Genomic DNA, 144,179 nt, shown 5'->3' with positions numbered 1-144,179 from the left:
TTCAATTGCTGCATACTTCCAACCAAAGTACAAAAGTGATGATATATTAGAACAACTATCTTAAACACACAATAAACGCAAATTCTGATTTCTTAGTACTGGGTGACTTAAACTATCGGTGTCGTGAAATGAAAGAGCGGAAACACTAGTAGAATTTACGGCAGACATGATTTTCTACTGTCATAAGAATTCCGAGAATGTGACTTAAATTTGCCCAAAAAGGCAAAGGTACAATTGACTTATATCTCACAAATAGATGAGACAAAATTAAGTAGCTACAAATAAGACCAACTTTTTTAATTGAAAGGACATCAACACTTGTCATCTTTTATCATTATCACTTCCATATCTAGAAAATTCCTAGGATTTTGACTAGAATACCTGATGAAGGGACCCATGACTGTAACCTCGGTTACAATGATACTTTTGACCTGATTACTTTCGCGAATTATAAAAAATAAATAACATTTTCCAAACTAAACACCATCACATTGAGATACAATTTTGTAACAGCTTTCCCGAACGCGTATATGTAGAAAAAAAACTACACGATCATGTGACTGAGAGAAGCTATCTAACATTTTGTGTAAGTTTGTGTACACGAATTAGAACGAAAAGTGAAGAAAAAAGCTTGTGTGAAGGGAAAATGAGATGCGAAGAATAATCAGACGATTTAATATGAAAATTTTGCGAACTGACTAAGTATGTTCTTGTATATGCGATATTAATAACTTCATGAACTCAAATTGTAACAGTCGCCTACTTCGGTCACATATGAGGCTTAAGAAAAATAGGCCCTATAATAATTGGCTCAAGAGTCAGGGACACTATCTCTTGTGTTTTTCTACCTCAAAACGGTCGGAACCAATTCGGTTCACTTGCGACATGAGAATAGAACCCGTTACAGCTTAAAGGCCACTACCAAAATACCCCCCCCCCCCACTCAAGAAAATAAGAACGTCCCCATACTTAGGTCTCAAAATACCCAAAATACACGAACGCCGTTAAAAACAGGGTCGGAACAATCCGTTAAGTTACATTTTATTGGACAGTGGAACTTTGATCCATTTCAGATGGATCAACCTAAAACTCGCCTTACCTCAACATACTTATCATAAAATACACTCGGGAAAATACATTAGGTACTCACATAGCAGCACACTTGAGAATTAGAGTAATTAAGCTAATTAGTAACTCTAGCATAAATATAATTGAATATAACTCGAGAAGTTTTCTATCAATGAATTCCAATCGAAGGAAATGAGTTTTAACTTGAGAATGTAGCTTTGGGTGTGAACCATTGGGGACTTCAGTTGTCTACCTTTCCACTGAAGGTTCACTCTGGTTCAGCTGAATTTCGATCTTCTATCGTAATCACTCAAGATAGGAAAGCTCTACTCTCGTGTTTTTATTATAATCTCGGAAATTGCGAATAGCAATTTCGCGCTGTTTTTTCTGTCACTTTCCCGCAATTGCGATTCGGTCGTTCTGATTTTATTTTTGATGTTTTAAGTTGTCGCGAAAAAACTGAGCATGACAGGCTCAATTCGAATTTTTGAAAAATTGAACTTCATCCCAAAACCACGTATTTCGTATTCCTCAAGGTCAAACTTCCAGATATGACCGACTGGCACATACTCCCCGGACTCAAGATCGATGTCCTCATCGCGTGCTGTTGTCTGTCAGTGAATCCCCAGAAACCCGAGTGTTGCTCAAGGTACAGTGCCAGTGGTCATTTACAGAAGTTTGCAGCAGACTTAAGTTTATCTACACCCCAAAACTCACAACCATGTAAAATTTTCACACTATCGCTAAACAGCTATCAAAATCTGCACACACCTGCACCATTGAAATTTCACTTTTTAGGCTAGTAATTTAAAACTTTCTTTTATCCTACTCAATCAGGAAATTGTCATGCTGCATTTTGATTTATATAATAGATATAACATTTTAATAACAATATCTCATTTATTAAAATTTCTTTTTCGTGAACCCAGATTTCATCCAAGTTCACCCTCGAGCCCCTTTCCTTCCCTCTCAATACTCAAGACTCTAGAATTTCCCATTGAGCCACCTGCTCATCTCGCGTTCTTCGCCTTCGAGGTACCCGGCCCGGACGTATTTGACACCGTAATCTGTTTCAACAGTGCCTCTTCATCATCGGAGCTAATCAGCTGTTCATAGGACCGCATCCATTCCCTTTGCTCCTGCAATCTCTTTGCTTGGTTGAGCAAACTCTTCACCCTTGACTCTCGGTTCAAGCAGAAGGAATTGTGCAGACTCAGGCTCACGTTCTTTAGTATCCTCCAGTATCGACTCTCTCGCCTTGGAATTGTTTCTTGACACCCTACCAACTCTTTTCCAAACCGTCGTGATCGCATTTCGATGGGTCAGCAGAGGTCTCTTGAAAGCTTCCGGTCCTATCTCGGCCAGGAACTGTCGATATTCCTTTTGATATCTCTTCATGTGATCCTTCGTTACCATGTACAACCAGGATGTCAACGTCGCTCGAAACCAAGGAAAGAACCTTATGCGGCTCCATACGTGTCTGACCTCCATTGGTATGGCGAATAATTTGCATGCAGTCTCAAACAACTCAAGTCTCCTGCTGTAATCTATCGCGTATATCGACTCCGTCGTTGGCGTCTTCGATTCCCGATACTTCGTTACATTTTCCTCAATCCATCGTAGAGCCAGCATCGTGCTCACCACCAATATGGTCACCTTCTGCTGATGATCGGGCAATCCTATCGACCGATATTCTTCCACATCCTAGACCAGTCAGAGGTTTGCGTGATCCGGATACCACACTGTTTGTGCCAGACAGTGGCATGGACATTCCCCATGTGTGAGGTCAATACTCCTAAGGTTGCGCTCACCCGATGCTTCTAGGAGAGGTTCAAGTTCCATCATCTTCTCGTGTATCGTATCGTTCTCCTCCATGTTTGCAGCACCACCCACAGCTTTCTCGATCACGTTTTGTCTCTCGCGGTCTCTTGTGTTTTCACTTTCCAAACCCAAACGTTCTTCCACCCAGATTTCACTCAAGTCATCCCTCTGTTCTCTCGGCACTGTTCCTCGGATTTTTCTCAATAACCTGTGTGAGTGATGCGACATCCGAGCCAATCTTATGCACTTGGGCACTGAGAAGGCCTTGTCTATTAATATCCTTTGGCTGGATACCTCCACCATCGCCATGTGCAATGGATAGTGGCTGCCGCATAGGTTGGCCATCACTGACCCAACTAGGGACTTTGCATTTAGAGGCAGAACATAGGCTTCTCTCATAGGAAACCCAATTTCCGCTTCAAGTCCAACCTTTCAGCTTTTGATGTGTTTCTGGGTTACCTGCAACACCCCGAGCCATGACTCCACGCTCATCGCGGTCACCAAATGATGTTCAGACTCTAGCCTCTCCAGTGACTGCAGACTACACATTCTCGAGAAGAATCCCAGAGCTGTTGCTATATTCACCGTGGTACTCGCGTAACACTCAGCCACTAACTGTACTTCACTCTTCTCCCTCTCTGAGATATCTTCAAACCAAGTGACTAGATCTTCTTTTTGGAAGGACTGTATCCTAACGCATGACCGTCCATCACAGGTGTGCTCGCCATTTTCACACGTCGAGTCAAGACAACTACCGGCTCCATTTTCTTCACCGACCCTAGTTTACTCGTTGCTTCGCTTGACTCTTTCACCTGAGGCAAGATCAGCTTGTGCACTACACTCAATGTTGCCAGATCTTCGTCCTCCGCCGGTGCTAACCTCACTCGCTCCGTGACTTCCTCGATCAGGCTGGCATAGGGATGTGGACACCAGGAGGGCCTCAGCAAATTCCTTATCACTCCCACATTCGTGACCAACATGCCATTCCCGTTACCCATCTTCAGCTCGACTCTTTTACTTGAGCGCGGCACACTTATCACCTCTGGTGTTTTCTCGAGAATCAAACCCAAGCTCGGTCTCTCTCTCTCTACTGTGTCTATTTCCACTATCTTCTCTGCCCAAAACTTTAGTAGCTCCGCTACCTCGTAATTCCTCTGAGCGCCTCCGGCTTCCGAGTCCAGAAAAGGGTTGTACGCCATCCCCATCACTCCAGACACGTACTGATATTCTCCCTTCTTATTGGGTTTCAAGTACTCTCCTGACGAGGCCAAGTTACTGTGTACATCCTGTCCCTCTTCAAAGTTCTTGTTGTAGAATCTCCGTATCTCGTCTAACTTTCTGTGGCTCTCTAGAGACTGCCTGGAACCATCCTCCTTTTCTATCCCAGTACTCTGGTGTACATTCAAGATGACTGCTGAGATTCTCCTTTCCACCGTCTTACTCCCGATTGCTCTTTGTTGACATGCTAGGATGGTGCTGTCAGTCATCACCGACATTATACACCTCAAGAAACAAGTAGTGTCTTTCCTCCTTGCCAGGCTCAAGCCTGAGTTATCCCTAGCAATGTATTGCATCAATGTCTGATATTTTTCTAGACTTTTTCCACCCAATTTCAACTTGTCATGCGAGGTCAGCGTCTCTAATTCTATTCCCACCAGGCTCCACACGAACATCAATTGTCCCGCTGTTCTAACGAAGGGATTCGCCATCAACGGCGATGCCGATGAGGATGTCCTCGTCGCTTTTTCAAAATGATCCCTTAACAAGTTCTGCCAAGTTCTCTTCAGTTGGCTCCCCAATTCTAATTAGTTAATCTCAGCCTTCTGCTGGGTAGCCCAGTTGCGTCGCGTGCGAGACACTCCACGATCGGGTTTCTTTAGGCAGTCTTCCAGTTCCTTCAATGTTTCCAGGGCCACCCCCACGGCCGGGAGGTGTTCCTCGTTTTATTCTTCTCAAGGGGATCACTAGTTACTTGCTTCCCAGTGGCTTGGTGTTCATTTGAGACCCATTCTTTGCCAACGTCTACTTCCCATGTCTGCCCGCTCGTCGAACCTCGTCTCATCTTCGTCCTCTGGGGCCTGAAGTCTTCTTCTGTTGCCAAATTTGTGGAAACCTCTATCTCTTTTTCCACCTCGAGCAATTTGCTTGGTTCGGAGCTACTCTTGTAGGCTGCTGTCCTCATCGCTTCTTCAAAATGATCCCGTAATAAGTTCTGCCGAGTTCTTTTCAGTTGGCTCCCCAATTCTAACTTGTTGATCTCGGACTTCTGCTGGGTAGCCCAATTGCGTCGCTTGCGAGACACTCCACGATCGGGTTTCTTTAGGCAGTCTTCCAGCTCCTTCAATGTCTCCGGAGCCACCCACCACGGCCGGGAGGTGTTCCTCGTTTTGCTCTTCTCAAGAAGATCACTAGTTACCTGTTTCCCGGTAGCCTGATGTTCATTTGAGATCCATTCTTTGCCAACGTCTACTTCCCATGTCTGCCCGCTCGTCGAACCTCGTCTCATCTTCGTCCTCTGGGGCCTGAAGTCTTCTTCTGTTGCCAAATTTGTGGAAACCTCTATCTCTTTTTCCACCTCGAGCAATTTGCTTGGTTCGGAGCTACTCTTGTAGGCTGCTGTCCTCATCGCTTCTTCAAAATGATCCCGTAATAAGTTCTGCCGAGTTCGTTTCAGTTGGCTCCCCAATTCTAACTTGTTGATCTCGGACTTCTGCTGGGTAGCCCAATTGCGTCGCTTGCGAGACACTCCAAGATCGGGTTTCTTTAGGCAGTCTTCCAGTTCCTTCAATGTTTCCAGGGCCACCCCCACGGCCGGGAGGTGTTCCTCGTTTTATTCTTCTCTAGGGGATCACTAGTTACTTGCTTCCCAGTGGCTTGATGTTCATTTGAGACCCATTCTTTGCCAACGTCTACTTCCCATGTCTGCCCGCTCGTCGAACCTCGTCTCATCTTCGTCCTCTGGGGCCTGAAGTCTTCTTCTGTTGCCAAATTTGTGGAAACCTCTATCTCTTTTTCCACCTCGAGCAATTTGCTTGGTTCGGAGCTACTCTTGTAGGCTGCTGTCCTCATCGCTTCTTCAAAATGATCCCGTAATAAGTTCTGCCGAGTTCGTTTCAGTTGGCTCCCCAATTCTAACTTGTTGATCTCGGACTTCTGCTGGGTAGCCCAATTGCGTCGCTTGCGAGACACTCCAAGATCGGGTTTCTTTAGGCAGTCTTCCAGTTCCTTCAATGTTTCCAGGGCCACCCCCACGGCCGGGAGGTGTTCCTCGTTTTATTCTTCTCTAGGGGATCACTAGTTACTTGCTTCCCAGTGGCTTGATGTTCATTTGAGACCCATTCTTTGCCAACGTCTACTTCCCATGTCTGCCCGCTCGTCGAACCTCGTCTCATCTTCGTCCTCTGGGGCCTGAAGTCTTCTTCTGTTGCCAAATTTGTGGAAACCTCTATCTCTTTTTCCACCTCGAGCAATTTGCTTGGTTCGGAGCTACTCTTGTAGGCTGCTGTCCTCATCGCTTCTTCAAAATGATCCCGTAATAAGTTCTGCCGAGTTCGTTTCAGTTGGCTCCCCAATTCTAACTTGTTGATCTCGGACTTCTGCTGGGTAGCCCAATTGCGTCGCTTGCGAGACACTCCACGATCGGGTTTCTTTAGGCAGTCTTCCAGCTCCTTCAATGTCTCCGGAGCCACCCACCACGGCCGGGAGGTGTTCCTCGTTTTGCTCTTCTCAAGAAGATCACTAGTTACCTGTTTCCCGGTAGCCTGATGTTCATTTGAGATCCATTCCTTGCCGTCGTCCACTTCCCATGTCTGTCCGCTCGTCGAACCCCTCTTCGTATTCGTCCTCTGGGGTCTGAAGTCTTCTTCTGTTGCCAAACTCGTGGAAACCTCAGTCTCTCTTTCTAACTCGAGCAATTTCCTTGGTTCGGAGCTACTCTTGTAGGCTGCTGTCTTCCACCGTGCCAGGACCATGGGAGCCGTCTCTCTCAGGTTTTTCTCCTGTTTTCTCCCGCTTCTTTTGTCTCCAGGGGGGCCCACTGACAGGGGTGATGGTGTCGTTGGATCCGATTTCTTGTATTCCGTCAGAGCCACATACAACGGGCCTGCCGCATCCAGCTCCTCCCCTTTCTGTCTCATCTCCACCTGTTCTAATCCGTAAGGCGCCCGGTATTTTCTTGTGGCAAACTTCATTTCGTCTTTTAGCGCAATGTGTCCTTCTTCTACAATCATCCTGCAATCGTCCCACACCGGTAACTTGTTCTCCAAACCCGCCCGAACAAGCGTTCTCAAGATCTCTTGCACCTCGAATTTTGGAGGCATTGAGCCTCTCATCTTCTTCGCTTGAGTCGTCCAAGAGTTTATTTTTATATCACAGGTGTGGAAATAGACCGCTGCGGTATAGCCGATGAATAGGGGATCCCAGCCATCGGTGAATTCCCTTTGCTGCCTCTCCGCCGCTGCTCTCGCGAACAGGGATGGGACCACCAGGGAACTGTTCATTCCCAGGGTCATTCTCCTGACCGTTGGGAACTCGGGAATGGTTGCTGGCAAGATTTCCTTCTCTAGTATCGCCTCTAGTTCCCTTTTCACCAACTCGAAGCTTCTCTACCATGCGGGAATTCTCAAGATCTCTTGTCCTCTCGCCGTCAGGGGATTCAAGTTCCAAAACTTGGGATAAGTTTCGATGGCGTCTTCACGTTTTCCCCCCATCCTGCACTGCAGTTGCCCCCGGAAATTGTATACCATCAACTCGGGATCTTTCACTTTTCCAAAGAGTACCGTGTTACTCATTTTCGCCCTCAGCACCTCTTGCTGACACCAGTTGAGTGCCGTCCCATCCAACACACTTATCAGGCTCAAGTGTGCCACGGAGTTGCGGTAAGCCGTCACTAGAGGATCTGGAAATGCGTATGTTACAGCTGGTCCGTAAATGCAGGTTACGACCTCCTCTAGCCCCCGGATTATCCCCATTGGGTCTGATATCATCGCCAGGCACAGGTTTGTCAACAGAGGCATGCCACCATTCACTTGTCTCCATTCATCTTTCGTTTTCGGATTCTTCTCCTCCCCAGTCATATGTCGATTCTGCATCAGGAGATACTCCACCAGCAGCGTCTTCAGTCCCGCGGCACATTTATATGAGTAAGTGTCTATGCTCGAGTGGGTTTTCCCCATCGACAGGGGCTCCCCATATTTCGTCAGCCGATGAAATGACACCAGCTCACCATGGGTCAGGAGCACCAGTGCCAGATATTCATCAATCCGTAGTGTTTTCACACCCCGACTGAACATATACGCTGGACCCATGTTGAATAGGTACCTCGGGTAAACTAGGTACAGGGCCAACAACAGGCTGATGGGCATGCTCATTATTTCTTGTACAAAGGCTCTAAAATGGTCTCCTTTGCACCAAACACTCCAGCCATGAATTCCTTCTCCCAACAAGGACTCAAGAACTTGAGAATCTCGTGATATTTTCTTGTCCTCAGCTCGCCCTTCGCGTGCTCCCTCCAGAATCCCCGATTGTGACCCCCGATTGCAGCCGTGACGAACCTGGTCACCGTCATCTCCCTGCTCTCGGCCACTTCCAACTGCTCCTCAAGAAAGCTTCAGATCTGCTTCACAAGAGGTGGGGCATTCTCCTTTGTCTTCTCTGTGGTGTTTTCTAGCCTTGGTGTTAGGAACGGCCACCTGCCTCTTTCTTGCGTCAGTCGGTACACCATTGACTCCAATTGCTTCTCAGTTGCAGCCACATTTTTTCTCTCATTACTTGGTCCCCTTGACTTACTGGTGGAGCTCGTGATTGTCAAATCCATACTTCGGAACCACAAGCTGGCCGTCAGGTGACTTATTATTGAGTGGTCATCCCCTATAGCCGGACTGAACTTGAGTTCTGACTTGCGAAGCCTCAAGTTCGTCGGTTCCAACTCTCGATTGGGAGCTGCCATCAGGATCCGCCATGCATTCCCCTCGGCTATTAAGATCAGAACCGCATACACAAACTGCAGAGCGGGAGGCATGCTCGCGTACCCGGGGGACGTCGTGAATACCACTCTTGTCTTAGATCCAAATCGTGAGGCGACGTTCTCCTGCACCTCATTCATCGCTGCAAACAACGTCTGGATAGCTTCTCAGATTTTCTTTGGCGCAGGCTCATCGCTCTTCAGTTGCTCAAGAAACCCGGTCGCATGCAGGTGGTCATTCAATCCTGCAAACAGTAGTAGTTCGGGCTCGCAAGGCATCTCCGATTTTATCGCGACCACCAGGGTTAACATTTGGTTCAACTCAGCCCCTGGCAGCGAGTATATAAAAGTATCCGGCCAGAACAACTTGGGAGACGTTCCCCCGAAATCCGATCCCACCACGATGATCACCCTCGCGGCAGCTGGATCTTCTCTGTCGTAAACTGCTAAAGTATTGGCCAATTGGGCGTTCCCGCAGGGTTTCCCATATCTAGGGTCGTCCTCCAATCTCGTACCCTTATAAGCGGCATCTGGCAGTTCCATTTCTCGTGAGTCTAGTAGTTTTTCCACCACCCTCAAATGCGCTGGAGTTGCCAACCTGATTCCGGCAATGCTCGTTCGGTGCTTAGGGGGCTCCCTATGAGTCCCGGACTCCCCAGCAACTTGAGAGGTCTGTAGTTGACAGGTCCCATGACTGATCTCATGGGAATCATAGTCAGATCCGCCGTCTCCATCATTCTCGCTCTTGAGAAATGCGTTTCGTGAGCCTTCAACCAGTCCACGCACTGGTGTCTACTTAAGTCCTCGTGTGACACGCGCTCGAGGCCCAGAGCTTCCGCCAACTCTTGTCTGCACTCCAGGTCCTCCAAGTCCAGCTCTTTTACCTTCTCCAGATATCTCGACCGGCTTGTCTCCGCCGGTCTCTCCACCCTCTTGCTCTCTACCACTACCACCGAGGACACTACCGAACTCTGGGGTGTTGGTGACGTTGCTTCCTCGGCCTCCATCGGTGCGGCAACCGGTAATCTAGTCCGGCTACTTCTCGAGTTGTCTCTAGAATCGACCCTCGCCCCAGGCGACTGGATAGGTTTCTTGAGGCGAGGAAAGGGGGATTTGGAGGTGGTCCGAATTGGAATTGGGCCGTCTCCAGCAAGTCTGCCTCCAACGCACTTATGTGCCTTTGGAAAACGTCATTCAACCATTCCACCCCCCTAGGCCTGTCAAAATGGATTACATCTGAGGATGCATCGTCGGGGAAGGCGGCTCGCTCCATATGCTCGGCTACATCCAGCAATCCAATGGGAAGGACACTCCTCTGATGTATTTGCCTGACTACTTCGTTTAGGTTCCGTACTTTCGTATTCATCTCCATCGCTTGTTGGTCAGCCTTCATATTGTAAGGGATGGTACAAACTGTGAGTATGGCAGGATCCATTTGAATCCGTAACTCCTCAAGGATGCAGCTCATCTTGTCATGTAGCCTCATGACTTTCCTTGACTCCTCCCTGGACACGTCCTTAGTCCCGATCATTAGAGTTACCGTGTATACTCTTGCCATCCCTAGCATCTCGAGGGATGCTAATATTTGTGGCGTTGCAGCTCAAGCGAAACTCAAGATCCCAGTCTGCCAATGCGACTAAATCCGGGTCAGCACCCGCAGCAGGCTGTCCCCTATGATTAGGTGAACCGTACCCTCCGGCATACGTGGCTGCGTATAGTATTCCACCCAAGCCGCGTCATGGAAGCAATCCGTCCTGACTCTTCGTGCTGTGCTCCAATCCATGCGATTTTGCTTGTGGTATCTGCCCTCCGTGTTCTTCTTGTACCTTGAGGTTACCACACTCCTGACCGGTTGCTCCCTCCACATCAGGGGTAGCTCCACTCTGGCTGGACTCTCACGATTTCTTAGCTGTAGTCTCTCATTCAATTCTTTCAGACGCGACGAGCTCTCGCTCACCTGACTGCCGCTCGAGGTTGAACTCGGAGTATACCCCGGCAGTGCGACGTCCATCAATGGGCGTATCGGTTGTGTCTCTAAACCACGCAGGGAGGACGTTGACTCAGTCGGTATCCATACCTCCAACCCCTCGTTCATGTGTTCTTGGGCCGCGCGGTCTAGGCTAAACCGTCCCTTCGATCTGGGAGCCTCATCCACTTCCATACGTGACACTGATCTCGAACCGGCGGCCGTTCGCTCCTTGGGCCTGGCTCCCTTTTGCATGTCGAGCTCCCGTTGTCGCCGCTGGATTCTCTCAAGTTCCGACTTTAGCTGTTCACAATTCGCCGCATTCTCTCGCACCCTTTGTTCTTGCTGGTGCTCGGCCTTCAGCATATCGAGTTCCCGCCGCGCTTGGTCCTTTTCAATGACCGCCTGATCTCTCTCCAGATTCGCTTGATTCCTCTCCCTCTGTGTCCTCTCAAGTTCTCTTTTCAGACTACTGAGGTCAGGATACGCCTCTTTCGTTTGCTGCGCTCGCGTCATAGAGGGTGTCTTACTCGTGTGTTGGCCCGCTGACCTTGCTGATGGTCTGGTTGGTAGTGGGAACTCCACTGCGCCATACTCGGTGTTATTGCTCAGGCCAGGATTCCTCGCCTAGTCGAATCCCCTCACCCCTCCATCCACATTCCAGGACAGCAATCTGGTTTGCTCTTGGTTGGATATGCCATCAGTGGTGTAGCCGACCATTAAAACCGCTTCTGTTGCAGACTTCCTGCATTCACCCTGCTCTTCCAACTGGAGTATGGCGTTCAGCATCACTGCCATTCTCTCATCCACTTGGGTGTAATCCAGGTCCCTCAAGCGTCTGTATAAGTCATCAAGCGTGGGCCTCTTCAGAGCCGCAGGCATGGACTTCCAAAATCGATCTGCCATTTTTATAACCTCTGGATGATCTTGCGCACGTACCAACTTGAGTATTACCGTACCAAATTGAGAATTACCGTACAAACTTGAGTACTTGAGATATAACTTTTTCAAATGTTGCTTGACTGTGGGTTTGTTCAAGACCTTCTTTTCTCTTTCAGTTGAGTATAGTTGGGTAGTCAACTTGACTTTACCAACTCAATCTGAAAATAAAGCTTGATCTTTAGACTAAAATGCTATGTTCCTAAGCTAAACCCCCCTGCCATTATAGTTAAAACCTTATCCTTTTCGTTCTAATAAAAATAAATCAATTGGAAGTTTTCTAAGAGCATGCAGATTCATTTTATGTTTTAGCACCATCAATCATTTAAAATTTAATTGTCATGCCAATCACTTTTAATATCCTTTTACCTGTTCCGTGCCCCAATACCTAACTTGAGATCCCTTCATGCCCAGCTCAAGACCCCCATGTACCCGACTTAGGCGATACTCAGGTAGTATTTTTTGTGCAGATGTACCATTATCTCCGTTTCTGCGAAAACCACGTGTAGGATAGCATATAGTTCCCTTGGGCTAAGCTTGCCCCTGTTCGGGTCATAGACCGGCATTGAGACCTCCGTTATTCTTCTTTCGATCATGAAATCTCGCAGTCTCGTTAGTGCCAACATCACGTGTTCAGGATCGATCGTGTTCCTCTCACTGACCCTCGTCACTAAGAAGCACAGGTATTTGCCTGGGACTTTGCTAATGATGGTGGAAGCGCAGCCATTCCTCCCAGCCCCGATCTCTGTCTGAACAGAAACTCCACGTTCTGGTATTTTCTCTTGAAGTCGGCCTCCAGTCTTGAAACTCATGTCCGCCGTGATACAGATTGCGCTAGTCCTGTCCGACAGAATGAAACCGCTATCCGTTATCAGGATGTTCTCCGAGTATTCTTTGGGTATTTCAAACTTCGTTTTGAAATTCCGTCCTATGGTAGGCTCAGCCTCCTCCACATCCAGTTCCACTTCGCTCGTTTTTCTCACTTCCCTGAGTTTCTTTATCAACAAATTTTCGGTGTAGGTAAATTCTACCCCCCCCCCCCCCTCCCCGGACAAAAATATTTATCGACGTCCACGTCGATGGTGCTGGGTCTAAATTATCTGTTGGAATCTCGAGCGGCCTGTCTGTTGCTGTCCAGACGAAGAGGGGATCCTCCGTTTTCATGGGCTTTCCCGCTGATACGTCAACTTGTTGAATGCTTTGTCCTTCGCCGCTTCCGTTCTTGGCATCGCGCATCCATTCTAATATTCTCAAGTTCGTATTCTCCCTCCTCTCTATCGCTCTGTTCCAAATCTGTCTCTCGTTCTGGTGTCGAGTAGACTTCCTGCGGGTAGTGTTCATTATCATTGATCATTTGCTATTCATCGTCGGCTGCCAGTTCGCCCACACTTAGTAGCTCCTCGCTTAGTTCATCAGGCTGTATCTTATCAATCAAGAAATCATCTCCGTACCTGTTGTACCTCATGCCTGTCCGTTTGCGATTGCCACTCCTAGTCCCCACTGGTATTGGTAAGTCTGGTTCTGTCCACTTCGGCACCTCTCCCTGCTCGGGATCGTTCCAGTCTTCTTCCACAAAGGATTCCGCCTCAGAGTCCGCTTCTATCTTTTCATTGTCATCCAGACTCATGTTCTCGTTGCCTTCATTTTTCTCTCTGGTGCCTTTTTCGTTCACTTCACACGCAGGCTCCACCAGTAGGTACTCAAGTCCCTCCATGTCCTATGGTATACACCAGTCCTCTGGGGATGGGACGTGAGGCTTCAGATTCTCATAATGTGCTGCTCGCCCCGTACTCAAGCGGTAGAACCGTCCTTGTTGGTGTACTTCCGTTATCATGAAGGGTCCTCTCCATTTCTTAAGTAATTTCTTTGTCCCTTTGAGCAGTATGACATTCTGGAAGACCCACACGTACTGGCCCATTTCATATGGCTTCGCCTGTAATATCTTTTCATCATATTCCTTGCGCTGTCTCATTTGTGCTTGCGCAGTGTTCCTCCTGCAGAGCTCGTTTAGTTCCTGCTGTCTCCTGATAGCTTCTTTCACGTAAGCTTGAGGCGACGTCCTCTTCCCTTCGTATTCCGGGTAAAAGAATGTCAGGAGCATTGCTCTCTCCCTGCCCGTCAACATCATGAAAGGACTGATGCCAGTTGTTGAGTGTTGCGTACTGTTGTACGCCCCTACGACTTGCGGCAGATATTTATCCCAGTCTGTCATGTATCTTGAGCAGTATATCCTCAGCATGTCACAACGTTCTATTCTGTCTCTCTACCAGCCCGTTGGTCTGAGGATGGTAGGTTGTCGAGTGTGCTTGAGCAATGTGTGATCTCTTCATCAATTCTTTTGTCTAGTCATCCACAAAGGCTTTGCCGTTGTCTGACTGAAAAGTCATTGGACAACCATATCGTGATATCCATTGCGTTATCAGGTGGTAACAAGTCTCCTCTGCTGAGGCTGTTTGACACGGGACCGCTTCTGCCAACTTTGTGAAGTGATCTATTATAACCAGTATCTGGTTATATCCCGACTCTGTCATGCAGATTTTTTGATGGTCTATCTGCACCACCTCGTTAAATTCCGAGCATTCAACGGACTTGAGTGGGAACTTCATTTTCCTTGGGTCTTTTACTTGCAGGCATGCCAGTCATGCATTCACCCATCTTTCGCAAGCTTTCCTTAATCCTGGCCAATCAAACCTGTGAAGTATTCTCTGTTGCACTTTGTCTGTCCCCTGGTGCCCCATCTGATCGTGCGATCTGAATAACACCTCCGTCTGATACAATTGTGGTAATATGATGAGGTTGTGCTTGTGTAGCATCTTCTCCTCATCTTTTCTCTTGCACGCTACCACTCCATCGGCTGTGTGATAGAGTAAGTCTTTTCTTTCTGTGTAGAACTGGCTCAAGATCTTATAGCTGTCTTCTTCGAGTTCCCCCTTCTCCTTGGACCCCGTCGGGATCCATGTGGAGAGGTTATTTGTCATCTTGTCATTCTTTTGGGCCCTTATCAGGTCCGATAGCCTATATCTCGCTTTGACATGTTCCTTTAGTGTCATGATCTGTCCATTCATTTCCCCAGGGTTGTGGATGTCATCCTTCAGCTTCACGCATATTATACTCTTCACGATCTTTATATCATCTTCTGGCACCAGATTTGTTCTGAAATTTGAGTTGCATGATAGTTCCCTGAATGGTTTCCTCGATACCGCAATTTTCTCAAGTTCTTCACCTCCTTGTACTTCTGTTTGTAGCTCCCTGTCGCGGTGTCTCATCTTCTCCTCTGCCAGTATCATCTGCATAGACTATCCTGATCATCGCTGCTCTTTTCCGAATCTTCATCCCATGCTTCACGCTCCCCGGACAATTTCTCGTCTCCGGTTTCTTCTTCCTCCGTGGACGTGGACCACTCCCCGGACTCTTGACCTAGTCCCAGGTGTTCAGCTTCTTCCTTAAACGCCACTTTCTTCTTCCTAACCTGAGTCCGCTCAAGTATGTTATTAGGGACTTTGTCAACCAGTGATCGCACGACTTCTTTGCCATCAGTAACTCTTCCTCCTAAAGAGTCTGCGTTGCCAACTGTTTCACTCCTTCGCAGTATTGTGACTTCCGGTTCCTCCCTATCCTTTCCATCGTTATCGGGTTTATCATCTGCCAGTTTCTCAAGAAATCTCCGCATTTCTTCATCTCTCTGAGTATCTCCCGTTTCCACCTGGTTGAGATCATAGCCTTTTGCTTTGAGCGTCTCTCACAATTTTCCAATTGAGCATAATCTCTATCGGCATTCCTCGGGTCTTCTTCAAAATTGTTTTCTTTGGAGGCTCTTCTGGTAATTCGGGGTGATCTTCTATCGGTTTGCCTGACTTGCCTAGCCATCTCGTGAGTGGAAGACTGTCATACGTTTCTTTGTCCATGAAGGAGAAGCCATCTTTAACTTCGGGCATATCCGCCTCCCTCTATTCCTGTCTTTCGTAGAACTCCGTCTTCTTACTCAAGCTATCGGCATTCTGATGTTTGTCCCTTGTTCTATGCTCAATTATCATGTTGTACCCATCCAGGCGATTTATCCAACTCCCAATGTATTTCTGGTCCATCGAGTACGTCTTCAGCCAGCTGAGTGCCCTGTTGTCGACCCGCAGCTTAAATGGCTCACTGCCTAAGTATGCTCTGTATTTCTCGACAAAAGTAACCACTGCGAACATCTCTGCTTTCGGCGCCCCGTACTTCATTTCTGTATCACTCAAGATTTTGCTCCTGTATGCTATTGGTCTTAAGACTGTCTTCCCGTTCCATTCTTGTTCTTGATGGAGAATTCCAGAAATCGCGACTACCGACGCATCCGTATCCAACACGTACATCCCTTTTTCCGTTGGCATCCCTAACACCGGTGCCTCGCACAACTCTTTCTTTATTCTCTGAAATGATTCTTCTGCTGCGTTGTTCCACGTGAACTTTTTGCCTTTGTGTCTCATTAATTGTTGCATCGGGTATACCTTCTCCGCTTGGCCTTGATGAATTCCCTGTAGTAGTTCGCAAAACCCAGGAAGCTCATCAACTGGTGTTCCGTTTTTGGCGATTTCCAAGTAAGAACTGCTTCCACTGCATCTGGATCCGGTCTGATGCCGTGTCTGTCCACCATCCTGCCCAAGTATTTTATCGAATCTTTGAGTATCTCGCACTTTGATGGTTTAGACTTTAGCCCCGACCTCTTCATACATGCAAACACCTCGTCCAGTCGCTAGATGTGGTCTTCTAGTGTGGGCGTCGCTATTACTACGTCATCCACATAGCACATTACCAGATTGCCGTACTTCTTTGTCACACCTATCAGCTCATGTGCCATCAAACGTTTCAATGTGGCTGTGGCATTGCAAAGACCAAACGGCATCCGTTTCCATTGAAACAGCCCCAACTCGCAAGCGAACCCTGTTTTGTCCCTGTCTTGCTTCCTCAGAGGGACCTGCCAGAAGGCCGAACCTAAATCAAGAGTCGTAGAAATTTTTGCGTCACCTAACTTCGAGAGGCTCTCGTGGTTAGTTCCCATCCGTATCTTAAGTAAATACCATCTCTGAACTTTGATTTATTCAGGTTGAAGTTGTATCTGCACAGTGGTAGAGCATTGAGCCAGTTAGAGGCTCCCTTTTCAGAGGCCAGGTCGATTGCGTATTTATCTGTTTCATTTAAGGAGTTAATGAGGTTTGTCTTTTTTCGATTTGTTCTATCAGTTTTCAATTTTTTGATTTTCGTACATATTTTTTCTTGGTGTGTTACTGCTGTAATAGGATCTTGAGATTCCAGTACCAGTGATGTTTCCTTAGACCATTCTAGGTAGCTTTCATGATCGGATGGCAGCTTGATGTTAAGTCCGCCCATTTTAAGGGGTAAGGAAGATATCTCACGGAACTGGGGGTTTAAAGTGTCTTTACCGACTAGGTTAGGTAATAATTGTTCTTTGATAATATTTTCACATATTTCTAAGTTTTCCATAGTGTTAGGCGTTGTCCTGGCAAGAAAAGAAAGCTTTTCTTGAACTCCTTTAGTATAGCAAGCATAAACATTTTGAGGGGAGGTTTTAGCAATTTTCGTTAGTTTTTCAAAATTTTGATTTGCTCATTCTGTTGAAATTCGAGGAACTTTTTACATTCAGATTCTGTTCCTATAACTGAACCAAGCACTCGGGCTCCTGCCTTTATAGTGATTCCTGTATTTGCGAAGATTTTCTGAGCTTCATCGAGTTTTTCATCTTTCACAATGAGTTGGCATTTGGATGCTTTCACGTGGTAGCCAAAAAACTTACCCAGTGATACAATTTTATCGAGGACGGTTCGTAGATTGCTTAATTTACCGACTGCGTTTCCGTCGTCTGCGTACCATTTCTGGGTTACATCGTCTACTGATAAAAGTTTTATGAGGGGTATTATGGCTAGACCGTACATGGCCATTGCTAGTGGATCCCCCTGGGTTGTCCCTTCTTGAGAGTAGATTGTTTTTTTTTGTTAACGAATAGTTTAGATGTATTGGAGTAGGAGTTCTTAATCGCTGTTAAAAGGGAAGGGCAGGTATTTTCGATGTTTTTTAATGCCAGCTTTTGTTTCAGCGAGTTGTAAGCGTTTTCGGCATCTATCAGTAAAACAGCATCGGCGGAAGTTTTGCTGTATTGATCTCTTAGCGTGTGGATCGCATATTCAATGCCACATTTTTGTCCTAGGCAGAGTGGGTAGTTTGAACCGAGCGACATGAGTTCGTTTTTTAGGCATTTAGTTATTGTTCGCCCTATTATCCTACGCATAACTTCTCCTATGCCTATGGGTCTTACCCCTGGATTCTTATCTAAGGGTAATAATCTGCATTCGTTATATGGTTCCATTAGTTCTAGATTTAGTTCTTCTGTGGCCAATTTTTTGGCAATTTTAGCAATTGTTTTTGAAATTTCAAGTGATTGTTGCCCGAAGTGTGTTAGAATACGTCTCCATTCATTCGCATCGAGGCCAGATGGTCCATGCGATCCGTGCGTTCTCATGGCTGCCTTCTTGATATGTTGACCGTTTGTCTGATCAAATATCGATGGATGGAAAGGAATTGTTTCGTTTGAGACTGGTGTAATATAGTTCTCATTAATTGGTTCAGATGGTGGGTGTTTCTCTATGAGAGTCTGTTCAACTGTCTTACCTTTGACAATCTCGTCGAGCGAAAGAACGCCTTTAGATGTGTCTGTTAATTTTGCAATTGCGCTTGATATTTTTCCAGTGTTCATTAGTTTGTTGAACTGTTGTGCTTCAGTTTCAATTTTTCTTCTACTTCCTTTCAACAAGCGCATTTGCAGCGCCTTTCCTTCGTTATATAGTCCATCCAGGTCTTCGTCTTGCCATTGCTTAAGTCGCCTTGCTATTGCTTTGGATAAAGATCCATCAATTTCGGACTTTGTTTTGCACAGTAATAAGTGTAGAAAAATCATTGCTGCGTGCATTGCGAAGGTGTTTTTGTTGTTTTCTATTAGGCTGTTCAAAGTTCTATTGAGGGTTTCAATAAAGTTATAACCAACTTTATTTTTTGACAATATCATAAAGACATGTTTCCAGTGGACCATTTCGGTGTATATTTTCCTGGTGCTTTCTATGAGTTCTGGACAGGGGTTTGACTATGGGTCTTGTATTGTTGTGGGTTCTATAGTGGAAGACTGTCCTGAGTTTTGTGAGAGTGGAGCAGTGGAAGGGTGAGGGTGCATTTGGGGGAGCGTGGTTGTAGCTATGGTTGGGGGATTGCATTCATGCTTGTCGTTAGCTGAATGAAATTGAGAGGTGCAGCGATGACAACTGAAATCGTCATAGTGATCACTGCTGCGGGCTAGGCCGCTGCATTTTACATGCATGTAGCCTGGGCATGTGAAGCACCAAACACCTCCGCCTCGCAGGCTGCTTTCACAATTAAGGCAGTGTGTTTGAGTAGCCATTTTAGGAAGGTTTGCGGTGTCAAGTTAGCTAGAGAATTTATCGATTAAATTTGCAAGTAAATTTGTAAAGAAATCATTACCGTAGAACGAGAAATGGATGCCATCACGGCAGAACATTTGAGGGGTTAGATTTAGGTTGAGGTTAGGCGAAACAATAAGTGTATGGGGGTGTACAAATCTATTTATCAAATTAAACAGCACATGATTATGAATATAAATTTTGCGGTTTACTTCGGAATTTTTACAGTCTTGGGTAAGAGGTGATGATCAAGATGATCAAGGTCTTGGGCTGAAACTTGTTAGTGACGAGGTTAATCAAGTTTTTCCACTGCTGTTCTAATTCTTGTGGATGCAGCCTGTAGTCATTGTATCCAGCAACTATTTTTACTGTATTTAGGCGCTTTGGTCTGTATCAGGGATATCGATTCGAATCCGAGTATTCGACCCGAATACCGAGTATTCGGCACTTCGAAGCCGAATCCGAATATTGAAATTTTGAAATCCGAATATCGAATCCGAATATTTTTTTTTTGCCGAATACCGAATAATCCAGGGTCCACTGCTAAAAAACCCGAATATTCCGAATATTGGTTTACTGTTTTGTTTCACAATATTTTTCTGTTTTTTTTTAAGATGGCTAATGTAGAAGAGTCTGATGTCGCTGCCGAGTGCGAGTATAGAAAAGAAAAAGGAGTGGCAAAATGGCATGAAAAGTTTCTTGTGGAAAATCGAGGTGGTAGAAAAACGGAAGGAAGAAAGTGCATTAAATGCAATGTTTTGATTAAGAGTATTGGGGCGTCAACGACTTCGATGACTAAACACACGCAAGTGTGTGATAGCAAAACGGTCCAAACTGTCATTGCATCGGACCAAACTGTAATTCCTTTCAAGCGGGCTAGAGTTCAAGACGGCTTGAATGAAGTTGCTAAACTTGTATATGAAGACAATATACCAGTGTACAAAGTTGTGCGTTCTCCAACGTTACAATCATTTTTTAAGCAGCTTCACTTTAGTAAAGTCACCTACTGTTCAGTCAACAATGCGCTGGAGGTAAATTACCAAACAGCAGAACAGAAAATTAAAGATTTGATAGTAACACGTGATAAGCGACAAATGCTCTCCTTGAGTTTTGACAAATGGACATCAGCGGACAACAAAAAGTTCATTGGAGTATATTTTTATGTTGGCGGAGAAAGCGTTTGCTTGGGTTTGATTTATTATACTGGTTTCTGTGGGGCCGAAGAAATACTCATCAATCTGAAAAAAACGCTAAGTCGTTTTGGTCTACAATTAAGAGACATTTCCTTATTTATTAGCGACTGTGGGTCGGATGTTCAATTAGCTGGCCGCATTGCCAATGTATTTACATTCCCATGTTTGGCTCATGTTATTAACCTGATTGTCAAGCAGTTTATATGCAATGTCGGAAACGAGACTGAAAACTTTGACGAAGAGCAACTAAACGCATTAAATAGTGATTGTGATTCAGACAATGATTATGATGAAAATGATAACACTTTTGAAACTATGTTAAGCGGAACTGTTCACCGATTGAGAGAGTTGTGCAGGAAAATTAAGAAATCCCCCACTTTACGAGATAAGCTAGCAAATGTTCAATTGGCTCTTGGGCAAACTATTTTGTCCATAGTGATTGATAATAAGACCCGCTGGAACTCGCTCTATGACTGCATGACAAGGTTTCTTGAGTTGAAACCTATTCTTATTTCTATTTTGCCATCTGAGGATTTAAATGATTTTGACTGGGATAAAGTTGTGTCGATTTGTCGAACACTGAAACCTTTGAAGGAGTGTACATTGGCTCTGCAAAGCAACAAGTCTGATGCTGCGTTAGCTGTGAAAGTTATAAAATTTCTTAATCATTTGGCACATATGGAACCAGCTCTTAATTCTCCAATTCGCACTGTTTTGGGTAAGTGGATTGATAACAATCCTGTTATCACTGCCCTGATTAATAAATCGGGGAGTTTTTTTGAAACTATTCGGAAGTTCGCTGTTGAACCCGAAAGTGCCACACAGGTGGCGTCTAATGATCATCAATATGTGGCTGTGGAAGAAGGTTTGTCTTTTGCAGAGTTCAATAACAATTGCCAATTAGATGAGTTTGACATTTTCGCTTTTCTGGAAAATTTTCGTCCGTCCAGTGTTGATCCAGAGCGCCTATTTTCTTTATGCCGACTCAGTCGCAACTACTTACAAAATCGATTATCACCTGAGAATCATTCACGAAATGTTTTCTTAAATAAGAATAAAAGGTTTTTGAAATAAAACTGTTCATTAGCAAACTTGTTTTAAAATTACGGTCTCTTTTTTAAATAGTGTCACTCGATTTAGCTCGAAAAACTGGGTTGTCACTGATTTTTAACAGTTTTTAGCGATCTCAGTCGATTTAGCTCGAAAAACTGGGTTGTGAGTTGTGACTGATTTTTAACATTTACTCACTCCCGCGATTTTTACATTATTACGCAAGTCCCAGCCAATTCTACTTGAAAAATGCTATGTTCAATACTTTTTATAGAATTTGTTGTATCAAACTTTTATGCTAAGTTTTTTGGGAAAATAACCAAATATCCGAATAGTTGTTCGAGTAGTAACATTTGGCCGAAGCCGAATCCGAATAGTAAGGGCACTATTCGGCCGAAGTCGAATATCGAATAGTTGGGCCGCGGCGAATAACGAATATCAAAAAATCCGAGTATTCGACATCCCTGGTCTGTATTGTAAAACTGTTTCAAACAGATCATGAAGCGTATCGCCGCGGTAGGAGTGAATTGTTGATTTTACTAGAGCTGGTTTGATATATTTGGTCCTTGAAGTCCCGATAACTAGTTTCTGTGAGAACTCAGGGATGCGTCTTGCCTGGAATCGCGGCATCAACCTGAAACAGAGACAAATGGGGCGAGAAAGGAAGCTCTTTGGGGTGATTTATGAATACTTTCACTTAGGGTTTAAAATTGCTGAGGCAAAGGCGATGAAAAAAAAAGAAAAAAAAGAGAAAAAAAGAGAAAGGAGTGGTACAACCTGACGTCGATTTGGAGGTCGATTCACCAGCTCACTCCTTCTTGCGTCTAGTTACGCCAGGGAAACTTCACTCGCCTACGGCTGGGACGGGGAGATTTGGTAAGGTAACCAGAAGAGGAAAGCCCAGCGCGCATATGATATGAAAACACACAAGCGGTAAATTTGAACAAACAAATCTGTTTAATAAGTTTATCACAACAATTAGGAAACTTTGAACTCAGTTCTTGTATATGCGATATTAATAACTTCATGAACTCATATCTGTGTTAGTCGCCTTGACGTTTAATTCAATTTCTTTCATTCTTTCTAAGCCAAAACTGTTTTTGGAACAAACTGTTAAAAGATCTTGTTCTTACCTCTGATCTTGTTCGGCAACTCTTGTGAAAAAGAAGGTGCGACAACTCTTGTTAAGGTCTTGATGTTTGTATGTTTTTTTCTTCTTCAACAAAACTGTTGATATTTGTTCACGCTAAAATTTGATTTTTTTAAAATGTGATCGATTTCTAAATTCGTAAGTGGATTGTATTTTTCAGATTTCCAAGCGGATTAAAACCCTTACCAATTGATCCAGTTTCTTCATCTCATCACAGTGTCCTTCATAAGTTGTTTCTAAAATTTACAGAGCTTGGAAACCATATTTTTGTTGAAATTCGAAAAAGTATGTTGGTTTGTTATTTATGTTATTGAGTAGTGAATGCTTTAGAAAGTATGAATTGCAGAGTTGTTCCTTGGTCTTGTGATGACGAGTGGAAACATGTTTTTGATTTGTTATATTCGAACAAAGCAGATGATCTTCAGCTTGGTGTCGATATTGTTGAAATTTGGAAAATTAGGGCTGCTGGTGGCGCTAAAATTAGTTTATCAATCGAGCTTACTTCTGATCTTGTTCAGTGTAGTCTCAGCATTAAAAAAGAAGGTGCGACAACGAAAAACCGACTGCTGCTTTCTGCGGTTTTCATTCGTTTCGTAAGTCTAATTTCCGATATTGACCAAGTGAAAAGGCAGAAAATACCCATAAGCAAAGTTTGTACCGATTTAGGAATACCAGTGTGGGTAAGTGACCTGCGTAATGAGTCAGCGCATTCTACGTTGCCATCTGTTGACATCACTATGGCGGCGCTTGATATTTGCTTAAACTACCTGAAGGAGAGTTACTGGTTTCCTCATTGGCATATTTTATTCGAGATGGGACATAATTCCTCTTGCTTGGTCGAGAAGCTAGTTCACAATTTTTACCAAGGTTACACTACGAAAAACGATTTAATTACTGAACTGGAAAATTTGCTCAAACTTCACGTTGACGATGAAATTATTACGAGTTATGCGAAAACGCTTGCTGAGTTTTGCTCTAAACATACAATTGTTCCGATTGACAAGTTTATTGAGCCGTTTGTATCAGTTTTAGGCACCGAGTTTTTGTTTAGTTTAATCATTCTGACAGAACATTATCTTGAAGACATATTCTGTTTGGCGTCCGATAAGCTGGCTGAATGGATGACGAAGGATCACGCCAAAGCAATGCTCAAAAAGTGTCTTCGTACAGGTGACTTGAGGTTTCTGTCGTCAGAAATTTTCAAAGATTTCTTTGATTTGTATTTTGACGGAGAACTTGATGATTTGCGGCATTGTTTACAAAGACTGAGGGATTACAATACCGATAAGGAAGCCCATTTTTCTGAAAATGCAATTGCTAGTTTAATTGATGACCTCGAGAGTAAAACTGCAAATAGTGATTTGAATGTATTGCCGATCAAAGAAAAAGTTGACAACAACAGAAAATCGAAATCCAAAGCTTTGTTTAACGCTGTTGATTTGATTGTGAAATGATAAATTGCAACTCTTCGCAGATTTTTTCAGAACGCTTGTCAGATTTATTTTGGAAATCAATAATGATATTAATATTTTTGTCTCGCTAATGGTTTGAGTGGCGCATGACCAGGAAGTACTGATTAGGATAGGCTCAAAAATTGCCAGTTGAACAAAAATTGCCAAAAAGCAAAAATAAATAGTTGCTGGGCAGGTATCAAAGAATGTTTCACAGAGTGCCATTACTTTTTCTGTCAAAAAATTTTGGGCGTAGTCGCGTATGCAAAGGAGCTTCCCAAAATCCGTTCCTTGGCTCAATCCAAACTCTCAGCTTTAGGAGAATACTTTTTGAGAAAACTAAATATACATAGGGTCAAATATTCCCCTACAGACATTTTCGAAGACAGAGGGGGAAGTCAGTAAAGGCTAGGAAAGCATGCATACACAGGGAACTAAGCGAACTTTCCATTGATACCCCTGTTTGAAAATCCGTACAATAGTTTGAGATAAATTGAGATTTTGCCAAAAGTAAAAAAAAGTTTCCAACAAACGTCTCTAAACCAAATACAATAAACACAATCCAATACATTTTCAAAAAACCTAGTTTTATCAATCAGGACGTCTAGGCAAAGATGCCAATCAAGTTATTTGAATGTTAAATTAGCATTGGAACAAAACCTACGATGCGGAAACAAATCCCTCAAACTTATAGCAGACGCAAGTTGAGACCAAAAAATATCGAGTTAATAAATAACTTTAAAAAGGTTTAAGTCCGACCGAAACTACCAGAAACAACCAGTGCAACTACCATGATACTTGCTTACAGCACGAAAAAAAATCCGTGATGTGGCAACTAAGCCGACAAAACTTGAGCAGATAAACGAAAGTCCGACAAATCAATTTTTACCGGATTTTTTTTCAATAACCTTCATACTGGAAAAAACAAGGTCCGGCCGGGAGCCTAACCCCAGACCTTAGAATGCAAAGGCGACGGTCGTATCCCTAGACCTAGTGAGAAAAAGCCTGCAAGTCGGGAGATTCATAATAAAGCAAGTTGCAAATGTGTAAGAGCTGTTTACGGGAAAAAAGTCTAGTTCCCTATTGCAAAACGCTTGCTTTCTCAAGTGTAATGAATGATTGATCATAAGGTAAATTTGTATATTAACCTATGATGTTTTAAATAAACAACTTTTTTTTGAAACTAATGGTTAAGCTCCATTTTGTCATTTGGAAACCTTACAAATTTGAATTTCCCAACCTTAAGGTAGGGTGATGTCAGGGTTCTCTTAGGACATGCAAAATTGGTCTCCAATTATTAATACCCAAATACTTTTAGCTGACGAAATGTGAAAAAATAAATCGACATTTTAAATGCTCAACCCTATAGTGGGGCGCTGTCAGGGTACTTTCAGAGCTTGTAAGTCTTGCCTTAAGTATGTTTTCTCAAATGCTTTCGGCATCCGAGATCTGAAGGTTTTTATTACATTAAAAATATTTTTCAAAAAAAACTGATTTTAAGAAACTTCACGTAAGTTTGAAGTTCTCAACGATATAGTGAGTTGCTGTCAAAGTACTCTCATTAGTTGCAACTTCTGTCTTCTCATGTTGGTGTTCAAATCCTTTTAACTTTCGAGATATGACGTTTTCTATAATATTTCTAATGTTTTAATAGCTTTCACAAAAGTTTTAAAATTTGAAATTTTAACTATGGTGAGGTGATGTCAGGGTTCTCTCGGGACTTGTGAAATTCGTTCAGCTAACGAGATTTAAAAAAAAGTCATGACTTTTCAATTCCCAACCTTATGGTGGGCCCTGGCAGAGTTCTCTCAGAGTGTGCAATTCTTACCCCCAAGTATGACTCCTCAAGTCGTTGTAGCTTCGAAGACTAATGGTTTTTGGAAATATTTTTTAGTTTTTTTTTCAAAAAATTTAGTTGAGAAAAACTTCTCTAAGTCGCAAGTCTCGCCTCAAAATTTGGCTGATCAAAACCTATCAGTCTCCGAAAAATGCCGTTTTTATGATTTTTTTTTGCAAATTTTAGAATCAGAAAAATTTCTCAAAGTTTGAAATGCTTACTTTTATGGTGGGATGTTGCCACGGTATTCTCAGGAAGTTTTTATCTGCAAATTTCTGCTAGTTGACGGCTCAACGCCTTTTAGTTTTCCAGATGTGGCGTTTTTTTTTTAATTCAAAGTACTTCCGAAAATTCGAAATTGTCGACCCTGTAGGGGGGTGATGTTGGGGTATTCTTGGCCATTGCAGATATAGCCTACATACGTGTGATGGTTTTCAAGATATGAGGTTTTTATGTTTCAAAGAATTTTCTCATGCTCTTTCGAAGTTTTGATTTTCTCATGCCCTTTCGATCAATCATAACCCATTATCGATGAATCATTTCATTCTCTTTTTGGTTTCAATTGTCGGGTTCGCTTAGTGTCTAAGTCCACTATTTGAACTTCTATTTCAAGTCAAATGTTTAAACCGTTTTCATATTATTTATTTTATCTTATCTTTACATGCTGATGCCTTCCGATACTTCTAATTTTTTCTACAGATTTCTTTCTACTATTTTTTCGTAATAGTTTGAACTTAGTTTGTTTTGGTTAAAAAGTGCGATTTTTTGTTTTTAAGGAAATCGTTTCAACGAAAACGCTGTCTCTAGATTTCGTATCTTTTCTTTTTTCTAAGTCTCATTTTTCTTCTTAAAAAACGTTTTCTCCATATTTATGGTGATTGTCTCATTCTTTTTAAAGTTTTTTAAACCTAAATTTTATAAAATGCTTTTTTAACAGTGAAATTTTTTAGCGATTTCTGTTTGATTTTTTAAAAATTGCCTTTCTAAGCTCCTCGTTTATTGTTTTTCTTGATATTCTTCATTTCAGAAAAAAAGCTCAAATAAAAACTTTATTGATTTCAAGTTGACGGTAAGGTTATCCACTGGTTCGACTCCGTAGTCATGATGTCGTATGTCGTTTGAAAAATTAAACTTCATCCCAAAACCACGTATTTCGTATTCCTCAAGGTCAAACTTCCAGATATGACCTTGAGGCGCTCCTGGGTGTTTTTACGACATCATGACTACGGAGTCGAACCCACTTGACACAGCTCCGGGCTACATGCCCATTCTAGAGTACCAGTGGTACGGTTCAGCGGGAACGTGTAAACCTTCCGGTTGTACCGTGATAGCTTTTCAAAAAAACTTGAAAACTTCCTGGTACGCTCTCCGAACGAGGCTTAGCTAACCGAGTAAGGGGGGGGTAACTAGGGGGGCAAAAATACGAGCAAAAAGACAAAAAGCGAAACAAAAACCAGAAAAAAGAATAGAAAAAGGAACAAAAATCATAAAACAAAAAAGACAGTGACTTTGACACCAGATTAGTTGGATCAAACTTTTATATTAATTAAATAGTATACCCATACTGTTTTATAAGACCGATCGTTTCGATCAACCTAGCAATCTAATCCAGCAACCTCAATAAGGTGCCCAAGTGGGGGGCGTTGTTAAGGGTTTTCAGTAGCTTGCAACTTAGCTGGACAACTAGGAGACTTGACTAGAAGAGGTGACCAGCCGAGTGCGAGAGTGGTTCACAAGGATTGAGCCGAACCACTAGGAGACTTGACTGGAAGAGGTGACCAGCCGAGGGGGAAAGTGGTTCACAAGGATTGAGCTGAACCGCTAGGAGACTTGACTGGAAGAGGTGACCAGCCAAGTGGGAAGGTGGTGCTGGTGTCAAGTGCAGTGCACGTCAAAGGGACAACCAGCACGGGACCTGTACAACAAGAGGAGGACGCACAGGGGTGTTCTCAAGTTGGACAAACGGGTATCGTTAAAATCCACATTACATTATAGGAAATAAGTGTAAAATTGGATAAGCGGAGCCTCATTGTTTTGAGGAAGTTTTCACTCAAGCAGGCCTGGAAACAGGTCTACGGTTTTCTCTCGAGAGGTTGAGCACCCGGCGCTTAAGAGAATTTTCGGCTTAAAAGGGGGGCCAAAGAGGCGGGAGGTTAGGCGGGGGGCTGGTTAGGTTTAAGGTTGGTGGTTGTAAAGTGCAAAAATGGGGGACACATTAGAGTAACTAATTGTTCGGCATCGTCGATGTAGTTACATTAGATACTTACACGCGTTGGTTATAAGAAGCGGATATCCAAATTTAACATCGAGTTAAGGTAGGTACCCTGGTCGGATCGGTAGAGGGGAACGGACATAGACAGTTTTTGTGATACCCCATAAGATCGCTAGCCGGGGGGGAGGAAAACGCGTGGCAATCGGGTACCAGACGTTTTTTCGGACAAAGGTTGACATCTGTCAGCTTTGAGTTTTAAGTGGGTTCATCTCTCTGTTTAATTTTTTACGTTTTGGTGAGAATTTGTTATTGGTATTTGAACGAACAGGTGATCACAAAACACCTGCGAAGAAGTTGGGTTTAAAATTGCCTGAAACAACGACAAGGAGATAAACACAGGGGGGTCAGTATTTGAAGCTTTTGGCCATTAAGACAGGGTTTTTGCGAAAATTTTTACTAGAGCTCAAGTGGTGGTACACGGTACAGTGGTTCAAGAGTCCCCACAACGAAGAGGAAGAAATCGTATTATACAGAGACTTGGTGACAAGTCTTGGGACAGTACCAAAGAAGTCTTGGGACAGTGCAGTCTGGGGACGGTCTTGGAGCAGTGCAGTCTTGGGACAGTCGTGGGACAGTGCAGTCTTGGGATCAGTGCAGTCTTTGAAATAACTGAATCAAAAGCAATAGGACTAGTCGGAACGTTGAATCGCGATAGATCGGATACTGTTGGGATCACGAATTAGTAAAATTTGAATAAATCTTATAAGGAATAGGAAAGTAGTTTTTCTTTTTACTATCAATTTTTTTTTATTCTTAGAATAGGATTTTGTAAATAGCAATATTGTACATAGAATCAATTGTAAATAAAAATCATGAGACGGAGCAGGGTACCGGTAGCTGAAAAAAGAGCTACAGAATCAGAGACAAAATATAACTCGTCGCTACGTAAATTGACATCGGTTGGCCCAAGAGTAACAAAGAAGAATTTTTCAGTTAGCATGGTCAACACGAGGAGTAATAGAGAGAACAAGACAAAAGAGTGCGCGGAAGGGAAACAAGCGGAACCCGCCAACGAGACTGACCTAGAATTACCAGACCAGAGTGTGGATGAGGTGGATAAGAAGACGACGGAGTCGACGCCGAATGCAGAGGAACCAAATCCAAAGTCGATGGAGTTCTCGCCGATAGACACTGTGGAGGACACAACGGGCAACACGCCAGAAACGGCAAAGGACGAGTCTCAAGCAAAAAGAACGTCATTTACTGAAAGGTTGGCAATGATGGTCGGGATCAAATCAAGAGACAGTGTCGGAGGAACCGAAAGCCGAGAAAGGCAAAACGACAGACACCAACCAAGACGAAGACCAGGTCAGACCGGGAGCAGGAGCCAACAACAGGGCAACAATTGACCATGAAACAACAACTTCTCTCGATCTGGGCGATCTGATGGCGAAGCTAGATCAGATCGACAAGAGACTAAAGCACAGTGAGGAGGATAGAGAGGTGATAAAGAAAGAATTAAGATACAACAAACATGAGTACCTGGACAAGTATTTCAATCTGGCGAAAGCGACAGAGGAAAAGCTTCAGCAGATGTCAAACAAGGTAGATGCCACTGATGGAGAGCGAGGCAAGAACTTCAAAAAAGACATGCAAGACAGCACCGAATAGTCTCGGGACAGTAGAGAGAAAGCTTGGGACAGCACGAAGAAGTGGTGTGACGGTACTAAAGGGTCTTAAGACAGGTCGAAATAACTGAATCAAAAGCAATAGGACTAGTCGGAACGTTGAATCGCGATAGATCGGATACTGTTGGGATCACGAATTAGTAAAATTTGAATAAATCTTATAAGGAATAGGAAAGTAGTTTTTCTTTTTACTATCAATTTTTTTTTATTCTTAGAATAGGATTTTGTAAATAGCAATATTGTAAATAGAATCAATTGTAAATAAAAATCATGAGACAGAGCAGGGTACCGGTAGCTGAAAAAAGAGCTACAGAATCAGAGACAAAATATAACTCGTCGCTACGTAAATTGACATCGGTTGGCCCAAGAGTAACAAAGAAGAATTTTTCAGTTAGCATGGTCAACACGAGGAGTAATAGAGAGAACAAGACAAAAGAGTGCGCGGAAGGGAAACAAGCGGAACCCGCCAACGAGACTGACCTAGAATTACCAGACCAGAGTGTGGATGAGGTGGAGAAGAAGACGACGGAGTCGACACCGATGCCGAATGCAGAGGAACCAAATCCAAAGTCGATGGCGTTCTCGCCGATAGACACTGTGGAGGACACAACGGGCAACACGCCAGAAACGGCAAAGGACGAGTCTCAAGCAAAAAGAACGTCATTTACTGAAAGGTTGGCAATGATGGTCGGGATCAAATCAAGAGACAGTGTCGGAGGAACCGAAAGCCGAGAAAGGCAAAACGACAGACACCAACCAAGACGAAGACCAGGTCAGACCGGGAGCAGGAGCCAACAACAGGGCAACAATTGACCATGAAACAACAACTTCTCTCGATCTGGGCGATCTGATGGCGAAGCTAGATCAGATCGACAAGAGACTAAAGCACAGTGAGGAGGATAGAGAGGTGATAAAGAAAGAATTAAGATACAACAAACATGAGTACCTGGACAAGTATTTCAATCTGGCGAAAGCGACAGAGGAAAAGCTTCAGCAGATGACAGACAAGGTAGTTGCCACTGATGGAGAGCGAGGCAAGAACTTCAAAAAAGACATGCAAGAGATGAAGCAACGGTATGACGCAGTGAACAGCCAGTTGGGGAGTCTGGAAACGAGAATGGACACAATGAGTAGGGACCAGGCCGAGAGTTCATGCGCAATACAGGCAAAACTAGACGCCATCTTGAGAAACTCTACGTCACAGGACAGGCCGGCAGCGGATCGAATGCAAGGCAACAGAGTTGACTTCGTGGAACCACAACGGAACAAACGGCAAACAACACCGTTACCATTACCCCGGGATGCCGCGAGCACAGCACCGGGGGGGGGCAAAGCAATTATGAAAAGTGGAACAGCAAATACGACGAGTGGTCCAGGGGATTCCACGACTCACAATAACGTGGGACCGGATGCCATGGCGTGGGCAAGCACCTGGGAAATGATAAACAGGACACTGGAAGCCTTCGCCACGAGGAACATCGACTCGAGTGACAGAGGAGGTAACAAATCCAGGAAAACTTTCAAAAAACCGAAAGAATTCAAGGATGATTCAGATGGATGCCTTGATACTTGGGTAGAAGTCATGAGATTACACTTGGAACAAGACAACTTGAACGATGAGAGACAAGCATGCACAGTGATGCTCAGCGACTTAGAGGGCACGGCGTTGAAATGCGTGGTTGCGAAGAAGGAAGAGGAACGCGACACTGCGGATAAAATCTTCGAGATATTGTTGAAACGATTCGGGTCAGGCATGAAGGGTCATCAAGCGATGATGCGATTTGAAAAGAGAAAGCAAAGGGACGATGAATCGATAGATCGTTTCCTAGATGATCTCGAGAGCTTGAGACGAAGAAGTGATCCTGAAGAGTCAACGAACAGAAGAAACTTTAGCATCGCTGGGGTAAAAAGTGATGACTTGAGAACAATGTTAGCAACGTACTATACATTGTCGAAAGACAATGCACCGAATCCAGAAGAGATGAGACAGAAGTCAATGGAATACATGCTAATGAAGCCCAAGAAGTACACATATTCGGATAACAGGAACATGCAAGGCGGGAGCCAACCACAAAGGTTATCATGGTACAAGCCTAGAGATGACATGGACAAACGTAGATCATGCGCGAACTGCGGGTCAGCTGATCATCACGTGGCGGATTGCACAACATACAAGCAGGGCATGAAGAGTCTGGGATCCGCACCAGATGAGGAAGATTTGAGCCAGATGGAAGAACACGAGTACTATAGTGGCTTAATCATCAAAATAGGTGCAAGATGCTTCTTCTGCAATCAGGAGGGTTACTTCAGGATGGACTGTCCTTTGTTTTGGGAGGCAGTCAAGAACCAGAGTCACCCCAAACATAAATTGGCATTAGCGGCGGTGCAGAATCAGAGAAATAGACAAACCGAGTTTGAAACAAAAAACTTGGAAGCACCGAGCACGGAACTGCCAACGAAGACAGTGAAGGCTGTAACGCAAGTTAATAGTGCGATAGAGGCCACGGTCAGGAACGCCCTAGAGATAAATTATGAGAAAGCGGCGTCAGAGGCGATTAACAAGGTGAAACAGGACCTAGCAACGAAGGAAATAGAGCAACGGTTGAAGCAAGAGATCGACAGATAGAGATTCAATGAGACGTTAAGTTGCTCGGTGCCAGTGCCAGAAGCTGTAGCAGGGTCGACTGAAAATGGTGACGGGAAAGCCATTTGGCATAACGAAAATCGGAGCCAGGATAATGTCGATAATCACTGTAGGTGGCCATGATGTGACAAGGAACTTAAGCGAACCCAGCGACCAGACAATAATGCACATCGACGTATACGCAGATTACTTGAGTGCGATAAGCCCACAGACAACTTCTAGAGCCTTGAGGGCGCTACTCACGAGAGGTGGCAGCAAGTCGGTCCGTGTGGACAACATATATACAGAAGCTTATGGTCCGCATGAGGTGATGTTGAATATAGATGGGATAAACATCTACACGAGAACAATGATAACATGTGATGAAGATCTAGTGGGGCAGATCTACGTGGGCAAAGAAGAACTAAAGGTGAGATCGATTGGACACTGTGCCATGCTGGAGGAAGATGCAATGCACATCGGGACATAGGCAGACGTATCAGCACATGTGCTTGACATAAGCGGCAAGAAGACTCAGTTGAGTGGGTTACTCGATACTGGAGCGGTCTTGAGTGTCATACCAATCGAAACTTGGGAGCAAATGGGCTTCAACAAAGATGATTTGATAGACTCAAGAACACGGTTGTCAGCTGCTAACAAAGGGTCGCTGCGGGTGCTGGGCAGAACACCAATAATAGCTCTAAATCTGGGGGAACGCATTCTGTGGATGAGCTTTCTTGTGGTAGAAAACCTAGATGAGTCTGACCAGTTCATTTTAGGCAGAGACTTCATCAGGAACTTCGACGTAACAATTGATTTAAACAATGCGATGTTCAGGATAAGGAACCCGGATAGGAGGTACGCAATTAAACCGGTAAATTTAATCATAGCGAATGAAAATAAAGCACCGGTATTCTTGAGTAGGAGGGTGAGGCTGAAGACGAACGAAGCGGCAATCGTAAGCTTGCGAATGAAAAATTACAATGAACTAAGCGACAACAAGCAAGTATGCATAGTCCCGAATCCTAATAGTCAAAGTGCTGCTGTTTTAGGAAGATCCTTCTCGATAACCAGGAGCGGTCTCTGCGTCAGTGTCTTGTTGAATACACTTGATATAACCATCACGATACAGAGGGTGAGGAAGCTGGGAAATGCTTTACCCGTTAAAACTCGATATGAAATGACTGAAAATTCAAAACAAAATGAAGTTGTTGATTGTCCCAATCATAGGGACAAAATTTGTATCTTGAGACGATTGAAGAAGATAAAAAGTTCATCAGGTCTTGTGAAATCACTTAAGTCAGAGACAGATGATGGGCTATCGAGCTGTTCGATTTTTCCGGGACGGCCCACACTAAATGAAATGCAGAGTGATAAACCGGTCCTACCGGAGATCGAACATTTAAGGGGCAAGTTGACGGACGAACAGCTCGAAGCCATCAAGGACGTACTAGAGCGGAACGAGGAAGTTTTTTCGAGACATAAGGCAGACATCGGGCGTTGTAATTTTGTTGAGCATGAAATAGAACTTGAAGAGAATGCGGTACCACACAGGGAGGGGGCGAGGCGCATGACCCCCCACAAATCAGAGGCATGTAGGAAAGAAATAGAGACATCACTAGATTATGATATGATAGAACCATTCAAGTCACCGTGGGCGTGTGGAGTAGTGATGGCCAAAAAGAAAGGCGACCAATTGAGGTTTTGCTGTGACTTTCGGTATCTGAACTCCGTCACGGTGAAGGATGCCTATCCCATAACTAGGATTGACGAGAGCCTCTCGAAGTTAGGTGACGCAAAATTTTTTACGACTCTTGATTTAGGTTCGGCCTTCTGGCAGGTCCCTCTGAGGAAGCAAGACAGGGACAAAACAGGGTTCGCTTGCGAGTTGGGGCTGTTTCAATGGAAACGGATGCCGTTTGGTCTTTGCAATGCCACAGCCACAATGAAACGTTTGATGGCACATGCGCTGATAGGTGTGACAAAGAAGTACGGCAATCTGGTAATGTGCTATGTGGATGACGTGGTAATAGCGACGCCCACACTAGAAGACCACATCTAGCGACTGGACGAGGTGTTTGCATGTATGAAGAGGTCGGGGCTAAAGTGTAAACCGTCAAAGTGCGAGATACTCAAGGATTCGATAAAATATGGTGGACAGACACGGCATCAGACCGGATCCAGATGCAGTGGAAGCAGTTCTTACTTGGAAATCGCCAAAAACGGAACACCAGTTGATGAGCTTCCTGGGTTTTGCGAACTACTACAGGGAATTCATCAAGGCCAAGCGGAGAAGGTATACCCGATGCAACAATTAATGAGACACAAAGGCAAAAAGTTCACATGGAACAACGCAGCAGAAGAATCATTCCAGAGAATAAAGAAAGAGTTGTGCGAGGCACCGGTGTTAGGGATGCCAACGGAAAAAGGGATGTACGTGTTGGATACGGATGCGTCGGTAGTCGCGATTTCTGGAATTCTCCATCAAGAACAAGAATGGAACGGGAAGACAGTCTTAAGACCAATAGCATACGGGAGCAATGTCTTGAGTGATACAGAAATGAAGTACGGGACGCCGAAAGCAGAGATGTTCGCGGTGGTTACTTTTGTCGAGAAATACAGAGCATGCTTAGGCAATGAGCCCTTTAAGCTGCCTAAGTATGCTCTGTGAAGGGAAAATGAGATGCGAAGAACAATCAGACGATTTATTATGAAAATTTTGCGAACTGACTAAGTATGTTCTTGTATATGCGATATTAATAACTTCATGAACTCATATCTGTGTTAGTCGCCTTGACGTTTAATTCAATTTCTTTCATTCTTTCTAAGCCAAAACTGTTTTTGGAACAAACTGTTAAAAGATCTTGTTCTTACCTCTGATCTTGTTCGGCAACTCTTGTGAAAAAGAAGGTGCGACAACTCTTGTTAAGGTCTTGATGTTTGTATGTTTTTTTCTTCTTCAACAAAACTGTTGATATTTGTTCACGCTAAAATTTGATTTTTTTAAAATGTGATCGATTTCTAAATTCGTAAGTGGATTGTATTTTTCAGATTTCCAAGCGGATTAAAACCCTTACCAATTGATCCAGTTTCTTCATCTCATCACAGTGTCCTTCATAAGTTGTTTCTAAAATTTACAGAGCTTGGAAACCATATTTTTGTTGAAATTCGAAAAAGTATGTTGGTTTGTTTTTTATGTTATTGAGTAGTGAATGCTTTAGAAAATATGAATTGCAGAGTTGTTCCTTGGTCTTGTGATGACGAGTGGAAACATGTTTTTGATTTGTTTCCATTCGAACAAAGCAGATGATCTTCAGCTTGATGTCGATATTGTTGAAATTTGGAAAATTAGGGCTGCTGGTGGCGCTAAAATTAGTTTATCAATCGAGCTTACTTCTGATCTTGTTCAGTGTAGTCTCAGCATTAAAAAAGAAGGTGCGACAACGAAAAACCGACTGCTGCTTTCTGCGGTTTTCATTCGTTTCGTAAGTCTAATTTCCGATATTGACCAAGTGAAAAGGCAGAAAATACCCATAAGCAAAGTTTTTACCGATTTAGGAATACCAGTGTGGGTAAGTGACCTGCGTAATGAGTCAGCGCATTCTACGTTGCCATCTGTTGACATCACTATGGCGGCGCTTGATATTTGCTTAAACTACCTGAAGGAGAGTTACTGGTTTCCTCATTGGCATATTTTATTCGAGATGAGACATTATTCCTCTTGCTTTGTCGAGAAGCTAGTTCACAATTTTTACCAAGGTTACACTACGAAAAACGATTTAATTACTGAACTGGAAAATTTGCTCAAACTTCACGTTGACGATGAAATTAATACGATTGTTGCGAAAACGCTTGCTGAGTTTTGCTCTAAACATACAATTGTTCCGATTGACAAGTTTATTGAGCCGTTTGTATCAGTTTTAGGCACCGAGTTTTTGTTTAGTTTAATCATTCTGACAGAACATTATCTTGAAGAGATATTCTGTTTCGCGTCCGATAAGCTGGCTGAATGGATGACGAAGGATCACGCCAAAGCAATGCTCAAAAAGTGTTTTTGTACAGGTGACTTGAGGTTTCTGTCGTCAGAAATTTTCAAAGATTTCTTTGATTTGTATTTTGACGGAGAACTTGATGATTTGCGGCATTGTTTACAAAGACTGAGGGATTACAATACCGATAAGGAAGCCAATTTTTCTGAAAATGCAATTGCTAGTTTAATTGATGACCTCGAGAGTAAAACTGCAAATAGTGATTTGAATGTATTGCCGATCAAAGAAAAAGTTGACAACAACAGAAAATCGAAATCCAAAGCTTTGTTTAACGCTGTTGATTTGATTGTGAAATGATAAATTGCAACTCTTCGCAGATTTTTTCAGAACGCTTGTCAGATTTATTTTGGAAATCAATAATGATATTAATATTTTTGTCTCGCTAATGGTTTGAGTGGCGCATGACCAGGAAGTACTGATTGGGATAGGCTCAAAAATTGCCAGTTGAACAAAAATTGCCAAAAAGCAAAAATAAATAGTTGCTGGGCAGGTAGCAAAGAATGTTTCACAGAGTGCCATTACTTTTTCTGTCAAAAAAATTTGGGCGTAGTCGCGTATGCAAAGGAGCTTCCCAAAATCCGTTCTTTGGCTCAATCCAAACTCTCAGCTTTAGGAGAATACTCTTTGAGAAAACTAAAAATATACATAGGGTCAAATATTCCCCTACAGACATTTTCGAAGACAGAGGGGGAAGTCAGTAAAGGCTAGGAAAGCATGCATACACAGGGAACTAAGCGAACTTTCCATTGATAACCCTGTTTGAAAATCCGGACAATAGTTTGAGATAAATTGAGATTTTGCCAAAAGTAAAAAAAAGTTTCCAACAAACGTCTCTAAACCAAATACAATAAACACAATCCAATACATTTTCAAAAAACCTAGTTTTATCAATCAGGACGTCTAGGCAAAGATGCCAATCAAGTTATTTGAATGTTAAATTAGCATTGGAACAAAACCTACGATGCGGAAACAAATCCCTCAAACTTATAGCAGACGCAAGTTGAGACCAAAAAATATCGAGTTAATAAATAACTTTAAAAAGGTTTAAGTCCGACCGAAACTACCAGAAACAACCAGTGCAACTACCATGATACTTGCTTACAGCACGAAAAAAAATCCGTGATGTGGCAACTAAGCCGACAAAACTTGAGCAGATAAACGAAAGTCCGACAAATCAATTTTTACCGGAATTTTTTTTCAATTACCTTCATACTGGAAAAAACAAGGTCCGGCCGGGAGCCTAACCCCAGACCTTAGAATGCAAAGGCGACGGTCGTATCCCTAGACCTAGTGAGAAAAAACCTGCAAGTCGGGAGATTCATAATAAAGCAAGTTGCAAATGTGTAAGAGCTGTTTACGGGAAAAAAGTCTAGTTCCCTATTGCAAAACGCTTGCTTTCTCAAGTGTAATGAATGATTGATCATAAGGTAAATTTGTATTTTAACCTATGATGTTTTAAATAAACAACTTTTTTTGAAACTAATGGTTAAGCTCCATTTTATCATTTGGAAACCTTACAAATTTGAATTTCCCAACCTTAAGGTAGGGTGATGTCAGGGTTCTCTTAGGACATGCAAAATTGGTCTCCAATTATTAATACCCAAATACTTTTAGCTGACGGAATTTGAAAAATTAAATCGACATTTTAAATGCTCAACCCAATAGTGGGGCGCTGTCAGGGTACTTTCAGAGCTTGAAAGTCTTGCCTTAAGTATGTTTTCTCAAATGCTTTCGGCATCCGAGATCTGAAGGTTTTTATTACATTAAAAAATATTTTTCAAAAAAAAAATTGATTTTAAGAAACTTCACGTAAGTTTGAAGTTCTCAACGATATAGTGAGTTGCTGTCAAAGTACTCTCATTAGTTGCAACTTCTGTCTTCTCATGTTGGTGTTCAAATCCTTTGAACTTTCGAGATATGACGTTTTCTATAATATTTCTAATGTTTTAATAGCTTTCACAAAAGTTTTAAAATTTGAAATTTTAACTATGGTGAGGTGATGTCAGGGTTCTCTCGGGACTTGTGAAATTCGTTCAGCTAACGAGATTTAAAAAAAGTCATGACTTTTCAAATCCCAACCTTATGATGGGCCCTGGCAGAGTTCTCTCAGAGTGTGCAATTCTTACCCCCAAGTATGACTCCTCAAGTCGTTTTAGCTTCGAAGACTAATGGTTTTTGGAAATATTTTTTAGTTTTTTTTTCAAAAAATTTAGATGAATAAAACTTCTCTAAGTCGCAAGTCTCGCCTCAAAATTTGACTGATCAAAACCTATCAGTCTCCGAAAAATGCCGTTTTTATGATTTTTTTTTGCAAATTTTAGAATCAGAAAAATTTCTCAAAGTTTGAAATGCTTACTTTTATGGTGGGATGTTGCCACGGTATTCTCAGGAAGTTTTTATCTGCAAATTTCTGCTAGTTGACGGCTCAACGCCTTTTAGTTTTCCAGATGTGGCGTTTTTTTTTTAATTCAAAGTACTTCCGAAAATTCGAAATTGTCGACCCTGTAGGGGGGTGATGTTGGGGTATTCTTGGCCATTGCCGAGGAACTGAAAGCCGAGAAAGGCAAAACGACAGACACCAACCAAGACGAAGACCAGGTCAGACCGGGAGCAGGAGCCAACAACAGGGCAACAATTGACCATGAAACAACAACTTCTCTCGATCTGGGCGATCTGATGGCGAAGCTAGATCAGATCGACAAGAGACTAAAGCACAGTGAGGAGGATAGAGAGGTGATAAAGAAAGAATTAAGATACAACAAACATGAGTACCTGGACAAGTATTTCAATCTGGCGAAAGCGACAGAGGAAAAGCTTCAGCAGATGACAGACAAGGTAGTTGCCACTGATGGAGAGCGAGGCAAGAACTTCAAAAAAGACATGCAAGAGATGAAGCAACGGTATGACGCAGTGAACAGCCAGTTGGGGAGTCTGGAAACGAGAATGGACACAATGAGTAGGGACCAGGCCGAGAGTTCATGCGCAATACAGGCAAAACTAGACGCCATCTTGAGAAACTCTACGTCACAGGACAGGCCGGCAGCGGATCGAATGCAAGGCAACAGAGTTGACTTCGTGGAACCACAACGGAACAAACGGCAAACAACACCGTTACCATTACCCCGGGATGCCGCGAGCACAGCACCGGGGGGGGGCAAAGCAATTATGAAAAGTGGAACAGCAAATACGACGAGTGGTCCAGGGGATTCCACGACTCACAATAACGTGGGACCGGATGCCATGGCGTGGGCAAGCACCTGGGAAATGATAAACAGGACACTGGAAGCCTTCGCCACGAGGAACATCGACTCGAGTGACAGAGGAGGTAACAAATCCAGGAAAACTTTCAAAAAACCGAAAGAATTCAAGGATGATTCAGATGGATGCCTTGATACTTGGGTAGAAGTCATGAGATTACACTTGGAACAAGACAACTTGAACGATGAGAGACAAGCATGCACAGTGATGCTCAGCGACTTAGAGGGCACGGCGTTGAAATGCGTGGTTGCGAAGAAGGAAGAGGAACGCGACACTGCGGATAAAATCTTCGAGATATTGTTGAAACGATTCGGGTCAGGCATGAAGGGTCATCAAGCGATGATGCGATTTGAAAAGAGAAAGCAAAGGGACGATGAATCGATAGATCGTTTCCTAGATGATCTCGAGAGCTTGAGACGAAGAAGTGATCCTGAAGAGTCAACGAACAGAAGAAACTTTAGCATCGCTGGGGTAAAAAGTGATGACTTGAGAACAATGTTAGCAACGTACTATACATTGTCGAAAGACAATGCACCGAATCCAGAAGAGATGAGACAGAAGTCAATGGAATACATGCTAATGAAGCCCAAGAAGTACACATATTCGGATAACAGGAACATGCAAGGCGGGAGCCAACCACAAAGGTTATCATGGTACAAGCCTAGAGATGACATGGACAAACGTAGATCATGCGCGAACTGCGGGTCAGCTGATCATCACGTGGCGGATTGCACAACATACAAGCAGGGCATGAAGAGTCTGGGATCCGCACCAGATGAGGAAGATTTGAGCCAGATGGAAGAACACGAGTACTATAGTGGCTTAATCATCAAAATAGGTGCAAGATGCTTCTTCTGCAATCAGGAGGGTTACTTCAGGATGGACTGTCCTTTGTTTTGGGAGGCAGTCAAGAACCAGAGTCACCCCAAACATAAATTGGCATTAGCGGCGGTGCAGAATCAGAGAAATAGACAAACCGAGTTTGAAACAAAAAACTTGGAAGCACCGAGCACGGAACTGCCAACGAAGACAGTGAAGGCTGTAACGCAAGTTAATAGTGCGATAGAGGCCACGGCCAGGAACGCCCTAGAGATAAATTATGAGAAAGCGGCGTCAGAGGCGATTAACAAGGTGAAACAGGACCTAGCAACGAAGGAAATAGAGCAACGGTTGAAGCAAGAGATCGACAGATAGAGATTCAATGAGACGTTAAGTTGCTCGGTGCCAGTGCCAGAAGCTGTAGCAGGGTCGACTGAAAATGGTGACGGGAAAGCCATTTGGCATAACGAAAATCGGAGCCAGGATAATGTCGATAATCACTGTAGGTGGCCATGATGTGACAAGGAACTTAAGCGAACCCAGCGACCAGACAATAATGCACATCGACGTATACGCAGATTACTTGAGTGCGATAAGCCCACAGACAACTTCTAGAGCCTTGAGGGCGCTACTCACGAGAGGTGGCAGCAAGTCGGTCCGTGTGGACAACATATATACAGAAGCTTATGGTCCGCATGAGGTGATGTTGAATATAGATGGGATAAACATCTACACGAGAACAATGATAACATGTGATGAAGATCTAGTGGGGCAGATCTACGTGGGCAAAGAAGAACTAAAGGTGAGATCGATTGGACACTGTGCCATGCTGGAGGAAGATGCAATGCACATCGGGACATAGGCAGACGTATCAGCACATGTGCTTGACATAAGCGGCAAGAAGACTCAGTTGAGTGGGTTACTCGATACTGGAGCGGTCTTGAGTGTCATACCAATCGAAACTTGGGAGCAAATGGGCTTCAACAAAGATGATTTGATAGACTCAAGAACACGGTTGTCAGCTGCTAACAAAGGGTCGCTGCGGGTGCTGGGCAGAACACCAATAATAGCTCTAAATCTGGGGGAACGCAATCTGTGGATGAGCTTTCTTGTGGTAGAAAACCTAGATGAGTCTGACCAGTTCATTTTAGGCAGAGACTTCATCAGGAACTTCGACGTAACAATTGATTTAAACAATGCGATGTTCAGGATAAGGAACCCGGATAGGAGGTACGCAATTAAACCGGTAAATTTAATCATAGCGAATGAAAATAAAGCACCGGTATTCTTGAGTAGGAGGGTGAGGCTGAAGACGAACGAAGCGGCAATCGTAAGCTTGCGAATGAAAAATTACAATGAACTAAGCGACAACAAGCAAGTATGCATAGTCCCGAATCCTAATAGTCAAAGTGCTGCTGTTTTAGGAAGATCCTTCTCGATAACCAGGAGCGGTCTCTGCGTCAGTGTCTTGTTGAATACACTTGATATAACCATCACGATACAGAGGGTGAGGAAGCTGGGAAATGCTTTACCCGTTAAAACTCGATATGAAATGACTGAAAATTCAAAACAAAATGAAGTTGTTGATTGTCCCAATCATAGGGACAAAATTTGTATCTTGAGACGATTGAAGAAGATAAAAAGTTCATCAGGTCTTGTGAAATCACTTAAGTCAGAGACAGATGATGGGCTATCGAGCTGTTCGATTTTTCCGGGACGGCCCACACTAAATGAAATGCAGAGTGATAAACCGGTCCTACCGGAGATCGAACATTTAAGGGGCAAGTTGACGGACGAACAGCTCGAAGCCATCAAGGACGTACTAGAGCGGAACGAGGAAGTTTTTTCGAGACATAAGGCAGACATCGGGCGTTGTAATTTTGTTGAGCATGAAATAGAACTTGAAGAGAATGCGGTACCACACAGGGAGGGGGCGAGGCGCATGACCCCCCACAAATCAGAGGCATGTAGGAAAGAAATAGAGACATCACTAGATTATGATATGATAGAACCATTCAAGTCACCGTGGGCGTGTGGAGTAGTGATGGCCAAAAAGAAAGGCGACCAATTGAGGTTTTGCTGTGACTTTCGGTATCTGAACTCCGTCACGGTGAAGGATGCCTATCCCATAACTAGGATTGACGAGAGCCTCTCGAAGTTAGGTGACGCAAAATTTTTTACGACTCTTGATTTAGGTTCGGCCTTCTGGCAGGTCCCTCTGAGGAAGCAAGACAGGGACAAAACAGGGTTCGCTTGCGAGTTGGGGCTGTTTCAATGGAAACGGATGCCGTTTGGTCTTTGCAATGCCACAGCCACAATGAAACGTTTGATGGCACATGCGCTGATAGGTGTGACAAAGAAGTACGGCAATCTGGTAATGTGCTATGTGGATGACGTGGTAATAGCGACGCCCACACTAGAAGACCACATCTAGCGACTGGACGAGGTGTTTGCATGTATGAAGAGGTCGGGGCTAAAGTGTAAACCGTCAAAGTGCGAGATACTCAAGGATTCGATAAAATATGGTGGACAGACACGGCATCAGACCGGATCCAGATGCAGTGGAAGCAGTTCTTACTTGGAAATCGCCAAAAACGGAACACCAGTTGATGAGCTTCCTGGGTTTTGCGAACTACTACAGGGAATTCATCAAGGCCAAGCGGAGAAGGTATACCCGATGCAACAATTAATGAGACACAAAGGCAAAAAGTTCACATGGAACAACGCAGCAGAAGAATCATTCCAGAGAATAAAGAGAGCTGTGCGAGGCACCGGTGTTAGGGATGCCAACGGAAAAAGGGATGTACGTGTTGGATACGGATGCGTCGGTAGTCGCGATTTCTGGAATTCTCCATCAAGAACAAGAATGGAACGGGAAGACAGTCTTAAGACCAATAGCATACGGGAGCAATGTCTTGAGTGATACAGAAATGAAGTACGGGACGCCGAAAGCAGAGATGTTCGCGGTGGTTACTTTTGTCGAGAAATACAGAGCATGCTTAGGCAATGAGCCCTTTAAGCTGCCTAAGTATGCTCTGTGAAGGGAAAATGAGATGCGAAGAACAATCAGACGATTTATTATGAAAATTTTGCGAACTGACTAAGTATGTTCTTGTATATGCGATATTAATAACTTCATGAACTCATATCTGTGTTAGTCGCCTTGACGTTTAATTCAATTTCTTTCATTCTTTCTAAGCCAAAACTGTTTTTGGAACAAACTGTTAAAAGATCTTGTTCTTACCTCTGATCTTGTTCGGCAACTCTTGTGAAAAAGAAGGTGCGACAACTCTTGTTAAGGTCTTGATGATTGTATGTTTTTTTCTTCTTCAACAAAACTGTTGATATTTGTTCACGCTAAAATTTGATTTTTTAAAAATGTGATCGATTTCTAAATTCGTAAGTGGATTGTATTTTTCAGATTTCCAAGCGGATTAAAACCCTTACCATATGATCCAGTTTCTTCATCTCATCACAAAGTGTCCTTTATAAGTTGTTTCTAAAATTTACAGAGCTTGGAAACCATATTTTTGTTGAAATTCGAAAAAGTATGTTGGTTTGTTTTTTATGTTATTGAGTAGTGAATGCTTTAGAAAATATGAATTGCAGAGTTGTTCCTTGGTCTTGTGATGACGAGTGGAAACATGTTTTTGATTTGTTTCCATTCGAACAAAGCAGATGATCTTCAGCTTGGTGTCGATATTGTTGAAATTTGGAAAATTAGGGCTGCTGGTGGCGCTAAAATTAGTTTATCAATCGAGCTTACTTCTGATCTTGTTCAGTGTAGTCTCAGCATTAAAAAAGAAGGTGCGACAACGAAAAACCGACTGCTGCTTTCTGCGGTTTTCATTCGTTTCGTAAGTCTAATTTCCGATATTGACCAAGTGAAAAGGCAGAAAATACCCATAAGCAAAGTTTTTACCGATTTAGGAATACCAGTGTGGGTAAGTGACCTGCGTAATGAGTCAGCGCATTCTACGTTGCCATCTGTTGACATCACTATGGCGGCGCTTGATATTTGCTTAAACTACCTGAAGGAGAGTTACTGGTTTCCTCATTGGCATATTTTATTCGAGATGAGACATTATTCCTCTTGCTTTGTCGAGAAGCTAGTTCACAATTTTTACCAAGGTTACACTACGAAAAACGATTTAATTACTGAACTGGAAAATTTGCTCAAACTTCACGTTGACGATGAAATTAATACGATTGTTGCGAAAACGCTTGCTGAGTTTTGCTCTAAACATACAATTGTTCCGATTGACAAGTTTATTGAGCCGTTTGTATCAGTTTTAGGCACCGAGTTTTTGTTTAGTTTAATCATTCTGACAGAACATTATCTTGAAGAGATATTCTGTTTCGCGTCCGATAAGCTGGCTGAATGGATGACGAAGGATCACGCCAAAGCAATGCTCAAAAAGTGTTTTTGTACAGGCGACTTGAGGTTTCTGTCGTCAGAAATTTTCAAAGATTTCTTTGATTTGTATTTTGACGGAGAACTTGATGATTTGCGGCATTGTTTACAAAGACTGAGGGATTACAATACCGATAAGGAAGCCAATTTTTCTGAAAATGCAATTGCTAGTTTAATTGATGACCTCGAGAGTAAAACTGCAAATAGTGATTTGAATGTATTGCCGATCAAAGAAAAAGTTGACAACAACAGAAAATCGAAATCCAAAGCTTTGTTTAACGCTGTTGATTTGATTGTGAAATGATAAATTGCAACTCTTCGCAGATTTTTTTCAGAACGCTTGTCAGATTTATTTTGGAAATCAATAATGATATTAATATTTTTGTCTCGCTAATGGTTTGAGTGGCGCATGACCAGGAAGTACTGATTGGGATAGGCTCAAAAATTGCCAGTTGAACAAAAATTGCCAAAAAGCAAAAATAAATAGTTGCTGGGCAGGTAGCAAAGAATGTTTCACAGAGTGCCATTACTTTTTCTGTCAAAAAAAATTTGGGCGTAGTCGCGTATGCAAAGGAGCTTCCCAAAATCCGTTCTTTGGCTCAATCCAAACTCTCAGCTTTAGGAGAATACTCTTTGAGAAAACTAAAAATATACATAGGGTCAAATATTCCCCTACAGACATTTTCGAAGACAGAGGGGGAAGTCAGTAAAGGCTAGGAAAGCATGCATACACAGGGAACTAAGCGAACTTTCCATTGATAACCCTGTTTGAAAATCCGGACAATAGTTTGAGATAAATTGAGATTTTGCCAAAAGTAAAAAAAAGTTTCCAACAAACGTCTCTAAACCAAATACAATAAACACAATCCAATACATTTTCAAAAAACCTAGTTTTATCAATCAGGACGTCTAGGCAAAGATGCCAATCAAGTTATTTGAATGTTAAATTAGCATTGGAACAAAACCTACGATGCGGAAACAAATCCCTCAAACTTATAGCAGACGCAAGTTGAGACCAAAAAATATCGAGTTAATAAATAACTTTAAAAAGGTTTAAGTCCGACCGAAACTACCAGAAACAACCAGTGCAACTACCATGATACTTGCTTACAGCACGAAAAAAAATCCGTGATGTGGCAACTAAGCCGACAAAACTTGAGCAGATAAACGAAAGTCCGACAAATCAATTTTTACCGGAATTTTTTTTCAATTACCTTCATACTGGAAAAAACAAGGTCCGGCCGGGAGCCTAACCCCAGACCTTAGAATGCAAAGGCGACGGTCGTATCCCTAGACCTAGTGAGAAAAAGCCTGCAAGTCGGGAGATTCATAATAAAGCAAGTTGCAAATGTGTAAGAGCTGTTTACGGGAAAAAAGTCTAGTTCCCTATTGCAAAACGCTTGCTTTCTCAAGTGTAATGAATGATTGATCATAAGGTAAATTTGTATATTAACCTATGATGTTTTAAATAAACAACTTTTTTTGAAACTAATGGTTAAGCTCCATTTTATCATTTGGAAACCTTACAAATTTGAATTTCCCAACCTTAAGGTAGGGTGATGTCAGGGTTCTCTTAGGACATGCAAAATTGGTCTCCAATTATTAATACCCAAATACTTTTAGCTGACGGAATGTGAAAAATTAAATCGACATTTTAAATGCTCAACCCTATAGTGGGGCGCTGTCAGGGTACTTTCAGAGCTTGAAAGTCTTGCCTTAAGTATGTTTTCTCAAATGCTTTCGGCATCCGAGATCTGAAGGTTTTTATTACATTAAAAAATATTTTTCAAAAAAAAAAACTGATTTTAAGAAACTTCACGTAAGTTTGAAGTTCTCAACGATATAGTGAGTTGCTGTCAAAGTACTCTCATTAGTTGCAACTTCTGTCTTCTCATGTTGGTGTTCAAATCCTTTGAACTTTCGAGATATGACGTTTTCTATAATATTTCTAATGTTTTAATAGCTTTCACAAAAGTTTTAAAATTTGAAATTTTAACTATGGTGAGGTGATGTCAGGGTTCTCTCGGGACTTGTGAAATTCGTTCAGCTAACGAGATTTAAAAAAAGTCATGACTTTTCAAATCCCAACCTTATGGTGGGCCCTGGCAGAGTTCTCTCAGAGTGTGCAATTCTTACCCCCAAGTATGACTCCTCAAGTCGTTTTAGCTTCGAAGAATAATGGTTTTTGGAAATATTTTTTAGTTTTTTTTTCAAAAAATTTAGATGAATAAAACTTCTCTAAGTCGCAAGTCTCGCCTCAAAATTTGACTGATCAAAACCTATCAGTCTCCGAAAAATGCCGTTTTTATGATTTTTTTTTTGCAAATTTTAGAATCAGAAAAATTTCTCAAAGTTTGAAATGCTTACTTTAATGGTGCGATGTTGCCACGGTATTCTCAGGAAGTTTTTATCTGCAAATTTCTGCTAGTTGACGGCTCAACGCCTTTTAGTTTTCCAGATGTGGCGTTTTTTTTTTAAATTCAAAGTACTTCCGAAAATTCGAAATTGTCGACCCTTCAAATCCTTTTAACTTTCGAGATATGACGTTTTCTATAATATTTCTAATGTTTTAATAGCTTTCACAAAAGTTTTAAAATTTGAAATTTTAACTATGGTGAGGTGATGTCAGGGTTCTCTCGGGACTTGTGAAATTCGTTCAGCTAACGAGATTTAAAAAAAGTCATGACTTTTCAAATCCCAACCTTATGGTGGGCCCTGGCAGAGTTCTCTCAGAGTGTGCAATTCTTACCCCCAAGTATGACTCCTCAAGTCGTTTTAGCTTCGAAGACTAATGGTTTTTGGAAATATTTTAATTTTTTTTTTCAAAAAATTTAGATGAGAAAAACTTGAGAAAAACTTCTCTAAGTCGCAAGTCTCGCCTCAAAATTTGACTGATCAAAACCTATCAGTCTCCGAAAAATGCCGTTTTTATGATTTTTTTTTTTGCAAATTTTAGAATCAGAAAAATTTCTCAAAGTTTGAAATGCTTACTTTAATGGTGGGATGTTGCCACGGTATTCTCAGGAAGTTTTTATCTGCAAATTTCTGCTAGTTGACGGCTCAACGCCTTTTAGTTTTCCAGATGTGGCGTTTTTTTTTAATTCAAAGTACTTCCGAAAATTCGAAATTGTCGACCCTGTAGGGGGGTGATGTTGGGGTATTCTTGGCCATTGCAGATATAGCCTACATACGTGTGATGGTTTTCAAGATATGAGGTTTTTATGTTTCAAAGAATTTTCTCATGCTCTTTCGAAGTTTTGATTTTCTCATGCCCTTTCGATCAATCATAACCCATTATCGATGAATCATTTCATTCTCTTTTTGGTTTCAATTGTCGGGTTCGCTTAGTGTCTAAGTCCACTATTTGAACTTCTATTTCAAGTCAAATGTTTAAACCGTTTTCATATTATTTATTTTATCTTATCTTTACATGCTGATGCCTTCCGATACTTCTAATTTTTTCTACAGATTTCTTTCTACTATTTTTTCGTAATAGTTTGAACTTAGTTTGTTTTGGTTAAAAAGTGCGATTTTTTGTTTTTAAGGAAATCGTTTCAACGAAAACGCTTTCTCTAGATTTCGTATCTTTTCTTTTTTCTAAGTCTCATTTTTCTTCTTAAAAAACGTTTTCTCCATATTTATGGTGATTGTCTCATTCTTTTTAAAGTTTTTTAAACCTAAATTTTATAAAATGCTTTTTTAACAGTGAAATTTTTTAGCGATTTCTGTTTGATTTTTTAAAAATTGCCTTTCTAAGCTCCTCGTTTATTGTTTTTCTTGATATTCTTCATTTCAGAAAAAAAGCTCAAATAAAAACGTTATTGATTTCAAGTTGACGGTAAGGTTATCCACTGATTTCTTTTAAGTTGCTTGAAGCGTTTTCATGAATGTTTTTGATTTTTTCTCAGATATTTCCTTGCATTGTTTCCTTCATTTTTTATTCTTCAAATTTTGCAGTATTAGGTCATTTCTTTCAATTTTTTTCCAAAGCACCCATTCGATGTCTTCTGATTTGTTTTTTCAGATAAATGGCTTCAGATTTCTTCTTTTTGAAGAAAATTCACATTTTTGATTTCGAATTTTTTCAAGCAAACTTTTAATATAATTTTTCTTGATATTTTTCCATTATGATTCTCCCTACTGTTGAATTGGCTTATTGTATTAGTCATCATTAAAGTTTCATTGTGTTTAGTGTCTTCGACAAAGGTCGGTGGTTTTTTTAAATAAATTGTTTTTCGTCTGCAACAGTTTTTTTTCGTTTTCTTTCCTCATATTCTTTTTTTAAAAAAAAGCTTGTAGCTATTTGATGCTTTCAATAAAAAACTACCCAATGATTTGTAACTTTCTTCTATTCATCTTTTTTTTGTATTCACGTATTCAGTTTTTTATTTTTGCATCATGTAATTTGAATAAAGTTTTCCATTGATTTTATTTGTTCTTGCAGTGATGTGTTTTTGTTCTATTTCGAGAAAAATTTTTGCAGTGTTTTCTGCTTTTTCTGTTTTTCACATTATATGGCTTAGTCATTTGTTTCTTCTTCTGATTTAATTTTTTTTCTGAAGCAGTTATTGGAGGTTTTTGTGATTTATTTTTTGAATGGTTGGTTTTGTCCAAAGTTGGTTGATAACTTATTGGTTTGATTTATAACTCGCTATGTAAATTTCAGAAAAACACACCTTTGACTAGCTTTGATTAATTTTTTAGCTTTGACTAATCATCTCTTTTATGGTACTTTTTGTTAGGTTCGCTGAGTTTCCGGTCCCTTTCTATAGGCCCAAAAAACGAAACCTCCGTCAACCGATTCAGAGAAAAATTGTTTTTTATTTCGAAAAATATGTTCCTTTTTTTAACTAGAATTGATTGATCATCTTCTTATGATTCTCTAATTTTTTAGCGCTAATTCAACTGTGTTATGATTTAAGAGTTGAAAAATCACACTTGTTACTCTATTAGTTCTGGAGCATCTATTAAGAAAATAAAACTATTCAAATATAATGTTGTATTTGAATCCTAATTGATTTTCTTTAATGTCATCTCGTGTACCGCTGAATCAGCCTAATCTTAAGTTCATCTCTTTGAACTATAGAAACGACGCCCGTTACTTTCTCCATTTTGGGGAACATTTCTCCAACCAAAATTATATAATTTAACCGAGGTTTGATCAGTTATATTATTCTTAAGTTGCTCTGTTTTGTCAGGTATGCCTAGTGTCTCAGTCACTATTTTAACTTGTATGAGCCTTTCTCGAAATAGGTTATTTTGTTGAGATTTTAAAAATTATGATGTATTAAGTTCCGTATGACTAATTTGACATACTGTCATCAGTAATTTGAGCTCTGCGGGGATTTTTTTGCTGTAGCTTCTTATTGGAGCTTCTTTCAATTGTAAAACAGGATTGAATTGAAACTCCTTCGATGCGAACTTACCGATGAATTTGGTTGTTAATGTTTTTCTTGCTTATAAGTTAATGATTTGATCATAATTATTTAGATTGTAGAAAATTTGCACTGGATCCCTAGTATATACAATTTTTCAAATTTTTGGGTGATTTTTTAATTTAAGCTGCTACTGAATTAGATAAAACTATTCGAGAATGAGAGGACGTTTCAGGTAACTTGTCTAGAGGCATATTATGCAACCTGTATAATCTATATTTTATGTAATCGAGCGAGACGTTCCAGCCATGCTTAAGAAATCTCTATGTTGACATGTTTAAGAATTATACGCTTGTTTTGTGCACAAAGGTTTTCGCGCTACTGCCAACCTGCGGTTTTTTATCTAGCATCGGTTTTTTCCAATTGCATGGTTTTAATTTCAGCATGTATATTGGAACTATTATGTTTTGCAATGTTTCATGTCACCTTTTATTTATCATTTTTTGAAACTCAAATCCGTGCTTTTTTAAGCATTGATTCTGATGATAGGTGATATTTTTTGAATACTATACTCCATGTTAAGTTTTACTTTTTATTTGATTTTTCCTCTTAATTTTGGGCTTCGGTTTTTGTTTTGGAAGCTGAAGCCCCTTTTGAACTTGTTCACCGGTTACTGCTGCATGGGCTCAATTGGGTGTCCGCTGTCTGAAAAGCCTCCATCCTGCTCTGCGGGTATAATGGAGGCTATGGGGACATAGCACAGTAAGTAGAAGCAGTAGCCGTTAAGTCAACAATTTCAAGAAAGTTGAATGAAACGGCTACGATCGACCACGTTTAGCAAGTTTTTGGGACAAGTTAAGTTCTGTATAAGTTTAAGCAGAAAAATTTTAGTTTTCGCCAGCTTCAAAATTGGTTGACAGTGCATAACCACGATTGTATCTATACTGCTAGATGTCTTCAATAGTATCATTCTGTTTGAAATTAACATTAAAAATGCACTTAATTGTTTTGAATGTTCAATTCATCATCAATTCCCCCCCTCCCCCCAAACACATCTTTTGATCATTTTTAATTCAAGAGTTCCTTTATCCCGTGTTTAAGCCACTGTTACATATATTTTTATTACACTTCACTTCTTATTGTTGAAGCTTTCCAATACTTCACATTTTTTCTACAATGGTCTGTCTACTATTTGTTGTATAAAAAAAAATTTGAACTGTTGCTTTTTAAAAGCTTTTCTTTTTTTTATTGATTAATGCATCACTTGATACATTAAACAAAAATGATACATAAGAAACTTTTATTCTAAATTAAGGTTTGTTTTTGATTCTACTTAAACTCTTTTTAATAGTTGAAAAAAAGACAAGGATCGACGGTTGCTCTGCAAGTAGCGCAGACTTTTCTGACAAAATTCATTGAAAAAAAGTTTTTTTGTTTCTTTTCAGATTAGTTTCGTTTTTAAAGCGTGGTGTTTTTCTAATTTTTCGATCGAATAAAACTAAAACTCGTATAAAATTGGTATTTAGGGTAAAATTGTTATCATAAAAAAATAAATGACGGTTTTTCGAAAAAAATTCTGATTTTTTTTTGTTTTTTGGACAGTTTTTGAAATTTTTCAAACACTTTTTTTTGCCAAGAAAGCCCGCAATTAAACTAACAAAACTAGCTGTGTCTATAGTAGAAATAAGTATTTTTCTACATTACAAGTCTAAATCAAAGTAAATTTTCAATTACCAATTGTTACTCGATTGCTTTATTCGATCAAAATTAGGCTATAAACTTCACCAGTTTTTCTCGAAACTGTAAATTTTTGTTAACAATTTTGCAATGTTTCAGATGATTTTTTGTGGTACCTAATTTTGCGTGAAAAAAGAAAAACTAAAACACGCACCAATCCAAAGTTTCTTCCATTTTGCAATGGTCGGAACATCAATGCGGCTGTTCTATGATTTTTCCTTATTGAGACTTTCTGATTTCTATTTGATTTCTTAAAGCCTTCGGAGTTCCACGTTTATTTTTATATTTATTTGATGCAGTAGTTTTTTTTATATTTATAACTTTTTAGAAAAAAGATTCTCTGGTTTTTATCTTTTTTAACCCTGAAAAAAATTTCGAATGTTTTAGAGAAAAAAAAGTTTTCATTTTTCGGAAAAGAAACTAACAAATAAAAAGTGATGAATGCTTATTTTGTTCTTTTGTTGCTTGTTTTTTTTTGGGTTCACCCGGCGTCTAATTCACTGTTCAACTTTTGCTAGCCTGTCGCGCTCGAAACAATGATTTTTTTGGAATATGGGATGTATAAATGTAAATTTTTGAATTGGTTACTTTTTTGAGCGTTTTTAAAATTGTTTTTTAGCAAGTTTAATTTGATTTTTCTTTTGCTTTTTTGCAACGAAACTTTTTGTATTTTTTTGTATTTGTTTATTTCTTATAATTTGAAAAAAGCAGCCCTATGGTGGGAATGTTGCAAGGATTTTTCCAGGGGTTCTGAAGCTGGCTTCAAAATTTAAGGCTCAAATTTTTTTTTTGAGATGTTTTGATTTTTTTTCGTAATTTGGTAAACAACTATGATACGGTGATGTTGAGGAACACCCAGTGGCTGTAGATGTATTCGTTAAACTTAACTGTGCAATCCGTGTAGTTTCCAAGGCATGAGGTTGCATTGATATTGTTGAAATTGGGGATTGCGAAGTTTGTTTATAATGCATGATGTTGATGTTAAAACTAACTAAGGTTTTTTCCAACAAATGCAGATAGCATGAACTTAATTTAAGTAACGCCACTTAACGGAATTTAGGTCATGCCACTGATCACAGTTCAATGTTTTACTGATGAAATTGAATGTCAAAGTTGAGATATCTTGGAACTTTATCACAAAATCGTGGTGGAATCTTTGCTATAATTTTGGAGGCTTTGCTATAATCTTTGCTATAATTTTGGAGGCCGCAAATGACTTAAAAATTGAAGAATTTGAAGAAAACTTTTCGGAAGTGGCCCGGCGGTTTCAATCCACTTCAAAGAGAACTTTTCTTAATTGTTTGATCTGAGGGCAATGTTGTCTTTCCGAAATAGAAATTTCATGTAGCGGAAGCAATGGTGAACTTCGATAAACCGCATGTTAACAAATTTTTTTACAGGAAAAAATTATAATTTAAGTTATTGTTTTTTAAAACTACAATGACGGTAAAAATTATATTTTTATTGTATATGAAAACAGGACATTGGTGATAGCACAGATTATGCGCAGACATCATACAATGAATAGAGGTGGTTTATGATTGTTATGATCAGTGGAAATGGGTGGAACGTTTGTCTTGGTGTGTTTTAAATATTTTTTTTGTTTCACGCAAAATTAATGCAACAAAAAATAGTCAAAATGGAACGAGTCTTTTATCATATCAAAGTCTTTAAAATCGTGGTTCGAGCGATATTTAAAAAAATTTAAAAAAATTCTCGGTTACCAGAAAAACCGATTTTTTTAAAACTTTCACTCCAATTTCGGTTGAGAAAGCGAGCGAGTAGGCTTATTATAGAAGTATAGAAGAAGAAGAAGAAGAAGAAGAAGAATTAAGTTCACTTAACAATCAGATACACTATTACATTAAACAAAAAGTATATTTTTTATCACATAATAAATGAATCAACAGTTTACCCAAGATTGTTAAGTGAGGATACGCAAAGGGTTTTCTAGGAGCGTACCCCACAGATTACACAAAAGAAAAGCACATCAATGAGTTATGAATAAGTGATAAATATAATATTTATGAAACCAATCAGCAAAAAGAAAAAATTATAAGTTTTTTAGAAGTTAATTAACGCCTCATCCACCTCGCGAAAAAAAAGCCCTTTAATTCTCTAGAAATTTGGGCAGAGTAACGCCCTCTTTTTGAACATTTTTCACAATTTCTTGAAATATGACTATGTCCTTTATTTATATGAAACCTTTCCTTTATAAGCAATGAAACTTTTATTTAAGTCCTCAAAACTTAGTTTTTATCCAGTAAAATTAATTTCTTATGTTTGCTTAGCGCCATTTCAATAAAATGTCTGCAAAAAGCCAGAAAAAATTCTAGAATTTTTTGTTTCTAGTTGTTTTGCGGAAACAGCTGTTGTTCAATATGACTATGGTTATCTAATAAGTCTATTTTTTAGAGGTTCGATGAGATCCTGTCATCACACCATGCATAAAAATAAAATTTAAAAAACGACACACTAATTTAAAAAACGACACAAATAAAGTTTTTTTTTGTAGTTTTTTCAAGAATGTGGTCGGAACATTGTGTTACTAGCACAGCAACCGTCTCTCCTTGTCTTATGTTTGTATCTAGCATTTAAGTCAAAAACTGAAAAAGTTGATTCTTCATCAAACACGTGGTCGATATCATTCTGCTCCTTTTGGCAGGAGTTCTTTTTCAATTTTCTGGTATGGGGTTGACCGATTCTTCAGTAAAATTGTCTGCCAACTAGCGAGCGTAGTGTTCTTTTGAGAACTTTTTTTTCGGACCAAAGGCGCAATTAAAACTGCTCATTTGGTGGCTCTATTGCAGTAATAGCATTGTATCTGGTTTACTTTTGCTGCTTTAGAATTATATCTTTGCATCTGGTTTAGTGGTGGAAAGTGTTTGAAGATTGTCAAGCGCCAATGGTGCAGATTATGGGACCTGTGACTCTTAATCTCGAGGTCTGGGGTGCGAATACAGCACATAAATGAATTATTATTAGCTTTACAATTCTAGTTTTGACCATATAGAGATACCGTTTGCTGTGTTCTCGCTTTAAGTTTGTGAAGTGCAGCTTCGCTTCTATGTGCAAAACAAAAAAAAAATTTCGACATATTTTGTTGGTTTCTGAATCATGATTAATAAATGATAAATGGGCGAAAAAACCCACAATAAGCCACAGATCCTTCCAGTCAGTGACGTGGTCGAAACATAAACCGACTCTAGGGCACAGACACTTCCAATTTGTGAAGTGATTGGAACAATAACACTCATATTCAAAAAAATTAGAGGAATATGCCTGTCGATGTGTATTTATGTAAATCATCATCCTTTTCATTTAGTTTAATACTTAAGATGCAGATATGTCAAATACAATAAAAGAGTTCCAATTATCTCTCGACTCTTATCACAGGAAGCTCTCACGACTCATGAATCTAGTGGCTTCAGGAAATAGCACGGAATCATCGTCGGATAGTGTTCGGAGTCATGATGATATGAGCGGAGTAATGAAAGATTTGATAGACCTGATTGCCTTAACGGAACAACAAATTGAGCACGAAAGCAAAACACAGGCAGAAAAACTGAAATTAATGCACGTCGTTAATGAAGATGATGAAGCGTATGGTGAAAATCTCCAAAATAGTCGAATCTCATTAAGTCACATTGTTGTCTAAAGTATATGAAACAAAAAATCGGATCTATTTAACAATTGCCCCCCCCCCTCCCCCATTTTAAGCACGGGGGGGAATTGTTAAGTAGATTAAAATAACGCATTTTCGACCAACAGATTGCAGCAATTTACATCTAGTGCTATAGTATATCTAGTGCTATAGCAACGCTCTAGTGCTATTTACTGCTTTTATTAATAGGGTTGGCAATTCATAAGTAGATACAAAAGGGAGGGCGATTGTTCAGTACATCTCAAAAATCTCATTTATTTTAATTTCATTATATGAGTAATTTGCGTTTTTGAAAGCTAGGAAAGTTGATTAAGTTCATTTTTTGCTACGATTTAATTGGTCATATATGAAATTGAATTGACCACTTTACAATTCATTTCATTTATATCTACTTCTCTGAAAACTATCTTCTCACTGTCTGAAAATTTTTCGTTAAGATACTATGATAATTTCATCAAACTTTTGATTACTCGCAGCTAAACTGATGTCATAATTTTGAATTTTCGTTGCTTGGTCAATAGATATTTTCACCAGTCCCGATAATGACTCAAGGCAACTCAACGGAGTTAGTGATCATTCTTTGAGTTGCACCGACAGATCGAATGAAAATGAAGTTCTCGATGATTTTACGGGCGACACCAAGAAAGTCCTAGCACCCTATCGGAAACTGAATGGACAAGTTGAATACCTTCCAGCTTTCTACTTTGAGAAAGCATCTATCAAAACTCCAGCTCAAAGTGACATTCTGGCAGTGTTTTACTTGACACCACTGGACAATAAAATGAGACCGTGTCATGATTATCCGTTTTGTGAACGGAAAAAGTGCAAGTTCTCTCACGGAGAAAGTCTGAAATTTAGCCAGTTGAGAAAATTCAAAGGGTTTCAACATCGGAAACTAAAACAAGGGTTGCAGATTCTGTTCAGAGAAGGAGAAGATTCTAATTTATGGAGCGAAGGAAGGATTCGATCGATTCCAAGATTGGAGAAAGAAAAGTCCGGTCAAGCGGAAGAATCGGCTTCGATAAGAGTTGTTTCTGAAAATGGAACTGAGTTTAGCGTGCCTGCAGAGCGAATAGTTAGTAGGAAAATTGTCAAAGGAGTCAATTCTAGTAAGATAAGCGATTCTGAAGATGAAAGTGAGTCCTCAGATTCTGGAAACTCATCGGATGACGAGATTGAATTGCGAGCTTCGGGGAATGGGTTTGGTAATCGTGAAGGTATTACAGACACAAGGTGTCCTAACGATAGACCTTCTAACGAGTTGGAAACCAGTTCATCGACGCCTGCTAAAAGTGGAGATCAAAGCTCAAAAATTGACGAGCGGTTTGGAGGATGGGAAACGCACACTAAAGGTATAGGCTCTAAGATCCTAATGAAAATGGGATACGTCAAAGGCGAGGGCTTGGGAAAAGATAGAAAGGGAATAGTAAAACCCGTAGAAGCGGCTATTTTACCCTCTCGTAAATCGCTGGATCACTGCATGAAAATGAAAAACGCTAAAAGAATCAAAACGGTTGGACAGGATTCGAACTCTGAATCGTCGTCGAGAAAGAAGCAAAAAATCGCTGAGAGCGAAGATGCTGGTGACAATGGAGGTAAAATCATTCCATCGAATCGTGAAGGTAATGGCATGAAAAGAAGTAAATCAAGTGGTGATGTATTCAACTTCATGAACAAAAGTGTTGGTTCACGTGCGGATGTGAACTCACATGACCCTAAAGAAGTCAAAACAGGAAATGATAAAACTGAACAGAAGAGTCAATCTATGAACAGCTATATTTCTCAGATTCACAAGCTGTGTGAAGGAAAATCGCAGCTGCAGTTGAACACAATGTTGATGCAGAAACGAGCTGAGTTAGAACAGAGTACGAGAGGGTAAGCAGATGTTTAAGCTTAGTCTTGTCGTAGCCTGTCAGTATTCTTAAGGTCGATCCTATTTTCCCCAAAAGCGTCATCATAAAAGAATAGTGAAAATCAATGAGTTAAAAGGTAATTTTTTTGAAGTTGGGAAATTGAATAAAATGTCGACTATGTTTGCTTTTAGTCTGCTGAGTCTGCAGAAAAAGGCAGAGTTGAACTGGGCTTCAGTGGCTCATCAGATGCGCGATCAGAAGCGAGAAGTCGATCAGTGCAAGCTACACGTGAACACACTAGAACGCATGGTGGACAAGAAGGCGAAGAGAAAAGAGTTGCATTTCTGAACTAAAGATGATGGTAACTTCTTCAGCTCTGAAACTATTGGGTACAGTTGTGATAGAGCCGTCAATATAATAAATAATTGAATGAAGAGATAAGTATTGTGTAAGAATTGTGTAACATGCAAAACAACAGTGACAATATGTTGTTGCAGAACAAAAATAAATGCTTTAATAGCTTGCGGAGAAAAACTTCTATTTTGCAATCCGATTCGCTCTATGAAACAATTTGAATTGCTTCAAAGTTTCATCTTTTGAATAGCTCGCCTGAAATTTTTTTCGCAAACTCGATGCAATAACTGAAATATTTCAAAATTTCATTGATTCAATGGCTTCGAAAAAATTAAGTTTTTTGCAAACCGGTGCTCTATGGAATAAGTTGACGTATACTTCAAGTTTTCTCGCTTGCCTAGAAAAATTGCTATTTTTGCAAACGGATTTTCTCCAAGTTATAACTTGAAAGTTTAAAACTTCGCTTTAATAGCTTCCTTAGAAAAAAATTAATCTTTTCGCGAACCGACTCGTTCTGTGAAATAACTGTGAAAAGTTTCGTCACTTCAATAGCTTGCTTCAATGTTTTTAATTTTTGCGAAGTAATTCAAGCTATGAAAACAACCTTGATATATTTTCAAGTTTCATCGCTTCAATATCTTGCTTGGGTAAATTTCAATTTCTCGTAACGCAATCCAAGCTATGAACACAAATTCGCGGTAATTCAATTTTCATTGCAACATAGCTTGCTTAGAAAAACTTCTAATTTTTGCGAGCCGATTCGTTCTATGAAATAACCGAAGTTTTCCAAAGTTTCGTTGAAAACTTAAAAGTTCAGCCAATCGATTTTCTCTTTGATTTAACTTGAAGCTTCATCGCTTTGATAGCTTGCTTAGACAAACATTAATTATTGCAAACCGATTCGTATGAAATAACTTGAAATACTTCCAAATTTCATCACTTCAATAGCTTTTGTGAAAGTTTTTTTTTTTTTTGCTATACAATCCAAGCTATGACTACTTCAAACTATTTCAAATTGTCATCGCTTGATTTGCTTGATTAGAAAATCTTTTGGCGAACCAACTTGCTCTTTGAAATAACTGAGCTATTTCGAAGTTTTGTCGATTCAATAGAGCTTGCTTGTAAATTTTAAAGGAAATTGATTACCCTGAAGTTTCTTCAGGCCCCTCTATCACAATCGTAACACTTAGGAGTCTCAGTACTAAGTGGTGAGTTCAAATTTAAAAACGAAAAAAAAAAAAACTCGAAGATTGTATCGAAGAACTTTGCCTGTCAAAGCGATTATCACGATTAACTCCACTAATTGGAAAAACGTGTCATTATTCAGTGCTCGATTTGATTTTTCCCTTCCAGACAAATGTTGCGTTGCCTCACGTTGAGTAAAAAAAACGTAGATCCGAAGGTTGCTATGATAGCTTGAATTTTAAGTCTTTCATGTGCGCCCAGAATTTCTTCAAAACGATTATGCTGGATGGCAAAAATCACGCAGTGTGTTGGATGATTGGTCTGTGCTGTCAAAAGAATGTACTATTGAGCAACGAGCATGTCGGATGAAAATTGCAATGATCACTTTCGATTTTATACAAAAGGAGTTGTAGTGTAGCTTAGCATTTGTATCCATATTTCTTGATAATTGAGCGCTGCAAACTTCGGAATCGAATTTTGACCAAGATTTGATTGTTCACCAAAATTTCCAGAAATCAATAAATGAGAATTGAACCATGGCTATGTCTCTGTTGTGAAATTTCGAGTTCAATTCAGTGTGAAAAAGAAGTAATCTAAATTTACTAACTTGGTTTTTATCGTCTAATCGGCTGGAATATAGCGTTAATTCAGATGCGGATCAAGGGTTTTCTCGCGGGGGGGGGGGGATATTTTTCTGCGTTCACAATTTTTTCATATGCTATTTTGGCTCTTTTTCCTTTTCCTCCTCCTGTAAAATTTTACAATTGGTAAATTTGTTTCTTTTGTCCGATTATTATGAAAATTGGCATGTAGACTATTTAGGCCATGACAAAGTTATTTGGTCTGCTTTGTCCTGTTGGCATGTCTAAATTAAAAGTTTTAGGGCTAAACAAATACATGCGTTCAACTTAATAGCATTAGGTAATAATGCATGTCTCCGTAGCGCAGTGGATAGCGCGCTGGACTTCTAATCCAGAGGTCGTGGGTTCGAATACCACCGGAGATGAGTTTTTTAATTTCACTTAATAATTTATTTTCGGGCGTTTGGCTTTTTCCACTTGCCGAATATTTAAATGTAAGTTTTGAAAAGTTAGTTTAACGTCGCAGTAATGCAATAATTTTGTATAGTGAACAAACTAACTATTGCGTACATATTTGTTGTTCATACTTGACATCATAGGATGACGCATTTAGCCACAAAGCTATAAAACAATGTATAAACGTTGAAACTTGGGAGGAGGGGAGTGGAAACGAGCCAGGAGTTTTTTGCCTCGCAACATCAGATGACAAAAAAACAACCCGATTCCAAAAAAACAATCAGTTTCCAAAAAAATCTAGCAGGATTCCGGTGACTGCAACGAAAAAATGCGGAAAAAATCGATTATTTCCAACTGCTATCGCGATGTTTTGTTCGTGGTGCTTTATAGGGGCTAACAGAAAAGTACCAAAATTTCTTTACATTATGATATCGTGACGTTAATTCTTGAGGATTCTATCGAATGTGCTAGACCCTAACCTCAAGCTTATTTTTTACTCAGTTTCTGCGTTTTCAGATCTGTTATTGCCAATGTTATCTTTCGCGAGCACGAAATTAGTGCACAGTTCGATAGGAGGACAGTTCATGAATATGGAGAGCAGAGAAAGCGAGAAGATCATGCACGGTGGTTCCAGGTGAGAGTAAATTTAACTATTGGAGATAAAATCGTTCGTAGGTCATCGAGTGCGTAGAATGAGTGAGTGGTCTTTTTACTTATTCTGCCCAAAATCATCATTTCAGCATCTTGAACTGAAACTATTTTGCTTCAGTCTTATTGGCTAGAACTAGTCTCTCAAACTTCAGTACCATCTCAAAATGTTTTGTTCTCAATAATTTGGGTCCCAAGAATTTCTCTTAAAGATTCAAATGATAATATTCTGTATCCATCGTTTTTTGAAATTGGTCTTTACACAAGCCCGCTCACGAACATTGCGCTTGAAATTACGGTTGACATTTTTTCCAATCCAACTCGCAAGTAAAAAGACAGTGGCTTTTTTGCTGCACAATACGATGATTCAAATTATCCGGACAAAACGAATAAAATTGGAAATTTTGAATGCGTTTTTCTAGACTTGAAAAGCGTATTTATATAGAGCAATTGAGTTTGCAAAACTCGCGTCAAAAGTTTTTCCTGAAATGGGTTGATCACTTCAAAAATTAGAAATTACGTAGAAACTAATGTAAAATTTAGGCAAATTTCAACCCAATAAGAGAAACGCGTTTAAAATTTCCAATTTTGTTGTGGTCGGATAATTCGAATCAGTTTAATAACACGTTTTGTCACTTAAATAAGCACCTAATGTTTCGGATCTGTAAGCATCAGTGGTACAGGTGAGTTAAGAAGTCTAGTTGGATGCTCGAGAACTGCGTTTCGATTCCCGTAGAGGCATTTTTTTTAAAAATCATGCAGATTTTTTTTCGCTTTTTTGAAATTATCTATGCGTTTGGTTGCTTGATTTTTGCGAAGTCAACTTGGCCTCTATCTTAAAGGCGTGGTTTAGTTTTTTCATTGGCTTTCTTTAAAAAATTTTAATAGCTTTTTATCCGTTTTTCCTAATGGAGCTTTGCCTCATGTGTTATATATGGTGAAAGGTTTATTGTAACTTATTCATCTTATAGGACTGGACTTATTTTCTTATGAACAACTTTTTTGTCCGAGAAAGTTTTATCACGCTCAAATGTGATTTGTCCTGGCTTGGTTTTATTTTGACTTCTAATTAAATTAAACTCAAATTTATTTGCTAAAAAGAAAAATTGCCCTCTACAATCACGAAAATGAAAAAAGCGCGAAATAACATGAATGTAGGCTTACCTATAAAAAATTCCTTAATCGTTTTCTAGTACCTTTTTGACTTTTAGTTACTTGAACGATTTCCAACAATCTGTTGGCTAGATTTTTGTTGATGAGCCGGCTGATTTGGGTACAAAAAGTTGAGGAAAGCTTGAAACGCTACGTGTAAGTTTGAAGTTTAAGTTTGTATTTCATGTTTTGGTTTTTTACCCTTGCGATAATTATGGGCATTGCAACCGGGTACTCTATTTTTTCCCCGTTAATAACTTTGGTCTAAGAATGGTAAATATTTGGAGAGATGGTCGAAATGATAAATTTACAAATATGCAGCTTATGCGGCGTACTTTTTTTTGCCTATATAGGGCTTGCATTGAAGCGAGTAGTTGCAAATCTTTTAATGATTTTATACTGAAATTATTTCAGCTGCTTTTCTACTTATTAAGTGGCGAATTTAACTCTGTCGGGTTATTCGCCTAATGTTTTTTTTATTTGTTTAAAAAATAGTATTTTTTTCTACTTACGATGAATAAGGTGAATACTTTAATTCGACTTCAATTTTTTTAGAATTCTCTTTTCAATAAAACTTTGTTCGGATATTTTCCTCGATGCTTCATAATCGACCTGCTATTCTGATCATATTATTTTCGGCGAAGGTGATAAAATTTTTGCGTTTATTTGCAAATTTCTATGTTTAATTTTCAATCAGTTTTTTCGTCATTTGAATTGTGTGTTGCTTTCTAACCTCTATTTTTGTAGAACGATGAATTCTCTGAACAAGAGACTCAATTTTAGGAGGCCTAATGTGCTGTCAGATCACAAACTACCTTTAAATCGTTTTAATTAATATTTTGCTCGTAATTTTCAGAATTTTTATTTCTAAATGACAAATTTGGTTTGTTTGCGCTATTTGTTTCTTTTACTTTTAATGTTTTTCTCTCCTTCGGTATGATGTTTTTTCTTCTATTTGCAATTCAAGTTTAGGCAGGTTTTTGTGATTTGGGTGTTTCGTTTTTATAACTACCAAAACTAGGTGATAGCTAAAAAAATGAAATGGACGACAGTTTTTTCGTCAGCATTTTTCTTTTGGGTAACTTTTTCGTCTTAGTTTTTTTAGACTTAGTTCAGAGCAGTTTTTTGTCCTAATTCCTCGTGATGTCTGAGAGTTTTTACGTGCTAATCGATAAAATTTCATGGGACATCGAGTTTCTGACAAAAAATCAGAAATTTCAACATTTTCTGCTTTTAAAATCCCACGTTTGGATTCTTAGGACCATTTATCCTGGTGTTGTCTGCATAGTTACCGCTCAGTAAATTTAAATGTTCTTTAAATGCTGGTTGTTGTGTTCCGCCACAGGTTTTCATCAAAATGAGTTTCATTTTGAGACAAACATATAAAAATTTTGGGTGTGTTTGGCGTTTTTTCTATTTTGTCACGATTCGGTGGCTTTAGGTATCGCAAGTGGTGCAAAGCTCAGCTTCGTCTCTTTGTAAAGTAGTTGTAGAGTTTTTAGTTGAGTACACTTATTATCAAATATTTTGTTCAGAGTTCTTATTTAGTTATGGTGATGTGGATAAGAATGGCCAGTTGCACTCAGTGGCCATGGCCGATGAAGACATCGTGGCCTTCACAGTGGACCAGGAGTCAAGTGTATTATGTATGGGTAACTCCTCTTCTCAATCGCTTGAAGCCAGAGTATTGGATGGAAATATCATGCGACAGATTGTGTCTCAATTCGCAAACATCTACTCACTCAGGTAGGCATAATTCACTCATAACGCAAGCGCAGCTTATGTTACGATACGAAGTCAGTGTTTAATCCAAAAAACCCTAATTCTTGGATTCACCCGTAGAATGTGAGAGTGGAATAGTGCGTATACAGCTGGAGGCAGGAGTTCGAGTCCTATTGTCTCCTCTGGGTTATTCTCAAGTCTTTTCTTATAAATTTTAATTAAGATACGCTTAAGTTATGAGCTCAGTCTTTTTTGTTCAACTAAAGTCGCAATAATTGGTGTCCCAATTCTTGTGTTCAATATCAGCATATGTCTTATACGGCGATTCAGTAGCAAATATTAAACGGTTTTATGAAAGCGCCTTCAATACTACCTGTTACTGAGAAGAAAATTACGTGTAGTAGTAGTTTAGGCTTTGGATCATCTGATCCAGGGCTCGCGCCCGTCAGTTTACAATTGAGTGGACTTTCTGAATTAGGTTGCAATGTCCGCAATTGCACAAGAAAGTCCACGATTATATGTTAGCATCCGAGTAGCCTTTGGTAGAGTAATTTCAGTATAACTTTGTGAATAGTGATTTATTCATTTCGGTTTCTGATATTTTTGTGTGCTATGTGATTAAAAGATTGCTAGATCTTAGCCAGAAGTTTTACTCTGCTTTTTTGTGCGTGTATTTGGTAGATTTCTACGTTCTCATATTTCTACTTTTTGTTGCTGTGATTATTTCTGTTTTTGCTCGTATTTGTAGGTCAATGTTATATTTTCTATTTAGAAATTAGAGTCATAGAATGAACAATAACATAGAACGAGGTAAGGTTTCCAGCTTCTCCGGTCTGAACTTGTAATTTTTGCGTCGATCATTCAAGATCCAGTCAGTATCTCCACGTTTTCTAGCTTTTTATTTTCTGTTTTTTTTTGCAGAGCACACTTGGGACGCGTAGCTTATCACCTGTGCAATATAGCCCGCATACGCATTCTTTTTCGTTTTCATGTTAGGGTTGGCAGAGATATTGCGTTTCAGGAAAAAGTGCGTTTTCCAGACTTCGGTGCATCGCTTTTCAGATTTCACCTTCAAGAGTTTGTTTGACATATCACACCCTAGTCATTCTGTTCGTTCTTCACATCAAGTTTTTTCCAATTCAGCTTAGCTTCTTGTTCATTATCTTCTTTTTTGATTGGTTCTTTTTTGTTCTCAATTAGTTTCATCTTGTCTTTGCATCATTTTCTATTTTGTTGATGTCCACTTGAAGGTTTGTCAGATCGGTTGTCAGAATGTTATTGTCATCAGCGTAGCCAAATGATTCACACTGTTCCACTTTTTGGGGCAGGTCGATTGCATAGGTAATAAAAAGTAGAGGTCCAATTTGCGATCCATGGGTTACTGATTTCGGTTGCTTCAAAGCAGATTTCATAAACTGTTACATATTTCCTCCTGTTTATCAGATAATTCAAGTATTTTTCGGAAAATTTGTACTGATTACCCGTATTTTTGATGAGTAGTTTATGAGGGATCTTATTAAATGACTCCTTGAAATCTAATTATTAGACGAACATTTTTTTCTCGTCGTCAAAATGTTTTTGAAGTTGGTTAAGAAATACCAGCATTTGAGTTATCATGTTGCGAGAAGTGCAGACTTTTTTAAAACAATTTGCTTAGTTCAAGGACTTTTGAGATGTCGCAGAGTAAGTTCATTGGTCTGTATTGCTCTGTAAGCTTTGTCATCAATTTTAAAGATGAATGCGACTTCATAGCTTTTCCAAGAGGTAGGGAATGGGGGAATGGACTTTTTGATTTAGCAGTTTGAAAATATTTAGGAGCGACTCCGACAATCGAAAGTTGTTCATGATAAGATTTTCTTTTATTGTTTGGACTACGTGCCTTGTTTTATCTAATTTTTCGATTATTTTCTATCTATTTTTGTCCCGTCTATTGCTATTTTGTTAAGAGATCGCAGAAAACTTTTGTTTTTTTATCGCTTTTCATTGTTCGATTTTTGAAATGCAACGTTTCTGGAAATTTGCTAATTTTTTTGTTTTGTCTTATTACTTTTGGAAGTCGCAGACTTTCTTTCCTTGGAATATTTTTTTTCGAATTCTGTTTGATCGTCTACAAGTGTTTTACGTATTTCGTTTTCCATATTCTTGAGCTTTTTGTAGTTTGATCAGGTTATGTGTTTGTTGTTTTTCGCTTGAAAGTTGCTCGTTTTTTTTTCATGCGTGAAGTTTTGCTTTCTACCTATGGAAGCAATTTTGATCCGAGAGATGTGGTTTTTGACATATTATTATTTAATATCTTCTCGAGCCATTCATATCACTCCCTAGTTCGTCTTCGTTGCTGTCGCAGTATGGTTGAAATGGTCTTTCTACATTGCAGTTGTTGCTATTCGCCTTTACTTAACGGAAACGATTGTCTCATTGTCTCTGTTTTTTACTTTCGCATTGTAATGATACGATGTATGCTTGATGATCCGAGCTATACGATGTTTGAATTTCGTTGTTTTTATTTGTCTTGATAATTGTTTGGATTTATTGCAAGGAAAGTTTCGAGTTGCTTTTTGCATTTTGCTCTAGCACCTCGGTAAAGTTCAACTCCGATAATTTCGCTAATATATCGTTTTCGTAATCGTTGTTTGATACGAGACCTCTTAATTTAGCTTAATCGAAATTAACATAACCAATGATGACTATTGCATTGCAGTTATCTTGTTTTGCCTTTTCGTGGAGCCAGTCAAATAATTTAAAAACTCGTGGTCTTTCCATATGTACGGGCTTGTTTTAGATGGGTTGTTCGGACTGGATTGTGGAAGAAATATCTAAAGCTGTCAGTCGTTCAGTATTATTATCTTCGATTTGGTTGCCGCAAAAAGTGGGTCCGAGTTCAGCCGTAGTAAATTTTTTTCGACGTGGAGTTTTTAATCTCATAATACCTATTTACACATGTTTTCTTGTTTTTAGAGTTCTTTTGCTGTTTTTCAATTTGTTCGTTAGTTTGTAATTTCGAATTCAAGAAAAGCTATTTAAATAGACCAAAGTTTCTCCATTACTCTAAAGGAATCGTTCTTGGTAACATCCTCATTCTTAGTATCTAGATATGCGACGTGGTCAAGTATTTTTTGAAGAAATCACAGGAAAAGGCCCAAGTTATGATTGACAAAAGGTGGAAACGGTTTTACTTGATTGATGCCCGCCTGCCCGTATGGTATATGTAAATAAAAATCAAGACATCATTGAATATTGTTAAAACAAATGATTTTTTACATAAACAGGTTCTGTGGTTTAATTTTGCTTTTCTTTAGGAAATTAAGAGCATTTTTTGAACTTTTTGTTCCTCATTTTCAACTCGAAAAACTCAATAGCATTAACCGAGTGCAAGGTAAAGTACGAATTTTTTCAACTTAAATTGGTTTTTTATGCCCACTTGCGAGAACAAGGGTTTTATAGTCGGGAAATACTTTTTTTCTATAATTTAATTTTTTTTACAAGTGTGTAAGAACTAGTCTTTTCTATGAGCGCGTCTCCATAGATAGCATATTTTCAGCATTTTTGCTTCTCAAGTTTTCCTGTTATTTACACGTACGAGCTTGCGAGCGTTACTTTATTAGTACGAACTTTCTTTTTTTCTAATATTACTCTCAAAAAAAAGTTTTCATTGAAAGTGTTCACTGAAATGTAAAGTTTACTGGAGCATTGGAAATTGCATAGAATCTGTCTCTGCTTTGTTTGTGGATAGTGTTTGCTAGCAATGAAGCGTCCGTGGCTGAGTGGTTAGTGCATGAGACACATAGTTTTTGGGTCGGAGTAGGTCGTAGGTTTGAATCCGAGACGTAGCCGATTTTCACTATTTTGATGCTTATTTATTTTTTTTTGCAATTCATAGAGCTGCTTTTTGTCGTGTTCTCGCTAGTGCTTGCGAGGAGCAGCTTCGCCTCTGTGTCGATATTTGAGTTACAACAGAGTGACGTCATCGACATATTTTGAGCATGTCTGCATTTTAGATGTTTTTTTTAATTTGAAATTTTTGTTGGTTATTTGCAAACCAACGTCGACTTTTTATGATGTTCCTTTTGTGTGTGCTGGGTTATGAAAATTTTTGGACTCTTTCGGCTCGACGGGCATCTACTCAAGTTTTGTTGGCTTAGTTACTGATTTGTAAGTTTTATTTCAACGCTGATTTACTGCTAGCATTGATCTTACTCGTCACAAAATTTGAAATTTTTGATAGATCTGATTTTCGGTATGTTTTTTTTCTCGAACAATTTCGTCTAACTTTTCTGTCGGTTAGCTTGCCATGCTATTTTCGTGAGTTATCGCTAGTGATGCATCTCTTTGCTTTCCTTATAGCGCCAACAGCTATGAACTAGAATTGAATGCTTTTTCACTTACGAACTTCATTTAACAAATTAACTTATCCAAGCAGATATCTTCAATAGTTTTCTCTCGTCTAATTAGCTTTCTGAGAAGCCTTTTTGTTTGAAGTTTTTCTGTTAATGCATGCGAGTTTGTCTACACACTTTTCACCCCTCTTGAATTTATTGGCACATATCGCCTCTCGCCTCTCACAAATTGTCTTACACACTTAATAAATGTGGGCCGAAATGGATGAGGTGCCACTAAATTACGACTGGCGAAACGTGCCACAGTCATGCGAGTTAGTGAGCCTGGCTCAAAATTTTGAGGCATCAATGTTAATTTCAGATTCTTTGGATGCTCCGGTGGTATTTGTATACCAAAACGGTCTTGCCAACAATTTTTTAATTAATATGTTCATTTTTTCAAAACTGGAAATTCAACAATAAACAACACGATAATCCCGGAAAAATGCGTAGACCTCTTGTTAATTTGTGACGTTAACAATTAAAACTGTCTTGGCGCTCGGAATTCAGCGGGGAATTTTTTTACATCAAAAATTATTGTTTTTTTTTTGTGTTTTTTCTTTTCACTAACTAGTTAAAAACTAAGAAATAACAAAAAAAAATCGGTTTGTAGGCTTCGGTATTTAATGATCATTTTCTTTTGATTGTGTCAATGGTTATCAGTTTTAAGACGCTAGCAACCAAGAATACAAATGTTTTTGCGTGTTTCAGGTGCACGGTCACAAACGCGTCCCGACAAAACTCTCTTAAGTTCAGTCAAAGATACAGAAGTGTTTTGAAATCGGTCATCGATACGAATTCAGACAATGAACAAGAAGAACAGAAAGGAGAAAAATCATCTGAAAAAGAGGCAAAAGAAAGAGAAGAGAGAAACATGTCAGAAGCGATACGAAATTCTCTTTCAGTCGTGGATCTAGTTTGGTCGCTTGCTGAGTCTTTGTATTTCAACGAGTCGCCTTTCGTAGTCAAAAACTTAATCGATTGGATCCAACAACACACGTCAACCGATCCAAACATGCTTAAAGCAGCACTCAAGTGCAAATTTCATGACTCTAAAAGTTCTAGAAACTTCTGGAATATTCTCTTTAAGCTTCTGACACAGGGATTCTTCAGAGAAGCTATAGCGCTCTTGAATGTTTTGAGTGACTTTTTCCACGAAAAGTACAATTCGGGCGCTGATTTGATAGGGATAGGAAATTTCGGAATGGGCGATCAAAGAGATTCTGATAAAAGCTGTACTCAATGGAAGCTAGTTCAAGATATAATTATGCTTCTCAAGCAAAATCCGATCTCAAGTTGCAGTCAATACTCGACTGTTGAACTTAATTCGTTTGCAGCTATGTGGAGAAATTCTTTCCAAGAGCTGAAAGTAATCGCGGAGGCGTGTGATGAACCTGAATTGACCTTAGTTTGTGGATTATGTGCGGGCGAGAGATCAGTGCTGAACAAGATAATGAAAGATGATGGCGCGGGCGAATCTTCAATTGGCGTTGTTTTCGAAAGATGGTTCGAATGTATAATCGCGTTTGCGATCTTCATTATGCCGAGTATGAGCAAACATGACTTGGCAAAAGTGTTGCCGTCAATAATGCAAAGCTCGGCCATTGAAAGCCCACTTGATCACGTAATTCACGCTTTGTTCACGGCTGATAACCTGAAAATAGTGTACCATATTTGCACGGTGTTTCCTGAAACGTGCACCGCTATGCACTTAGTTGACCTTTTCTACTACTCTGGGTATAAATTAAGTGATCCAGGGTCAAATGAAAAAGAACTCAAGGAAGACTTTCTGACATTTCTCACCAAAGATTACGGGACGAAACTCATGTTGCATAGTAGCTTATGGCCTTTTGCCTTCACTTATTTAATGCAATTAGACCGAAATCAAGATAATTTGGAAGTTTCTAGAAGGAGTTCTTCTTTCTACGATAAGAATCAAATTGGAAGTAGTATGCTTTATGAATTAATAGAACGAATTGAACCAATAAACGATCAGCAAGCTGTAAGTCTAATCAGCATGTGTCTGAAATATGGATTGCAAGATAGCGTCTACTCAATTAACCGAAAACGCGCTGTTGCTTATTTGAATTGCAACAATTTGCTTAATGCTAGTCAGTGGACGGTAAGATGTTTGGACCTTGAGATTGCGACAAAACTTGCACACGAATGTTTGAAACTGTATTTGGAAACTAGAGATATAGACTCCATTGCGGGTATTTTGGAAAACCTGTCTAGGGTTGCAAAAGTGAAGTTGGGCACTATAGGAAAACAAAGCGAAGGTTCTCTTCTTAACATGGTCTGCATGTTCTACGAGTATCTCAAGTGTAAAACAGTCGAAGCTGATTTCAAAAGAGCGGCAAGTCTTCTGATGTCTTTGATCAGGTGTCCGAATATACCCGAGGTGTTGCAGCTGAGTCTTTTACTCGACAGCTGTGATTTTGTGTCGCTCAACTTGATAAACTCCAGTGACGATATTTTTGCTCTGAAAGTGGCGATGGAAAACTTTCATCCAAACAGTAGTAAAATGACTGTTGAAATGAATGAAAAGACGACCAAAGAACTTACGATATTGTTGAGTTTGCTTCAATGTTAATTTATTTTTTGTGTTTTTGCTTGTCCTGAAAGTTTTTCAAAATTAACTGTTTTGTTCAGTTTTTGAATCGTTTCTGAAAAGCCATTAATGTGGAAATATGATAATACTCTAGAAATGCATAGGAGTCCTGCAGAGATTTTCTCATTTGGCAAAGAAGCGCCCTTTTCTCAACGTTCCGCGAACGCTTTGAAGACTTTTTTTGTTTAGTGGGTGTTTTTACATTTTTCTCCACGAAAAGTGCAAGATGTTCGCTGTAAAATTTGATTTCACGCGTGTTGGTTTTGATTTGATTTTCAGCTCAATTCATAGTCGTTTGCTAAATGGAAGTTGAATTCCCCTCTTCATATAAAAGTGCAAATGGCTCTGCTGTGACCAGTATGGCTGAAAATGACATAGGGGTATGCTATTAATCTAATATAAAAAAAGTTCTATCTGAAGACCTGCCAGTTGACTTTTTCGACCAATAGCTTGTCTGGAGTTTGCCGAAACAAAATGTGAATTTGATATATTATTGTTGAACTATATACAGTGCTGATTTAAATTATCCGGACAAAACGAACAAAACTTGAATTTTCAAACGCGTTTTTCTCAAATTGGGTTAAGATTAGACAAAAATAGAAGAGAACAAAAGTTGCTTAGAATTTCACCAGAATTAAAATGGTGCCATTTTTTCTTCGAAATTCTCAACAAAAACTTTACCCCAAAAATGGGTCATTTTGGCTTTTTTCCTTTAATCAAAAATTACGCGCAAACTACTTTGTTAATTGATAAGAAAATTATATCACAGGAAGCCTCTTACACAGTTCAACAAAGTTTAAGAAGGGTTAAATCTCCAAAAATCTGTATAAGAGGAAAATTTTTCACTTGATAGTCAATAAATGTGACTTTTACTATATAAAACCCAGAATCTCTGTTTAAAAATAATTTTTAAACAATTTGCGCAAATTTTTTGGAGATTTAACCCTTCTTAAACTTTGTTGAACTGCGTAAGATGCTTCCTGTGATATAATTTTCTCATCAATTAACAAAGTAGTTTCCGCGTAATTTTTGATTAAAGGAAAAAAGTCAAAATGACCCATTTTTGGGGTAAAGTTTTTGTTGAGAATTTCGAAGAAAAAATGGCACCATTTTAATTCTGGTGAAATTCTAAGCAACTTTTGTTCTCTTCACTTTTTGTCTAATTTTAACCCAATTTGAGAAAAACGCGTTTGAAAATTCACGTTTTGGTTCGATTTGTCCGGATAATTTAAATCAGCACTGTAGTTGCCTTCTAAATTGAACATTACATCCGTTTTCATACCTACATCATGGCGCAACCAGCAAGATGAAAGTGAGGGCTGAACCACTGAACATCGTATCGTTTTGGGGTTCACGGACACCGAAGCCGCCTGCATACTGGGAAGAGTGGAATATTAAGTTCCACGGGTATGATTGCCAAGACAAGTATGACAGCGATCCAGATGACTTCTACTTTGCAGCTACGCTAAACGCGACAGCCAAGCGGCATTGCTGGCAGATGTCAACGGAAAGAACCGCGTCGAATCAGCAAAGAAGCTGAATTCAATCCTGTATTTATGTATCGGAGACGAAGCGCAGCGGATCTTCGAAGCTCGGAAACCTGGGGTAAATTTTATGATCGAGAGGTACCCTAGTTAAAGACGGAGCGGTTTTGCATTTTGATCCGAAAAATTGCGAACGGCCGAGTGACCCGTGGCCTAAGGAAAACCAGGCATAATCTCCCAAAACGCGAACATAACAGGCCCATCGACCAAGTAACCCGTGGCCCAAGGAAAACCAGGCATAAATTCCCAAAACGCGAACATAACAGGCCTATCAAAGGTACAAACCCAAAGACTCCTGATCGGAGTGAAAAAGCCGAAACGGAAACTTCGGAAAAAAAGCAGAGCGCTACGGAAAACGAACAGACGAAGAAAAGAAGACTCGAGCAGTTAAAAAAAAACAGCGAAAAAAATGTAATCGAACCGGAAAGCGACCCGAAAGCAAGCGAGACGGCGAAAGTGAGCGAAGCAAACGATAATGCGGGAACATCCGGAACCCTAGGATCAGCGGGCGTGCAACCTAAGGTGTCGTCAAGACGATCGATGCACCTAAAGAGGGGCGTTACTAAAATGGGCTGAGTGATGATCTGGAACATCGGGGAAAAGAACTTAACTATTTTCAAAATTCGAAAAGGCCCACGGAGAGGGGCCGGCGTCAAAAGCCAAAAAACTCAATAACAACAAATTCACATAAACTAAGTGATACAAGTAAAAGTATTTATATATAGCAATATCTACGTACAGAATGAATGTAAACGGATAGTGTTTACAGGCGGTTGATTTACTTATAAATTTTAAGCCTTCGGGTTACGTTTATTGCGGTTGTCCCCATGACATAGGGGTATGTTATAAATCATTGTTAAGTCATTGAGTTCTATCTGAAGACCTGCAAGTTAACCTTTTAGACCTCTAGTTTGTCTGGAGTCAACTGAAATAAAATGTGCTGTTGAAATATTATTGTTGAACCATATAGTTGCCTTCTAAACTGAACATTATATCGTATCCGGTTTCACACCTACATCAAAAGTAGTGTTATCCAAGCAGGATTAGTGGTAAATGCGGCTGCTTCTTGACTTTTGTTTTGCAAATTTAGCTTCGACTCTGTGTTAAAAAGTATAAATCGTTGAAAATCCGAGAGCTATAGTCAAAACTACTTAAAAAATTTTCACACATTTTTAAAAAAATATATGTATATTTTTTGGTTTTGATGATTTTAAATTTTTTCTAACGTACTGACTCATGTTTGATTTGAAAATTTTCAGTTTTAGTTCAAAGTGGTTAATACTTTTGATTTTAGGAACTGTTGATTTTGATTAAGTTCTGTTTTCTTTTTTTTTCGTTTTTTTCACATTTAAATGTTTGAATATTTTGAATAGTTTTTTGTAATTCTTCAAGAGGGCAAGTTTTGAAACTTATTATTTTGAAAGTAATTTTGACTTTTTTATGGTATTGTTTTCTTTTCTGCTGAATTGTGGTCTGCCCAAGTTTCACCGGCTTAATGGTAAGCGATACTAAATGCTTATTTAATGCTGGCGATTTTTTGTGCGTCTGTGTTTTCCTGAACTTGAAGATCGATCAAGAAAACGGTTTTAAAATTTTTTGTCAAATATTAACTCTGTGACAAAAACAACAGGTTTTTTTTTCGAGCATGTTAGCTTATTAAACACCAATCTTTTCGGTTTTGTCTTTTGTTGGTTAATTTATCCAATTCGGTTGCTGTTAATTTAGTTTTTTTTGCTTATTCGGTTTAAAAGTGGCTTCGGCTTATATTATATCCACTTCGTCGCTCATTTTGCTTCGTATGATGAGCAAAAATTTTTATTTCGAATTTCTAAGTTTCCATCTTACGACAGTGTTATGACAAACTCTGCCTAAGCTGAACAGGCGTCTACCCAAGCTTTTCCTCAAACTTGAGAATAATGGAGACATACGTATGAAATTTTGTAGGCAGGCATAGTTTTCGATTTTTTTTTTCCGAGCTCTGTTTTAAAACGTCTTAAACGTATAAAAATATTTTGATCCTTTTTTTATATAATAACAAGCAGTGTAATTAAATGCTTCAGGTTGAATGTAGAATGAGCTCAAAGCTGATAGTGAAGAACCTTCCCAAATCCGCATCAGAAGAGAGTATACGCAAGGCCTTCGAAGTCTACTCGACTGTTACGGATCTGAAACTGAAGAAGAATGCGGAAGGAGAGTCGCGTGGCTTTGCATTTGTAGGCCTCAACTCACCTGAAGATGCAGAATTGTGCATGAAGAAGCTGAACAGAAGCTTCATTAAAGGTAGGCGTGCATGCGAAAGATTATCATATCACCGAGGTAGTGCGTGAAATGTTTCGTACTTGATACTGACTTGTTAGCAAATCATTTTTTTTCCAGTTTTTTATAGCTGTATTGCAATTTCATTGCTGTACATGCATACATATCAGCGCTGAAGTAAAATCGAAGCTAAGGATTTATATGCAGGCGGTTATATTTTAAGCATATGAAAGCTATTGATAATCATAATAATAAATTGTTTCCAAACGATATCTAGTTACAGAGTTATTTATAAAAATTTATAAATACAAATTGGAATAGTTTGGGAGAACACCATTAAGACAGCACGGCCCGTTTTCAGGTGTCTCATTAAGCGGAGAACAAAAAAATTAGTTAACTTCTTCGATCCAATGCAATGGACCTTCTATCGGTGAACATTTATTAAACGTAAAACCTCTTAATTCGCACCTTTAAACCATTCTCTATATAAAATTAATTTTATTTTTCAATTTTTTCTTGTCTAACCAATCATTTTCTTCAAGCAAAGCCGATTGATGTGCGAGAGCAATGTAGTCTTTGTTTTTTTTGTGGATTTCAGAACAGTGTCATCAGCATACAAAAGTACCCCTGTGTTTTTTGTGGCTATTTCAAGATAATTTTTGTAAAGTATGAATAAAAAGGGCAAAGGATAGATCCATGAGGTACACCAAAAGATACCAGTTTAAGTTCGGTCTTAAAAGCTTAAAAGAGTTTGTTTCGATGTACTGATAGCGATTGTCAAGATAAGATTCCAAGAGTTTTAAGGCAGGCCCTCTGAATCCCATATTTTCCAATTTTATTAACAGATTGGAGATTGGAGTGATCAACAGTGTCAAAAGCCTTTGTTATGTCTAAAAAAGTATTCCGAACAGTTAGTTTTTTGTTCGATAGCGACGTTAAAACTTCTTTCCACAATGTAAGGATGGCGTCAACAGTGCTCCTTTTTGATCTGAAGCCAAACTAATTGTTTCGGATGATATTAAACTTGTCTACATATGATTGGGCTCGTCTGAGAATTAGATGCTCAAAAATTTTTCTCAATGGAAGAAGCGAAATTGGTCTATAGTCTGAGGGTTTATCGATATTTCCTTCCTTGAAAATGGGTATAATTTTTGCAATTTGTAAACATTTTGGGTAGATTCCTGAGGTTAGGCAGTCCTTAAAAATTTCAGTCAAAGGGCTAATATAGTTTTTAAATGCTTGGCGAGAACAGTGTTGATATCATAGCAATCTGTACTATATTTAATTTTTAGTCTTTCGATGACTTCAATGACTTAATTAAATCATTTTTTTTTCTCAAAATTCACGATTGCTGCTGACGGATAACATTATTTTCCATGCAAGTTGGTTTGCTTTGTGAAAGTCTGGCGCCAATATTTGCGAAGTATTCGTTAAAATGCTCAGCGTCCTCCTTAGATAGATTAAGTGACTTTGAATTTTTCCCTTTACCTCTCATTTCCTTAAGTTTTGAAAAAAATTTTCGTTTTAGAATTAGACTCAAGCATTAATTTATTTTGATAGTTTTTTCGTTTATTAGTCTTTGATGCTCTGAGCTCAAATTCAAAAAGATATTTCAACTGCGATTGTTTTTCCTTAATTAGGGTGTTTGAAAACTGCTCACTTGGGACTTCCAGAAACAAAAACGTTTCTAGCGCAAAACGAACCCGGGCCTATCTTTCTTGAGTATGACATGTAAGCCAATGTACCACCCAGTGTTCGAAATGCGCAAGACACGAATTTTTCAACCAACGGATAGTTCTTGATAATTTAGAAATATTTTTCAGACAAGTTTTTTTGCTCTTTGAGAAGTTCAAGTTTTTTTTTGCTTGGGTTTGAGAAATGCATTCGCCTTAACGTAATTTATTCTTTCTACGAAGACAACAATGATTCGGACTGGGGTGGTGGAACGAATCCAGCTCTGAAATCATTCAACACTAAATTGAAATGAGCTAATTCTACAAACGAAGCGGTACTGGTCGAAAAAGATCAGTGAATGCACAAGCAAGCTAGCGAACGTATAGTTATATTACGAATATATTTTTTTCCATCCCGATGCGCAAACAAAAAGTCTCATTTGGGGACACTTTTACGGCATAGCATTGGCAATTTAGTAGCATCTGATCTATCAACTTACTTGGTGGCTAATTTTTGCAGATTCTCAAGCTACAATGATGTGAGTTTGTGAGATTTGCAATCTCCAGGTCCTCGTTTCGTTTCCGGCACACGAATGGTTTTTTTTTCAAGGGTAATTTAGCCGTATTTTCTTAATTCAGATTTTACTTTTTGGCAGCTACTTTTGCCGTTTTCACGCCTATGTCTGCAAAGTGAAGCTTCGACTCTGTATTGCACTAGTCCACGGGGCGAAATAAAAAACTACCTAATAACAACGCTTGTTTGCTCTGGCTATTTTTACTTTTGTTATCTAAATGCCCTATGATTTCTTCTAAGTGTTAACCATTACACTTGCGAGAGCAAGAGTCTTGTAATCAGGAACAAGACATTTTCCCGTCAATTACTTTCCGTAAGAATCTTAGTTGCTTTTTTACTGCTTTATTTTTGAAACTTAACAACTCTCACGCTCGTTCTGTTCTCACTTTGCCGCCGAGATAATGTAGTCTCCTTTGCACCCTAAATCTGTGGTTCGAGTCCCGGCCGAACCTTGTTTTTAAGTATGTATCAAAATGAAATGTTTCCTGTAAAAATTGAATTGTCGAACTTTCGTCGGCTCAGTTGCCACATAAAAGATTTTTCTTTTGCTGTAAGCAGTTTTCATTATAGTTGCAAGTGTTGTTCAATTTCGTTTTTTTTTTTGGGGGGGGGGGGACTTAAGGGGATACTGACGTCTGCTCGAAGATTTTCGTCTTTGCTTCCGCTTCATAAGTTGGGTTCCGTTGCTAATTTGATATTAAAATGTTTCGCTTGGCATGTTTGCCTAGAATGACCTTCAGGGAGATACAAAAGTTTTGTGGACCTAGTTTTCTTTCAACATTTTTTACTTATATTTTTTTAATGCTTGTTTTGTATCGCAAGTGATGCGAAGCAGGGCTTCGCCTCTGTGTAATTTTTATGTCCTTTAATAGTTTGTTGAATTTTTGTCAGAAAACCTCGTTTTCGTAAATTTACCGATACTCTCTCGTTTTGGGCGCAGTCCATCACAAGAAATATTTAACGATGTCGGACTTTATGTGGTTTGATAGAAGATATTGTGTAAGCTGTGGCTATTTTTCTGATGCAGCGACTAAGGCGCTGCATCATGCCAATTTTCTCATTGTTATAAAGACTGTTTATTTTTTTGCCAAAATATGTCAGATAAATAACTTGACATTCATGTGTCGGGCGGTGTGGGTCTATAAGGCTAATTATGTGCCAAAAATTATCAAAAAAATCAGGTTGTCGATTATTGAAGCGTTCTTTAAACTGATGAGCTGCATCCTTTCAGCGTTGGGGCAATGTCGATCCTGAAGAATTTGAATCGAGTCTTTCATCCGCTACGGCATGACCGCTTTGCTTCTTAAACCTCACTTTTGTAAAGATAACATGAACCGATTTTATTTTGGTATAAAATTGAAGGTTAGATTATTTGAGCTTAATAAGTTTTCTGAATCTTGATTTGTTTTCTAGCTTGAAGGTTTCTTCCGGGGTCTTAAAATTTAACATCTGGTTATAAGGATTTTTGTTCTTTCAATTTTGAAGAAAGCAAAATAGTTTATTTATAGTAAATAGTTATCCCGCCTATGGAGATTCTAGAGGTGTTGTACTGACCATGGGTAGAAACTTTGTCTTCGGGTATTTTAATAAGGTACCACAATTAATCATCGGAATGGTTTGAGTGATATATTATTTCACTCCTGATTCGAACAACATTTTTACCCTTTCGGTACTTGACTTTTTCCCGTAAACAACTTTGTCCACAGGATGACTAAATTTTGGTCAACTCCGAATCTCTTTTCTACCCAACTTGCATGTCTAGCAGCTCTAATTCAACAGCTAGTTTCAACGACTGAATTGATAGTTTTACAGCTGAAAAAAATTTTAGAGGTAAGTTGATTTTGTTTGTCGGCTTTGTTGATTTCGACCCAATTTCTGTCGGCTTACTTGCCGGGTAATTAATTCTGTAGTTTTTTGATGGATTTTATGAGTACTTTTTTCTTCATTTTTTGGGGGTAAATATAGTTCATAGTTTTCTGGTTTTTATAGGCAAATTTTCTACTACTACTACTGCTAGAAATAAAAAATTTTCTGCTGGGTTTTTTTTCCAGTTAAATCTCGCAAGATTGCAAGACTTTTTGCAAGATTGACTTGACTGTTTTGTCTACAAAGGAACGTGGCGGTAAGTTCTGCTCCAGTGTGGTTCTTTTTGGCTGAAATTTTTGAATTTTATTTTTTTTGTGTTTTGTTTATTTCCTTTGTTGGCGTTTTTGTAATGTTGTTTTTTTGTTGGTGTGATCTAGCTCTCTGACCATTGCGAATAAATTCATAATTCTTGATGTAATTGGTTTATTTTCATAGGTTTTCAGAGTTTTTCTCAGATTTTCGGCAAGTTCTTTTCTGTGGCAATTGTTAGTAATTTTTCCATTCATGTTTTTGAAATTTTGTTTGTCGTTTTCTTTATCTTACACTATAGCATTTACTGCATAGGGCCTTTCACCCCTGATTGTTTTTGTTGGATAGGCAGATTGTTTGGTTGCAAGATGTAATGAACACTTTTCGAGTACATTTTGGATTTTTTGTATCTCAATTTTTTGATCGAAATGTTTTCTACCATTCTATCGTTTTCATCTATTATGTGTCAGAAAGAAATGGATAGAGTTAAGCCCAAACCCCTCTTCTGTTTTGAAGGTAAATATTTTCTATAACATTTGCAATTAAATTTTTCTTGATTTTTTTAGCCTACGATTTCTTCAATAAAATTCATTCAAAGTTGTTCAAGTTTTTGGAGCTTTATTGTGTATCGCAAGTGGTGCAAAGCTCAGCTTCGCTTCTGTGTAAAAATTTTCAAAAGTTGTTCCACTGTCAAGATAAATGGGTTTGGTCTACTTTCGAGCAAAAAAAAGATAGCAAGCAGGCTTATCATAGAAGGATGAGCAATGAAACTTTTATTCATGCCCTGAAAACTTTTGAGCGAGAACAGCGATCAATTAACGTTGATTTTATGGAAATTGCTTGTATAAGCTGAAAGAACTTGTTGATTTTTGTAAGAAAGATCTGGTTTTGGGAGCTTCATAAAGCGCTTTCTCGGCAATAAAAAGTTTTTAAAAAATTAAAAAATATATTTGTTCCATTTTTTGTTTGTTATTGATTTTTCGACAACATTTGTTGTCGTTTATGCGCAATTGACTAAAGTTCTATGCGTTTATATAGTTCTGTCATCACAACACGCACTAAAACGACACTAGTTTAAAAATATTTTTTTATATGATATGTGGTCTGCTGATTACAACTTAAGTTTATCTTGTGTTTAAAGGTAGTCGAGTAACAGTTGAACTAGCCCGAAAAGCAACTGAAAGAAACCCAAATGAAATCAAATCAACAGAAAGCACAGATATCAGTAATGCGAATGAACAAACTAAAACAACAGATCTCAACTTTCTGGGCAGCAAAATGACATCTGATGACAAAGTTGCACAGCCAAGTTTATACAAAGTTAGAATTACAAAATTTCCAAAAAGCTGGAACAAAACGAAGTTCCTGAAATTTATGGGAAGTGATTTTAAATGCAGCACTTGTCACATGTTCAAGCAGCGAGATGTACCAAAGTTTTTGGTGACGACTGAAAGTTGGGATAGTTTGCAATTGCTCCTTCAGAAAAACGGAACAGAAGTTGAAGATGAAAGCACAAAATTGAAAGTGGTACAAATAAACGAGAATGCTGGGTTGGAATCTTGTTCAGAACAGAAACAGGTGCTCATTTAGAAACAATAATCTTTCTTTTTTGTTACATGTGACTTTAAATAATTATCTTTACTGCTGTAATGCTTTTTTAAAGTGAAACGTGTAGTTGGACCATGGTGAGTTAAGTTTAAAACGCTATAATTTGAGAAATCTTAGTTTTAAAGCAATTCTAAATGAGTACACAAAAGGAGACGCAAAAACTGAACGAAAGCGACGAAATTATGGATACTGGGAGACTCTTCGTAAGAAATCTCTCATATACAGTAACCGAAGAAGAATTGGAAGACATTTTCCGAAAGTACGGCGAAGTAGTCGAATCTTCCATTCCGATAGACTACGTGAGTCACAGGTCAAAAGGATTCGGCTATGTTACTTTTCTGCTTCCCGAGCATGCTTTGAAAGCATACGCTTCTATGAACGGAACTAGTTTGAAAGGCAGAACTGTTCATATTATGCCCGCTAAAGAAGCGCCAACTAAGCCGAAAGCAGAAGTTGCAGACAAGGAGTTCAAAACTACTTACCAGAAGAAAAAACAAGAAGAAATGAAAAGTACAGGTACAAAAAGCTACAACTGGAACTCGCTTTTTATCGGTGCAAACACAGTTGCAGACTCGCTTTCGAATAGATATGGAGTCAGAAAACAGGAAATTTTGACAGCTTCAGGAAAAGGCGAAAGTTTACCTGTAAGAATCGCTTTAGGAGAAACAAAATTAGTCAATGAAACGAAACAGTTTTTGATCGACCATGGAGTGAATTTAGACGCGTTTAACCAAAAGACTGTAAAAAGAAGCAAAACAGTGATTTTAGCTAAAAATTTACCTGTGGGCACTTCTAAAGAAGAATTGGAGACCCTGTTTACTAAAAATGCGCCGATTGACAGATTAGTGATGCCCCCAACTGGCTTGAGTGCATTGGTTACTTTCAAGACTCAAAATGACGCAAAGAGAGCCTTCGTTAATCTGGCTTACACGAAGTTCAAGGGTTCAATTTTGTACTTGGAGTGGGCGCCGACAGGTGATGTCCAGTTGAAACTTTACTTAAACTGTTTTTTTTCCATTTCCAGGTACCTTTTTTTACTGAACATAATTTTATTATTATAACGCCAAAATTTGTACAATGCACTAGAACAGATAAGGATTAAGGATGAGGGATTATTGGCGGTTGACTTCTCGCCATTTTCGATATCACATGTTAAAAACCACTTTTTTGCAATGTTTGTGCCATATGAATTTCGCTCATCAACCCGACGACTTGTGTAACGCATAGAGATATACCGGATTTGCATATTAGTAACGCAGCTCTAGTAACGCATGTTAGGCGAGGGCCTTAGGTTTTACTAAATACTCAATTTTTATTCGAACTTGCTTTTTCAGGTATCATAAGTAAAATCAGTGAACAGTTTTTGTTTCTCTATTAAATATTAGCCTCTATTTTTTTTTACAAACCAGAAGGATGAGCAATAAATATAGACATCACCATTGTATTTAGATTGTTTTGTCGAAAATTCATCAAAGTCTTATAGACCGACAACAAATATGACGGCAGGCGATAGTTCAAATTCTAAAGAAATAAATGGCAAAGATTTTTTGGAACTTGAACCGAAGAACGTGCCAGAAGCAGCAAACGAAGAGAACAACTCGAATCAAAACCAGGCGATAACAGAAGACAATGCTTGCGTGTTTGTGAAAAATCTCTCATTTGAAACTGATGAGCAAAAAATGAAACAAGCTTTTTCTAAATTTGAGTCCAAAATTGACTCTGTGTTCTTGGCCAGATATCAAAAAGGCGGCAGAGATTTATCGAGGGGTTATGGGTTTGTCCAGTTTAAGAACCACGATGCTGCAATGGAGGCTATCAAACTCATGCAAGGAACAAAGGTAATACTAAGTTATAATTTATAGTTGAAAAGTATTTAGTTCTCTCCCAAGCCGAAGCAATCAGGAACCACAAATAAAATATTAGATGGGATCGAATTTAGTATCATATTATCGCTCTTTCAGTAGTGATTTGGATTCTAACAGGATATTTCAAAAAACTCTGTCTGTGTCGAGAAAATATTTTTGTCCTGAATATTCCAGTGTTATTAATTGTCAATTAACGAAGTGAAAACACATTTAGGTAGGTTATTGTACAAAACAAGTCTGAAAATTTCTGTTAGTTGAAATTTGATGTTTCGCGATTTGAGTTTTGATCTTGATGTGAAAGAATGAAGTGGTCTTGAATGATTTTCTTAAAATTCTAGATGATTTTTGTTCCGACCATTGAAAATCGGGAGGAACTTTGTTTTCGGGTGTTTTAGTTTTTTCTTCTTTTTGTTTTCCACACAAAATCAGGTACCACAAATGCTCATCGGACTGGCTTGAGTGATGTATCATATTGAAGCCCTGTCAATGAGATTGTGAGAACCAAAAAATTCAGAAAAATTCAAACATTTTCTGCAAACTAAATTGAAAAAAAATATGAAATTTTTTTGTATTTTTTTTTTCATTTTTTTTGTTTTTAGTCATTTTTCTACAAAATGTTTTGCCCAATTCGACTATATTACTATGACAGTCGAAGATGCCTAAATTATAGCTTTATATCAGATCATTTTATCGCACCTCGCAGAAAAAAATACACTAATTTGAAACTTTTAGATTTTTCTCGAAAACTACCCTTCCAAATCTGATGTTTTGGTTTCAATGGGTAGAACAGGTTGTTGGTGTTTCGCTTTCATAAGCGGTTACGCCTAATTTTTTAACACAAAAAGTTATGGCTCTCGAAAATTCAAATTTTTGATTTTTTACCATTTTTTACATAATCGAAGCGAAGTGTATTATTACGAACGTACTTTTTTTCCAACCTAAGTCGCAAATAAAAATGCTTATTAGTCAGTGGCACTTTTGGTGTACTTCAATTTCATGATATTTAAGCGTATTCAAGCATATAATAGCATATAGTGCTGGTTTATTTTTGGCTATTGTTAGGTCCTCTTCTGGGGTTTGTTAATTTTTTTTTTTTTTTTGCGACCCTTTCGAAATTTTTTGAATTATTCGAAAAAGTTTCGTTTTCTCAAAAACTACTGACCCAATTTTCAAAACAATGGTGTCATTGGAAAAACTGGCTGCTATTCTATGTGCCTGCATATTTTTCTAGTCTCATTCCAGTTTACACCACGTTCTACGGCTTTCGAAATTTTCAGTAGAGGGATTTTTTACTTATTTGATTTTGAATTTGTTCATTTTCTCAAATAACAAATGCATAAATCTGAGATGAACGTTTAAACTAAAGAACTGAACTAAGTCGTTGGGATCTCTCTTTCTCAAGCGGCTATTCCCTGAATGCAAAAGAAAAAGTTATGGCCTCAAACAAGCCCATTTTGTGACATTTTGGTTCATTTTTAAATTTTTTTGGTTTTTCTCAAAAACTGCCCTGCCAAATCGGAGAATAAGAGTTCAACCGGAAGAAAAAAACATGTTATGCGAAGCTTCTCTGCGCAAGCGGCTATGCCCTGCGTTATGAAAAAAATATGGCCTTAGAAAATATACAATTTTTGAAACTTTGAATTTCGGCATCAGTACAAAATATGATCAAAATATTAAAACAGGTGAATCTAGCATAAGCTGGAAAACTAGTTTTTCTGCCAAACGTCCGTGGCGCGATTGCGAGGAAGTTGAAGTTCTAATCAACGGGTAGGAGATCCAAATCCGGAACATTGAAATAGCTAGTTTTTTTGGTCGAGTTTTTCCTGCATCGCATTGGCAATTTGATAGAAACTGCAGCTGCTCTATTGGTGGCTAGTGTTTGTAAAATTACAAGCGGTCATGAAGCAGATGTGAGAACGTGTTACTCCCAAGACTTTCAAAAAATTTTCTCAAGGTGTTTAACCTTTTCCTTATTTCACTTTGTTTTTCCTATTTAAAGATTTTTTTTTTGCGTTTTCCTCGGTTGTGTTTGCGAAGCGCAGCTTCGCCTCTGCGTTGAAACTTGATTTTCCTGCCAAATCGAAGGTTATCCTGCCAAATCGAACTAAAAAAACACTCTTAGTTATTTTTATTAGAGAACCAACTGAGGTTTTGGGTGAAGCCCAGTTTTTGAAATGTTCCCTTTTCCTTACGCATCGATTAAGAAAAAATCAAAAATTATCAAACAGGTGTTTCCAGCTTTAGCTGACCTCTAGTTTCAAAAGAGCAAATTGCACGAAAAAGAGTGACTATAATTGGTTTCGAAAGGGAATTTTGCTTGATAGATTTCTCAGCGGAATAAAAAAATCTATTTGGTGATCTAATTTTCTTGAAAGCACGCTCAAATTCAAAGAGCTTTAACGTGATGTATTTTTTCCTCGGTTGTGTTTGCGAAGCGCAGCTTCGCCTCTGCGTTGAAACTTGATTTTCCTGCCAAATCGAAGGTTATCCTGCCAAATCGAACTAAAAAAACACTCTTAGTTATTTTTATTAGAGAACCAACTGAGGTTTTGGGTGAAGCCCAGTTTTTGAAATGTTCCCTTTTCCTTACGCATCGATTAAGAAAAAATCAAAAATTATCAAACAGGTGTTTCCAGCTTTAGCTGACCTCTAGTTTCAAAAGAGCAAATTGCACGAAAAAGAGTGACTATAATTGGTTTCGAAAGGGAATTTTGCTTGATAGATTTCTCAGCGGAATAAAAAAATCTATTTGGTGATCTAATTTTCTTGAAAGCACGCTCAAATTCAAAGAGCTTTAACGTGATGTATTTTTTCTTCGAAAGCTGAAAAATACTCAATCCGCTTTTTTTTCCGTTTCTTGAGTTTTTCATTGACACTCATCGGGCATATTTCATCGACACTGATTGGGCTAAGTTTCTTTTATGTTCATATGCCTCTCAGAATTGGCTAATTGAATTTTGTGTGACATAATTAAAAAGTTTTCGTCTTTAGATAGACGGTCATGAGGTGGAACTGATGTTGTCGAGAAAGCCCTCAAATCATGTAGCTCCTCATTCTCGCTCAATGCACGAACAAACATCATCTGCAACTAATGTAGACGAAGAGACAAACGCTTCGTGTAAGATTCTTGTGAAAAATGTCCCGTTTGAAGTGACCAAGAACGAACTTCATAAATTGTTCGCCACTTTCGGACAGGTCAAATTCATCCGACTTCCACAGAAACAGGCAGGTAAGTGTTGACCTTAAAAAACATTTATTTTTAATAACCGTAAGTTAAGGTTTTTAAGGTACGAGAAGGGTCAAGTATAACTCTGATTGCAATACTACATGCATAATTGTTAAATGCTTTTTAGAGCGTGATCTTTCTTAGTACATTATGTCTAGTGAAAAGATTCATTTACTAGCGCCATTGTGGTTATTGATTTTGTTATTCTGACAACTCTCGACGAGCGTGATGAAAAAGTATGTTCAGAGTGGTTTCCTCCATATGCTATATATCTACTCTTGCGATAAGCAAGGGTATTACAGTTGGATACTAGACTCTTTTTTTTCCCGTAAACAACTTTGTCCACAGGATGACTGAAATTTGGTGATCTCCAAATGCATCTCTATTTCTACCCAACTTGCACGTCTAACAACTGGCTTCAACGGCTGAATTGATAATTATTTTACAGCTTTAAAAACTTGTAGATGAAATTTGATTTTTTTGTCGGCTTTATTGATTTCGACCCATTCATGTCGGCTTACTTGGCGGGTAAAGAATTCTGTTTTTTTTGGCAGGTTTTTTGACTAATTTTTTCTTTACTTTCCTGAGGGTAAGTATAGTTCATGGTTTTCTAGTTTTCATAGGCGCCAAAGTTTTCTCTTAGAAACAAAACTTTTCTTGAATTTTTCTGCTGGAATTTTTTTTGCTATAAATTTGCAGTTTTTTTCGGATGCATCGTTTTAGATTTTTTTGTTCTTAAAGTGCGTGAAATTAGTTTAAGCTTCAATTAGTTAGGCGTATTTTAGTTTTGAGCAATTTTATTTGAAATCGGTTTAGCGTATTGTTTCAATATGTCAGAAAAAAATTGATAAATTTCCAAATTTTTTTTGCTAGATTGACTTAATTGTTTTGTTACCAAGGAATGTGGCGGAAAATTCTGCACGAGATCCAGGAGTGTGGTTCCTTTTGGCTGAAATAATTGAAAAAACGAACTTTTCGTGTTTTTTTTTTTATTTACTTTTTTGGCGTTTTTTATAATGTTTTTTTTTCTGTTGTTGCTATCTAGCTTTCTTACCGTTGCGAATAAATTTCATAATTACTCTTGTGAAGCGATTGTATTAGTATGAACCTTCTTTTTTCGAACCTAAGTAGCAAGTATTGGTGCGGAACCTTTATGGTGCGGCACCCCAATAATGGTGGGGCACCTTTACAGCTTTTTGATAGCATGTGCTTTGACATTCGAATAGTAATAAGTTAACGCGGTTGATGCATTTTTAATTCATCAAATGACCCAAAAATAGTGATTTGATACATGCAAAGTTACTGTGGATGCCTTCAGTTTGTTGTATTCGAAATTTTTGCATGCAAAATTGAGTCTGTTTCTATTTGGTGCCTTTTGCTGAATCGCATTGGCAAGTTATTAGCATATGTAGCTGATTTATTCGTGACTATTCTTTGTCGGTTGTTAAGCTTGCGTTGCTGAGTGGATAGTGCGTGAGATTCAAAACCTCTTCATTGCAGTAGGTCGCATATTCGAATCCTACACGTAGCCGAGTTTGTGCTACTTCTATAACATTTACGTAAAAATTTTTCTTGATTTTTTAGCCTACAATTTTTTTGACTAAATTCATTCAAGTTTTTCAATTATCAAATAAGACACATCGTCTTTTGATTTTTCGAGCTTTTTTGTGTATCGCAATTTATTGTGTATCGCTTCGCCTCTGTGTTTAATTTCTTTTTAATTTTTTTGGGTAATGATTTCCGTGGTCGGACATTCATTGCTTCTTAAAAGAATGGAACCTTTTTTAGGAATCTGTTATCATTATTTTGTTTAGGAAATGGACATCGTGGTTTCTGCTTCGTAGAGTACCACAGTCTAGCTGAGGCTAAGAAGGCGTTCGTGTCTCTGAGTCAGAGCACCCATTTATTAGGACGCAGACTGGTGCTTCAATGGGCAGAGGATGCTGACTCAGTTGCCGATATGAGGAAGAGGACTGCGGATAAGTTGAGTCTCCAGCAGAAGGCAGAGTGGGAAAAAGCGAAGAAAGCAAAAATAGAAGATCAAATGTGAACAAATCCGAATATCTAATATTTACACGTTTTAATAATAACATATCATAATCCAGTGAACCATTGGAAATGAAATCCTGATCTAAAATCAACCGAAAATCCATCATTTGTATCCCCAAAAAATAACTGATCGTAAATCCACCGAACGATCGAAACCTAAATTCTAGATTGCGTGTAAAAATCGACTGTAATATGCAACTTGATGGCCCCAAACGATCTGAAGTTTACGACAAGGAATATCTAACAGTTTGAACAAAACCGAAATTTCTTCTCAACTGGATGTAAGACGCGAATGCCTCGTGCAGATTAGATTCGTATGAATTTAAGACGCGAATTTAAGGTTCTTGGGATTTAAGACACGAGTCTAACATCACCCAAAAGAACTGAAATCAAAATATACCTTGCAACTGATACAGTTTTAAAACTAGCTTGGTCCGCTAGTTACCAGCAAAGTCTTGTACTACATTTTTTTTCGGGCCAGCGAATCGAAGATTGGCCGATGACGCAATTGTCGATATTGTTTCAAAAGACTGCTAATTTGCAACTTATTTTAGAATTTGTTGTAATGTTCAAATTGAAGCCTTCTAAACTCACTTTTCAATGAATTAGATGTAAGTACATCGATCCTAATTAAGTGAATTCGATAGCGAGAAAGAAGACGTTCAATACAAAACATGTCTATTGCGTAATGCGTCTAGGTGTAATTGACATAAGCAATAGCACTTTTCATAAAGAACTGAGCTGCCCCTATCTCGTATGTTGTTGTTTTCTCGTGGATAAATGGTCTAACTTAATATTTTATTTTCTCCAATGGTATGTGTGTTTTCAGATTTTGCTATGAAGATGGTAGCAAATCCTGCTTCGAACCCAACCACACATGCATCCATGAACAAGCGAAGTCCTACTAAATCGTCCAGCAATACCAACTCATCATCATCTCCAGGTGGTGCATTTGAACTCATTCGCTTAAATCAATCTCAAACTGCTTGAATGTGATAGGTAAAATTATATTTTTCAGAGACGTCTGTAAACGGATATTTTTTGTCTAACGGCGATCTCCCAGAAGTGGTTCTTCTGAGATAAATGAATATTCATTTAACAATGGTTGATGATTTGGGTCTTCCTGAAAACAATAAATTATCATATTGATTACACTAGCCGTCAGCGTAGTGTATTATTAGGAACCTTTTTTTCTAACCTAACTCACAAATAAAAGTGTTCATTAATAAAAGTGTTCATTACTATGACAGTCGAAGATGCCTAAATTATAGCTTTATATCAGATCATTTTATCGCACCTCGCAGAAAAAACTACACTAATTTGAAACTGTTAGATTTTTCTCGAAAACTACCCTTCCAAATCTGATGTTTTGGTTTCAATGGGTAGAACAGGTTGTTGGTGTTTCGCTTTCATAAGCGGTTACGCCCAATTTTTAACACAAAAAGTTATGGCTCTCGAAAATTCAAATTTTTGATTTTTTGCCATTTTTTACATAATCGAAGCGAAGTGTATTATAACGAACGTACTTTTTTTCCAACCTAAGTCGCAAATAAAAATGCTTATTAGTCAGTGGCACTTTTGGTGTACTTCAATTTCATGATATTTAAGCGTATTCAAGCATATAATAGCATATAGTGCTGGTTTATTTTTGGCTATTGTTAGGTCCTCTTCTGGGGTTTGTTAATTTTTTTTTTTTTTTTTTGCGACCCTTTCGAAATTTTTTGAATTATTCGAAAAAGTTTCGTTTTCTCAAAAACTACTGACCCAATTTTCAAAACAATGGTGTCATTGGAAAAACTGGCTGCTATTCTATGTGCCTGCATATTTTTCTAGTCTTATTCCAGTTTACACCACGTTCTACGGCTTTCGAAATTTTCAGTAGGGGGATTTTTTACTTATTTGATTTTGAATTTGTTCATTTTCTCAAATAACAAATGCATAAATCTGAGATGAACGTTTAAACTAAAGAACTGAACTAAGTCGTTGGGATCTCTCTTTCTCAAGCGGCTATTCCCTGAATGCAAAAGAAAAAGTTATGGCCTCAAACAAGCCCATTTTGTGACATTTTGGTTCATTTTTAAATTTTTTTGGTTTTTCTCAAAAACTGCCCTGCCAAATCGGAGAATAAGAGTAACCGGAAGAAAAAAAACATGTTATGCAAATCTTCTCTGCGCAAGTGGCTATGCCCTGCGTTATGAAAAAAATATGGCCTTAGAAAATATACAATTTTTGAAACTTTGAATTTCGGCATCAGTACAAAATATGATCAAAATATTAAAACAGGTGAATCTAGCATAAGCTGGAAAACTAGTTTTTCTGCCAAACGTCCGTGGCGCGATTGCGAGGAAGTGGAAGTTCTAATCAACGGGTAGGAGATCCAAATCCGGAACATTGAAATAGTTAGTTTTTTTGGTCGAGTTTTTCCTGCATCGCATTGGCAATTTGATAGAAACTGCAGCTGCTCTATTGGTGGCTAGTGTTTGTAAAATTACAAGCGGTCATGAAGCAGATGTGAGAACGTGTTACTCCCAAGACTTTCAAAAAATTTTCTCAAGGTGTTTAACCTTTTCCTTATTTCACTTTGTTTTTCCTATTTAAAGATTTTTTTTTTTGCGTTTTCCTCGGTTGTGTTTGCGAAGCGCAGCTTCGCCTCTGCGTTGAAACTTGATTTTCCTGCCAAATCGAAGGTTATCCTGCCAAATCGAACTAAAAAAAACACTCTTAGTTATTTTTATTAGAGAACCAACTGAGGTTTTGGGTGAAGCCCAGTTTTTGAAATGTTCCCTTTTCCTTACGCATCAATTGAGAAAAAATCAAAAATTATCAAACAGGTGTTTCCAGCTTTAGCTGACCTCTAGTTTCAAAAGAGCAAATTGCACGAAAAAGAGTGACTATAATTGGTTTCGAAAGGGAATTTTGCTTGATAGATTTCTCAGCGGAATAAAAAAAATCTATTTGGTGATCTAATTTTCTTGAAAGCACGCTCAAATTCAAAGAGCTTTAACGTGATGTATTTTTTCTTCGAAAGCTGAAAAATACTCAATCCGCTTTTTTTTCCGTTTCTTGAGTTTTTCATTGACACTCATCGGGCATATTTCATCGACACTGATTGGGCTAAGTTTCTTTTATGTTCATATGCCTCTCAGAATTGGCTAATTGAATTTTGTGTGACATAATTAAAAAGTTTTCGTCTTTAGATAGACGGTCATGAGGTGGAACTGATGTTGTCGAGAAAGCCCTCAAATCATGTAGCTCCTCATTCTCGCTCAATGCACGAACAAACATCATCTGCGACTAATGTAGACGAAGAGACAAACGCTTCGTGTAAGATTCTTGTGAAAAATGTCCCGTTTGAAGTGACCAAGAACGAACTTCATAAATTGTTCGCCACTTTCGGACAGGTCAAATTCATCCGACTTCCACAGAAACAGGCAGGTAAGTGTTGACCTTAAAAACATTTATTTTTAATAACCGTAAGTTAAGGTTTTTAAGGTACGAGAAGGGTCAAGTATAACTCTGATTGCAATACTACATGCATAATTGTTAAATGCTTTTTAGAGCGTGATCTTTCTTAGTACATTATGTCTAGTGAAAAGATTCATTTACTAGCGCCATTGTGGTTATTGATTTTGTTATTCTGACAACTCTCGACGAGCGTGATGAAAAAGTATGTTCAGAGTGGTTTCATCCATATGCTATATATCTACTCTTGCGATAAGCAAGGGTATTACAGTTGGATACTAGACTCTTTTTTTTCCCGTAAACAACTTTGTCCACAGGATGACTGAAATTTGGTGATCTCCAAATGCATCTCTATTTCTACCCAACTTGCACGTCTAACAACTGGCTTCAACGGCTGAATTGATAATTATTTTACAGCTTTAAAAACTTGTAGATGAAATTTGATTTTTTTGTCGGCTTTATTGATTTCGACCCATTCATGTCGGCTTACTTGGCGGGTAATGAATTCTGTTTTTTTGGCAGGTTTTTTGACTAATTTTTTCTTTACTTTCCTGAGGGTAAGTATAGTTCATGGTTTTCTAGTTTTCATAGGCGCCAAAGTTTTCTCTTAGAAACAAAACTTTTCTTGAATTTTTCTGCTGGATTTTTTTTTGCTATAAATTTTGCAGTTTTTTTCGGATGCATCGTTTTAGATTTTTTTGTTCTTAAAGTGCGTGAAATTAGTTTAAGCTTCAATTAGTTAGGCGTATTTTAGTTTTGAGCAATTTTATTTGAAATCGGTTTAGCGTATTGTTTCAATATGTCAGAAAAAAATTGATAAATTTCCAAATTTTTTTTGCTAGATTGACTTAATTGTTTTGTTACCAAGGAATGTGGCGGCAAATTCTGCACGAGATCCAGGAGTGTGGTTCCTTTTGGCTGAAATAATTGAAAAAACGAACTTTTCGTGTTTTTTTTTTATTTACTTTTTTGGCGTTTTTTATAATGTTTTTTTTTCTGTTGTTGCTATCTAGCTTTCTTACCGTTGCGAATAAATTTCATAATTACTCTTGTGAAGCGATTGTATTAGTATGAACCTTCTTTTTTCGAACCTAAGTAGCAAGTATTGGTGCGGAACCTTTATGGTGCGGCACCCCAATAATGGTGGGGCACCTTTACAGCTTTTTGATAGCATGTGCTTTGACATTCGAATAGTAATAAGTTAACGCGGTTGATGCATTTTTAATTCATCAAATGACCCAAAAATAGTGATTTGATACATGCAAAGTTACTGTGGATGCCTTCAGTTTGTTGTATTCAAAATTTTTGCATGCAAAATTGAGTCTGTTTCTATTTGGTGCCTTTTGCTGAATCGCATTGGCAAGTTATTAGCATATGTAGCTGATTTATTCGTGACTATTGTTTGTCGGTTGTTAAGCTTGCGTTGCTGAGTGGATAGTGCGTGAGATTCAAAACCTCTTCATTGCAGTAGGTCGCATATTCGAATCCTACACGTAGCCGAGTTTGTGCTACTTCTATAACATTTACGTAAAAATTTTTCTTGATTTTTTAGCCTACAATTTTTTTGACTAAATTCATTCAAGTTTTTCAATTATCAAATAAGACACATCGTCTTTTGATTTTTCGAGCTTTTTTGTGTATCGCAATTTATTGTGTATCGCTTCGCCTCTGTGTTTAATTTCTTTTTAATTTTTTTGGGTAATGATTTCCGTGGTCGGACATTCATTGCTTCTTAAAAGAATGGAACCTTTTTTAGGAATCTGTTATCATTATTTTGTTTAGGAAATGGACATCGTGGTTTCTGCTTCGTAGAGTACCACAGTCTAGCTGAGGCTAAGAAGGCGTTCGTGTCTCTGAGTCAGAGCACCCATTTATTAGGACGCAGACTGGTGCTTCAATGGGCAGAGGATGCTGACTCAGTTGCCGATATGAGGAAGAGGACTGCGGATAAGTTGAGTCTCCAGCAGAAGGCAGAGTGGGAAAAAGCGAAGAAAGCAAAAATAGAAGATCAAATGTGAACAAATCCGAATATCTAATATTTACACGTTTTAATAATAACATATCATAATCCAGTGAACCATTGGAAATGAAATCCTGATCTAAAATCAACCGAAAATCCATCATTTGTATCACCAAAAAATAACTGATCGTAAATCCACCGAACGATCGAAACCTAAATTCTAGATTGCGTGTAAAAATCGACTGTAATATGCAACTTGATGGCCCCAAACGATCTGAAGTTTACGACAAGGAATATCTAACAGTTTGAACAAAACCGAAATTTCTTCTCAACTGGATGTAAGACGCGAATGCCTCGTGCAGATTAGATTCGTATGAATTTAAGACGCGAATTTAAGGTTCTTGGGATTTAAGACACGAGTCTAACATCACCCAAAAGAACTGAAATCAAAATATACCTTGCAACTGATACAGTTTTAAAACTAGCTTGGTCCGCTAGTTACCAGCAAAGTCTTGTACTACATTTTTTTTCGGGCCAGCGAATCGAAGATTGGCCGATGACGCAATTGTCGATATATGTGTTTCAAAAGACTGCTAATTTGCAACTTATTTTAGAATTTGTTGTAATGTTCAAATTGAAGCCTTCTGAACTCATTTTTCAATGAATTAGATGTAAGTACATCGATCCTAATTAAGTGAATTCGATAGCGAGAAAGAAGATGTTCAATATAAAATATATCTATTGCGTAATGCGTCTAGGTGTAATTGACATAAGCAATAGCACTTTTCATAAAGAACTGAGCCGCCCCTATCTCGTTTGCTGTTATTTTCTTGTGGATAAATGGTCTAACTTCATGAATTATTTTCTCCAATGGTTTGTTTGTTTTCAGATTTTTCTATGAAGATGGTAGCAAATCCTGCTTCGAACCCAACCACACATGCATCCATGAACAAGCGAAGTCCTACTAAATCGTCCAGCAATACCAACTCATCATCATCTCCAGGTGGTGCATTTGAACTCATTCGCTTAAATCAATCTCAAACTGCTTGAATGTGATTGGTAAAATTATATTTTTCAGAGACGTCTGTAAACGGATATTTTTTGTCTAACGGCGATCTCCCAGAAGTGGTTCTTCTGAGATAAATGAATATTCATTTAACAATGGTTGATGATTTGGGCCTTCCTGAAAACAATAAATTATTATATTGATTACACTAGCCGTCAGCGCAGTGTATTATTACGAACCTTTTTTTCTAACCTAACTCACAAATTTAAGTGTTCACTTATTTGGAAATTTCACTGTAGCACTGAAAATTGCATTGCATCTGTTCGCTGTTTCATTTGTGGCTAGTATTTGTTTCCTATTAAGCATTCGTGGTTAATTTGTGAGACTCATAATCTCTAGATCGCAGGTAGGGATGGATCTAGTATTTTCTCGAGGGGGGGGGGATTTTGTCAACCAATTTTTAGATCGACCAAATTGATTTTCCAAGCTCTCCCAAACCACTAAAAAGACCCTGTTTTGGCCAAATTTTCTGCGCCGCAGGCAAAACTTTGAAAAAACATACCAATAAAAGCGTTTTAGGAACTTTTTGGAAAATTTAGACCAAAAAAGCGCCTGTTTTTGGGGCGCGCTCCCACCTCAAAATTAGTATATATTGGCGCCGAAGGCGTCTTCAGAAAAATTTTAGAGTCAGTCACCAAAAATGGATATCTCAAAATAGTACAAAGGGTGGACCCTTTGGGTCGGAAGGGGGTCGAATCCCTAAGGGAGAGGGCGACCACCCCCCCTACCCCTTCTAAATCCGACCCTAGTCGCAGGTGCGAATTCGAGACTTAGCCGAATTTTTGTGAATTGTGAAGCCAAGCAAGGCGAAGCTTCGCCTCTGTGCTTTAAATAAATTGCGGAATCTAACTTTGAAAAAAGCTTTTTATTAGTAAGTGATGCGTTGTTAAGTTTTTTTTTGGACAGAATAAATATAAATAATTCTTCAGGTGTCTCAAGTGGGATGGAGATGGAAAGAAGAGTTGAGAGTCTGTTTGAGACTCAGACTGTAAGCGAAGTGCGGGGAGTGGAGAGGAGGTTCCACTCGGACATCGACAGGAAAAGACAGGATCTGAGACTTCTTGTTGGGTGAGTAAATGCTCCCACCCCTAATTTCCGACTGTTATTTTGCGACCCCCGTAGAAAGTAGGGAGCTGAAACAATGAGGGATGATAGGTAGTCGAAAGATACATCAAGTGTTGAACCGTTTTCAACGGTTCGATATGAACCGTTTCCAACGATTGGATCGGAACCTGTTAGCACTTGGAAAAACACCCCCTTAGACCGGAAATTAACAAATTACGCAAAATAATGAGCATGCGCGTATTGGTTTTATGGCGGCAATAGACACTAGAAACAAACCAAGAAAAAAGTTCCATGGTGATTCGAACCCCTCCGGTGTTAATAGCTTTTTCCCGAGAAAAGTGATAGTGGACCTTAGAAATGGGATAACTTGAGAAATACTAATCAGATGTGGATGAAACTTGCTGAGTAGGACCCCCATGAGACGCTTATCCTGTCCGAGGAAGTATATTCCCTGGTGACCTGTTTGACCTAAGTTGGCCGTTGGGCATTATAACCCCAAATTGCATGGAAACCCCTAGATTTAACACTTGAGAGTGGCCTAGCCCTTAGAATTAACTACTGGGGATGGAATGTGATAATTTAGTGGGAACAAGGGTGGATAAAAAGTACCTCTAGGTTGTATGGTAGAGGGCTTGGGCCTAAATGATTAGCTTGTTCTTCGTCTATACTATAGTGTTGGAGTATTGGAATTAATTAAAGTGGACTTGGTAAACTTTGGATTGAGCTTAGCTACGATAGTTAAGCTATTAAAGAAATTTAACTAAACCAAAGAAAAGTGGTCCCAGAGAAAAATGGCAGTAATAAGAGCGCGGCATGGGAAGAAAATCTTCTAAATAATATGGTTAAGCAGAAAAATTAATGGGCTCCTCGGAGATGACTTTGGCTTAATTAGACCCCTTATTGGCGACATACGTCTCCCTGATAGCTAGAAGATTGGGATTGGAATAGAGTTTACATGGGAATTTTGGATGCTTGAAATAATTTCGCTACCCGTGGAACAGGTCTTCCCCTAACCTCGGGAGGACGGAAACATTAAAGGGATAGTTTAAATAAAGACCTCCGGAGGCTCATTGAGTAAACATAACATTGACTGTGAGGGCTGGAATTCATGAAGGTCAAGAATTAGTTGATTAAAGTCGTGTGATATTTGTTTGCCTGGGTTTTTTGTGACACCTATTGCTTAATGGCTGTAATCGTGACGAGATAAACGTAATCGAACTTGGCACTTGGTACATGGGGGAGAGATAAAACATGCGCGGAGGAGTGAATTAAGCGGATGTTAGGACTGATGGAGGATGGCTTGACCAAAATTAAGTGTAAGTAAAGATAAAGAACTGGAGGATGCCGGAGAGCCTACTCTTAGGCAGAACAATTAGTACAGATTACGTGCCGATTTAGTCTGACCAGTAATTTAACCCCTTCAGGATTGTGGATAATGTTGCGGCTTAGTGTCCCCAGCTATTACACAGTATAAAGAGAAGAAACTTTGCGGCCGTGAAGTAAAATGAAAGTGTGTTTAGTGGAGACGTCGTCTCCCTGATAAATCTACATCTAGTTTCGAAAGTGCATTTTTATTCAATTTTTCCAGCGAAATAAAAATTTTACCTATCGATCCCGTTTTCTCAAATTGGGTTAATTTTATCAAAAAAGCACCAATCATAGAAAAGTACCTATCATAAAAGTATCAATCTCAGAGGGCTTTAAGGTTATCTATTTTTTTTCAACTTCGAATGTTGATATTTAAAAAAAGCAGTCAGTATTTTTTTTTGTTTCCTCGCGTTCATTATCTTTTTCCAACTTTCAGTTGGCTTTGTTTATTTATAATACTTTTTCTTGAAAAAAATTTTTTGGTGGTACAATTGAGTTTTTGCCTCTAACTTCTTTTTTTCTTCAAATTGAATTAAGTTTTTGAATTATCAATGAAATTTGCAACAGTTCGAAGCGTATATAACTCTTCAAACTTTGATTTTTGAACTCAGAATCTTTGTTTAAAAAGCCTCCAAAATTGAATGAGTTCTTGTCGAAAACCGGGTTCTGATTAGCTGTTTGTCGCCCGATTTGAAATTGGAGTATTTTTTTGTTTTTCTGTTTGTTTAGGGAGAGATACAAAGACGTAATTGATGTGTCAGACAAACTCACTGGAATCACTGCTCATTCAGAACAAGTAAGCAATCTTCGTAGATTTTACTTCATTAAATTTAATGAATGAAATTCTTTTTTAAACCAATTTTGTGTTTTTTACCTGCTAAGTTTTCGATGGTTTCAATGTAGCAGTAATTTGAAGCTTCGAGATTAATCAGCAAATAGAGGGCAATTTACAATTTTGATAATGAAAACATGACAATAGCGCAAAAAGTAGCGTTGACTTTGTTTGTAAGAGGTTGTATAAATTCTGAAATGAAAAAAAATACGTGTGGATACATTTTGATCAATGTCGCTCATTGTTGTCATCTGGTGCGTGAATTTTGTTTTTTGAAGCTGATTTTTTCCCATGGCTTTGCTTTTTATTGACTTTTTAGAGGGCCTTGTCAATGCTAAGTTCAGCTTCGCCTGTGTAATAAGTTATATTTGCGTGTAATTTTGTTTGTTATAATTTGAAGGTGAAATCCAGGCTAGAAAGGATGCAATCTCTATGCGAAGACTTAAAGAAGAGCCAAGAACGACAGAAGAAGAATTTGCAGCACCAAGAACAGAAACAAAGCCAAGAGTTCACTAGTGGTGTGAACAAAGAGGGAGATGGTACAATTGGCAACGGAAATAGAAGTGCGTTGGAGGTGGCATGTCAATTGAGACTGTTATCCCTGATGCCAGAAAACGTGAGTGTTTTCGGGTGCCTTATTATCCGATCCCCTTGATACGTGATTTTGAGCAGAAATTAAGGAACCCCTGATAATGAAGACCCCCCGGATGTTGGATTTGGAGAAACTGCAGACCCTGTACGTCGCACAAAAACTTAGGTTTTACTCGAAAGTCTGGAAGGAAGTCAAATAAAATACGCAATTTTGTTGCTAGTAGACCTGTAGGTCATTGACCCTAAGAGACAGTTCTCTATCTATACGAAGTGTCCTGGTAGTTCGTGTTATACCCACGGAGCTAAAATGTTAATACGCGCTAAAATCTGAGACATAAACTAATACGCTCGATAGATAATGTAGAGAGAAACGATTCATCAACTTGAATTCATACGGTTAAGTTTAAGTCTGATCGAATTCGACCTTTATGTCTGAACTGACTTTTCTCTTAGGTGCTGTTGTTTCTGGACAAATGCGAGTACGTCAAGGCATCCCAACTAGTCTCCTTTTCCCAAAGTCTCCGATCGAGTCTGACAGATCCACTCTCCAGCCCATACACAGACACAGTGAAGACCCACTTCCCTATTCTGCACAGAATATCAACTCAACACATACACTCCGCACTCAGTCAGACTATGCAGAGGAATATGATTGCAATGGTTACTGCAGGTATCAACCTAATTAGACAAGCGAAGCTTGTGTAACATTACAAGGTCACTTTTTCTTTCAATGTGAATAATATCATGTCTTGCTTCTGTGATTTAAATATAGCAAAATTAGTTTTTACAAGCAGTTTTTTTTTACATCTGTTGTACCGTTTTTTGCATCGTTTTTGTTACTTTATTCGAAATATTTTTTTTAACCGTTTTTCAGGACCTTTGGCAAAACCCAGCTCCGATAATGCAGCTGAAGCCAATAATGGACTATGCACGAAAGAGAACGCAGCCCACTTCTGCCGAATTGTGGAAGCATTCTCGATTCTATACAAAAGTTTCTTCATTGACGCTTGTGTGCAGTGCCTGGAACTATTTAGTGACCATATGGTCCATATTCTCACTGACGCCGACACGAGTCAAAGTGTGGGAGATATTTTGACGATGGTATCTCGAATATATCATTTTGTAGTGTACTGTATTGAGTATACGGTCGAATTTGTGACTGATTCGTCCAAGAATGATGAGTCATTGATGAGCCATAAGTTCGATGACTTGTACCCGACGCAAACGCAACTGAAGAACTTTTTACCCACCGATATTCGAAATGTGTCTTTCGCGCCGACTATTCTTGATCAAAGTGAAATTGAAGGTTTCAAGAAGGAGGTTTCTTCGCACATTGAAGAGTACTTGGTGAATAGGATCCGAAAATACGTGGATGATCAGCTAAGTTATGTGAAGACGATTAAGTCTCTGACCAAGATCAAGACGGAACTAACAAGAATTGTAAGTTGGAACAAGGTACTTGTTTATAATTTGTTATTCTTATGTGGGTATTATTTGTGAATTAGATGTCGAATCTGAAATTCTCAAAAACTTGAGAGTTACATTAGCTTATCCGAGGAGATCTTTTAAGTGATGCTTTAACCTGGAGTTTTTCAAAAAAGTTAAATTTTTTTGGAACAATTGATATATTTTTTGAGCCTTTGAGAAACTGTGAAGACCCTAGTTTGACTGAATTTATCGCGCCACAAGCGAATTGAAAGAAAAATTGTCGAACATGCCGTTTTTGATCGATCAAGTCTCATCATATGGGTATAAATTAATGACCCGTACTATTACGCAATGATGATCCGATTGGCCCGAATAGATGTCGAAAAGTCAAACGAAAATTGCTGTAGGCCCACAAGGTAGTCGTATTTCTGAGATGGCAGCGTCAAAATCCTCCTCTGTTTTTAACTTGAACTCGAATGTCTTTCCATATGTCTTGGCGTTGAGGCGCTTCGGTAGAGATGGTGCCCAGCAATCATATGATTGCGGGTTCAAATCACACTTGCGCTGCAATTTACAAGGTAATTCATATGGCAAGACTTGCGCTGCAATTCACACTTGCGCTGCAATTCACACTTGCGCTGCAATTTACCTTAAATAATTAACCTCCGGGTTAGACCTTTGGCTGGTTAACTTATGTATATGTCTGATCTGTTAATTAGGAACAAGAGTCCATTCGCTTTGAGAATTCGACTTCAGAACCTGTCGGGCAATTCGAAGATAATTCTGGAGTGAATGTTATTTCTGTGAACATCTGGCAGACTCTGTTTGAACCCCTGTTCGCCTCTTGTGTACAGGTGGGTTAGCTTGGTGAATTTAATATTAAAACTCAACTTGGCTCGTTCACCATCCCCTCACCCCCCCCCCCCCCCCCCCCCCCCTACAATAAGTGTTTTTTTTTTAATTTTGAACCACAGAATTAGAAAGAATGGATTTGAAAATGTGTAATCATTACCTTGCGTGCCATAGTTCATAAGAGTCGGGCATTGTGAACTCAAGTTTCATACGGTTAAAATCTCAGATAGGAACGGCGAGAGAACCCATTAGTTATAAAAATAGGAATGGTTGTTTATGGAGCTCAACTAAATTTTTTTTGCGACCAATTTATCAAACAATTTTTCTAAGTAAAACTGTTTTAAATATGGAAATTTATTTGACATAAATGTTATTTTTCGACTATTTTAGTCTACTAGTAAGTATCAGTATAACAATGTAATTGACGAAACTCAGTCATTTTTGTTCGGTTTAGAAACTAGTGAAAAAGGGCGCGCTTGATCAGTGGACAGAAGTCCTGGCTCTCCTAGAGGACAAGCTGGCCCCCCTCACTTCATCACACCACCCCCACTCTCAACGTCAAAGGGGGGACTCCGATATGCCGTCACATGTGTGGAACGAAGAAGTACTATTAACTCATCCGAGCCAGTCTCTGGGTTTGTCTAGTGAGGGGGGTGAGAAAAGTTCAAAAGGGGTTGAAAGGGGAAGTAGCGGTGGGGTTGGAAATGCGTGGTCGTCATCTCACACGGAGACTCCGGCTATTGTGAGGTTAGAATCTGCTGCAAATATCGATCAAATAGTTCTTATGATTTTGAAATGGGTCATTAATCTGGTTTTGGTAATATAGCAACAGGAAGATCGCAAAGGATTTTTTTTAAATTAGTGCTGTTGCAGAAACTATCCGGCGTCATGGTAATTTTGAGGTTAATTATTTCGAATTGTTTGAAAAGCGTTATTTATCTGGTTTTAGTGATAGATCAACTTAAAGATCGCATTATTTTAAAGGAGTGGTGCAGTAAAAAAAATATCTAGTCTTAAATTTGTTTTTTTTTTTCTAAATTTTTTTTCTTCATTTTTTGACCCATGTCAGTGGATTTTGTCTGTGAATAACTTAAGAACAAATATATTCAGAAGTTTTTTTTCCGCATAATTTATGTACTTAAGAGAAAAAATAGAGAAATTTTATGATTTGTCTGTAAATTTAGCGTGTGTAACAAGATTGATGAGATCGTAGATGTCTTGTGTGAGAGTGGTCGAGTCTACTTCCAATCTCAAACTCAACCAAATCGCAAGCAACACCAATACCAATATAACAACCTGAACAGTGCCACTTCAAGTTCAAGTACAGGAAACTTGAGTGCGCAAGAAGACAGTGGGAAAAGTGCAATGGATGGAATGAGCGAGCAGATTACTCTGATTTTACTGCAAAGGTGATTTAGTACATAGATTGAAAAGCTATTTAAAAATTATTTGAGAGAAATTAAACCTGTTTTCAGATAAAAAAAATTATTTGGGTTAGAATAAATAGATAGTACTTGAGTAATTGTTGTCTCATACAAGCGTTCGAGAGCGCTCATGCGTCGGAAAGCTAACTACGCATATAGAGTTAGCGGACCAAGTTAACATCCTCCCCCCCCCCAAAGCCGTTTGGGGGGTGTTAACTTGGCTCTAAGTTAGAAATTTCCAACCAATCAGAATCGAGCATTTTACATACCGCGCTTAGCAAATTTAATGCGAATGTTAACTTGATCCGAGTTAGCGATAATTATAGAATGTTTGAATGAGTTGCTGTACGTAGTTAGTCTCATCCGGTTGGAAGTGCAGTTTTGTTTTTACAGAATACAGGGTTGAAAGTTCTATTTATTTAAGAAATTAGTAAAAACTAGCAATTTGTTTGTTTTGAGGCTGATTGAATTTCTACATGGAACATCCAGAGATCTGGTCGAAGCATTGTCAAATGGAGTCAATGGATTCAAAATGACGCGGTGAGAAATTTTAAAAAACTATGATGAACAAGCTTTAAAAAATTTGAGCTTTGTGACTGCTATTCAGATCTATCTGGCTGAAGTGGCTGTCTCAAAAAGTTTAGTTAAAATTATAAAATAAGTTCTTAATTTGAGCTGTCAGTTAATATTCGAGCGATAAATGTCAAAAATTGTTGTTTAATTATTTGCCAAAAGTTATCATTAAGAGTAATGAACATAGTGAGTACTCTTATATAGGTCTTGGTGATTTTTTGTTTTTCAGGAAAAAGTCTAAAATTGTTCACGCTCAATTTTGATTTTTCGAGGGTTGACTTCTGATTTTTTTAAGTTCTTTTCATTTCCTTTGTTAAAAGCAAGGCAAACTCCACTATCGAAAAGCAAAAATGTAAAGGTCACGAAAAACGTGATCGTCTTCTAGTTTTGACAATCGAATTTACTTATCGAATTTCCCAGCGAAATAGAATTTTTACATATTGATCCAGTTTTCTCAAATTGGGTTGGTTTTTATCAAAAACGCACTAATCATAAATTGTTCGTGAAATTCAAAGAGCTTTATGGTCATATATTTGCTTCTGTAAAATTCCAAAGTTTATAACTTGAAACTTATAACTTGCGTTCATTACTCTTGTTTTTTATGCTTGTTTTTATAATTCTCTTTCATGTCTTTTGTTGTGTTAAAATGTAACATGTTGTTTAGTGTGGAATTGGAACTGAGACTGATGAATTATCTGTTGTGCAATTGCAGATGCATGCGCAACTTCCACAGGTAAAAAAACATCCGGCGGATGTTCAACAAACCGCCAAATTACAAACTGCCAAAACTTGAAGCCGAAATTACATTAGAATAACGTAACGATTGCTTTCTGTTATGTTAGTTTTCTTAACAATATAAGTTTTCGGCTTGTTGGAATAGTTATGTTATTTTTGACTTGTTAGCCTGTCACCCAAAATCATCTCTGTCTTTTATTTTGCAACTCAAAAGCTCAGCTCATGAAGTTGGTCATCTCTTTCCTTCTTTAAAGACAGACCAGGAGTAAAATATGGACATACGTATCCATACGATTGGACATACGTATCCATTTTTGGAGACCAAATTTCCAATCTCCTGAAGAAAACTACAACAGATATCATGGTTCAATTGGCATACGTTAGGAGTTTGTTTCGGCAGGTTTCTGAAAGATAATTTAGAGTTTAATAGCGAAGTGCATGTTGTTTATAATTAAGTTTTTTCTTTAGGAATGAGTTGACAGAAGAGGTCTTTGTGCAGGTCGAACAGATGATGAAGCGAGTTCAGAGGTCGGTCATTTTTTTTTGCAAATGTTGATTAAACAAGCATAGCTTGTGTTATAGTGAGAAATTTCTTTTTTTTTTCCAACCTAAGTCGCAAATATGTTGTGTTCATGTTGAAAGTGTTCATTTTGATCCAGCTATTAAGTACAGCCAATGCTAAGGATATTAACACAGACTATTATATTACAAATAGCACTTTAGCTTTAAGGCATCATGGATCTGTAGCGTAGAGGTAGGGAAGGAGACCAGCAGCAAAATAAGAAGGTTCGAACATGGGCAGGGTCGGATGTTTTTAATGAACTTTTTCGTATACTAGTTTAAATGCGTCCGCCCTATAAATTGAGGCTTGTTAGTTGGTAAATTTCTTTTTTCAAATTTACTGGTACTGCTAATGCGTCCTAATTGGCTTGCGTCACTTAGCAATTATGTAGACTCATAATTGGCTTGCGTCACTTATGAAATTTTGTAGACTCAAAATTTTACTCATTCAGTTTTTCTCAGTAGCGTCATCGGTCATATCTTGTGTATGCTAAGTGTAACTTCGCATCTGAGTGAAAACTTTGGCAACCAGAATTGAGGGGGATGGGGGTTGCCTCCCTCAGCTTGCTACTGGTAAATAGATGCTTTTAAGGTGTATCATCTTGAGAAATATTATCATTAGTTTTTGTAGAAATGAAAAAACACTATTATTAAGAGTTTCTGAACGTAGTTCAGACTTATATATAATGGGCGACATTGAAATTGCAACAGCAATTTTTCAATGAGCCAAAAATATTTTGAAATGGTTAATTTGAGATTTTGCAGAAAGCATTTGCTTGCTGTGCCTATGTTTCACTGGCCTATGTTTCATCTAATTCATTTTTGGAATTAAGTTTAATACCTTGATTCATTCGCATTTCTGGAAAATCATTGACTTTTTAAGGTCAATAAACGAAATAAATTAGAAGGTTAAGCCATAACCTGTTGTCGTTAGATCAAAACTGGTTTTCCAGTTTAATTTCAAGCAAAATTTGCTGTCAATAATGCAAGGAAGCTCGAATTTAGTAAAATATAAATTAGCTGCTGAAATGTGATCAAATTTGCTTAAACGCGTTAGCCTTTAAGATATCACAGTTTCTTCAAATGATTTGATTTTGAGGAAAGGTTTCGCAAAAATTTTGATGATGCAGTTTCAATTTCGCCTTGTATAGGTGGCGATGATTTTTTTTCTCTGGTTTTTCAGGAAAAGTCTTGAAATTTGTTCACGCTTAAAATTACATTTTCGCGGTGTGACTTTGATTTTTTAAGTTCAGTTCATTTCCTTTGTTAAAAGGAAGGCAAATTCCACTATCGAACAGAAAAAGTGTAAAGGTCACGAAAAACGTGATCGCCTTCTTGTTTTGACAATGGAATTTAATTATCGAATTTCCGAGCGAAATGAAAGTTTCATACCTATTGATCCAGTTTCTCAAATTGGATTGATTTTATTTAAAAAAGTCAGCATAAATTTTTCTGGAAATTCAAAGAGCTTTGAGTCCATTTATTTTTTCTTCTAAAATCGAAAGTTTAGATTTTTTTCCGTTTACTTCGTTAATTGACATTTTTCCTATTATATGTTGGCTACGGTTTGTTTTTCAAATCAGGATCACTTGAACAATCTCCGCGAAAATAAATCAGGGGGAGATTCGGAGATCGTTCACTTGGTTAAAAGTTCTTTTTTCAGCTAATCAGATTTGAGCATAGTACATGCAGTTATTACGACTTGAATTTACCATTTAGTTTTAGGTGGGATATACTTCACTTGGTCTATTAAGGATAGAGATTGTTCACATTGGTCTCAATTAATTGTATTAACTATGTACATACGCTGCAGTTAGACCTAGCCATATATATTTCAAAATATACTTACTATTTGGGCTACATTGTAGGGAGTGGCTGGAATGCCTGTGCTCTGAGGCGCTGTCTTCTCTCAAATCTCACATCAACTCAGCTACAATTCAAGAACACGAGGGAAAGTCAGTCTCAAGTAAAAATGAAGATATCAGTCGTCAACTATTGGCTGCAGTAAGTTGCTACTGGCTTTGTCGTCAACTATTGGCTCACGATGAATTGAATGTGTTCAAAATCAGGTCGCTATAATTGAAGAGTTTTTCGACTGGGTTTTCAAATGGGGGGGGGGGAGTAGTTTCAATTCGTGGTTTTCAACAAAACGAAGTTTTGTAGTTGTATTTTTTTCTAATTCAAACTGCTCAGTTTAATCCTACTATGTTAGAATTAACGCCTGATAAAATTCTATCTATAACGCGTCAGTGGCTCAGAAATCATTTCCAAATTGAATTGAGGAAAGGTAATCGATCTAATTACGATTTTGTTGTGCGCAATGGGTACCGAGCAGACATTCGATTGGTAAAACAGCCGGAATAAAAGTGTTGCAAACATCCGAAAACAGCTTTACTGGGACAAAAATCTCATTTTAAAAAAAATAGAGCAAAGATCCGATATCTGTTTTTCGTTCAAAAGATGTATTGGCCGAATTAATAGTGGCTGCTTCAGTGGCGCTAGCGTCTTGCGAATTTGCCAATAGTGAGAGTACTCTATACGAAAAATAGAGACGGTTTTCTTGACGGCGCGGGCGTACCGCGCCCATCGACGACCTTAAACCGATAGTCGGCTAATCTGCTTGAAATGTCTCGAATCATAATATTACTTAAAATGCTTAAAAGAACTTAAGTGATATATGTCTTGATGATTTTTTCCAGGAAAAGTCTTTAAATGCTTTAGTAATTAAAGCAGTGCATCCTTACATTCTTGATGATTTTGTTGTTTTGTTTCAGGAAAAATCTTTAAATGTTCTAGTGCAGTGCATCCTTACTAAAGCAGTGCATCCTTACATTTAAATGCTTTTATGAATTTACTTAGCTGAACTTGAACTTGAGTCAGCTGAAAGTTTGGTAAATTAAGTTCTCCATTTACAAAGGCGGAAATGACGCGAAAAAACGTCAGCTACTTTTATGAGTTGAATTTTTAGATTTCTCAGTGGAATTAAAATTTTCAGTTTCTTTAATGGGATTTTGTTTCTCTAAAAATCGTCAATCAAAAATTGTCGTCGAATTTCATAGATTTTAACTTGATATAATTTTCTTTCGAAGTTTGTAAGTTGGAAAATGTTTGAACATTTTCAAACTTGTTTTTTTTTGTTTTTGTTGTTCTATTACACTTTTTCCAACTTTTTGTTGGCTGTTTATTTTAAACATTGGGATGTTTGACATATGCGCATTATTTGCATGCGTCTTTTTGCTTTAGACACATGCGCAACAACATTCCTTTGTACTTTATCCTAGAGGTTGACGTTGAAATGACAGTTGAAACATTAATGACTTTGCCCTAATACTAGCAGTCTTGTTATTTTTTAATTTGCGATAGCATCTCCAAAGTTAGTTACGCTTAATCGTATGACAGCAATGTGCGTATATCGTTTAATGGAATAAAAGATAGGGACATATAACGTGCTTATAACAAAACATCTTCTTTTACCGAAAAATAAAAAAAAATGTTATGAGCAATTTTCAGAATCTCCGATTAAAAAGTTTTTTCTTTTATAAATGTAGTCACCAAAGGTTTTTGGCTGAGCTCCCATGCCGTTTTGGAACTTTAATATGCTTTATAAAATACAAAATTTTTCCATTGGTTCTGACCGAAGATGAAGAGTTTCCTGCAGCTCCAATAAATTGTGCTTATAATGTAATAAATGATCCGTAGTCTGCTTGTATAGCAAATATCTTTTTTCGTGTAATCTTTCGTACAACGTTTTTTTGGACAAGTTTTTGAGATTACAGGAAGTACTTGTTCAGTCGTAAAGTTGTGGCTATGAGCTTGGAGTTGCGGCTGTTGAGTTTCAAATTTTTTTGAGGATTTGTTTTCTTTACACGAGGAGCGTAGGGTCTTATTATGGTATCGACTTTTTTTCCAATCTCAGCCGCAAATAAAATGGTGATTCCTTGAGGCGCTTTTCATCGTTTGCAGCAATAACCCTTTACCTGATTCAATTTTGCGGCATATAATTATATCTTTTTATCCATGGCGCAGTTCCTAGAACGTGTGACTCTGAATCTACATGTCGGGGATTCGAATCCGGCACATAGCAGATTTGTTATTAGTTATATCTTTTCTTTCTGTTTTCCCCTTTTAATCCTTTGTGCGCTTGTGTTGGCAAAATTATAGCTTCGCCTGTGTGTAGGAGTTTTCTGTGTTTTTGGGAGATCTTTTTAGCCGTTTTGTTTTTGTGCCTGAGAATTGCAAATTGAGCTCGCTGTTCTAATTTTGATAATCGAAAGAACTAAGTCCAAATTGCTAAAAACTGCGCTTTTTTGGTCTTTTATTTAGAAAAAGGTTTAAGGGACATTTATGGGTATTCGATACACATTCAGTTACTGTGCCGACCATTGAAAGTTTTTTTTCGTTATAGTTTTAGTTTTTTTTTCTATGCAAGTTTTTTGTGTGGTAGTTTTTTTCTATGCAAAATCAGGTACTACAATTAATCATCGGAATGAGTCGATTGAAAATTCATTTTAAAGTTTTTGCAGTTGTAATTCGAACGATATTGAAAGATTCCCAAGAAGCTTTCCCAGTGTCGAGAATAGATGGTTTGAATTTTTCTGTAAATTTTCAAGCGAGTAAAGCGATCGAGTAAAGTTCGTTATCTGAAAATTTGGTTAAGAAAACTTTTTCTTACTAAAAGTAACTACGATTTAGAACTTTATTGGCAAAAAGTTAGCTTAAAGTAGAGCTATCTAAGCAAAAAATACTTCAAAAAATTTTTTTAAATATTTTTGAAAGTTTTCCACATTTTGTTTGTTATTTTTTGGACAAATGATGTCCTTCATGTCTAATATACTCAGGGGCGGATTTAGGGGGGGGGGGGCGGTGCGGCCCCTAAATACTCATATTATATACTCATTTTCTACATCTTTGTATAGCTCTCTCATCACACCGCGTACAAATAACGACTTTAATTTGAAAAAAAAAGTAAAATAAGAAAAACTTTTTTTTTATAGTTTTTTTTTATGAATATGGTCGGAACATTCTGTGCTACTTGCACAGCAACCGGTAATCCTCGTTCTTGTTGGTAATTTGTACATCAATTGTCCGTTGAGCTTCAAAGATGAAGAATGATATTTTATTAATCAGTTCTTTTTTCAACTTTTTTCAATTTGTTTTTTTTTCAGTGCTGGGAGCAGATTGAAATTGTACATCAATTGTCCGTTGAGCTTCAAAGATGAAGAATGATATTTTATTAATCAGTTCTTTTTTCAACTTTTTTCAATTTGTTTTTTTTTTTTCAGTGCTGGGAGCAGATTGAAATTGAAGAGGAAACGGAAGAAGGCAAAACTGTGTCAACAAAGCTCAACATTCCAATTAAGGTAAGACAAAAGTTTTTCTATCCTACCTTTTAAACTCACGCCATTTTTGTTGGTTGAACTTATTATCAGAAAATCTAGCATTCTTTTTTGTTCTCAAAGTTGAACAAACATGGGGGTGGCTCCATGATTTTCTCATTGGAGCAAATTTTCTCAAATTGAAAATTTGCCAACCGAATTTATTTTCTGAGCTATCTCAGAAACACTGAAACAAAAACGTATTTTCTGCAAAGAAACTTGTTAGTCTTTCCCCAAACAGCCCTATAAAGTGTTCTTGTGAACAATAATTGGGAGATGATGTGCATCTTGAAAACTAACCAAGGTATGCAACCAAAGTATGTATCTTATTATTTCGTACTCAGGACAAGACGGGCGAAATGGGACTATTGAGATTCCTTTCCAACCAGAGAATTTCAATATCGAAAAAGGTGGTAGATTAACCAGCTACCATGTAAACCAGCCAAAAAATAATGAGAGGCTACGTAATACTGATGGAATAGTTTCAAAAATTACGCTAATTTTTACACAAATGACGTGTTTTTGCCTAAGTTACATATTATAGGAGTGTGTAAACTAGCCGAAGTATAAACCAACTGAAAAGTTAATCATGTGAGTGAAATTTGTATAACTGTTACATGATTGTTGCATAACTATTATATTACACTTTCGTTTTTTTGGCTGGTTTATAATAACTCACTGCCAAAACGCGAAAATCTTTGAAAAGAATCTCTTAAAATTGTTGAAGAAAAATACTCAAGGAATTTTTGTAGGGACCGGAACTTTCGGCAAATATTTGTTTCGAGTTTTTTGTTGTTATCCTAGACGTATTTTTATCCAGGCCTCTTATCCCGTGCATGAGATGCTGTTTGTGCTGACCAATGGACTGAACAGAGTGACGTCACTTCTCACCTCCGAGTTCATACAGCGACAGCAGAGGTCACAAAGGTCAGCAAAGTTCATTGTCATCATCTTTTTTATAGGTTCAATCTCCGATCAATTGAACCCTATTTTATTAGCAATTTTTCCGAAAGTTGGTTTAAATAAGTTATTACTCCTACTGCATTTGAAGCTGAAAAATGCATTTTTTTTTACAAATTCTAGAATTAACAGGACACTTCTAATTTGATTATTGACTTTTGGTCGTCTTACCCTTCAAATATTCGATGTAGCTATAGTTATCTTTTTTGCAGCATCTCATCTATACGATAAACGGGCTGAGAACAAAGCAAGAGTTTTAACTTCAGCTCTTTTTTTCATACTGATTTGATGAATACAAGAATTAAGAAAATTTATGGGATTTGTTTTTTTTTTTAATTTTTTTTAGACGTTTTTGAATTTGTTTTCTGTGTTCGGAAATTTTTTTCTGGAACTACTTTGCCGATTTTTTGAAAGTTCTACCAATGAAAAGTCCGGCTAGTACACTGTGTGTCGGCTTATTCCCCTGGTCTTTTTTTCTTCACTTTCTAGGGCCTTCAGAAATTTCAATGGGGGAATGTGTGCTCCATTTGTGGGTTTTATCGAAAACTATTTTGCAAAATCTGAGATAAAGGGTTCAATTGACAGAAAAATAAGCGGAATCTCCTCTGCTTAATTGTTATAGAAAAAAGTTGTGACCTCAAAACAAGACGTTTTTGACTTCTTATTCGTTTTTTGAAGCTTATTAACTTTTCTCGAAAACTAACATCCCAAATCTGAGATGAAGGGTTCAATCGCTTCATATTTATAAAAAATATCTAACAGTTATATCCAGCTTTAGCTGCGCCAGTAGTGTGGAATTATTGAGATTATTGTTCATTTGAGAAGGGTCTGAGCGCTCACGCGATTATAGTTCAAGCCTATTTTCTGTTTTGACATTTGAATTTTTTAGAAGCTCAGTTTTCACTTTCAATGTCTACGCAGAGCGTAGCAAAAAATTTCAATGTCTACGCGGAGCAAAAAAAATTGCTCATTTTTTTTTAAAATTAGCCCCCGGTCCTACTTACTCAATACAGGGCCAACCGTGGGGGAGGGGGGTTGTCATCCATTTCGTCGTAGCCGATCCCACCTTGAGGAGGCGGATGACTCTCTGACCCCTCCAACCATGACCGAAGCTGGATTCGAGCGCACGACCCTCGTATTGAGAGACCTGTGCCTTATCCCCCTCGGCCACGGCTGCCTTAGTGTTTTGATTTATCCACCTCTTTTCGCACTCAGCGGTGGTTCCATTTAACTAATTTCTTTCGTCCTAATCTGCGCCTGGCTGGTAGTTATCTTCCACCGTAAGCTGTGTTTGGCAGATAGAAATTTCAGCTTCGGAAAAATTGACTTGTTGCTCTCGTTTAATTTCGGCCTTCATATGAACCTGAATTAGCAAGCCTTCGGCGTTGATCTAAGCCTGGTGTTTCGTTGTACTAGTTTCATTTTAGTTATTTACAGTCTGATTACACAAACATAGCTGGTGTTATAGTGTGAACTTTCTTTTTTTCAACCTAAGTCGCAAATTTTGTTGCGACAAAGTGTGGTCATGTTGAAAGTGTTCATTTTGATCCAGCTATTAAGTACAGCCATTGCTAAGGATATTAACACAGATTATTAAATTACAAATAGCACTCTAACTTCAAGGCATCATGGATCTGTAGCGTAGAGGTAGTGAAAGAGATCAACAGCAAATTATTAGGGTTCGTAGCTGGTCAGGGTCGGATGTTTTCAAAGAACTTTTTCGTATACTAGTTAAAATGCGTCCGCTCTATAAACTGAGAATTTTTAGTTGTTAATTTTATTTTTCAAATTGCCTTGTACTGCTAATGCGTCATAATTGGCTTGTGTTACCTAGCATCTATGGAGACTAGTATTAGGCGTGCGTCTTTTATGAAATTTTATAGACTCAAAGTTTTACTCATTCAGTTTTTCGCAGTAGCGTTATTGGTCATATTTTTGCTTGTGTATGCGAAGTGCAACTTCGCCTCAGTGTTAAAATCTTGAAAACTACTAAAATCTCTGACCCTTACTTGGACCCGGTTACGTTTTTCACATTCTTGAATTTCGCTCGATTTGCTGGAAGGCCATATTAACAATCAACCGTTAGCTCCCTTATGTGAGAGGGGTTAGGGTGGACCTGAAACGTCGATGGCTGAAATATAGTACTCTTAGCTCTTTGACGATATCCTTGTAGCAATCGCTGACTCTACTGATCATTGCATATTTTCTTTTTTTCAGTTATAACTTCCGCAATTCTAGCCATCAATTAGAGTGCTCTGATTAAAAAACGCATTTAATCAGAAACAACTTCAGGGCTCATCAACAGTTTTGAAGATTTATTGAACAGAATTTTTTGTGCCTCTCGTAATTTCTACGTTTTTAATATTCCTGAGCTTCAGTTTATGCATGAAGTTTTCACTGCATATGGTGAAAAAGTGCCACCCGGTCTTAAGATAATGACAGTATTCCGCAAAAACACCATATACAAGAGAGGAACCAAGGACGGAATTCCGCCATCTCTTGGATCCTGAGAGCTCAATTATTTTGCTGTATGGCCTTTGCTTCTTTGAAACGCCACAATTTTGTTTGCTTAACGTTGAATTAGTCGTTTCATTTCATCCAGTTTGTCTGTTTTGCATTTTTCTCAGATCTGAAAACTAGTCGAGGTAAAGGCGGCTCGGAAAACACGAGTTTTAAGCCTTTGTCTAAGCATCGTTTTCTTTATCTTGGAGCTCATGTAGCAGAACTGTCCAACGAAGCGGCCCGCGTACTGAAAATATTTTTTTTCCAAAAGCTGTTTTGTATTTCATGACAGTTATTGTGCAGTTTTTAATTTGTCAGCCATAAACAATTCCATGAACAATTACTAGCATTTTTAAAGTAATTTTTTCTACTTTATACAGCAAATGCAAACTGAACTAATATTCTCTGATTCGACTTCGTTTAATCAAGTGGTGCCAATCAAGATGACGTTGCAATAGGCCAGGTGAAATAAGATTAAACTTTTCCTCAGGAGACTTTGGCTTTCGAGGTTTAACTACAATTGAGCTCTGCATAGTTGTCTTAATTGGAAGTTACAGGCACTGCATATTGAATTAATGTGTGATAAAATATGATATAACATGGTTAATTTTCACACCTAGTGACGTGATTTCATCTGCTAAATTCACCTCCGTTCCATTGAAAATAAAATGTGATCTGTGCTTTTTTGATAGTTCTCGCATGTGCCCCATATCAGCTCCATTTTTGGAGCACCACGACCGAATTCCATCTTCATAACATATATTAGCAAGTCTGCCAAAGTATTTGTCGCCTTCCCCTAGTTTTTTTTACCCAGGCAAAGTCATGGCGGCTTTCTTTTGTACCTGCTATTGGAGGAGACTGTTTTGTTATCCTTAGTTGTTTCCTATTTCAAACAAAGGCCTTTCGACAGTTGTATCTATGGTTGTACATTTTCTGCACTACTGAGCTGTATTTAGGCTTGCTTCTGGGTTTTTGAAGCTCATCCTCCATCTTTTAATTTTTTTGGGTAGCTTTGATAACTTATCCAGTTTACCCTGCCTGTCCTGCAGTAATTCGAACACTGACTCTACTGTTGATGCTCGACAGCGGTTTCATGATCAACTTACGTGTCCTTTAGCAGGTACTTGTAGACCAAGGCAGCTTGTATGAACTGATTGTTTGCAAATGACGCAGCAGATTTTGTTTCCGTCATCTACGTTCTCGAAGCACTCCGTTCACAGAGACGTTTTAATTCAGAATCTGTAGGTCGGATCGTCCATTGGCTGCTGCAGACCGAACTAGACCTGATTATGACCCAACATTATTTAAAAGGTTTTATGGGTTTTCCAACTGCTCGTATGAATTGTAAGCTGTTTACTGTGTTCTTTCGAAGTTCAGCCCTGATCTTGGCTTGTTCACTTTTCGCAATATTTTGATGATTTATAGCTCTGGTCTGCGCTTGGTCACTTTTCGTAATAGTTTGGTGTACCCTTTTTTCAAAGCCAAATCATTAATCAGATTTCTAAAATGTCAGAACTTGGACCAGTGTATCTGATTCGTCGATCAATTTACCTTTGAAAAGACTAAGTAAACAGCAATATGTGCCATTTAATAAGTTTAATACAATATTTATGCTCTCCGAGAATCAATGACTCATTCAAAAGCCGGCTTTTTGGGGAACAGCCCTTTATGTGTGTCGATTAGCATGACTATGCAAAAGACTCTTGTGAATCGCTTGCTTTTTTAAGATTTGCTCATTCTTTTTTGCAAATTGGCGCGTTTTCTTCCCCTCACTGGATTTTTTATACAAATAAAATGATTGTTCACATGGTACGATTGTTATGAAAGTTGAGATTAAGACTAATTAGGACATGAGAAAAATATTGGGTCATCATTGTTAGCCTTGTAAAACAATTTGCTGCAACAAAAAATTGATGCTCGTGCGAGCTTGAGGGAGGAGGAAAAAGAGCCTACAATTTAAGTAGCGTGCACGTAGTCGCCTATTTATTTCTCCTTCAAAAATTTATTTGGAACTTTAAGCTAATTGGCTTTCATCCGACTGAACATTCAAATAAACCCAAGCGAGCTAGTGAGCTCATTGTTATTTTGAGAATCCAGTTATTTAAAACACTGCTCGCTATTAAAGTGCTCATTCGGTGGGGGTGCCGGACATCAAGCCGAAGAGACTTCAAGCCGAATTGTAAAATTAGGGACTTCAAGCCGAATAATTCCTTATAAAGTCGTGAAATATGAACAATTTGAAAACTTTTTTGAAGAAGTTCTGAATTTCATGATCTTTCTTCACTAGTTATTGGCGTTTGCATATAATTTAAGCTTCCGAATGATGTTCCGGAAAGTTGAAAAGTAAAACATGGTTGGAGGCATTTTTCATGTTTATAATTTATGCATTTCAAAAACCGGCTGATGTTATTAACGGATGCGAATCACAAGTGGTGCGTTGTCATGAATAACGCTTATTATGGACTAAACTTGCCAAAATTTTAGAAAAGCAACATTTTGCAGATGATAAAATAGCGTTTTGGGTTGCTTGTAAAGTTTTAATTTCGGCTTGAAGTCCCTTCGGCTTGAAGTCCCGTCGGCTTGTTGTCCTAGACCCATTCGGTGGCCCTTTTGCTGCACAGCATTGGCAATTAAATATCATCTGTTTTTTTTTCTGATTCAGTGGTGGTTTTTTCTTGCCATTGGCAAGAGAGCTTGGCTCAGACGTCGGACTATCAATCTCGAGGTGATTTTTGTAAATCATTTTTTTGAGGTATTTTTTTTATTAATCTCGAGGTCGAGTGCTCGCATCCGGCACATAGTAAAACTTTTTTATTCTGCGTGGGCGGCGAATTAATCGTACTCAGAAATCATTCCAAATTGATTTGAGATTGACTAATCAATCCATTCATTGCGGAAATAGAGGCGACAATTTTTTGGTTTTGACCTTACATATGGGAGATAAAAATGCAAACTGTTTTAAAACTCTTTTTTTTTGCAAAAATGCTAATCGAACTTTTAGGGCTTCGCCCTGAAACGAACAGCCTTGTTCTCTTTTAGGTCTGCGCATTCATCATCAATCTCAGCCACACCTTTTCTCTTTCTGCTCGCAGCAGAACTCAAAGACCGACTGAGCAGCGACGCAAGACATCTTATGAACGAAAAACTAGTCGATTTCTACAGCAATAATCTATATCAAACGGAAATGATGGACACGAAACTAGCGGTGCAGATCATATATGATATCAAATTCCTAGCAGTGCTGTTGGCCAACTCGGATGATGTTTACAAGTCCCCCTCTAGAATAGGGGGAGGGGGAAATGATGAGTCATTGGTGGCAGTGGTGGGAAAATATGAGCAGCATGTGGACCCATTTGACTATGATGTGTATTCACAGCATATGGGAGACAAGTTAGCCCAGGAGGTAAGGTATTTATAGTATTAAAAGTATGTCTCTAATTTATTAGGGATGGACTTTTTTGGCTTACATGTGCTTTTAATTTTGGATTTAATTCAATAGTTAGATGTGTGCATTTATGGAAAAGTTGGTTTTGTTTATGAAATTTACCGATGTCTTTTTTTTTGTTTGATGTCAATGTCGTTCCCGGCTACTTTCCAGTGACTTTTCTCGTTCATTTGGAAATCCAATAAAATTGGTTTATGCGATTTAAATTGTCAGTGCTTGAAAATTTGAAAAAAATTCGAAGGCTTTTCAGGCAATGGAAATTTTGAAGGTCAGCTTTGAGTGAATGACTAACTTTCAGCCTTTCGTGATCTTTTAAACGTACATATTCATACGTTATTTTCTGCTGTTACATGTGAATCTTACCACTTCTGTATTCGTCGTAAAATGCTGTTAATGTTATGCTGAAATATTGTCAAAATAGATCCCGAAGCTGAAGCACGTGACCTTGAAATGAATTTTTTAGGTCGGTCAGAGCCAACACCTCTACGGCTATTTAATTTCCCAGTCAACTCTGGCCTCGAACTCAATAAACCTCTCATCATCATCTACATCTGGACCATCCGGATCGAAGACTTCTGGAAGAAACGCACCATCTTCATCGCACATGCACAACCTGTGTCAGCTGGTGTCTTCTCCGAATAAGTTCCAGCCTCTATCAGTACCCCACAGTGCTGCCTCTTTCGCCCTCAAGCGAAGTGCAACTGCAGTGTCAGGTAGCGCAATGGGATCTACAGGGGGTGTCACAGGGAGTCAAGTGACTCCGACCATCACGCCTGATGTAAGTACTCCAAAAAAATTAGTTTTAAGGAGCTGTGATCATGAATATGAAACGAGCTCGATATTGTAACGAACATAAATTGTCTGATTTTGAAATAACGGCCATTGTTGTATCTTAACTTAGTTGAAACTTTTATATGTGTTTAGGGGAATTTCGATTTGAGTTTTTACACCATTGAGTCTTACACTAATTTTCGCCTATCATTTTGCGTATTGAAACATCATGTCGAAAGTTAGAATTGAGGCACAGTAATTATTTCTGTTTGTTTTGCAGCAAAGTCACAAGGGCAAAGTAAATCTTACAATTTGATTTTCAATTGTTGGTTTTGGCTTGGTATGAGGTGCTTTTCTGAGTTTGGTTCATAATTATTACTACTATTGAATGTGGAAAGAAACGCTGTACTACGTTTGGTTTTTTTTCCACAGAAAAACGAGCAAAAACATCGTATGGGCTGGAATATTGCATTTTCTAAAGCGTTTTCAGAAGTTTTCGGTTTTCTAGGTTATATTTATTGACGATTAGAAGTGGTTATATGATTTAAAAAAAACTATTCTAGAATTATAATTGTATAATTGTGGGTTCTTTGTAAACTATTGTAAAATATGACTAATAAAATTGTCCGTTTTGTTTTAGAAGTTCGCCTCACCGGGATCATCGCTGCTCAAAGGATGGCTCAAAGGCTGAACCGACAGTGAATTAAAAAAGATAAATCAAACTCATCGGATTTGGCTGTTATTTGGTTTTGTTCAATTATAAACTCGTTCAAAAGACCTCTTAAGTGTAATCTGCATATCATTGTAAACCTTGGTGTGGTTATCTGCAATCATGAGTGAAATATAGATTTTATTTGCAATTTAATCTGAGAAAGATTACTAATCTGAGCATTTTATCGTCTAATACAGCTTGCGAGGTTCAAAGTGGAATCAATGGCTCTAAGTGCAATCAAAATATGGTTATGATTGCACTAAGAATATTTTGTTCCGACCACTTTACGAAGGGAAGAAAACTATAGCATAGGGTTTGATTTCTGCTTCGATTTTGACTTCATCAATGCTCTATTGATCGTATTTCAGATTCCTAAAAGTGGTTTCAGAGTGACTAAAATAGACAAATGATCTGTAATTTTAGCCGACCTCTAATTCCAACTAGAATTCTACCTAAATTGTTAAGTTATATTAGCTATTATTACCAATTATTGTTGAGTTATTAGCCTAAATCAAAAGCGCGTTCTAGAAACCAGCAAAATTAGAATATCAATTTAACAAGACTGCTCGTATCAGGGCGAAGCCCTGAATGTTCCGACTGCCTTTTAAGGTTTATGAGGCAGTAATAACATTAAAAAATTAAATGTAACAAAAAAATGAAAATTTTTTTCTAAAATTTAAATTATTTTTTATAAAAATCATCCCCCCACACGCCATATAAAGTACAAAAGGATAGATTTCGCTGCTTGTAACAAATCAATTACGGCAAATAAGCTTTTTTCAACCAAGTTGGAACGATTTCTCAGACGGATTAACTCTCCGCTTGCGCTTTAATAGCGCGAAATATATCGCGCATTAATTGTCACAAAATGGCAACCTTTAAACCCCCATAACTTTCTGAAAAATGATCACAGGTAAAATATCTTTTCAAATTTGAGCTCAGGACAACAATACCTTTCGAATGATATAAAAAAGTTCCGTCAAAAATGGCTAGTTAAAAAGTCGAAATTTGTCTGAAAAAAAAAACCACCCCGAGCACAAATATTCCGTTACTTTCGTATCGAAAGTCGGAACAATAAAATTTTCGGTTTTCCTAAAATTATTATTTTTCGAATTTCTGTTCTAAAGTCAGTGTGGTGTTTTGGGCTAGCGGGACTGAATTAATACGATCGATCAAATCGCTACTAGTCGAATAAAAGGGTCTTTTTACCGGTTGCTAAGACTTTCCTACTCTTATTCAATGGATAAATGATCTTTGATCCACTCGTAAATATCTTTATTATTGTTCCGACTTTCGATACAAAAGTAACGGAATATTTGTGCTCGGGGTGGGTTTTTTTTCTTCAGACAAATTTCGGCTTTTTAACTAGCCATTTTTGACGGAATTTCTTTTATCATTCGAAAGGTATTACTGTCCTGAGCTCAAAATTGAAAAGATATTTTACCTGTGATCATTTTTCCTAAATTTACGGGGGTTTAAAGATTGCCATTTTGGCCAATTTGGGACAATTAACGCGCGATTTATTTCACGTTATTAACGCGTAAGCGGAGAGTTAATCCATCTTAGAAATCGCATAAATTGGTCAAAAGAAGCTTATTTGCCATAATTGGTTTGTTACAAGGAGCAAAATCTATCCTTTTGTAACTTATATGACGTGTGGGGGGATGATTTATAAAAAATTTCAAATTTAAAATTTTTTTTTCATTTTGTTTTATTTCATTTTGTAATGTTATTACTGCTCCATAGACCTTAAAAGGCAGTCGGGACACTCAGGGCTTCGCCCTGATACGAGCAGTCTTGTTTCTATTTATAGGCATAGCTTATAACATCAATAGTTATAGATCGGCAAAATATAAAGAACAGCATGCGTTTTTTTTATGTTGGATTTTATTCTCAATCTGAAGTATTTACTTTTTTGATGAAACTTATCGTTTTTGGTCCAATGAGTTAGTATTGGCAAGAAAGCTGGTAGGAGCTGAGAATTAATGATTTAGAAAGCTCGTATAAGCGAAAGAGAGCGAAGAGCAAGTTTTGTTAGTTATGTAATTTTAAGCGTAGAAGCGAAAGTCGACAAGCGAATGAATTTGATATGAACCACATTCCATTTTTTGGTTAATCTTGTTTTACAACGCTTGCATTTTGCATTCTTGGTGATTATTTAATAATGTTACCTTATTCGGTTCGTTTTCAGCGTTTATGGTACTAATATCCAAATGTTTAGTTGTTAACGTAGTTCGTCTGCATTTTTACTGATTTCATCCAAAGCATAAAAAAAATTATCTGATTTTGATTCTGAATATCCAACCTTCTAATAGGACGAGTGTTCGTTTTTATAAATAGAGGCCAACAAATAGTTTAAAAAATATAAAATTAACAAATTGATTATACACCATAAAGTTGCAGCAAAGTTTCAATAGTTTGTGTAGTCTTGTGGCGGCGGTCAAATCACAGTGGGAGGTGTTGTAGTTATTAAGGACGAAATTGTATCGAAAAACCAAATTTAAATGTGCTTTATAAACTTTTTAATACAGATAAATGATTAAGGCCAATAAATAGTTAAAATGGTTCTAAAATATTCATTTCACTGGGTTGTGCGTTGCTGATTTAGAATTCTCAGCTCATTGACTGTCTTCTGCATCTGATGGATGCGATGTAGGTCGTTGATATAGTTTTTTGAATCTGGTCTATTAGAATTCAAGGTGGATGTCTGCATTTATGCAGTTATGAAAGCTGCTGGAACAAGTGTGTTGTTTCGGGAGTTGTAGATGATGTATAGCCAGTTTGTTCAAGAAATGATTTTAGTGCAGTATGAGTAGGTATAATCTTGAAATGTCTGACCATTGTCTTTCTTTTTTGTACGCCCTTGTTTATCTTAATTTATCTTTGAATTTTTAAATGTATGTCCAAGTAGAGTCAATTCATTCGGTCCATTGTGTTCTTTGAGTCGTCTAGCGAGAAGAGATTTTCTATTTTCAGGATGTCTTTTTCGTTGGAGTTTCAAGAAAATTTTCGGATACATCCTGTAATAAAAAATGAAATAGATTAGACCGGAGTAGGTCAGTTTTGGGTTGCATGATTTTTAAAAATTGACTAATTAAAGTCTACAATATACTTTATCTTGATTTTCGTAGTCAGAATCCTCTGGCAGAGGTGCATGAGCATGATTCTTGCACTCAGTAATTTGATCAGTCTCATTTTGAGTTAATATTGAAGTCAATCTAGAAGTGAAGAGTATGTTATCCGTGGCCGCTAGCAAAACTTTGCAAAAATGAAGGCATCGTTTTGTGTATGTGTAATACTTTTATTACAAATACAAAGGCGTCTAAATTACACTTGACGAAAAGAAATTAAGCGAATATGATTCCACATTTTTTCCTAAACAGTACTGTACTGTACCAAAAATACTAACATACTCGTTTTTTTTTAAACGAGACAAATTATCGTTGTTAATTGGATCGACACTATGAATTTGGTCTTTAGACATAATCGGTACTGGGTTATAGCACTGTTCCATTATTTATAATGGAGAATAAAATTTAGGGCAATGTTATAGCCAGTCAACATTGCCATTAGCCTTTAGAACCATAGACGTCTTTTGGGTCAAAATATAGCCGGCTAAACGCGAGGTCTTGAGAAAACATCAAAGTTTTAAGAATGATGGACCTTTCGAGTTCGCATCGATTCTTTAAAAGGAACGATTCGGCAGCTCGGAGCATGTAGAAGCTCCGAAAAAGATTAGAATCTAGTTTTGTTCCTAGTTGAGCTTCATAGTCGATTTGCTGAGGCGTGAAGGGACTTTTAGGACTCTTAGCATAATTTACGTATGTTTTGTTCAGCTTTGCATAGCTAATACCTGCGATAAAGTCTGGATTGGTTTTTCTCCAGTTTCCATATTGTGACCGTTTTGGTGTGCTATAAACACAGTTCCATTTTGGGTTGGATAGACTTTATGATTAACTACATAAAGATTGAGGCTCATTTATTTTTTTAAGCATAAGTTTTGAAGAATCCTTCGATCGAGGTTTGTGAATTGATTTTGTAAATTAATCTTTTATAATCTAGTAGTTCTCTTCATTTCGTATCATTTTTTCTTCGAATTCATTGAGAAATGAAAAGACGCAATTTTGAGTTTCTTTCAACTCTAAGGAAAAGGGTCTAGGGATGTAGTATCCCATCTGTTATCATAGCCCGGACAACGCAAAAAAATTTTTGCCAATTGTTAATTTTTTAGACTGACAGTCAATGAAATACTTTACTTATTTGTTTCAAACGTGTTGAGTTTTATCGAAGAGTGGCCATCACGTTCATTGTGATGTTTGACGTGTATTTTACCGGCGTGGCAGTTAGTAACAATTTTTTTTCGTTTAAACGGGACGGAAAATTTTTAGTTCTAGAAAAGCCTAAATTAACATAGCCACGTTCGGCTGCAATTTTAAAAGTGTCTGTTGATATATGTATATCAGTTGTGATTACTTTTTGACGAGCGCCTATTGTACTTGAATCGAGCTGCTCGGGAAATCATCGGATAGATTGATTTTTTATACGACACATTGTCCCATTAATTCTTGTGCCATAATGTTGTTAGTACAAGGTAACGTCAGTTTTTGTAATTTTGTTGTTTTCGGGTTGAATTTTACAAGGTGCTCATCGAGAATTTAGATGGGGTGTTCAAAATCCATGATTGCGCCTTCTTCGAGATCTTTGATATATGTGTTGGACATTTTCGAAGTCAGAACAGTTTAATTTTGTTCTGAGTTGAGATTCAGTTAGTTTTTGTTTTTTGACTCTTTTTAGTCAGGAGTGATTTGATTTTTTCTGAGTTAAGATGGAAAAGTTTTCAAAGTTTTTTTGACTGGTTTAGTCAGAACTGACTTGATTTTTTTTCCGAACTGAGATGAAGTGATTTTTTCATTTCTAATTAGTTTAATCAGGACTTTTTTCTGTGAGTTGAGATTCGGTTTTGTTGTACAATTGTGGAGAATGAATCTGTTTGATTTTGGCTGGTTTGTATAGATCAGATTATGATTTTTCAAATCGTTTTTTTTTCCAGTTTTTGTTTTGTTTTAACAAAATCTGCTGTTAATTATCCGACTCTGCCGTAATTTTTTTATTGGTGCGTGCCTAAGGCAGGCAGAAAGGGCTTGATTTTTTTGTCAGCAATGTTTTACCTTAATTTGTTCAGGAGGGGTTTGATTTTATTACCAGAAAAGTTTTTACTTGGTAGTTGCTTACGGCGAGCAGTAATGGCTTAAGTTTTATGATCAGCACTGAGTAGAGACTTCTCTCCAATCCTTTTTGTCTGAGCCACTAGCAATTTTTGACATAGCAATACAACGAAAGTTGTTTGCAATTGCATGGTCTTTCATTTCTTCCAGAGCATAATATATGCTTTCATATGTCAGGTTTTTTTCAATAACTATCTGTTTGTGACCAGACTGTAAACAATATGTCCAGAGTCGGAATCTCGAAAAACAATGATTTCGTTAATTTTGATATGTTTTGAAGCTACAAATGTCTCTCATTTTGGTATATCGTCGTTGTAATTTTGTAATTTTGATCTTTTTGGGTTAAAATTTACAAGGTGCTCATCGAGAATTTCGGTGGGGTGGTCAAAATCTATGGTTTCGCGTTCTTCAAGATCGATGATTTGTCTGTTTGATATTTTCGAAGTCAACTGTTTAATTTTTTCTAAGTTGAGATTCAATGAGGTTTTTTCTACTAATTTTAGTCAGAAGTGATTTGATTTTTTCTGAGTTAAGACGGAAAAGTTGTTGAAGTTTTTATTTTTTTGACTGATTTAGTCAGAACTGACTGGATTGTTTTCTGAGTTGAGATGAAGTGATCATTTTTATTTTTTGACAGGACTGTTTTCTCTGAATTCAGATGCGGTTTTCGATTGCTGTACAATTGTGGAGAATGAGTCTGATTTCTTTTACTGGTTTTTATAGATCAGAATCTGATATTTTCCAGTGTTCGTTTTGTTTATCAAGGTCTGCTGTTAGTTAACCGACTCTGCTGTAACTGTTTCATTGGTTCGTGCCTACGGCAGGCAGAAGGGGCTTGATTGTTTAATCAGCGACGTTGATCTTAGTTTGAGCTGGAGGCGCTTGAATTTATTGCCAGCAATGTTTTTACTCGGTAGGTGCTTAAGGCGAGCAGGAAAGGCTTCATTTTTATGATCCTCAATGTTTTAGACAAGTTTTGTTTGAACAAGTCCTGCCGTTGATTTTTGTACCGTGTCGTCTTCGTTGTACTGGTACGTACCTAGGGCCGGAACGAGTGACTTGATTTTTATGATCAGTAATTGGTGTACTTTTTTGTTAGATGTGTCTTGCTTTGCAAATATTGTAATCCTTCACCAACCAATTGTTCTAATCAAATGGGCAGATGGAATACGAAATCAAGCTGCTATGTTGAAATTCAATTAGCTGGTCATATCTTTGAGAAACGATAAAGATAACTTTCTTTTTTATCCATATAATTTGAGCTGAACACTAATTGAACTAAAAAATATATCTCTCTTTAGGGGATAGATAGTCGAGTTGTGGGATTGAAAAACAAACTTTCGAATTGATGTATGATCAGGATTTCGAAATATTTCATCGGGAGTTTTTTTTTGGTATACCAGTGCGGTTTTTCGTTTGATATACCGTTGTTGCGGGAAGGAGAGTCCTTTGCTTCGTCAGCACTGAAGCAGATGATTGAAACGAGAGTAGATATCACAAAATAATACTGGTGGGAGATAGAAAAACAATTGGCGCGTAAGCAAGAGAAACTTGCAGTTTTAAAAAAAAATTATACTGGGCTGGTGACAACCTGAGCCCTTGCTACAATTTGTAGCGAAAATTAAAATATCGAAGCTGAAATTATGACAAAAAAAATAATTTTGTCCCTAAAACTGTTGTGAGTTTATAATAGTTTAAATTTTATAGAACATAATTTTGTTTCCAAGTTGCTTTGGACTGAGGTGGAACCATGTAATATATTATTTGTTGTATATACGTTTATTTTTGTTTTCTTTTGTTTTTTGTTATAAAAGATTAAGAAAGAATATAAAACATGTATAATGCTCATCTATTTCTTTTTAAATTTGCCCTTAAGGTTTGGTGGAACCGTATTTCCAAATGGTTGAGTGGAAGGTTTCGTTCTTTTTGACTTCTTAGAATAAGTTTCTGGAGTAGAGAATTTCTTTTAATATTAATTTTCTGAACTAATTAGATATTGATAAAAAGATGAGATGTTTTCTGAATTGCCTGAAAAATTTAAGTTAAACTGCTTTTTCATGTTTCTACTGCTTTTTGAACTATGTAGCTCTTTTAGTCTTTTTAGTATACCATTTAGTACACTTGGTTAGGGGTAGTATGTCGGGATTAAATCTTCTTAAGTCAAATAAACTTCTCAAATGCGTAATTTCCTAGCCAAATCAGAATTTTTTCTGTTGATTCTTTTTAATCAGTCTCTTGGAAGTGTTTTGATTAAATATAGGTTGATATCGTTTCGACATGACTGGCCGATGTGAATAGTTTGAAAGTTCAATTGGTTTTTGTTGGTTGAAACTGTCGATCTGTCGACTTGACCAATGATTATAAAAAGCATCGATTATTGGATCAGTTGAATATCAACTGACTAATTTTGGCAAAGAACATTTCGGAAAATTTTCAACAATTAGATTGCGACGCACAGTTTTTTTCACTGTTTTTGGAGCTTTTGCAATTTTCAATTGACATCTGTAAATTTTTCAATTACAGCATCTGTTTCTGTCTTTCAATCTTTACCTAATTCGATCCTCCAGTACGGGTTTCACGGTGCTTCTTCGTTCAGGAAAAAATGTCGATCTAGTAGTCCCAGTCTTGTCTTTAGCGGCCTGCCGTTCCTCGTTTTTGAAATGTGCGAGCCGTCGCCGATACTCTTGTAGAGCTGCTTTCAGTAGTCTGCCCCGGTCAATTTGTCCTCCGATACTTCACGTACTGAATGTTTCACTAGGTCTCCGAACCGTTTTGGTTCTTTCTTCTTTGTCTGGCTAGAGCTCCTCCTGCCCTACATCTTCGGCGCTCGAGTTGTCTGACGTAGCAGACGGGGTGTTGAACTTGTTGTCTGTTTCCCCTGCTGGTTGGCTTCCGCTTCTGAGGTCATCTGCTACTATCTGCACCCTCTGTTCACGACTTGGTCCGCGAGACTTTCTCACACGGCTGGGGACAAGTTTCGGTTCTTGAATGTCTCCAGAATATCCTCTGGATTCGTTGTCAAATCGATTTTTGTTAACTTCTATTCTTTTTGTGAATTTCGATGCGCTGAGTTTGATTGTATTGTGTCTCTTTCTGTTTCCATCTTCTTGGGCTCTGATCCGGAAGCTGCTGTTGCAGCTTTCTCTCATATCGCTTCTTGTACTGTCTTATTTTTCTTATCCGAGTGTTCAGTACATCTTCCTTCTGTTTTTTTGGGCCGCACGATGATTTTGGCGTTCCTGTATTCGGTTTGGCCCCTTTCACTGCCATATTATGTCCCCCAGCCGCTTTTGTTTCTTTCGGATTGACAATCTGCTTACAATTCTGAAACCTTTCCTTTGGGAACGACACGTTGGTTTGATCCGCCAGTACCCGATCTTCGACTGCGGTGTCAGTTGTTGGCGCATCAGGTTCCTCCTCAGCTTCTGAAGCGCTCTCCTCTAGTCTATCTGGCGAACAGATCTTTGTGCTTTCTTTTTCGGCTCAACCGTTGGGTTTTTACTCGAGTCCTGTGTAGGTTCTCCTGTCTTCTGGATCTTTGTTTCCACTTTGTGGCTTTTGCGATATAATGATCCACCGGTTGTCTTTTTTGTCAAGCCCAACTCCGACGCGATTTTTTCTTTTAGCGGTTTTTCGAGCGAATGTCACCATTTTTCCGGTGTTCATCTTTTCGTAGTATTGTCTTTTTCTGAGAGTTCTTGGAGAACTTCCTCGTCTTCAATGAAGCCCTTTTCCCACGAATAAGTGAGTTCCTTCGGCAGCTCCTTCTGGGTTTGATTGTCCTGTTTTGTCCACTATTGGTCTTATGTCGTTATTCGCCGCGTCTCCTCGTTGCTCGTTCTACGTTCCACCTAGCGTTTGCCTCAAGCAAATTCTTCAACACTGTCGATCATTCATTATCTTTTGCTGTTGACAGTTGCTGTTTGAACATTGGGCTCGTGTCTTTGCTTATGTTTCCCTTTTTGCCAATCTTCACATTGTCCCTGGACTGATCGATCAGAATTTTTAGTTGCAAAGCTGTCAGGGCAGATTGTTCCAGATTCTCTTTGTCTAAACGGTCAGAAATAGTTAAAAATTGTCTTTTAGTGATTTTAATTTTGTCCCTTTGTGATCGTTCGAAATGTGCCTGAAACGGGGAGACTGACTCGTTTTTGGTTTGTTTCATCTGAGATCGCGAATTGTTTTGCAAGTGGAAAATTTTGTCGATCGTAACTTTACTTCTAGCAACATTACCCAAAGTCTTCGTTTTTGTTTGTATTGTTCTCTCAACTAAACCGCACCCTCTGTGATCCCCCAGCGGGCAGAAATTTTGTTCAATACTCAGTTCGGAACAGAATTTTTTTATTAATCGTCTCATGAAGCACGAAAACAAGATTCCGGATATATTTGATTCCGGAATGCCGTGAGTGTCTTTGTTTGCTTTTTGGTTTCGATTGATGATTTTGTTTTTTTCACCGTTCGATTGCTACTATTAAATATGTTTTTTCCCTTATGGTTTTCCATGGCGCCTGCATAACCTATGTTGAATACTTGACCCGGCTGCGTAAGCAGTGACAGAGATTTTGAGTCTTTTTCGGCAATTAAGTATTTAGCTTTCTTATCATATCTGGTACAACTGCGGCACTCCTCCGTCAAGTTCACAATGTCTTTGTGCATGTGTGGACACCACAAATATCTGGAAACGCCCAACATTGCTTCCTTGTCTGGATGTCCTCTATGTATTCTTTTTATCACTGCTGGGTGGAGTTGTATGATGACTTTAACTCAGTTGTCCACCAGCATACAGTCATCTGTTACTGCCAATTGGTTCCGCAGCGGATTTGTATAGTGCCCCACGAGTTCGAAACCAATCTTGTCTCCTCTCTCTACCACTCGTCTCAGACAACCCATCGATGCATCCTCCGAGATGAGCTCTGCGAGAAGGTTTTTTCGAAAGGTCGTGACAGGTTGCCTAATCTTTCTTCCCCCAGCTGTTCCGACAGTTTAAAACTGTCCTTCCTGGACAGGTAACTGACTCGCCGCGATGCCTCTACTACGCAGACTTCTTGTTTTCGGGTCATCCTCGTTTTCTTCGGTCGTTGTTAAATTTACCTCTTTTACTTATATTTCGCTATTTCCTGATTCATCCGCTCTAGCAGGTGGTGTTTTTGATTTGTGTTCCTCTGTGCTTGCCTCGACTTCGCGAGTGTTTTTCGTTTGAATGTTCGCTTCTCCCTCCGATTAGTCTCAATTGGCACTCCGCTTCCTCCGTGGCCGCCTCCAGTTCACGAGTGTTGCTCGGTGGTATGCTCAATTCTCCCCCGATTAGCTGCCAGAAAAAAAGCAATCGTGTGTCCACCTCTTTTTGCTTACTGTTGGATAGGGCTCATTTTGTTCTTGATTTTTTAGTATTTCTGGTTTCGCTTTCAGAGCTGTCTAGATTTTTCTTGCTCCCCTATTTTCTTTGGAGGGTCTCCGCGACTTCCTTCTCTTCTGATACTTCATTGGCGTCACTTATTGACCTATTCTAGCGTGGGTTCGTTGTCTTTTGATTCGTCTCTACTGTCGCCTCTCCATCTCTCCTGTGGTGTTTCCGACCACCATTCATATGCTCGGTTTTGTTGTCGATCGCTATTGCTAATTTTTTGATTTGATTTGGTTTTTCTCTTTTATGAAATTTCTTGCCGACCGTCTTTTGGGTTGAAAATGGAGAAAATGACTGTTTGTACGAACGCGATATTCGATATATTTGGTTTCCGTCGAGCTTTGTTCGTTTTTGACCGTTTTGATTACTATAGCGACCGTGAGACAATGAGTCCTATATTCTGTTTATTCTACATTATGTCGTTCCGGTTTTCGTGGGTCACCAATAGGTTCTCGTCACAAAAAGTCAACTACGTCCCTCGAGTGTGAACTATTTTGAACTGAAAAGGCAGCAATCTATCAATCTAACGCGTCACTCTAGATTGATATGTCTTGTTTGACCTGTTCACATCCAGGGCTGATGTCAATGCTTTATGGTCGGTTGCAATGATATATTCTTGGCCTAAGAAATAATGTTTCTACCTCTCCACTGCCCACACAACCGCAAAAAGCTCTAAATTGTTCGTCGAATATTTTTGCTCTTGGATGTTGAGGTATCTGGATGCGAACGATATTAGTGTCCACTCCCCCTCGTCGGCTTTTTGTTCTATCGTGGCTCCCAACCCATTATGGCTTGCCTCACATTTGACTGTATTCTCCCTTCTCGCATTGTACTAGTTCAGTTTTGACATGGTTGGCACTGCCTTTTTAATACTCTCAAAGGCGACCGTGTGTTCTGCTCCTCAGTTGAGTTTTTGTTACTGCGATTTTTTTCTTATAATTTATTTTTTTGGTTTTCTTCTTTCAAAAGCAGTCGGAGATTTTCCGTTAGACCTGCTGCGTAGCAATATGATTCATACTTCCTAGGAATGACCTTAACTGTTTTAACAATTTAGATGAACTAAGTTTCTGTATAGCCTCTGTCTTGGTAAGCTTTGGTGTAACTCCGGAAACTGATAGTTGGTTGCCTAACCAGTCTACCTCGTTTTAAAAAAATCATCTTTAGAAATCTTTAAAACGATGTTTTTGTCGTTCAAATTCTTCATTACCTTTTCACCAGTTTTTCGTGTTCGAATTTATCAACTTTCGGCACAATAAAAATATCATCCAGAAAACAGAAAGTGTTAATTGCATGGTTAATTGTTATGTACATGACTTTTTTGTACTCGGCTGGCTTATCTGCCAGGCCATAGAACCCCGTTAGAAATCTATAAGTTCCTGTTACGTTACCGACAACTATGCTCAAATTACATTGCCGTGCTGTATCTGCAGCCAGTTTAAATTGGCTATACGCGTGTCTTAGATTTAGTTTGGTAAAGTTTTGTTCGCCCACTTTTTCTTCTGTAACAATTAGTTCATCGATGTTTGGCATTCGATACTTGTTCTTCAAACATTGCCGATTAATTGGCTTAGCATCCAATACTAAGTTTATTGAATAGTCTTTTTTCATGGTTATAACGATTGGTGCGATGAAACAATCACTAGTACTTTTATCTAGCTTTTCTATATGACCTTCTGATATTAGCTTCTTTATTTCAGATTTTACTTTATTCTGTATATGGATTGGTATACTCCTCCACTTCCTTGAATAGGGAGGGCTTATGGTGTATTTAAATTTCGAGCTCACAATGTGGTTTTTTGATTTCCCTTCTCTCTAAATAGATTTTGGTGCCAGTCGTTGTGTAGAAGCTATGCTTACTTGTCCTTTTAGATCCAGGCCCAGTATGCATCTAGTCCGTCCTTCCGTGACCAGTAATGTGGCTCCTTTTACCTCAAAGCCTGCTGATCGTAGATCCGTTTTCAATACCCCCAAGATGAGAATCGGTTGTTTGTTGTAGTCTAATTGGGCAGTCAACTTCAGTTTATCCGCTGGGATGAATCTGGGTCGCTTGGATTAATCGTTATTCTCTTTTGTTGCGGCCCAGTTGAGAAATGACACTGGACTGCCTGTATCTACAGTTAGCTGAATACTTTGGTTTTCTATTCTAACCAATGCCTTTAGTGATTTTACTTTGTTGGATTTGGGGTCCCTGAGTAGGTCTTTCTTGTGTACTTTATTTCTCCATGCCGTAATGTCCGATTGATTGGTTTTGTCCCTCAATCTGTCACTCACATTTTTGAGATTCGTTTCTCCACAGGTATGTTTTTCTGCATGGCCATGATTTCGAACTCCTCGTACGATCCGAAGTCCACCACTAGGTTATTTTTTCTTTTGATTTATCTGAGTCCTCTGTTATTTCACTCACTTGTTGTGATCTACACATTTTCGCAAAGCGGTTTGGTTTGTTACAATTCTTGCACTTCTTTTCCATGTCCGGGCAAGACTTCAAATGACCATTCTCAAATGCGTGCCAGCACCGATTACGCGGTTTGATTGCATGTCCCGCTGTATTCTTGTATTTGTTCTGTCTTTTGTTTGCGTCTCTTCTATAGGGTTGTTATCCTCTTTCCTCATTTGAAGTTTTTACTGCCATAATTGGTTCTTTTTCATCCGGACCCCCGCTTGGGGTGTAAACGCTGATACTCTGGTTGTTATTGCGTTTGTCTCTTGGAAAGCTGATGTAGTAAACTTGCTGTGCTCGACTTTTTTTGGCCCTTTTGAGTACCTCCTCCGGTGCTTCGATTGTCAACGTATCCTGTAAAGTTGTGTTCTTCACTTAAGAAATAAACAAGTTCCGGACTATATCATCTTCCAGATTTCTTAACTCTGACCTTGCTGCTTGTGCAATTAGTGCCGCTTGAAACGCTTCTAATTTTTCATCCAGTTATTGCATTTTCGTGAACAGTTTGTATCTCTCAAAAGTCACATATTTAACATTTTGAAATGATATTGCAGCTAGTTCCACTGTTTCCTTGATTGACATCTTGGTAATCTCTGCGTGAAGATTTTTTGATAAACATTTTTTCGTTCTCTTAGTTTCTAATGAGAGAAAAAGTCTAGAAACTAATTTCTTTCGCGCTTCATTGGAGGAATGCCAACCAAAGTTTACAAGCTCCGTCTGCCCGGGTTTTGGAATCAGAGATTTACTTCTCCTAGACGGAATGCCAACCGAGGTTTACGAGCTCCGTCTGCCCGGGTTTTGGAATCAGAGATTTGCTTCTCCTAGACGGAATGCCAACCAAGGTTTTTGAGCTCCATCTGCCCGGATTTTGAAATCAGAGATTTGCTTCTCCTAGACGGAATGCCAACCAAGGTTTACGAGCTCCATCTGCCCGGGTTTTGGAATCAGAGATTTGCTTCTCCTAGACGGAATTCCAACCAAGGTTTACGAGCTCCATCTGCCCGGGTTTTGAAAACAGAGATTTGCTTCTCCTAGACGGAATGCCAACCAAAGTTTACAAGCTCCGTCTGCCCGGGTTTTGGAATCAGAGATTTACTTCTCCTAGACGGAATGCCTAGACGGAAAGTTTGACTGAGATTCCGTAGTGCCGGAGAAGATTCCGCAAGGTGTCACGGTCAAACGTCTTGAGGAATTCCACAAAGTTTACATACAGCGAGGAGTTCCACTCGAGGGATTGCTCGACGATGATGCGCAGCGTGGCAACCTGGTCAATACTTAACCAGTACATGATGTGGAGCGTGGCAACTTGCCGGCGCATTTTCCTGGTCCCAAATCTACCCAATGAGCGGTAGAAACATGTTGGCTCTGGACTCTGCGTCCACCTTGATAGCTTCTGGTGGAAATCCGCCGTGATAGCTTATGGTGGATTTCCGCCTGGACCTGCTGCCTCTCCGTTTTAATCCTCTTAATGGCGCGTCTTATTTCTTCCTTTGTTGTATTTGTCGCAGTATACCTCAATGTCAGTTTCTGCCTCTGCGATGTTCGGAGGGTTCTCTGGTGCGGGTCTATTGAGGAGCTCATCGAAGTGTTCTGCCCATCTTCCTACCTGTTCTTCCGTATCTGTGATGGTCTTTCCTTGCTTGTTCTTCACTGGTCGTTCCGGTTTACTATAATTGCCGGTTTCTTGGTCGTGTCGTAGAGCTTTTTCATGTTTCCGTTGTATGCTGCTTGTTCTGCTTCCTCTGCCAGGCTCTCGATGCAATCACGCATATCTTTGTTCACGCTCTCTTCCATTTCCTTGTGTGCTTCTGTGTACTCTGCTTGAGCTGCCGCTTTGCTTACTCGTGACCGGTAGGAGTTGACTACTTCCCGAGTCGAGATTTTTCACCTAATTTGAAGCAAGATTTGATCAGTTTGAGCGGTTTTCTTATACAATTACGCTCAAAATCTTGCTTCAAAATGAGCGGTTTAAGCGGTTTTTGAACGGTTTATCTAAAAAAAATCGCTCAAAAACCGCGCAAGATTTGAACGGTTTTGAGCGGTTTATCTAAAAAAACCGCTCAAAAACGGCGCAAGATTTAATAATAAAAAGTCGATCACAGAGAAATACGAACCCGCAATCTTCTGATTCGAAGTCAGCCGCCTTATCCGTTAGTCTATGCGGACTTGCTGGAAGCTTAATATCCGCTGTATTTGTTCTACTGAATATGTTCAATGTTTTAGACATGCACAACAAATATACTGTCAGGATTTTTATTGTCAGTCTCTACAAAATTGTTGGGGGGGTACGTTGGTGGGGGGGTTTGTTGGATGTTGGATACGTTGAGGGGTACGTTGGGGGGAGGGAGTACGTTGGCGGGGGGAGGGGGGTAAGTTGGGGCGGGGGGAGGGGTTGGGTTTGTTGACGTGAAGAGCTGTTCAAAAATGTTGTTTTTGGGCACTTTTTGGAAAATTACTACATATTGGTCGCCCCTGGATGAACGTGTTCGTTCGAGTTTTGCAGAGAAGAGAAACGTTGAGTCTGGGACCTTGACCCGGGAAGGCCGCTCAAAAACCGCTCAAAAACCGCTCAAATCTTGCTTGAAAAACCGTTCAAAAATCACCGCAAGAAATGAGCGGTTTTTGAGCGGTTTTTAAGCAATATTTGAACGGTTTGAGCGGTTTTTCCAAAAAAACCGCCCGAACCGCCCAAACCGCTCAAACCGCTCAAATCTTGCTGGAAAACCGCTCAAACCGCTCAAATCTTGAGCGGTTTTTGATCGGGATCTCGACCCGGGTTCCTTCTTGTCTTCTGTCACTTGAATCTTCTGAAGTGTGCCTACCGAGATCCAGTCTTTATGTTTGTGTTTCTTTGGTCCAAGTATTTCTTTGCATTTTTCCATGATGGCTTCTCTTGTTCCATGCCAGATGTCATGTGCGTCTGTGTCTTTTATTATCATCTCTTGTAGTACCTGGAATCTATTCTTCATGATCAGTATGGAGGCTGCATGGATCTGCTGGTCCCTCAGTAGGCTAAGGTTGTACTACACCCTGCCTGCTGATTTTGTGTCAGTTCTCTTCAGTCTCAGCTTGAGTCTCGCAGTCAGGTGATGGTCTGTTGCTGCATCTGCTCCTTTTCTTACTTGCACGTCTTGAAGAGACCGTCTGAACTTCTTGGAGACACAAATACGGTCAATTTGATTTTCAGTGACATGGTCGGGCGATGCCCAGGTGGCTTTCTGTATCCTCTTGTGGGCAAAAAAGCTGCAACCGATGACGAGGTTGTTCAGTTCATAAAGGTTCGCAAATCTCTCCCCGTTCATTTTCATCTCTCGGAGAGCATGCTGCCCCATGACTTCCTCATACCCTCTATTGTCTGATCCCATCTTTTCGTTGAAATCTCCCATCAAAACGTTCACATCTTTGTTTATCAGATTATCTTGGTCGGCCTGAAGTCTGTCGTAAAATTGATCTTTGGATTCTTCTTCATGGTCCTTTGTGGGTGCGTAGCACTGAATCACTTTCATTGGGATATTCTTCTTTTTTTTGTCCGAAAACTTGCTGTAATTATTCTGGGTCCATGTGCTTCCCATCCTAAAAGAGCTTTCTGTGCTGTCTTTGAAAGCATGAATGCTACGCCTTCTGTGTGCGCTGCCTCATCGTCTTCCTGAGTATAAAAAGAGCTCTGTTGTAGCCAGTCTAGACTGTCCGTCTTGCAGCCATCTCGTCTCACTCAGTCCAAGCAGGTCGAAGGGCTGGTTTCTTATTCGAACTTTTTCCTCTCCTAGACGGACTGCCGACCATGATTCACGAGCTCTATCTGCCCGGGTTTTGGAATCAGAGATTTCCTTCTCCTAGGCTACGTTGGTCCAAGGCATCTCGTTCTGTATTATTCGGTGCAACCAACCAGGGAGGGCTCCCCCGTCTACCAACCTGGGGATGCGCCCCTACGCCGTATAATCCCAGCGCGAAATTCGTTCAGGATAGCATAGCCGAATTTTCGTCGTTCAAATGTCGATCTAGTAGTCCCAGTCTTGTCTCTAGCAGCCTGTCGTTCCTTGTTTCGAAGTGTGTGAGCCGTCGCCGATACTCTTGTAGAGCTGCTTTCAGTAATCCGCCCGGTTAATTTTTTCTCCGATACCTCACGTAATGAATGTTTCATTGTCTTCGAACCGTTTTGGTTCTTTATTCTTTGTCTGTTTAGAATTTCTCCTGACCCCTACATCTTTGGCGCTCGAGTCGTCTGACGTAGCCGACGGTGTTTCGAATTTTTTTCCCCCTGCTGGTTGGCTTCCGCTTCTGAGGTCATCTGCTACTCTCTGCGCCCCCTTTTCAGGACATGGTTGGGGACAAATTGCGATTCTGGAACGTGTCCAGAATATCCTCTGGTTTTGTTGTCAGATCGATTTATGTTAGCTTTTTTCCTTTTCGTGATTTTCGAGTTATAAATTTTTTGTAATTCCAGAATAAATAAATTATTGCTTGACTTTTTCTTTTAAATATTTGTTTCGCTGTTTCATACCGTAGACATCTGGCAGACTGATTTCATCAGCTGCTTAACCGAAAATTTGTATGCCAGAGATCTCGGATTAATAGTGCTTACATAATTTACATAGATATTTACCTTGACAAAACATCTTCACGACTAGAATAAAAATACGGTTAAATTAGATTGTGACACTTAACAAATAAATCATATAAAACACTTTCCACTTTACTTTAGATTGCCAGAACAACCAACCATTACGAAGTAGATTTATTAGAAAACAAAACATTTAAACCTATTCTATAATCATCTTGGAGTGAAAATATTACAAAATCATAAACAAGTAAACAAACCGCAAAACGTAATAAAAATTTTCCACTCATAGAAACAGAAGATCTAATCGATACAATAAGTGTACTGGGATTTCTCGATACAAACAAAAAATACTCCAGTAATATAATATTTGATTTACAAGAAAAGACCATATAACTGTACCGAATCAGGAATTTTAAAATATCTCCTGTCCATGCACAATTAACTTAAAGCTGGCCTACTTAGTATAGATCAAAACTTGACCCTTTTATTCGCCAGATGTAATCTTTGCGTAAAAACAAACCTAAGCCAACAAAAGCGAAATAACTACGTTAGGAAACAAGACAAAACTCGGAGATTTTTGACAATAAAAAACACCATTATACTAGAACATCTTCAACCCGACATAAAATTATCCTCTCTACTATTAAGTTTCGTCTTAATAAAATTTCATGCGTCACACTCCTTAAATACAAAAGGATTTATAGGAGCAAAAATTGTGTCACTTATTCGCACAAAACTTCAACTTTCCAAATGGATCAATATGAACTAAAGTACTTTGCAGCGATTGTATTTCCTGTCACTTAAAAAATATTTTCTACACCAAAAACAAATCAAAGAAAAACACAATTTTAAAAGACATAGCTTAGATTTTAATCACATAATTTCATTTGACACAGAATGTCCTGTATCACCTTCTTCAGAAGGAAACTCTTACATAATGGTCATTGTCAATGCATTTACACATCATGTAGCATAAAATCCTGTACCACATTGTAACGCCTATTTTGCATATACGAAACTCTACAAACAGTGGACATCAACCTTAGGACTACCCGAAATCCTTGTTACAGACAATGGAACAGAAATTATAAACATCGAAATAATCGCATTATTTCACTTATATAAAATCAAACCCAAACCTTGAAACTCCCATGCTCAAGGACAAATGGAAATAATGAAGGAATGAAGCGCTCATTACAAGAACACCTCGGATGTGTAATTAACGAAGACGATAAAATTACACTGAGTGATCAACAGACGTAAAATTTTTCCCATTAGCATATAACTATCAAATCACATTTACTTTTGGATTATCACCGAACGAAATGGTTTTAAACCAAAAACCACGAAAACCAATAATGTTCACAGCAAACTCATCAAAAATGCACAAGAACACTGTCAACCAAGAAAAGACTCATTTTGCTACAACTTACCACTTCATACTCAAAATAAAATGATCATTTTCATCACCCACAATTATTAAAACTCAAATCCGATAACCACACTAAGTAAATTTTAAATCGAGGAAAAATACACTAAAACTTATCAAAAAATTGCAAAGAAATACACAAAATAATTTGCTACAAAGACAGAATATTCATTGACAATTATCTCCAAGTTTTACACCAACTTAGGATCTAAATAAAAGAACATTTGTATAAATATCAAATTGTACGATACAAACTAGAATCTCGAAATGTTTGCAGCCTACTTGAAAAGGACCATAACAATTTATTGAAAATCCCACCGATATATTTTACAAACTAACTGATCAAAAAAAAGAAAAATGCACAACATTTGATTTTTTTACCATAGTACCTCAAAGAATGCGCTCCTCGCGATCTAACACAATTTTACTCTTTTACAGGACTATACTTTGTTGAAACTCCTAAAAATCTCAAATACTATTCCGCAGCCCCTTATTCATTAAAGAAAAAATATATCAGAAAATTTTTTCAAACATCAACTAAAGATTAAAAAACAAACCGCAAATTACAAGACAAAATAATACCGCCTGAAATAAATGAAAAATCACAACAATGTCAATCATTTTGAGTTAGAAATCAGGCAAGGAAAGATTACAAAAAATTTTTTTCCTCACCCAAAAATATTCAGGAAAGTAAAATTTTAATAGCCTCCCACTTGATTCCTGCACGCTTTTTCAAATCATTTATAATATCCACTAATTTCATTAAAAGTAGCTCTAAGGTGAGCAACGCTTCAAAATAACCGAACTAATAAAAACGCTTTTAAGAAAATACTTTTATAAAAATCATAACTAAAACTGACAACACTAAAAAGGTATATGTCAAATTAAAATTTCTCAGAGCCAAGAAACGAGCAGCAAAAGGAAGATGAAAACTCGACGACATTCCGACTATGGAATGACAAATCTACTGGTTTTGCTTGCAGCAGTCACAACACACACAAAATATAAAGCATGGAGTCAGTATCGCAGCAAAGGTACCTATTGAACAAAAACGATGGTCAACTTGATTTTGAACTCAGATATACAGATCATAGTCACTTGTGGCTTCACTCAGAGAAGTCAAACCTTATCTTGTTACTCAAGGAACAGTTGAGAATGCACGTAGCCTCACTCTATTTAACAAAAACGACTCGTCATTAAAATTATCTGCACCCTTGGCACGATTACTCAAAGCAACTACGATGCAAGCAATCTATTCCCACAACATGGGCATTTTTTTCATCTTGTCTCTCTAAAGAACGACTACTTCCACAATACGAGCAACGGTCTCTCTTCAACACCTTTTAAGAATCTACTCGAAAAAAGTTTCTCCATCCATCCTTCACAATAAAAGAACTTAGAAAACATTTAAGCTCTCTAAACGCCAGATGGGTGGAACCAATCTAAAACAAGCATTTATAACCAAGTTTATTTTTGGTGTACTATCTCTGTAAACTACTTACAACTAACCAATAATGATCAATGACTAACACTTACAAAATAATATAAGGCTGAAACTATTTATAATTTCAGACATAGAAAAATAATTTGAACTTAGGAAACAGTTGTTCTTCCTAAGTTCTACTTCTGGATTCTAAGCCTCGCAATAGTACCAGAATATTCTAGATCTAATGAGACTAGGAGATATAAGAGTAAGATTAGGATTAGAGTCAGAATTTGCACGAACCTATCCGGCCAAAAACAAGATAGCGCGACGAACAGACGGTGTACTTTAACGAAAATAACTCCCTGAGAAAGCCACTCCGGACTTTAAATCAATATCTTTTTTAGCTTCTTACTAAATGGTCTCGGCGTTCATTACTGTGAACCTTACGATCCAACTATGCCAACACCATCCTGTTTGCGTTCATTTACTCATTTATCCTGAATCTTCAATTTGGCAATAAATCAGAATTCTACAACCGCATCTGCAATTTTTATCGGAAGAGCTAATACAAACTCAACTAGCACAAACTCATCAAACTGATTTCAAAAAAATCTAAAACTTCAAAAATTCAATGGAACCGGACATTTGTAATCCGAACAGTGCTCACTCTTGTTTTATATCCCCTCTTTTTGAATAAATAAATTCGATCTATTAATTAATAAAAAATTTTAAAAGAACCAATTTTGATATATTATGAAACAATTTTCAAATTGATCAATTTTGCGGATTTTACAGCTTTTAAATCAATTTGAATCGTTATTGAATATCAACCTAAACCTTGCTTTTACCATGGTTTCATTTGATCTTTAGAGACGCCCAAAAATAGGTTAAATTTAAAAATTGAGAGAAGACTGAAAGATTGTACGAACCTATCGAACCTTTTTGAAAGTTTTAGCAACTACCTATCCGGCAAAATATAGACGGATTGACAATCAAATGATGTTTTTGGTCACACTTTAATTATGCTGTAGACTTGTCTTATACTGATCCAGCGCTCCATAGTTCTGGCATAAAAATCGATTGTTTGAGTGTTGATTGGCTGATAATTTTGTAGGCTCTGAGATTCTTAAGTTTTTTAACCTCAAATTCTTTTAATGCTTAAAAATTGAACATATTTTAAATTTGTCTCGCAAATAGCATGAAAATTGCTTTCCTTTTGCAAGAAAAGTTGGCGAGCGAAATATTTATCGCATTTAACTTTGCAGCCTGTACGTTTTTGAATTTTTGAGAACCTTTTTTTTGCGAAATTTCTGCTCTTCAAATATATCATGATCCATAAATTCGAAACAATTTCAAATCTTACTAAAATCCGGACGAGTGCCATGTGATTGGTACTCACTTTTTGTTTATTTTCTCACTTTTTGTTTTTTCTTATTTTGAAGTTTAACCAAAAACTACGCCAAAAATTTCTCAAAATGCTGAATTGACGCTCTAACTTTCTTTCATATAATTCAGAAAACTGACTCGCAATTAGCTGATAGATTCCTAGGCTCATTTTTTAAATTTGAATTCGGCGATGAAAGGTCAAAATGACTCGAGGAGAGGATGAAAAAATTAGTTTTCTTTCGAGTCTCATGAAATCTTTTAGAGTTAGTTGCTCGTCTGATATAGGCATGATATCATTCTATGATTTGATGATTTGGCTATGGTTTTCTACAACTTTTTCTGCGTATTTGATATACCCTTCGTTGAACAATAACAATATTTTGCCAATGAAAAAGTGCCGTGTTTTTGTTATTGTCTTACTGTAGGTCCTGTATCAAATTAGTTAAAAAGCATGATTTTATTCAGACCAAAGTGAGCATAGTTAAACGGTTACGCTTTGATTGTTACACAGAAGTCATGCATTTTTTGAGTTTTCTCAAAGATGTACATGCAAATAAGTAAAAAATTGGTATTTATGGTATGTATGCAATTAAAGACAAAATGACGAATGGTCAGGTGGATCTGACGTAATTTTTTATATAGACCCGCATCTAATTGAATAAACCAATAGATTTTGCAGTACAGTTTGAGCACAAAAACTAGCTCGCCGCATTTTTATTCTGTCGTTTTTGTTGTGCGAACAAAAAATCAAGCTAAAAATAAATTGAGCAAGTGCTTTTCTGATCGAGTCCACAACTGAAACAACTCGCAACCATGTAAGTAATCTTTCGATTTATAAATAATAAAGGAAAAAAATTTATAATGCATGGCTAGTTGGCTCAAGAAAACTGGTTGAAAAAAGTATGTATAAAGATATAAAGATAAAAAAACTCAGGGACGTTCCTTCTCCTTCAGGGTTTCGAACCCTGCCGACCCAAAGGGTCCCCCCTTCGGTACTTTTTAAGAAATCCATTTTTAGCCGACCGACCCATCAAATTTTTCTGAAGGCGCCTTTGGCGCCAATATATATTAACTTTGAGAGGGGGTGCGCGCCAAAAAAAGGCGATTTTTTTGTCAAAAATTTCCAAAAAGAGCCCAAAAACGGCTTTTTGACCTGTTTTTTCAAAAATTTGCCTGAGGCCGAGAAAGTTTGGCAAAAACAGCGTCTTTTTAGTGCCCTACCAAAGCTCGGAAAATCAGTTTGGTCGACCTAAAAAAAAGGTCGTCAAAATTAAGTTTTCAAAAATTTTTGAAAATTCATCACCTCTCGCCTCGGGAAATTCCTGGATCCACCCCTGCATCCGCCCCTCAAGACTACTTTTGCATCTATATGTAAATACTTGTAAAAAAATATTCATGATATATATAATCGAAGAAACACTGAGCAGTAACGCGTCATCGCGTAAATTTGTAACAGTTTTTACTGCACACAAAAACAAATTATCAAAAAATCATCTCTTTGACCACATAACAATAAGATATCCAGAAGACGCACAAGATACGGACATTAAGCATCAATTTTAAAAAAATCATCCGCACTACTTGTTATTGTTGTTCCGACTTTCGATACGAAAGAAACGGAATCTTTGTGCTCAGGTTTTTTTTTCTTCAGACAAATTTCGACTTTTTTACTACCCATTTTTGACGGAATTTTTTTAAAATATCATTCGAAAAGTACTGTTGGCCTGAGCTCAAATTTGAAAAGATATTTCACCTTCTAACAATTTGTTTGTTAACTTACGGGGTTTTAAAGATTGCTATTTTGGCTAATTTGGTATAATTAACGCGCGATATATTTCACGCTATTAACGCGTAAGCGTAGAGTCAATCCGTCTTAGAAATCGTCCATATTGGTTGAAAGAAGCTGATTCGCCATAATTATTTGTTACAAGGAGCAAAATTTATCCTTTTGTACTTTATATGGCGTGTGGGGCGAAGATTATCATGAAAAATTTCAAAATTTTGAATAAAAAAGTTTTCGTTTGCTTTATTTCATTTAATTTTTGAATTTTATTAAGGCTCCATAAATCTTAAAATGCAGTCGGAACACTCGGGTTTCGCCCTGATACGAGCAGACTTTTTTGGACTTTCGATACGAAAGTAACGGAATATTTGTGCTCGGGTGGGTTTTTTTTCTTCAGACAAATTTCGACATTTTAACTGGCCATTTTTGACGATATTTTTTTTATATCAATCGAAAGTTATTCTTGTCGAAACTTATTCTTTTCGACATTTTAACTGGCCATTTTTGACAAAATTTTTTTATATCAATCAAAAGTTATTATGCAAGTTTCATAAAGTTATGGGGGCTTAAAGATTGCCATTTTGGCCAATTCGGTACAATTAACGCGCTATATATTTCGCGCTATTAACGCGTAAGCGGAGAGTTAATCCGTCCTAGAAATCGTTCTGTATTAATTGAATGAAGCTTATTTGCCTTAATTGAAATGTTACAAGGAGCAAAATGCGTCCTTTTGTATTTTATATGGCGTGTGGGGAGATGATTTTCATTAAGAAAAATTCAAATTTTAGAATTTTTTTTCATTTTGATTGATTTCATTCAATTTTTTAATGTTATTACTGCTCCATAAACCTTAAAAGCAGTCGGAACATTCAGGGTTTTGCCCTGATACCAGTAGTTTTGTTTTTATTTATCATTTGTCACATCTAAGTTGGGTAATAAAATTTTGATACTGCCGGAAAACAATTGCCCATGAACTCAAAAAACCAGCAGCCAATTTAACTAAATTTTCATAGTTCTCAATTTAACTATTCACAATTTAAAGGAATAGAAGCTCGAGACTAAGCAAATTCACATATGCTCACACTCACACATTCACTAGATCATTCGAAACCCTCATTGCTTTCCTGATCTATTATCCTATTGGAACCAGTTCAAAACAACTATTTATTGTATATCATGTTATTTATCGCTGTTAAGTTTTTAGATTTAAGAATCTTGATTCGTTACTAAAGTTTACGATAAACTGTATTATGAAACTTTCTTAGTTTTAGTTGGAGAAAACATAATACAGATTGAAATCAGTTGCTTTCTTCTTTCCTCCCGTACCCAGTAAAGTTTCTAAAACAGATCTGAAACAATCATTTTCAGATCTGAAATAGGTTGTGAAATGTTTAGTAACGCTTGGATACTTTAACGATTGTTTTTTTTCAAATCTAATTTCAGGTCTGAACTTTTCTTTTTTTTGTTATTTCAGATGGGAAAAATTCTTTTTCAGATCTATTTTCAGATCATAAAATTAGTTTTTCTTGGTTATTTCGGATCTAAAAATTAATGATTTGGAAACGACTTTTGTAATTTTTGATTTTTTAGCTTCTGCTAGCTACTAACAGCTACTCAGCAATAACTCAACTTGGCGACTACCGAAGTATGTTTCCTCAAGCATGAGATGAACATTGGAAACGCATAAATAGCGCATGAAAATTTAAAAGCTTACAGGTCTTCTAACAGTTTTTGAAAACTTTCTAACACAGTTGATCACAAAAGTTAGTTAAAAAAACTGTTTCTGAAAAAATTAGGATGGTTTTTTGACCGCTGGTTATTATAAACATAATTGTGTATTGCAGAATCATCAAAAAATAAAAACTCCGTTTTTCGCTCGAAATGCAAAAAGTATAATTTAACAAAGGATTTCTCAGATCTGATTTCAGATTTGAAACTTTGTTTTTCAAGGTTATTTCAGATCTGAAGTTTCCCATTTCAGATCCAAATTTTAGATCTAAAACTCTTAGATCTGAAATTATTATCAAGATCTGAAATAAAAAATTTCAGATATGAGAATCAACTTTTGTAAGAAACAAAGAATTTTCAAAGTGTACGCTATTCGAAATTACTTTATGTGAAGGCCAGCTGGACCTAGCCTAGTCTGGTGCGGCTTATGAGTCTCAAGCGGACGTACTACTTACTTAGATTTAGGAAAAAAACACCTCGAAACAAGTCAAATCATTCATAGAATTAGCTTTTTTCCACGTCTCTATAAGTCTAATCAAGCAGAGTCAACAACAAAGACAAAAACCAATCACAACAAAAAACGATAAATCAAAATTCTGCATCGCAGAGCTAAAAGGCAGACAACGAAGAGAACAATTGAAACCAATTGGTGCAATAAGTCTTATAAGAGCTGCAACAAATAGAGCATTAAACTTGATTTAATGAACGTTTTACTTTGAATAAAATACAATAACTAACAGTACAATTCACCAACTAGACGTCGACAAACTTTTTGTTTACTTCAAAAATTCAAACCAGTGGTAGCTTTTCAAAAACCGTTAATTCAAGTTTTCGCCGTTACTTTGGCGAAGATGTTGTTACTTTGGCAAAGATTACTTTCTCTCGAGGCTCACCCTTTTCCCTGTTTTTTTTGCATTTATTTAGCCTTAGATTTTAACCGTTTTCATTGAAAAAATGAAATAAAAATAGATATCATCAAAAAATCTTTGTCGTATTTTTAACCATTTAAAAAAACTTTCAAATTGTTTCAATTATCTAATCATCAAGATTTCTCCTTGATTTTCAATGTAAAAAACAAAATTAAAAAAATCAAACCAGATCATCAAAATTTTTTCTTGAATCTTTAAACTTTCACTTGTAATTAATAATCTTAAGTTTTTATTTTCAATCTGTAAACAAAAATTTTCACCTAAAATGTTTACTTAAAAACTTCCTCAACTTGGATCATCACGGTTTTCCTTGGATCCATTAAAGTTTTCTCTAAATATCAAAACATCCCCTTAATGAACAGGCTAACGACCTTAAACGTCGATTCACTTTCCAACATTTCTATGCGACCCAGAACTAACTGACAATTTATCCAAAAACTCACGTTTTAAATTAATCTAAGCAGTGAAGAACTTCGGTTAATCATCCTTCACTTGAACCCCCCCTTTTATTTCACAAAGGCCTTAAAAACTCTTAGAACTAGTCAGTTTTAAAATAGGATCTAAGCATCTACTTGTACTCTAATTAAACCTGAATTTTGTGGGTT

General features: G+C 38.3%; 5 protein-coding genes and 1 non-coding gene across 11 annotated transcripts; all 6 read left to right on the top strand.

Moving 5' to 3' along the window:
- The first annotated feature begins 55,391 nt into the window (after positions 1-55,391).
- Positions 55,392-59,708, top strand: LOC134848275 (zinc finger CCCH-type with G patch domain-containing protein-like). Of its 5 annotated transcripts, none has more exons than XM_063865665.1 (4): positions 55,392-55,675; positions 56,271-57,611; positions 57,781-57,950; positions 59,390-59,708. In XM_063865665.1, exons 1-3 carry the CDS (start codon positions 55,419-55,421, stop codon positions 57,935-57,937), a joined length of 1,755 nt encoding a protein of 584 aa, XP_063721735.1. In that variant the 5' UTR covers positions 55,392-55,418; the 3' UTR covers positions 57,938-57,950; positions 59,390-59,708. The 5 variants fall into 5 exon arrangements, with proteins under 5 accessions (XP_063721735.1, XP_063721734.1, XP_063721733.1 ...); XM_063865664.1 differs by having other exon boundaries at positions 59,134-59,708; XM_063865663.1 differs by having other exon boundaries at positions 57,781-57,978; positions 59,134-59,708.
- Positions 59,709-60,061: 353 nt separating this feature from the next.
- Positions 60,062-60,134, top strand: Trnar-ucu (transfer RNA arginine (anticodon UCU)). The gene has a single exon. It is a non-coding gene; the product is annotated as a tRNA-Arg (tRNA).
- Positions 60,135-60,685: 551 nt separating this feature from the next.
- Positions 60,686-70,672, top strand: LOC134847681 (nuclear pore complex protein Nup85-like). The gene is made up of 3 exons (XM_063864852.1): positions 60,686-60,799; positions 63,514-63,711; positions 68,772-70,672. Exons 1-3 carry the CDS (start codon positions 60,696-60,698, stop codon positions 70,651-70,653), a joined length of 2,184 nt encoding a protein of 727 aa, XP_063720922.1. The 5' UTR covers positions 60,686-60,695; the 3' UTR covers positions 70,654-70,672.
- A 3,607-nt stretch (positions 70,673-74,279) lies between these two features.
- Positions 74,280-88,155, top strand: LOC134848164 (probable RNA-binding protein 19). Its single transcript, XM_063865523.1, has 6 exons — positions 74,280-74,495; positions 79,975-80,411; positions 80,591-81,416; positions 81,891-82,279; positions 85,298-85,535; positions 87,347-88,155. The coding sequence occupies exons 1-6, from the start codon at positions 74,288-74,290 to the stop codon at positions 87,580-87,582; spliced, it is 2,334 nt and encodes a 777-aa protein (XP_063721593.1). The 5' UTR covers positions 74,280-74,287; the 3' UTR covers positions 87,583-88,155.
- Positions 88,156-88,269: 114 nt separating this feature from the next.
- LOC134848606 (probable RNA-binding protein 19) lies at positions 88,270-93,656 on the top strand. The gene is made up of 3 exons (XM_063866124.1): positions 88,270-88,335; positions 90,779-91,016; positions 92,826-93,656. Exons 1-3 carry the CDS (start codon positions 88,270-88,272, stop codon positions 93,059-93,061), a joined length of 540 nt encoding a protein of 179 aa, XP_063722194.1. The 3' UTR covers positions 93,062-93,656.
- Positions 93,657-93,896: 240 nt separating this feature from the next.
- LOC134847861 (conserved oligomeric Golgi complex subunit 1-like) lies at positions 93,897-117,432 on the top strand. Of its 2 annotated transcripts, XM_063865112.1 has the most exons (19): positions 93,897-94,006; positions 94,999-95,137; positions 97,232-97,298; positions 97,735-97,950; positions 98,379-98,595; positions 98,800-99,365; positions 100,073-100,207; positions 100,660-100,952; positions 101,390-101,614; positions 102,089-102,169; positions 102,867-102,935; positions 103,406-103,465; positions 105,367-105,502; positions 108,781-108,858; positions 109,694-109,800; positions 115,375-115,738; positions 116,244-116,558; positions 116,832-116,849; positions 117,192-117,432. In XM_063865112.1, exons 1-19 carry the CDS (start codon positions 93,901-93,903, stop codon positions 117,240-117,242), a joined length of 3,243 nt encoding a protein of 1,080 aa, XP_063721182.1. In that variant the 5' UTR covers positions 93,897-93,900; the 3' UTR covers positions 117,243-117,432. The 2 variants fall into 2 exon arrangements, with proteins under 2 accessions (XP_063721182.1, XP_063721183.1); XM_063865113.1 differs by lacking the exon at positions 116,832-116,849.
- Positions 117,433-144,179: the final 26,747 nt, after the last annotated feature.

Source organism: Symsagittifera roscoffensis, chromosome 6 (assembly GCF_963678635.1).
Source record: "Symsagittifera roscoffensis chromosome 6, txSymRosc1.1, whole genome shotgun sequence".
Lineage (NCBI taxonomy): Eukaryota > Metazoa > Xenacoelomorpha > Acoela > Convolutidae > Symsagittifera > Symsagittifera roscoffensis.
Note: the sequence above shows the minus strand (reverse complement) of the source record. Positions and strands in the feature narration are given on the sequence as shown.

Excerpts from the sequence above, each read along its gene's own strand:
- LOC134848275 (XM_063865665.1), top strand. The coding sequence starts at position 55,419 with ATGTCAAATACAATAAAAGAGTTCCAATTATCTCTCGACTCTTATCAC. Across the intron at positions 55,676-56,270 it reads GTTAATGAAGATGATGAAGC|TCCCGATAATGACTCAAGGC; the intron begins GTATGGTGAAAA and ends TATTTTCACCAG. Across the intron at positions 57,612-57,780 it reads TTAGAACAGAGTACGAGAGG|TCTGCTGAGTCTGCAGAAAA; the intron begins GTAAGCAGATGT and ends GTTTGCTTTTAG.
- LOC134847681 (XM_063864852.1), top strand. The coding sequence starts at position 60,696 with ATGTTATCTTTCGCGAGCACGAAATTAGTGCACAGTTCGATAGGAGGA. Across the intron at positions 60,800-63,513 it reads ATCATGCACGGTGGTTCCAG|TTATGGTGATGTGGATAAGA; the intron begins GTGAGAGTAAAT and ends GTTCTTATTTAG. Across the intron at positions 63,712-68,771 it reads GCAAACATCTACTCACTCAG|GTGCACGGTCACAAACGCGT; the intron begins GTAGGCATAATT and ends TGCGTGTTTCAG.
- LOC134848164 (XM_063865523.1), top strand. The coding sequence starts at position 74,288 with ATGAGCTCAAAGCTGATAGTGAAGAACCTTCCCAAATCCGCATCAGAA. Across the intron at positions 74,496-79,974 it reads GAACAGAAGCTTCATTAAAG|GTAGTCGAGTAACAGTTGAA; the intron begins GTAGGCGTGCAT and ends TTGTGTTTAAAG. Across the intron at positions 81,417-81,890 it reads CTTGGAGTGGGCGCCGACAG|ATTGTTTTGTCGAAAATTCA; the intron begins GTGATGTCCAGT and ends CATTGTATTTAG.
- LOC134848606 (XM_063866124.1), top strand. The coding sequence starts at position 88,270 with ATGCGTCTAGGTGTAATTGACATAAGCAATAGCACTTTTCATAAAGAA. Across the intron at positions 88,336-90,778 it reads AACTGAGCTGCCCCTATCTC|ATAGACGGTCATGAGGTGGA; the intron begins GTATGTTGTTGT and ends TTTCGTCTTTAG. Across the intron at positions 91,017-92,825 it reads ACTTCCACAGAAACAGGCAG|GAAATGGACATCGTGGTTTC; the intron begins GTAAGTGTTGAC and ends TATTTTGTTTAG.
- LOC134847861 (XM_063865112.1), top strand. The coding sequence starts at position 93,901 with ATGAAGATGGTAGCAAATCCTGCTTCGAACCCAACCACACATGCATCC. Across the intron at positions 94,007-94,998 it reads CAACTCATCATCATCTCCAG|GTGTCTCAAGTGGGATGGAG; the intron begins GTGGTGCATTTG and ends ATAATTCTTCAG. Across the intron at positions 102,170-102,866 it reads AATGGATTCAAAATGACGCG|TGTGGAATTGGAACTGAGAC; the intron begins GTGAGAAATTTT and ends CATGTTGTTTAG.